Here is a 106,029-nt window from a genome sequence, read left to right on the forward strand (position 1 = left end):
TTCTCTGTCCCAGTGGGGCAGTGGAAAGTGGGTCAGGGTGGCGTTCCTTGGTGACGAGGAGGAGAATGGTGCAGGATTCTGAGGAGGCAGCAGGGTGGTGGGTAAAGGAGGATGCCAAGAGCCCTGAGAGCTGTGCTGGGGGATGGCAGGTGGGTTCCAGAGGAGTCACCTGGCTGTCTGGTGGGAAGGATTGGGTGTGTTCAACTGGGGCTTAAATAACTATGGGTAGCCCAAAGTACATAGGGCAGGCTGAACGCAGGGTTCCGAAAGCATCAAGAACCACAGTGGAGAAGCAGCTGGCTAAGCTACTCCACAGAGCCTGCTTCCACCCACTCCCAGTACTATAAATTCACTTTCTCCTCTCTCTTTCTCTTTCTCTTTCTCTCTCTCATTCCACTATTCTTAGATTGCAACAAAATGGATCCCCATTTTCTTTCCAGCCTAACCCAAATTCCACTGACCTCTCTCACCCTTTGTTTCAGGCCCTGCTGGGATTTCTGGTTTTCCATATCTAGGGGATCATATTCTTTAATAGTTCTGAACACCAGATTGTAAACTACTTTCTATATCTTGTAAGTTATGCATAAACCACATCCTTTGCCCCAAACCCACTGGATAGTCAACTAATATAATGGATTTCTTTACTATGCCTGTATGATATTTTGCAAGAAATACATTTCTTCTAGCTGAATAAATAACATTACACGGCTGAATGGCTATACAGTCATTACACAAGTTGCTGGGTTTTATAAAATATTCTAGGGGGGATGAAGAATCAAAGCACTACAAGTGAAAAGAAAACATTTCTGATTGCCAGCAATTGTATCCAAGAATTTCCTTACAAACATTTTGCTCACTATTTGATTAGTTCTTGTTGGTTCAATTGCTATTTATTATAGCCATGTTCAGAGTTACCCTAAATGGTAATGATTTCTGGAGTCAAGTAAGTCAGATGAGAAGCAATTAGCAGGAAGCCTATCTCCAAATCTAAAGAGTGTTGCATTCTCATAAACGCATAGCATATCCTTGACCCCCATTAGAATACAGGAATCCAAAATGGCTACCGGCAACATTTGAGCCTTCCTTGGAGAAACCACATGGTCGCACAGCAGGAGTAATATCATTCCCAAGTACTGCTGTTCTTGTACCTACTTATTATCAAGCAGCCCTGTAACAAGAGACCTGAAATTGCTGTTTTGGGTGGAAATTCCCGCTGCCAAGAGGTGGTGTGTTTGAATTTCAAAGACACCCAGCACTGTTAGAGAAGAATTTAGATCAAAACATTCAAGTGAAGATATGAGACAGTTGGAAAGAAAACATTATGTTTTGTGGTAAATAATAGCCTACTCTTACTAAAATGTGTTTTGATTCAAATTGAAAACTGTAAATGTCAGTGAACAGACTGGCAGGGTGGACTAATCCAATAAAAAAGAGCGCGGGTGGATGGAACTCAAAAAGGACTAATGTGCCACATAAATATTAATATTTCATTTCCTCAGACTGTGTATTAGTAGGAATAGCACATAGATGATTATCATAAACCTTTTTAAATGAAATTGGAAATATAGATTATTTTGTTCCCCTAAAGATCTTCCCCTTCAAATTTCTGGTTACTATGATTTCTAAACAGTATTAATCCCAACTTCCTTGTCTGTAGCTCCTGAAGTTGAGGAAGCACATCCTGGGGAACTACAGAAAGGAAGGCAAGTTTTCTGCTCTTAGCAAGCTGAAACCTGCTTAAAGGGGAGACTAGTAGGCGAGAGATAAGATCATGAACTCTCAAACTGCTCCGTTCCCTTCCAGAGAGACATTATTTGGTGCCGGATTGGGGGTCAATAAGGATATTGCTACCCACCCTGGCTGCAGAGTAACCACCAGCATAAGCCAGGCAGCCAGTCCCCAGGCCTATGCCCGGACAGGCCTGTGCCCGGACGGATCTGGACACCTCGGAGGGTGGCCTTGGTGCAAGAACACTGCACCGATTTTATGTGCCAGGTGCAGGTGGGAGATGTTAACTGCACCTCCTCTGCTATAGTGAACATAAAGATTGTTCAATTTTCTCCATGTTGTGTTTGAGTGGCAGTAAGAAGAGTGAAAAAACAGTCTGTTCAAGGAAATCCACCTAGAGATTTCCCTGAAATATTTCATCTACTGACAGACTGTAAGCTTCCATGCAGTTGCAACACCGGGGAGTTGAGTCACTGAACTCGATCCTTTACCCTACTCCAGTCCATCATCTGAGTATGTGCGGGAATCCATCTCTCCACCAGAAGAACAAAAGTGACTCTGTTTCTTCACCAGTCAAACAGACTTTTGGAGTGGTGGGTAGAAGAGGAGCAGAGGGCTTGTGTGAAACAAAGTAGATAAGGTGGGGCTGAGAAAGGCATCATGGCTCTGGCCAGGAATACCCTCTATATCTGAAGCATTATCAACAGCTTTCTGGCATTTTAGGAAGAATTGTATAGTTCTGATTTTCCTGTAGAATTTGAGAGGCAGCATGGCCTAGTGGATAGAGCACAGACCTGGGAGTCAGAAGGACCCGGGTTACAATCCACTAATCTAATCCTTATACTAATCTACTACTAATCCTCTAATCTACTGTGTGACCTTGAGCAAGTTACTTCTCTGTGCCTCAGGTACCTCATCAGTAAAATGAGGACTGAAGTTTTGAGCCTCATGTGGGACATGGACTGTGTCCAACCTGCTTTGCTTGTAACTACTCCATTGCTTAGTATAGTACCTGGTATATAGTAAGCACTTAACAAATACCATAAAAAAGCTGTGATTCTTTGCTCTACCATAAGCATCCTTTCATGTTTCTTTATTTTTCTTCCTCAACTCCATCCCATTTTCAATAGTATAATATTATAGCACCTAGAAGTGTTAGCACAAACTGAATTAGAACACTTTATTTCTACAACACATTAAGTAATATGATGAAGAGCTCTAAAGAAATATTATAGGTCAATTTAATTTAGAAAGGGTAAGGCTCAGAAATGCCCTCTTTTCCTATTCTAGATTCCCCCTACAATTCTTTATTAATAATAATAATAATGGTACTTGTTAAGTGCTTACTATGTGCCGAGCACTGTTCTATGCCCTGGGGTAGATACAAGTTAATCAGGTTGGACACAGTCCCTGTCCTGCATGGAGCCCTCACTCTTTATCCCCATTTTACAGACGAGGGAAGTGAGGCCCAGAGACCTCATCTGTAAAATGGGGATGAAGACTATGAGCCCCTCGTGGAACAAACTGATTACCTTGTATCTACCCCAGTGCTTAGAACACTGCTTGGCATATAGTAAGCACTTAACAAATACCTTTATTATCATTATTATTATTATTACTCTGGGGTTTAGGACATGCTTGGCGCATAGCAAGGGCTTAATAAATACCATAGTAAAAATGATTAGATATGCCCGGAGAACAAAATGGCTGTATTTTTCATTTGATAGCTCATCCTCATATTTTATTACTTTGACTAGTTTAGCTCTCCTAGAGTCTAAAATGACCTGTTCTGCATATCTGTATAAAGGAGCTGGGTGGAGTAGTGGGTGCTCTCTGGCTCACTATAAGGAGCTCGGCAGGGACTGTCTCTATCTGTTGCCGACTTGTTCATCCCAAGCGCTTAGTACAGTGCTCTGCACCTAGTAAGCGCTCAATAAATACTATTGAATGAATGAATGAATAATGGCAGAAAGTTGTCAGGGAAGTCTGAGTCCAGGAGGAGTGGCCTAGTGGAAAGAGTGCAGACCAAATAACACAGTCATTAATTGTGCTATTTATTAAGCACTTACTTTATGCAAGCCCCCTCTCAGGGTCACACCTGGAGAATTTACAGTACTCTACCAGTTTTGACTACAGGAGGGAGAGTCAGGCAGAGACCTATCCATTCCATTCCTAGGTTGGGCAGTGACTAGTGAGTGAAAGACCATCTGCTACAAGTCAAAACTCACCTGTGCTGGGCAGCAGCGGCATGGGAGAGAATCAAGAGTTAGGACTCAAGTTTACTGCGCAGAAGGAGTCATTAGTAAAGCACTTCTATACTTTTACCAAGAAAACTTGACGGATCCACTACCATCGATTGCAGATGGAGGTGAGGCGTTCTGGAAGAGACGTGTCCATGGCGTCGCTCTGGCTCAAAGACGACTCAGTGACAAAAGACAAGATATGCAATCACTGTACTAAGTGCTGGGGTAGATAGAAGATAATTAGGTGGGACACAATCCCTGTCCCAAAGAGTCTAAATAGGAGGAAGAGTAGATATTGAACCCACATTTTATAGATCAGGAAACTGAGGCACAGAGAAGTTAAGTGACTAGACCAAGGTCATACAGCAGACTGGTGGCTCAGGCAGAATTGGAACTCAGTTCTTTTGATTCCCAGGCCCGTGCTCTTTCTGATTTGTCCCTCTACTGCCTGGCTCTGCACCATCCTCCTTCTCTTCTTTAATCCCACTTTAAAGAGGTCCAAGCTCCCTTGGAGGCAAAAGTCTTTCCAACCTCATTCATCCTTCTCCCTCCCAAATCTGAACCAAGGCAGCTCCACGTCCACTCTCCCTGCCTTGCATTGCAAGAGCCCACTACCTTTTCATCTCCCTCCTCCCCATCTCCTCATTTGCTGTTGATGTCTTTGTGTCTGAGTGTGTGTGTAAAACTCAGTGTAGATGGGTGAGTGTGTCTGTGTTACTGTAATTGCCTCCATCCACTTTCTAAACCCAGGGAAAACCGGACAATGATGCTAAGTGCCTGTAATAATTTGCAACATCTTTTCGGTTCTTTTGCCTCAAATTTTTTCCCTCACAATGTGAAGACATTTTCTTTACCAGAATAGATGTCATTAGCCTGTAGATAGTAGACAAAGAGGTTATCAACCTCTACTTTGCTGAATTTGAAACACTGCTATATTTGGCAAAAGAAGGCATTTTCCAGGTGTCAAGAAAACAGGCATGTCTTCTGAAACATCTTGCATTCATTGTGAATTTCTTGATGCAGAAGTTTGCCATAAGTCCAGACCTTGTGCTTCCCAGTTACAACCTTGATTGCTTTGGTAAATCTTCTATTCAGCTGCTCTATTAAAGAACGTTTTCATGTTTCTCTCTGCTTGCATATTTGCACAGTAGTATGGTTTTTAATGATCTCCATAACCTTGACCAGAATTTCACTGCATCTTCCTGTTTCCTAACCTAGATCTCATCTTTGGCTTCCCACCATTTGTCATGTAAACTCTTAACTTGGTGAGCATGCAGTGGCATAGTTTCTATAAGCCTCTCTTTTGTTAGAATAATGTAGAGCGGCAAAGGATTAATGACTTTTTGTTTGTTTTCCTTTAATATCTGAGTTATTTTTCTTGAACCTGACTTGGTGGAATAGACTAACGGTGTCCAGGATCTTCATAGTAATCCAATAGACTGTTATCTCTGACAAATGTCCAGTCACCATTTATGTTGGTGTTTGTAGAGGGCTTCTAACCAGGCTGCTGTGGAAATGGTGTAGTGTCCAGGAAGTGGTTCCTTATCCAGGGTGCTGGACCTGTAGGTTTCCCTGATTGGGGGGCACGATGGACAGATGGCACCACTTTGTGAGGCCCCAGTGTAGAAAAAGGGGAAATTTCCCATACCCAGCCCTGGCAAGAATCGGAAAAGTAGCAGCTTCATCATCTTCCACCACTCCCACCTCTCTGGCCATCAAAAACCGGAGTCATATCCCCTTCTCAATGTCCGGCCCCGCACAGTGGCTTCTGCTCAGCTGGCCCCATAGTAGCCTGCTGGCAGCAGGCATATAATAATAATAATATTAATGACAGCATTTGTTAAGCCCTTGCTATGTGCCAAGCACTGTTCTAAGCACAGGGTGAAATATAAAGTAATCAGGTTGTCCCACATGGGGCTCACAGTCTTCATCCCATTTTACAGATAAGGTAACTGAGGCACAGAGAAAGAAGGGACTTGCCCAAAATCACACAGCTGCTCAGTGGTGGAGCCGGGATTAGAACCCACGACCTCTGACTCCCAAGCCTGGGCTCTTCCCACTAAACCACGCTGATTAGTAAAATGGGGATGAGGACAGTGAGCCCCATGTGGGACATGGACTGTGTCCAACCTGATTAGCTGGTCTCGATTCCAGCGTTTAGTACAGTACCTGGCATCCAGTAAGCACTACAGAGATACCTTTAAAAAACAAAATAGTGTCTCCCCTCCTCTATTCTTCTTCTCTTGGCAGGAAAAAGGACTAACAAAGAGGAAAGTGTTTCCAAGAGGGGCGGGGGTGGCCCCAGCTCCTGAGGCAGGAAGGTGTGTGCATGTGAAATAAGGGGCGTGGGTGTGAAGGAATGTTGCTAATGGGCCGAAGCCTCTGTATTTGTGTTTTTGTGTTTTTGTGTTGAGGCGGCAGGGGAGGCTCTCCATGTCGGCCTCTCTCCCCTCTGGGCTCCAGCTTTTGGAAAAGCTTTGCTCTTCCATTTCTGGGCCTTTCTCTCCCGCGGGTCTACTTGTTTTGTTTTGTTTTGTTGTCTGTCTCCCCCCTTCTATTTGTTCATTTGATCGTATTTATTGAGTGCTTACTGTGTGCAGGGCACTGTACTGAGCGCTTGGAAAGTCCAATTCGGTAACAGATAGAGACAATCCCTGCCCATCGACGGGCTCACAGTCTAGAAGGGGGGAGACAGCCAACAGAACAAAGCAAGTAATAATAATTGTTATTATTATGGTATATGTTAAGCATTTACTATGTGCCGAGCACTGTTCTAAGCACTGGGATAGATACAACATAATCAGGTTGTCCCATAGGGGACTCACAGTTTTAATCCCCATTTTACAGATGAGGTAACTGAGGCCCAGAGAAGTTAAGCGGCTTGCCCAAGCTCACACAGCAGACAAGTGGCAGAGCTGGGATTAGAACCCGTGTCCTCAGACTCCCAAGCCCGGGCTTTTTCCACTAGGCCACGCTGCCTTAGTCAGACTTCTAGACTGCGAGTCCGTTATTGGGGAGGGACTGTCTATGTTGCTGCACTGTACTCTCCAAGGGCTTAGTACAGTGCTCTGCACATGGTAAGTGCTCAAAAGCAGGGTGGCTTACTGGAAAGAGCATGGGCTTGGGAGTCAATGAAGACTGTGAGCCCCACGTGGGACAACCTGATAGCCTTGTATCTCTCCCAGTGCTTAGAACAGTGCTTGGCACATAGCAAGTACTGAACTAATATCATTATTATTATTATCATTATCTATAAAATGGGGTTGAAGACTGTGAGCCCCACATGGGACAACCTGATAGCCTTGTATCTATCCCAGTGCTTAGAATAGTGTTAGGCACATGGTACGTGCTTAACAAATACAGTCATTATTAATAAATACGATTGAATGAGTGAGTGAGTGAGTGAATGAATGAATGAGTGAATGAATGAGTGAGTGAATGGTAATAATAATGTTGGTATTTGTTAAGCGCTTACTATGTGCAGAGCACTCTTCTAAGCGCTGGGATAGATACAGGGTCATCAGGTTGTCCCATGTAGGGCTCACAGTCTTCATCCCCCATTTTACAGATGAGGTAACTGAGGCACTGAGAAGCTAAGTGACTTGCCCAGAGTCACACTGAATGAATGAGTGATTGAATGAATGAGTGATGAGTGAGTGAGTGAGTGAATGAGTGAATGAATGAGTGAGTGATTGACTGAATGAGTGGAGTGAGTGAGTGAATGAGTGAATGAATGAGTGAGTGATTGACTGAATGAGTGGAGTGAGTGAATGAGTGAATGAATGAGTACGGGCTTTGGAGTCAGGGCTCATGAGTTCGAATCCCAGCTCTGCCACTTGTCAGCTGTGTGACTGTGGGCAAGTCACTTAACTTCTCTGTGCCTCAGTTCCCTCATCTGTAAAATGGGGATTAAGACTGTGAGCCCCACGTGGGACAACCTGATTCCCCTGTGTCTACCCCAGCGCTTAGAACAGTGCTCTGCACATAGTAAGCGCTTAACAAATACCAACATTATTATGAGTGAGTGATTGACTGAATGAGTGGAGTGAGTGAATGAGTGAATGAATGAGTGAGTGATTGAATGAATGAGTGGTGAGTAAGTGAATGAGTGAAGGAATGAGTGAGTGATTGACTGAATGAGTGATGAGTGAGTGAGTGAATGAGTGAATGAATGAGTGAGTGACTGAATGAATGAGTGATGAGTGAGTGGCTGAATGAGTAAGTGAATGAGTGAAGGAATGAGTGAGTGATTGACTGAATGAGTGATGAGTGAGTGAGTGAATGAGTGAATGAATGAGTGATGAGTGAGTGGCTGAATGAGTAAGTGAATGAGTGAAGGAATGAGTGAGTGAAGGAATGAGTGAGTGATTGAATGAATGAGTGATGAGTGAGTGGCTGAATGAGTAAATGAATGAGTGAAGGAATGAGTAAGTGAATGAATGAGTGAGGGAATGAATGAAGGAATGAATGAAGAGCGGCCCCCCTCCCCCCTTTGCCCCGCGGGGCGGGGGCCGACGTCACTTCCGGGTGCGGGGCGGAAGCGGAGGGAATTTGAATCTGCGCGGCCGTTGGCGGGGCCTCGGAGCGCCCGGCTCGGCCGCGGGACCACGACGACGACGACGACGACGACGACGACGAGGAGGAGGAGGACGGCGGCGGCGGCGGCGGCGGCGTCCCTCGGGAGGGTCGGTCGGGGCCGACCCGCCAGTCAGTCAGCCGCGCCGGTGAGTAGCGGGGGGCGGCGGGGCCCGCGGGCGGAGGAGAAGGAGGGCGCGGGCAGGCGGCGCCGGGCCATGGCCGCGGAGGGGCCTTGTCCGTCCGGCCCCCCCCCCCCCCCAGGACCGGCCCCCTCCCCCAGGACCGCCCCCCCCCCCAGGACCGCTCCCTCGGGACGGACCCGCTTTAACTCTGTCCACCCTCCCCCGCCGTCCGTCCGAGCGACGGCTTTCCGCCCCCCTCCCCGCCCGAGGGCCGCCCTGCCCCCAGAATGGCGTCGACCGACTGACATTCTCGCTGCGGATTTCAAGCGAAATGGGAGCCGCTTCGGGGTCGGGAGGACTTTTTCGGGTTCCGCCCAAACCCGGGCCCCTCCGCCTCCTCCCATTCACGCAGGGGCCTCGGGAGGGAAATCGAAGCTGGGAAAAGCCCCCGGTGCCGAAAGCCTTTTGGGGTTTCCATAATGGCAGGGAAAACATCCTTAACCGCAGCCCGGCCTCCTTCGCCTCGTTCATTCTGGGATCCTCAGGCTTCGGAGGAGAATTTTCCTCCCCCGATGGACCAAAAGCAGATTTTTCGTTAGGCCCCGTGGGCACCTTCCTTCCTTCTTTGCACAGAGCAGTGCTTTGCACATAGTAAGCGCTCAACAAATGCCACCGCATCGCCGCTGTTATTATTTCACAGCGGTGGCCTCTCGACCAATCGGAGCCACAAATAATAATAATAATGAGGGTATTGGTTAGGCGCTTACCATATGCAAAGCACTGCTCTGTGGAAAGAAGGAAGGAAGGAAGGTGCGCAACAAATGCCACCGTCATCATCGTTATTATTATTCCACACTGGTGGCCTCTTGACCAATAGGAGCCACAAATAATAATAACAGTAATGAGGGTATTTGTTAAGAGCTTACTATGTGCAAAGCACTGCTCTGTGGAGGAAGGAAGGTGCACAACAAATGCCACCATCATCGCTATCATTATTATTATTATTATTATTTCACAGCGGTGGACTCTCGACCAATCGGAGCCACAAATAATAATAATGAGGGTATTGGTTAGGCGCCTACTATGTGCAAAGCACTGCTCTGTGGAAGGAAGGAAGGTGCGCAACAAATGCCACCGTCATCATCGTTATTATTCCACAGCGGTGGCCTCTTGACCAATCGGAGCCATAAATAATAATAATAATGAGGGTATTTGTTAAGAGCTTATTATGTGCAAAGCACTGCTTTGTGGAAGGCAGGAAGGTGCACAACAAATGCCACCGTCATCATCGTTATTATTATTATTATTATTATTATTTCACAGCGGTGGACACTCGACCAATCGGAGCCGTAAATAATAATGATGATGAGGGTATTTGTATTTGAGAAGCAGCGTGGCTCACTGGAAAGAGCACGGGCTTTGGAGTCAGAGGTCATGGGTTCGAACCCTGGCTCTGCCACTTGCCAGCTGTGTGACTTTGGGCAAGTCACTTAACTTCTCGGTGCCTCAGTTCCCTCATCTGTAAAATGGGGATTAAGACTGTGAGCCCCACGTGGGACAACCTGATTCCCCTGTGTCTACCCCAGCGCTTAGAACAGTGCTCGGCACATAGTAAGCGCTTAACAAATACCAACATTATTATTATTATTATTTGTTAGGGGCTTACTATGTGCAAAGCACTGCTCTGTGGAAGGAAGGAAGGTGCACAACACATGCCACTGTCATCGTTATTGTTATTCCACAGTGGTGGCCTCTCGACCAATCGGAGTTGTAAATAATAATAATAATAATGAGGATATTTGTTAAGCACTTATGTGCAAAGCACTGCTCTGAGGAAGGAGGTGCACAACAAATGCCACCGTCATCATCATTATTATTCCACAGCAGAGGCCTCTCGACCAATCAGAGCTGTAAATAGTAATAATGAGGGTATTTGTTAAGTGCTTACTATGTGCAAGGAAGGAAGGTGCACCATGGGCTTAAAGAAAAATCTGCTTTTGATCCATCAGGGGAGAAAAATTCTCCTTAGAAGCCTAAGGATCCCAAGCCACAGAATGAGCGAGGTGAAGGAGGCCGGGCTGCGGTTAAGAATGTTTTCCCTGCCATTATGGAAACCACAAAAGGCCTTTGCTATGCAGGGCTCACAGCCTTATTGCCCAATTTACAGAGGAGGGAACTGAGGCCCGGAGAAGTGAAGTCACTTGTCCAAAGTCACACAGCTGACGAGTGGCGGGGCCGGGATTTGAACCCATGACCTCTGTCCCCAGTCCGGGCTCTTTCCACTGAGCCACGCTGCTTCTCTAAATGTTTTCCAAATGCTGCATTTGTAAAAACGGTCAAGGTGCCCAAAACAATAAGCTCTATTATGTACAGATGATCTTTAAATGCCAAGGAGCAGGAATTTTAAGTGGATCTTTAAATTATATTGACCCAGAATAAATATCACCACCCAGTAAACTTTCATCGGTTCCCTTTTCATTGCTAGCCGAAGAGCTTTAGCTCAGGCCGGGAGAAACCGATCGGGATAACATTCGTTCAGTTTTCATAGCTCGTTCAATTTTTGGCCTCTTTCCTAAAGCTGGCAGCAATAATGCCAACTATGCCTATCCACTGAGGATTGGGCAAAACCCACCGTTCGTTTCACATATGCTACCAACAGATGGTGAAGATTCGCTCACTGCCAACCTGGGCTGGGTTTGATTGAATGCAAGAGATTTTGAAAGCTGCTTGTACCCCACACAGCTCTGTGACATTTTGACTGTCGTTACTGGTATGGTATAACATCTATGGACCTGGGCTGTGTTTTTTGACTGTGGAGGCGTAACAGTGATTCATACTGGTGTGGCACCCCACAATTATGTACTACAGAGAAGGTATAAATTGATTTTTTATGGTCTCCTAAATTAGATTGTAATTCCCAGTGACATTATTTATAAGGCAACAATTAGGAAAAATGAAGACGTCTCGAGGACCACCCTTATGCTCATTTTATTCTTAAAATTTCCAGGAAGAGATGCTATCATCTCCCTTTCCTCCATAGCCTAATAGTCAAAGTCAGAAAGTTTTCATTTGCCTATGCCAACAGCACTTTATCTGGGGAAGAGTCTAATTTAATCTGACCAGTTTGCTTCAGTTTGTTTAAAACAATCAACACCGTCACCGCAGCCATATTGAACATCTTGAATGACTGCGACTAACCGGTCTGACAGTAAACAATGTCCTGAATAATCATGCCATGCTTGTTTTGAGATAATCCCTCCTGCTGCAATTTAAACACACTTTCTCTTATTTAGATGTAAGTAAGTGGGGTGGAATTGCAAATCATTATCTTCAGTAACAGTCACAGTACTTAAGTAATCTTTAATCTTCTTGGTCCTGCTTCCGCATTAACCCTTAGCACACGTCACGTGTATATTTATATTTCATTATTTTCCCCTTATTATTCGTAACTATTACTCTTGCCTGTTCTTTGGAAATGTGTGCCCTCTTCTCTCCCGAATAGATTCCTTGAGAGCAGGGACTGTGTCTTTTACCTTTTACATTTTTTACATGCCCCATTTAGCCACCATACCCCGACTGCCTTCCCTTGGTGACCAAATTGACTCCCTCAATACCACCCTCTCTACTGAACTCAACTCACTCGCTCCTCTGTCCCTTCGTCATTCTCTTACCACTAGCCCACAGCCCTGCATCACCTCCACAATCCGCTTCCTTCACTAGTGCTGCTGGGGGGAATCTAGATACCAGGCCAACCTTGCCCACTTCAAGCTTATCCTACGGTGCTTTAACTCTCCCTCTCTTCTGCCAGACAAAACTATTTCTCCACGCTTATTATCACGCATATCCATTTCCCATATGGCAATTGTTCCAGCATTAAACTCCCTCTTCAAACCTCGTGCCCCTGCCTCCTCTCTCCCCCCCCCGCCACCGTACCCCATCTCTCACCCCTCGTGACCTGGCCATCTACTTTGAGCCAATTGAAATTACCAGGTCTGAACTTAAAAATCTTCCCTGCTCCTCTCCAATCCTTCCCTCCTCCTGCCCCTTCTTCAACTCTCGCATGTTTCCCAGTAGTATCTCAAGAAGAGATGGCTAAAATCTGCCCTTTCCTATCCATCCAAACTGCTACTGGGTTAATCCAAGCACATACCCTATCACTCCTTGCTTACCCTATCAGCTTTCTTGCCGACCTCCCTGCCTCCTCTCTCTCTCTGGTCCACAGTTCACCCTGCTGCCCCGTTCATTCTTCTACAAAAACATTCAGTTCAAGAACCTCCAGTGGTTACCCATCTACCTCCACATTAAACAGAAACTCCTTACCGTCGGCTTAAAAAAAAATTAATTCATCTTGTCCCTTCCTACCTCACTTTCTCTCCTACTACAACCCAGCCCGCACACTTCACTCCTCTAATACCAACCTGCTTACTGTACCTCAATTTTCTCTCTCACGCCAACCTTATTATTATTATTTTACTTGTTAAGCGCTTCCTGTGTGCCGAGTGCAGTTCTAAGCACTGGGGTCGATACAGATTAATCAGGTTGGACAAAGTCTCTGTCCCGTATGGGGCTCACAGTCTTAATTTTACAGATGAGGAAACTGAGGCCCAGAGAAGTTGTGACCTGCCCAAAGTCACACAGTAGACATTTGAGCGAGCGGGGATTAGAAGTCAGGTCTTTCTGACCCCTAGGACTGTGCTCTATCCACTAAGCCAATCTCGCCTGCATCCTGCGTATTAATTAATGCCTATCTTCCCCTCTAGATTGTGGGCAGGGAATGTGTTTACTAACTCTGTTATACTGTACACTCCCAAATACTTAATACAGTGCTGTGCACACAGTAAGTGCTCAATAGAGAAACAGCATGGCGTCATGGATAGAGCCTGGGCCTAGGAGTCAGAAGGTCATGCGTTCTAATCCCGGCTCTGCCCCTTGTCTTGGGCAAGTTGATTCACTTCTCTAGGCCTCTGTTACCCCATCTGTAAAATGGGGATTGAGACTTTGAGCCCCTTATGGGACAGGGGCTGTGTCCAACCTGAGTTGCCTTTATCCACCCCAACGCTTAGTACAATGCCTGGCACGTAGCAAGTGCTTAACAGATACCATATTAATAATAATAATAAATACAATTGATTACATTCCCCAGTGCCTCCTTCAGCACATTTGTATTGTACTCTCCCAAGCACTTAGTACAGTGATTTGCACACAGTGCTCAATAACTACGATTGAATGAATGAAAAGGGAGGTGGGTTTTTTTAAAAAAAAATGGGGGACTCTAGGGTAGAAAGGAGAAGCAGGAAAGGAGGTAACCATGTATTCGAGTACCTGTTGAATGCTGCATTTGGGAGGGTGCAGGGGAAGTCACATATTCCTTGTTCCCCCCCTCCTTTTTTTTCCCTGTTCTTGCTTGTTCCCCCCTTATCTCTGTTCTTAACTACCTGTGTGACAGCCCCTCCTGTTTTGGGGTTGCAGAAATGATGCAAAAACAATGGCAGCATTTATGTGAATAAATATGGCAAACTCTACAATTCTGCTGTATTTTCCCCGCCAAATCAGGATCAGCCATCTCAGAACATTCTGATGTTTGTTGTCTCCCATTCCTACTCTTCTCATTTTTTTTATCAGCCATGTATAAAATGGGTTGTTAAAAAATGTCAGCTATATAAATATATACATGTTGTAAACTGTGACAGTGGATTGAACGTGTCACATGAAAATGTAAATTGTATGTGTATACGCTGATTGTTTTTTAAATTGGGGAAGTGGTACAATTTCATTTCACTACTAGTCTTAACTGGAAAATAATGGTGCAGTATGAATGACAACTTGTTAACTATTTTTCGAGTTGAAATTTGTAGTTTTTTTGGATGACTGCTTAATGTTACTTTGAATAAAAGTAAAATTTAGTTTAAAAATTACATTAAACCACTTTGGTAAGGAATACAAAGATCCCAGTTTTAAAGCTGTTGCCTTCAGCTAGAGATAACACTAAGCCTCACAGCACCTATGTACATATCTGTAATTTATTCATATTAATGTCTGTCTCCTCCAGATTGTGAGCTCACTGTGGGCAGGGAACACTCATAAGCATTTAGTTCAATGCTCTGCACACAGTAAGTGCTCAAATACCACTGATCGATTGATTTTCTTTACAGCTTGTTTGAATGCCTGTCCTTTTAAAAAGAAAAATTATATAATTTGTTATGAGTGAAGATATGAATAATGGAATAAAAATGGGTGAATCAATACTCTTGGAAATGATTATGCCATTGCTCTGTCCCAGTAAAATCATTTGTATATTTTTCTAGCACTACGAACATCACTTATGTTTCAGCCAGTATTGTCCAGTGATGATGATGATGATGATGATGGTATTTGTTAAGCCCTTACTATGTGCAAAGCACTGTTCCAGGCGCTAGGGCGGGGGGGATACAAGGTGATCAGTTTGTCCCATGTGGGGCTCAGTCTTAATCCCCATTTTACAGATGAGGTAACTTGGGCACAGAGAAGTGAAGTGACTTGCCCAAAGTCACACAGCTGACAAGTGGCAGAGCTGGAATTAGAACCCACGACCTTCTGACTCCCAGGCCCGCGCTCTATCCACTGAGCCACGCTGCTTCTCTAGTGATAGGAGTAAGAGTAATGCAAGATAGAACATACATGAGAGCAGCAGGGAAAGATGTTTCCCCTTTTTCTAGAGATATCTTGGAAGGCGGAGAAGCTTAACAGATGGGTTCATAAATAAGAGGGAGCTATAGACTACATTTACATAAGTTATCTTTTCTGGGCCAGCCAGTCAAACATTTTTCTTGTACAGAATTTAAAAACACAAGTTATATATAGAAAACTAGAATTTTATCTCAACTTGGCCCAAGTACCTAGCACAGTCCTTTGATTTGCGTATAGAAAGCGCTTTAAAAATACTGACGTATTGACCCTCCCAAAGTTTCCCCATCACTCCCTCAACACTCTACTTCTGCTTCCTCATCTTTCTTCTTTCTCCCTTACTACTATCTTCAACCTTGGGCTCTCCAGTGGCCCCTTCCCCTCAAAAACACCCCCATTCTAAAGAAGCTACCTGGACTCCCACTGCTTCCTCTAGCTATTGTCCCATCTCCCGGCTCCCATTCCTCTCCAAATGCTCCCTTCAATTCCTCTTCCCCAACACTTATAATAATAGTAATAATAATAATAATAATAATGGCATTTATTAAGTGCTTACAATGTGTCAGGCACTGTAGTTAGCGTTGGGGTAGACACAAGCAAATCTGGTTGGACACAGTCCCTGTCCCTCATGGGGCTCACAGTCGCAATCCCCATTTAACGGATGGACATGAGGCCCAGAGAAGTGAAGTGACTTGCCCAAGGTCACACAGCAGGCAAGTGGCGAAGCCGGAGGCTCTCCATCACCTTGCCCCTTCCTACCTCTCCTCCCTTCTCTCTTTCTACCACCCACCCCGCACGCTCCGCTCCTCTGCCGCCCACCTCCTCACCGTCCCTCGGTCTCGCCTGTCCCACCGTCGACCCCTGGGTCACGTCCTCCCGCGGTCCTGGAACGCCCTCCCTCCTCACCTCCGCCAAACTGATTCTCTTTCCCTCTTCAAAACCCTACTTAAAACTCACCTCCTCCAAGAGGCGTTCCCAGACTGAGCTCCTCTTCTCCCTCTACTCCCTCTGCCATCCCCCCTTTACCTCTCCGCAGCTTAACCCTCTTTTTCCCCTTTTCCCTCTGCTCCTCCACCTCCCCCTTCCCATCCCCACAGCACTGTACTCGTCCGCTCAACTGTATATATTTTCGTTACCCTATTTATTTTGTTAATGAATTGTACATCGCCTCGATTCTATTTAGTTGCCATTGTTTTTACGAGATGTTCTTCCCCTTGACGCTGTTTATTGCCATTGTTCTTGTCTGTCCGTCTCCCCCGATTAGACTGTAAGCCCGTCAAACGGCAGGGACTGTCTCTATCTGTTGCCGACTTGTTCATCCCAAGCGCTTAGTACAGTGCTCTGCACATAGTAAGCGCTCAATAAATACTATTGAGTGAATGAATGAACTCATGACCTTCTGACTCTCAGGCCCGTGCTCTATCCACTACGCCATGCTGCTTCTCTCCACCACTACAGTCAGGGTTTGGACCCCCTTCACTCCATCAAGACTGTGCTCTCTAACATCACCGTTCACCTCTTTTTAGCCAAATCCATAAGGCTAATATTTTGTCTTGAACCTCCTCCCCTTCTCAGGTGCTTTTTGCCACTGAGGCCCACTCCCTCCTTCTAGAAACACTATCAGGATTTGGTTTTACTGACAAAGTATTAACCTGGTTCTCCTCCCGCCTCTCTGAGCATTCCTCAGTTTGGTTTGCTGGCTCATTCCCTTGGGGCCCTCATCAGACATATGGTTTCAGCTGCTGTCCCTGTGCAGATGACTTCCAAATCTCGCTCTAGCCCTGACGTCTTGCTTGTAATCCCTCATCTCCTCCTGCCTCCAGGACATCTCCAATTCTATGCCTCCACTCAAAGTATATATAAAGCGGAACTATTGAATTTTTTTCCTCTAAATCCACTTCTCTCAACTTTCCCATTTCAGTTGCTAACACCGTCTTCCCTGATCCGGAAGCCCTGCAACCTCAGTGACTTCCTTGACTCCTCACTGTCTTTGAACTTCTACTGCCAAATCCAGGCGGTTCTTCCTACACAACCAATCTCCCAATTCCTCCCCTCTCTCTTCACCCAAACTACCATCCTGGTTCAAGCTGTAGTCGCAGAGTGGCTAGACTATTGCAATTGGCCTTCTTGCTGGTCTCCCTGCTCTCAGTCTCACCCTGCTTTTAGGCTGCCCGCCAATTCACCCCCACTTACCTATCTGTTCTCTTCCCCTGCTATTGTCACAGTCACTTGAACTTGATTCATTCCTTCCAGACTAACTCTACCTTGCTCTCAACTGTCCACCCTCTGTCTCCTCAGTTACAATGTTATCCAGGCTTGGAAGGTCTCATTTATTTATTTATTTTTGGAGCCCAACCTCTTGGAATATCTGTACTGAGTTTACAAACACACTTTAAAAGTTTCTACTGGGCTGCCAGTTAAATTTCAGTTGGACTAGTTTCACATTGAATTTTAAAACAGTTGAAATATGTTTGATGTAGATTTAATAGCTGTTAGTAAGGAGGCATATCTTACAACTTGTTTTAATTTTCTTTAGTCATTGATTAGAAGAAGGATTTCACTAACATGAATGAAAGTAGCCATTGTCACCTTCAGAATCAAGGTGAGTACTATTTTTTAATGACAAGCATTCTAACAGTCATTATGTAGCTGGTAGATGTTGAAACTTAAAAGCAAGTGAGATTCGTTTTAAAATAACATAGTAACAGTGTTAAGCTATATCCAGTCCTGGACTGTAAGGTTGTTATGGACAGGGAACTTGTCTGCTAAGTCTGTTGTATTCTCCCAAGCACTTAGTTCGGTGCTCTCCACATAGGAAGTGCTCAATAAATTCCACTGATTGATTGATAAATGAATTAGTTTATTGTGTTGCCTGTTATTTAAGATGTCTTAATTAAGGTGAAATTTTGTATTACATTCACTTTCAGCATACTGTTCATTACTTGTGCACAAGAGTGGATGTCAGGCATTGAAAGTGAATTTCCTGATTTGTGTGTAAACCTTATCTACTAACCATTTTAAAGATTAATTCTTAGCACAATTATGCTGTCATAAATCTTGAGTGGGCTATACTTTAAATGTTGATTATCATTTTTTTTTAAGCAAAGGCATTGTATTAACATTAATTGGGATCTTCTTTCTCCATTTTGCTGACATTGACATATTAATGACAGATTTAGATATTGGTGAAGGAAAAGCAAGATTACCTTTATTTTAAAAGGACAGGCAAAACAAACCCCAAAAAGGTATCTGGTGTGAAATTTTTCAGAATCTCTGAAGTGCAAATTTTCTTTCAAGTAAGTGTAAAGGCTCCAGCCCCAAAGACTTATTTCCGCAAGGCGCTTAGCTTTGCTGCTCAAAGTCCTCACTGAAGACCAGAGATAACTCTCATTACTTACCCGCAAGCTTTGAGATATCATGAATTATGGTGAGCTTACTAGACCTCACCCTGTGTGCTTTTTAAAAAAAAAATTTGCATAGTTGACTGTAAAAAGGGGTTTGTGTTCTTTGTTTACATGGTGGTTTAGTGGGTAGAGCACAGGCTTGGAAGTCTCAAAGATCTGGGTTCTAATCTTGTCTCTGCCACTTGTCTGTTGGGTTACCATGGCATGTCACTTAACTCTTCTATGCCTCAGTTGCCTTATCTGTAGAATGGGAATTAAGACTGTGAGGCCTATGTGGGACAGTGTCAAGTGCAGAGTGATGGTGTAGCCTTTCTTTGGCAACAAAAAGCAAGAAGGCTGAAGAGATCCTTTGAAACAGTTCCAATAATCATAATCATTTGAGTGTCATTGAAGTTTTGACAAGATAGAAAGATATTTAGTCCCTTTCTTTTGGACTGGAAGAGCAGATACAATTTTAGTTTTATATTTTCTAATACTTTCCTGGTAAATATTCTGCTAAGCTGTTTATTATTTTTAAAACCTTTTACTGTATTAGCCTGTGTTCTCTGCCGACAAACTGATGACTGTCCTGAAAAATATGGAGAAAAGAAAACCTACCAGGAACATAATCTCACCGTACATTATTACTGTTTGGTAAGTGTGATTTTGTGCCAAATTAAATTTTAGAAGCTTCTAATTCCTTTAAGAATTATTCAAAACTGTTTTGTTGGTGTTTTTACTCAGCTCTTACTATGTGTCAGGAATTCTGCTAAGTGCTGCGGTTTACAAAATAATCAGAATGTTGGACACAGTCCATGTTCCATGGGGCTCACAGTCTTAATCCCCATTTTACAGATGAGATATCTGAAACTCAGAGAAGTTTTAAGTGTCTTTCCCAAGGTCACATAGCAGACAAGTGGTAGAGCTGGGATTAGAACGCGATTCCCAGGCCCAGGCTCTTTCCACTAGCTATCTCCTAACTTTCCATATTATTAAATGTCTTATTTTACATTACATTAATTATTTGTAGTATGACTAAAAATAACTCCAGAGCTAACCATTGTGAGTCCCTGTTTTAAAAAGCCTATCAAAGTTTTAACAAAATAAGATTCAAATTTCCATAGTATGAACTGGTTTTTTGAAATCCATATCACCTGTCAATCAGGTTTACCCATTTCAGATTCCTTCTGTTTTTCAATAAATGACCTTTAGTTTTTCAGGATTAAAAGAACATTATTCTTTTGAAACAAAGCAAAGCTTATTTCTCATTTTAGCATTACATTCTCAGCTGTTGGTTTTAGACCCAATCTGATTCTCAGAGGCAATCTTGACTTGGCACATGAAATGAATTAATATTTTATCCCTTCTGTGGCATTGAAAGGTAACTCTGACAGGAGATGTAGCATTCATTCATTCATTCAATAGTATTTATTGAGCGCTTACTATGTGCAGAGCACTGTACTAAGCGCTTGGGATGAACAAGTCGGCAACAGATAGAGACAGTCCCTGCCGTTTGACGGGCTTACAGTCTAATCGGGGGAGACGGACAGACAAGAACAATGGCAATAAACAGCGTCAAGGGGAAGAACATCTCGTAAAAACAATGGCAACTAAATAGAATCGAGGCGATGTACAATTCATTAACAAAATAAATAGGGTAACGAAAATATATACAGTTGAGCGGACGAGTACAGTGCTGTGGGGATGGGAAGGGAGAGGTGGAGGAGCAGAGGGAAAAGGGGAAAATGAGGCTTTAGCTGCGGAGAGGTAAAGGGGGGATGGCAGAGGGAGTAGAGGGGGAAGAGGAGCTCAGTCTGGGAACGCCTCTTGGAGGAGGTGATTTTTAAGTAGGGTTTTGAAGAGGGAAAGAGAATCAGTTTGGCGGAGGTGAGGAGGGAGGGCGTTCCAGGACCGCGGGAGGACGTGACCCAGGGGTCGACGGCGGGATAGGCGAGACCGAGGGACGGTGAGGAGGTGGGCGGCAGAGGAGCGGAGTGTGCGGGGTGGGCGGTAGAAAGAGAGAAGGGGCAAAACCTTGGGCCTTAAGGTTGCTGAACTTACACAGACCTATAAGCCTTTGAAATTTTGGACCTCTAAGATGCAAGAATTTGTTTCAGAATTTGGCTTTTGTAATTGTTTTCTAATTTTTTTTTTATTTCTAGTTGATGTCAAGTGGAATTTGGCAGAGAGGTAAAGAAGAGGAGGGATTTTATGGTTTTTTAATAGAGGATATCAGAAAGGAAGTAAACAGAGCTTCTAAACTGGTAAGAATATAGTTTTTAAGTATTATTACAAGTACCTTAAATGTAAATGTTTCACTTGTGGTGGTTCTCAATCCCCTTATATTCCTCCTCCACTCTGGTTTTGAGGAGGCACCTTCAACTTAAATCAACCTAAAGCAATATCAGTTAATTTAATTAAACTGGTCCACTCAGACCCCTGCAGAAATTCCCTTCATATTTTCTATGACAAGAGATATTTCAATTTCCTATCTCTCCAGAAAGTCACTTCTCCTGAGACAGCATGCCCTAGCAGAAAGAGCATGGAACAGGAGTCGAGACCCACGTTCTTTTCCTGCCTCCTCTACTTGCCTGCTTTGTGACCTTGGTCAATTCACTTAACTTCTCTGTGCCTCTCTCTCCTCATCTGTAAAAGGGAGATGAAATATCTGTTCTCCTTCCCTCTTTTATTTTTAATGGTATTTGTTAAGCACTTACTGTGTACCAGGCACTGTACCAAACTCTGGGGTAGACTTGTCGGCTGTGTGGCTGTGGGCGAGTCACTTAACTTCTCTGTGCCTCAGTTCCCTCATCTGTAAAATGGGGATTAAGACTGTGAGCCCCACGTGGGACAACCTGATTCCCCTATGTCTACCCCAGCGCTTAGAACAGTGCTCGGCACATAGTAAGCGCTTAACAAATACCAACATTATTATTATTATTATTATACAAGCTACCCAGGTTGGACACAGTCCCTGTCCCACATAATAATAATATCTGTGGTATTTGTTAAGCGCTTACTATGTGTTAGGCACTGTACTGAGTGCTGGGGTAAATACAAGGTAACCGGGTTTGACACAGTCCCCGTCCCACAGAGAGCTCGGTCTTAATCTCTATTTTACAGATTACTGAGCGGAAGCACAGAGAAGTTAACTGACGTGCCCAAGGTCTCACAGCAGACAAGTGGCAGAGTCAGGATTAGGATCCAGGTCCTTCTGATTCCCATGCCCATGCTCTATTATTCAGCCATGCTGCTTCTCTCTACTCAGAGCCTCATGTCTGGACTGTGTCTGATGATTATCTTGTATCTACTCCTCGCTTAGCAGGCTCAGCGAGTTTATATGATTTCCCCATGGTCACACAGCAGACAAGTGGCAGAGCTAATATTAGAATTTGGGTCTCTTGACTCCCAGTCTTCTTTCTATTAGGTACCCTGCCTCCCTGAAGAAAGTTTCATTGGGATCCTAAGGGGAATATATACATTCAGCTATTCTGGCCCCTCACTTTTGAATGGGTTGCCCCCTGGGCCATGACGAGCATTTACGGGAGATTTGAGAAACTTCCACTGGGCAGCTGCCTCAGTGTGCTGAGTGGGGAGTGGGATTGTAAATGCCCAAAGTAACTGACTCTCCACCCATGGTAGATTCTAAATAGCTCCAAGCCTGCCACAGAGGGCGGCTTATGGGAATTATGGACCAAAGCCATGGCAGGATCTGGAGCTTCTTAGGAGCCTTTACAGATTCAGTGAAGTCCCACTTTGGGCCATATTTTGCCAACCCTAGGGAATGCCTCTTTAATTGGCATTGACTTTCACTTGCTTCTCCCTCTTTTCAGTTTTGGAGAGAGAGAGGGAAGGAGAGAGAGAGAGAGAGAGAGTGTGTGTGAGTGTGTGTGTGTGTGTAAGTGTATTCCCAAGTAGTATAGCTTGCTCTGCACACATCCAGCTCTCAGTCAGTGCTGTTGTGATGTAAATGGAGGCGCTTAGGGGCATATCAATCCCTTCCCTCTCCCTCTTATTTGTAGTGAAGTTGCAGCACTGAGCTGTTTGCACTGTGAACTTCAGCGTCTGAACACTGACTAGGTCGGAACCACCAGAAATTCAGGCAATCAGGAATCAGCCTGCAATTTAATAGTTATCGATAACCCCAATTTTCCCAATCTTTTCTCCTAGAAATGTACTATTTGTAAGAAAAATGGTGCCTCAATTGGATGTGTAGCACGCAAGTGTAAGCGAAGCTATCATTATCCTTGTGGGATTCAAAAAGAGTGCATTTTTCAGTTTACTGGAAACTTTGGGTAAGTTTTATTTTTTATTTACAGTTGAATAACAGAGCATTTCTCCTCCAACATAATAGTTGTGTTCCTGCTAACTTTCATGCTCTTCAGAACTCATATTTGGTTTCAGTGGGAAATATGGAGTTAGGAGGAAGCTGGTTTAAAAACAGTCAAAATAGCAATATATCAGACAAGATTCAAGAAGGTTGTGGAAGGCAAAACAGCATTAAACAGGCAATTTTCATTATGAAATTCCTTTTTTAAAACTCTTTCACAACAGAACAGTTGAGTTTACAACGCTTTCCCCTCGAATGCTTTGCAAAGTTTATTTTGCCTTAAGCGCATTGACTCCTTTTGAAATATTTTGACAGACTCTAATAGTGATCAAATTCCATTTCAATTTAGTATTAGCTAATGACATCAACTCTGTCTGTAGTTTATTTTAAATGTGTGTCTTCCCTACTGGGAACATGCCCAACTCCATTGTCGCCTTCCAAGTTCTTAGTGTAGTGTTTGGCATAAAGTTAGCCCTCAGTGAATATCATTAATTGATTGCCAGTCATTACTTAGTTGCCCGTAAAACACTGTGGTTGCAATCTGTCATTTGAAATACTGCTGCTCAGCAAAGTTAGACTGGATAGAAAAGATACAGGACCAGAGATTTTTCAATATTTAAGCACTTCATGGAACTTTTCCCAAGGGACTACAGTGCTCTGCACACAGTAAGCAAACAGTTGTGTAAGGGCTCACTGATTGATTAATTGTTTGGCACCTTCTGTTAAGAACATTAACATTTTGCAATCCTAAATATGCTTCCTTTTACTTATTTTTGTCTTTTAACGGGCTTTATTATTTATGTTAGAAATTTCATTTCAGAAGGGCAAATATGAGTTATAAGAAGACACTCAATTCAGTAAATTATCAACAAGCTCTTTTAGTCTTCTATACTTTTGAGGAGAGAAGGGTGATGCTCTTGAGCAGTACTGTGGGCATTGAGATTAGAAAGTCCTTTGCAGGTAAAGTAATCAAATGCAGTTTAGCATAAAGAGCTCAACAAATTTTGGCCTGGTTCACTGGTCAAACAAAATGGCCATTTGTCAAAGTGCTCTTTTTTTTTTAAATCTTTGTGTACAGGTTTTGCCTTACCAGTTTAATGACTTGTTTTAATTTTTATTTCAAAACCTCCTTCAGATCTTGATGATAAATGCCTAAGGCCACCATCATCTTTGTTTTATCACCCCACATATTAATGCATTTAAGTACTTTTAGTCTTGTATGCCTTTTATACTCCCTTTCTGCTGATGTTTAAGCCCCAAGCCTGTTGTAGGCAGGAGGGGTATGTTCGGACTGATAATTTTAGTGTAAACTATTCATTTTTAAGGTCCTATTGTTGGGAGCATCGGCCTGTTCAAAAAATTCCATCTAGCAATTGTAGAGGTTCTTCGCCATGTACTATTTGCTTGGAATTTGTTGAGCATCTTCCGAGGTATAACATACTAAGAAGTCCTTGCTGTAAGAATGCTTGGTTTCATAGAGACTGTTTACAGGTAAGATAGAATTTTGGCCTAATTCATCAAAACTTTATTTTTTTATACTTTAGTCTAATTGAAAAAGTTTGTATAATATTATATGAAAACAGTTTGGGAAAACTATGAGGATTTTCATTTCATCGAAAGTTTTGCATATTTGATCTAGAAGGAGGGGGCACTTAAATGGGAAAAATGAGTTAGTTTCCTCTGATTCCATGAAGTGCGCAGTTAAAATCCGATGTGGTTGAGTTAGTAAGGGTTACAATACTTCCAAGTTATAGTTTTTGAAAAGAATATAGATATCCCTATACAAACTCAGTGCAAACTCTTGAGTATTTACCTAGCTATCAATTATCTAAATGTTCAGTATCCGCCATTTCTCTCATGCAGGCCTAGACTCCGAGTTGGGCACTGCTTATTTTTAGCCAGCCTTTCACTGAAGCCTGTGCTGCAGGATCTGTTTTAACTTGTCTTGGTTCAGATTGAAGCACAGATCTTCCCTCATTCCCCTTCAGCTCTAGACTCTGGTGAAAAATGAGGTAAAAATTTCCTCTCTCCCACAGAATCTGGGCTCAGAAGATGAGGGGTCATTCTGTTCTTGCTAATTGACCCAAGAGTGAGGTGCACCTATGGATCAGAAATGACATCTGTCTCTCAGTTAAAGGAACTGTAATTATCCGAAGTAGATTTGCTTCTGAGTAAATCTAATATGCATTTACTCTGGCTGAAATGAGCATGTTTATAAAAAAAAAACTGTTATCTTGATATCACATTTAGTTCCCCGGGACCATTAGCGTTATGTTTTTGCAAAACCGCACATTAAGCAAAACTACCCCATTCATAGTACTCACTGTGTTCAACTTCATGCAAGCAGATTGTTTCTCACAGTAGCACACTGTAGCCAAAGAGGCTCACAGAAACATTCTCCAATTCCCTAATGATGTCCTTCTGGCCAAAATGATGAAGAGATGCATTTTGGGAGAATTTATGCATTTAAATACTTAACTGATACTTGATTGTTTTACTTATGGCAAATATTGCAAGTGTATATTACCCATTAAATTGCAATTAAATTGTATTCAAAGCCATAAGCATTGGGTGTACCATCATTCATTCCCCTATTGACTCATTGCTTTTTAACTTTTTCTGGCTTGAAATTGGTTTAATCAGAAGTGACCAGATTGAACGTGATACTATGAATAAATGAGAAAGTGCAGTTAATGCATGTAGGACAAGTGCAAATGGGTGACTCAGACAATGCAGATAATAGGCATCACTTCACACAGGGCCTTACTAAAGAAGAAAATCACATTACATGAGAAACAGGCATGCATGTGAAGGATTTTTCCTTATTGGCAAATAGCTGACGTAAAAATCGTACCCAGTTTCCATAAAACCTATGCACTCAGGAAAAATTGGTATATTGTACTTTCAATTATGTACATTTTGGTTTATTTGGCATGAAAGTGAAATTTTCATACATGACAATGAATACCTAATACAAGTTTTGTTATATACCATGCACCCTGAATGACTGGAGATTAACAATTTTTTCACTCTCCAATGTAGATTCAAGCTCTGAATGCTGGAGTGTTTTTCTTTAGATGTACAGTATGCAATAATAAAGATAATTTTCAGAATGAGATGTTGAGATTGGGTATTCACATTCCAGAAAAGTGAGTAAGCCTTCAATCCTTTGGTAAATATTAAATATTTAAAATGGGGGCTTTTCTAGAAAGGAAACAAATGTTTCTTCTGTGATGTGATTTCTATTGTGATTACATGTGGAGCTCTAAAGGTTTATCTCGAGCACTTTTAATGTTATTTTCCACCTCGTTTTTAAAACTTATGCATAGTCACAGAGGAAATACAAATGTAATGGGAATAAATTTACTATGTTAACACAACAAAGATGTTAATTGATTATAGAAACACAGACTTGGTCAGTGTTATGGGGATGGGGTTAGTTTTAAAGACCAGCTTCTTAAAGCCTTTTATAACTTGCTACAGTTGAGAAAAGGCTGGCACATAATATTTGCTGCGTTATTTAACCAAATCAGGGAAAAAAATCAATGCACGTCTCAAAATTTCCACTGCTCTGGAAGGCCTACTTCAGCTGGCTTTATACACAACTAGAAGTAAAATCATGGTGTTCATTGGTGTGGATATCTCCTGAATGATAAATACTGATTCCAGTTGTGCACACGTATCTTTTTTAATGAAGCAGCACTTGAGATCTCAACCCTAGAGCAAATGTTGTTTCAAAACTGCACTAACTATATTTCAGTTATAATGGGTGAGCGTACTTTGGAGATGTGTTTTTGTTGTTTTTGAAATTCTATTATATTTTAGAATCACATATGTGATTGTAATGCAAACCCAGTTTTTAATATATATGCTTCCTTTTCAGAGATGCGTCTTGGGAACTTGAAGAAAATGCATATGAAGAACTTCTACAGCACTACCAACGTTGTGATGTCAGAAGATGTCGCTGCAAAAAAGGAAGAGAATATAATGAGCCTGATAGGTATTTGGGAAAAACAGTTTTACAGAACATAACAGAAGTTTGTAGTATTGGAGTCAATTCACCACCACCCCCAAAAAAAGAGCAAAAAAGCATTTGTAAAAATGGAACATGTGGTTTTTAAAGTGAGCCATGGAACACATTTCCTGTGAGCGATGGGATATCATAAGGTCCTCCTTCATTGCTGTATCTGGTTCCTGTCTCTCCCCACTTTACTCTCCTGCCCAGATCATTTTTCTGCGAAAACATTTAGTCCATGTCTCCCCACTCTTCAAAAACCTCCAGTGGTTACCCATCCACCTCCACATCAAACAGAAACCCCTTACCCTCGGCTTTAAGACACTTCATCACCTTTTCCCCTCCTACCTCATCTCACCACTCTTCTATTACAGCCAGCCCACACACTTCACTCCTCTAGTGCCAACCTACTCACTGTACCTCGATTTTGTGTATCTCACCACCGACCTCCTGCCCACATCCTGCCTCTGGCCTAGAACACCTTCCCTCTTCATATCTGAAGAGGGATACCCTTTCTGAGGTATGAAAGACTGACTTCTCTCCTTTCTCTGGCATGTGCAGAGAGATTTTCATAACTCCAAAAAGAGGAAATGAGTGAAGCAGGGGAGATTTTCCTCCCCAGCCATCGCATGACTTTTATACCCCAGGAGTGAGGAACAGTTCCGCCTATCCAGAAGCTGATGCACTTTGTCTTCTTTTTGTGCAGAGGCCTTCCCAGGTTCTGTTCTCTCTCCGAGGTTCCTGCTATATGAACTTGGGCAAGTCGCTAACTTGTCTGAGCCTCACTTCCCTCGTGTAAAATGGGGATTCAGTACCTGTTCTCTTTTGTACTAAGACGTGAGCCCATATGAGACTTGATTATCTTATGTCTACCGCAGTGCTTCGCATATAGTAAGTTATCCCTCTAGACTGTAAGCTTGTGGGCAAGGACTGTTTCTACTAGGTCTGTTATATTGTTACTGTTGTAGTGTACTTTCCCAAGAGCATACTGCAGTGCTCTGCACACAGTAAGTGCTCAATAAATGCAATCAACTGAGTGGTCAAGACTCCTGATTTGTCAGGAGAATCATAGAAACTTCATTTCTCCACTGTTTCACTTACCTCCCAAAAATGCAGGAAAGAATATTGAAGACAGTGTACTAATAACTACGGTATTTGTTAAGCACTTTCTATGTGCCAGGCACTGTACTAAACGCTGGTGTGGATACAAGCAAATTGGGATGGACACAGTCCCTGTCCCACGTGGGGCTCACAGTTTCAGGCCCCATTTTTCAGATGAAGTAACTGAGGTCCAGAGAGGTGAAGTGACTTGCAGAACGTCACGCAGCAGATAAGAGGCAGAGGTAGGATTAGAACCCATGTCCTTCTGATTCCCAGTCCTGTGCTCTATCCACTGTGCCATACCGCTTCTCTGTCAAAATTTCTGTTCATATGCATCATAAAAGTTCAAGATCCAATATAGACTAGACCAACTGGATTTTTACCCTTTCACTCTACTCTTTTGAAATAAAAGGGAAGAGTGAAAAACTTTATCAATATATGATGCAGTACATGATGCCTTATCAATACATCATAGTTATTTAACATCTAAGGTGCTTCATAAGTAGAGTCAAGATATGTTTAGATTTTTATTAAATGGAAGCTGCTGATACTGATCATTGATCTGAGTTCCTCAAATGCTAAATCTCTCCCAAAGCTATCATTCTCAGATAATTTTATTATAAATTAATGAAGATGGTTAGTCATTTTAGGACAGTAGTTTAGAAGGGGAATTAGGCTTGGTTGATTGAGTGTCAATATAAATACCTAAACACAATCATTTATCTGAAGTTTTTTGTTGTTTTGGGTATTTTTTAGTAAATGGGAAATAAAGCGCTGTCAGTGTTGTGGCTCCAGTGGAACACATTTGACCTGTTCCTCACTACAAACATGGGACCAAAACTGGGAATGTTTAGAATGCAGAAGTATCATCTACAATTCAGGTAATTGTTTGTGATTGTTAAATGAATTTACTTTGATTAAAAAAAAAAGTTTATACCCAGACTCTTTCTCTCTCTCTTAAAAATATAAAGGTCATATTATTGTGAGAATAATCACTGGTAATTAATTCTGCAGGAAATTTCCAAGGGCAGAAAAGGCACTCTCTAACTAACTCAGAAAATATTGGAGTTACTGATAGATTATTGGAAGAGCCTTCTCCGAAATTCCCCAGACAGTCCCCAGGATCTCAGCACAAAGATCTGATCAGGTGTGCAATTTAAATAGGAAGAAAAAATCTTTTCAGAACAAATTATGGTATGAAATGAGAAAACAGTAAGTGTTCTTGGAATGTTCAGTGATTGATAATGGCCTAGAAGACAAATGATAAATGTCACGTACTACTAGTATTAAATGTAAACACAAAAAATCAACACACCCTAATATTTTTTCATCAGGGATGGATTTCACCTTGTTAATGTGTGTGGCAACTGGCTTGTTTCCCGTGGGTGCAACTGGGAATCCAACCAATCTATGGGAAATGTTATTCTAGAACCCATTACCTTCATTAAATTAGAACTCTACACCACATTTGTTTCAAAATCAAGAATTTTTGTGTATGTAGATTATCTGTAATTTACATATATTAATGCCTATCTCCGCCTTTGGACTATAAACTCGTTGTGGGCAGGAGATGTCTGTTTATTGTTAGATTGTATTCTTCCAAGTGCTTGGTACAGTGCTTTTCATACAGTAAGTGCTCAATAAATATAAATGAATGAATGAATTGTGCTTTTTCCTTTCCTTTTAGATCACCAAAGATATTACATCAGGGGAGCTTAAGTCCTCGCTCCTGTTTGGCATCAATATCCCCTCTTAGTGCTGCAGCAAAAAACCAACCTGTTAGAAAAAGGTAAATAGTGACATTATACAGGACGTTTACTGGTAGTATTTTGCCATTTTTCATGTTTTATCTCCAAAAAACATTTTGGGGAGTAACTTGGTGCAGCAATTAACCCCATTTTGCAATTGAGAAAACAGGTAATAGACTGGTTAAGTGAGTTATCAGAAAGTGTGAGAGCCAAGGTTAGAAACTGATCTTTCAACTCCCAATCTCTGGATGTAAACTAGGCTATGATTTTGTGATCTTTGCCCTCATTTTCCTATTATACTTATTATTCCTATTTTATAATGTAAAAACTCTCTGAGAAAACAGAGGCATTAAAATGTCCTAAAATGTCTGATTTACAAAGAATTTTCACTCACATGGCATTGATCTGAATAGTTTGGATTTCAAGATCTCTGCCCAGTACCTGTGTAAATATATATTGGGATTTCAGGGATCTTTTTTTGGCCCTGTTTCCAAACATCCAGGTTCACCTGAAACTGGAAGTTAGAGTACACTGAATGCTGACACACAGAATATGTCCATTTCTTCTTGGGATATTCAGGATTTTTTGGCACTGTGACAACCTTGACATTTTTACTGTGTCAAATCCTGCCAGAGTAGTAGTAGTAAAAGTCGTTTATTGGGTTTAATCATTGCCAGACTCAGAGGTTACATCCTTTACTCTGTTTCTGAAATATAATCCTAATACTTCCCAATATTTCTACATTTTTGTGTAAGATTTAGAAATCTTTGAAATGTTTGGTGAATATTAGGATCTAAATAGGTTTAAATTCCTCAAACAATTTCAAGAATGGTCTCTTATACAAAACAATATTCTTTGAAAGTCTTTGGATTTTTAATCAAATGGATAATTTTATTGTTTGGTCAAGTGGCTGGCAAATGTGAAGATTTCAGCTATCCAAGCAACCGCCCTCCTGCCTGAAACCCTTTAGCACACATGTCATTGGTCCTGGGCTTTGGTCACTGGGTTTTGACCAGTGGGTTTTGTATGTAAACTTCATGCATCCACTTCTCAATGTGTCAGACCCCTGCCTCCCTACCCGCTCACCGTCCTCCATGCCCCAGCTGGAACAAAACTAGTGGAGTTGAGAGCATAAGTGGCAGTGCATAAATCCAACAGCATAGAATCAGTTCCTCTGCAAATTCCCAGTCCCGAATTCTTTGTGACCACATCAAGGCTTTTCTGTGGTTTACAGTGGGAGATTCCATTGTCGTCGGCATCAGAAGTAGTTGCTTTAAGGAATGAAGTAGATGTTATTTCATTTGGCATTATTATGCACGGCACTTAACAGGCTTACAGATAAATGTTAAGATATTGAGATCTTCCCTCTACTTTTGCTGCCTGTATGATTATTATTATTATCACTAATAATGATAACACCATTACCAGCTATTACCTTGCGACGGTGGAGCCTCCTGAGGGGGATGATGGGTGAGCTTCAGTCCTGACATTTCATGTCTGAGAGCCTACATGGAATGATTGTTTATACTGCTAACGGTTTATGCGATGCTATACCCTCTCTTCCATCCCTACCATATATATTCCCACAGGGGCAGCGAGGGCACCAAGCAAGTAGGCGGGCAGCCAGGCATACAGAACACGGCGAAAGGCTCGCAAAAGTTTTCGTAGGTAGCTGATGTTCTCCCGGAGCCACGGGCGGTTGCTTCAGTAGCCACTGCAATCTTTGCTGTCCATTGTAGCCAGCAATTTCTTTTTAGGATTCCTGCTGGGCTTGTACACCTCATAAAGTGTCCCTTCCCCACTAAAGGCATAACCCAAGCAGGCGGAGCCCTACTTGCAGAACCAGGACGAGGACTGGATCTCCTGATTCCCAGAGCTTGGTCCTTTTCACTAGACAAACAGCAGGCCTAGGATGTTACCTTGTACTTCAAAATGTAAATGCTCTATCTGTATTTTAAATTGGTATTTTGTAGGCAAGTCAGCATACTGAGAAGAGAAGCTTCCAATATATTGAGAGAGTTAGGCTTCCAAATTAAAACAAAATCCAGAAGACTATATATCAACAAAGACACTATATGGAGAAGTGCCTTAAAGGAATTAAAGAAGCGAAACTTCGACCCAACTGAAACAATTGAAATAAGGTTCTCAAACGAAAAGGAGATGTTCGGAAGAGGTGATGTTCTTGGATCGAAGCAAGAATTCCTAAGCCTACTAATGTATCATCTTGAGAACTCACCACTATTTGAAGGGTCCTCCTTAAAGAATATATCTCTTGATTCTGAAGGTAAACATTTGTTATAATGAAGCTTATATAGATTACAGCTAATAAAGAAAATGGACACTAGTTCAGTTATCAAAAGATTAAAATATTAAAATACCGTTAAGTTGCTTAATGAAGAATAAGTCTTTCAAAGAAGTAGAAGGAAAAAGATGTTTTGGGCAGTTTCCTTTCCATTGTCATTAGCATTTCTTTCCTCTGTGTCTTCATCCCTTAAATGTGAAATGTCATTTGTGGTTTTTGTGTGTGTTGTTTTTTTTTTTTTTACACCTAATTCACTGCTTCATTTCCAAAGAGGCAGCCAAATAGGATGGGCATTTATTTAATTTAGTTTGACTGTAATAGTTGACATCATCTGTTCATATCATTGAAAATGAATATGTGAAATGGTTGACATATTTCTCAGAGAAATAATTTTGAAAATACTGCCTTCTGGCCAGTCAACAAGTGACAGATTTTCTTTAATTTTTTTGATCAGTATAATTTACATTGCTATTCTTCTGCCTTTACAACTGATGTGAAATCACATGGTTTAAGCATGCCTCAGCATCTTTGATATCCTTCATTGTCCCTTTGGCAGTTCCTCTCCAGCACCCCCTGCTATTTGCTGTCACCCTGGAATTTGGGATGGAGTGTTATCCCATTTTTTAAATTTTATACATCATTCTTTACTATAGTCCTGATTGAAAAAATGATAGGAATAGTGATACAATAGGAAAGCGCTTATTACACTGTATTTTTTTCAACTGCATTTACAGCTCTGAAAGAGAATTACTACTATGAAGCTGGCAGAATGATTGCAATTTCTTTGGTACATGGTGGTCCGTCACCGGGTTTTTTTTCTAAAACATTGTTTAACTGCCTTGTTCACGGACCTGAAAACGTGGAACCAACTGTGGAAGACGTTGCAGACGTTGATGTGGCACAGACAATTATCAGGGTAAAAAACCAAAACTGACAATTTACATTAAAATCTACCTAAGTTGTGCTTTGGCAAATTTGGACTCTTAAATTTTTTGTATTAGCAAGGGGTAGATTTTCATGTTCCTTTTTAATCAATGATAATCACTTAATGAAAAATGCCTTGTGGATTACACTGAGCATAATTCTGCCTTCTGGCCCTTTCTGCATGGGAATTAGATTGGGGAAGTTGTGGGGAGAGGAAGAATAAGATCTTATCCTTACTCTCTGTTTAGTAGAACTTTACATAACATCCCTGCTTGGGTCACAGAAGAGAAGGCCTGTTTGGGGCCATGGGGCATGCGAACCATCAATTCTTCTCCATTCCTTTGCATGAACTTTAAAGAGGTGCCCTAGAGAGGTACCGAGCGGGTCTGCTAAAGCGGGCGATTGCCTGCTTCAAGTGAAAGATAAGGTAAAGGGAGAAAGAAGTGGCTTTCTGCCCTGCATCTCCCAGTGGTATAGTAGTGAGTCATCAGGGGCTCTGGCTGAGAGGGTTGAACTCATATTTTTAATCACCAAACTACTTTCATTTGATTTGAAGCAATTCTTCCTCAGTTATTACACCACACCATGTCTCATCTAGGTAGTCTGGGTAAAAATATGAAGCAATAGCATAGGGACATGCTTAAAACGGATTTATCTCTGTTAAATGTGTGTGTGTGTGTTTTGTTTTTTGGGGTTTTTTTTTTGTAGATCAAATCAGCAACAACTTTGGCCAGCTTAAAGACAGCCGTACATGATTGCTTTGACCACCTTAATCTTGCTGGATGTTTAAGACTTGTAACACTGTTAAGTGATAAGGATGTATTGGTAAAGGACTTGCTCAACTACCATGTAATTAAGAGAGTCCAGGAACCTTTGGAAAGGTTTGTTTGCATGTGGTGCACTAAAATTACATTTGAAATGATCAATTTTCTCATCTATATCTCTAAGGTATACTTGGTGATATATCTAGTATGCATTGCATGTTTTGCAATAAGATTTCTTCTCTGCCTCCTTGTACATTAACTTACTAAGGGATAGCGTTTCCTAAATTTTCTGATTGAAGACACAACCCAAAAACAGAATGAATTGTCTTTGATCACACCACTCCTGCCACCCAGTTAATACTATTTAATGAGCTACTGTGTGCAAGAGTATTGTCAACCGCCAACAGAAGCCTAGGGTGAGTGGAAACAACTTAGTGATCATCTATCCTTTCCCACTTTGAGGTTCTCATTTGGGGGATCCTTTCCACTTTGATTTCTTCACCAGCATGTGGAATAATCAAAGACAGTGACACCCAGAATTTCTCACGCCACCTGGGGCTCCAAAGGCACAGTGACTGAGAACCACTGTTCTAAAACTCATACTTCTCTGAACGGGACATCCTTTTTTTGACTTTTTAACATTAAAAAGATAAGAGATCTATCATGGTTAAGTGGGGGTTTTTAAGATCCTCATGCTGTAGTGTAGTAATCGTTTCCTACACTACCCTACTATTTTATTAAGTTACCATGCAACCAGCAGGGGGAAGGTGTAGCGATTGATTTTTCAGAACATTCCATCGAGGAATTTTTCAATAGAAATGAAATAATTTAGCTCCATACATCTGGTTGTTAAACAATCTCTAACTATTGGTGGCTAGTTCTTTCATCCTAATAGTATCACTATTAGCCTAGGTTTATATAATATTCAAATAATTACAAATAATTCAAACCAAAAACAGTTCTTAGCGTTCATTTGAAACTACGAAGTCCCTGCAATTATATGGCCCCCACAAATCTGAATCTCCAGTTGTACTGGATCCCAGATATATTTTTAAAAAACACCAATACACCTGTCTCCTTTCAAAGCTCCCAGTTTTAACAAGCACCACAGATTTCTCATGGTTTTAGTTTGACTGCTGAGGAAATCTGTGCCACCTTTTGTAAACCTCTGCCACTCCTGTAATTTGCAGATTCTGGGCTGTTGGGTTTAATATGGAATGAACAGTATTAGAATCCATTTAAATATGTCTCAGGATTGTTGCTTATCTGAATCCTACCAAGCTGTAGGTGGTTCATATCACTGAGGTTTGACTGGACTTTGTAAATCTAGGTGCTGTGTTGTATAATTATTACAGCGTATTATAAGGTGCTTGTTTAATCATGAGTTATTTTTATAAAATTTTATATGGCTTGCTAACCAGATTGGCTCAGTGGAAAAGAGCACGGGCTTTGGAGTCAGGGCTCATGAGTTCGAATCCCAGCTCTGCCACTTGTCGGCTGTGTGACTGTGGGCAAGTCACTTAACTTCTCTGTGCCTCAGTTCCCTCATCTGTAAAATGGGGATTGACTGTGAGCCCCACGTGGGACAACCTGATTCCCCTTTGTCTACCCCAACGCTTAGAACAGTGCTCGGCACATAGTAAGCGCTTAACAAATACCAACATTATTATTATTATTATTTTTTGGTACACCATTATTCAGATACTGTTTTCCAATATTCACAAAAAATGAACCATTGCTGCTAATTTTCCATTGCTTGAAAAATATTCATTTGTATATGGATAAATTAACGTTTATGTCTTTAGTTTTAGGCAAGGTTTGAAAGCCCTTGGTGTACTGGAAAAAATGCAGTTATATCCAAAGGAATTCTGTAGCATCATGTGTCACAAACCTGAGAGGATTACCGCAAAATGCCTCAGTGATCTCTTTACCATCCATATGTTTTCTGATGTGAAGAAGGCCAGAGTCGTAGGCTACTGGATGGGCTACTTACAAGATGTAGAAGGTGAATAACCAATTTTATTTTTTTTAAACTAATTAGGTTTCATGTATTTTAGATTTTTTTTACAACTCTGTTTTGTCTTTTCATATTATTAATGAAATTTTCTTGATATTTTTGCATATGAAGTAGATTCCTCTTCCCTGGGATACAGTGTCCCAGCCCACCCCTGCCCTTTCTGCTCCCTGGCACCTAATAGCAAACCGTGATGCAAGGGGCAGGAGGGTGTCTCAGCATTCAAAAAAGGAGTTCTCGTAGGGCCGCTAGTAGTTGTCCTATGCCATGGGCCTGGTTAAGGATCCTGATTTTTTGACCCCATTGAGGTTTTGTCTACAGTAGTTCCCCCACCCACTTCGTCCTACTTCTGCCACAATTCTGAACTCAATTCAGAATTATGATGTTGAATTTTGACACCACTCAGATGGATTGGGTGAAAAGAAATCTTCTTGTATCTATGACCATTTAAAACTTCTTTTAGCATTCTAGGTCAGAAAGTAGAAGCTACAGGCCTTCATTTTGATACAATAGAGCCCAAATTTCAATGGGGAGAGGCCCACTCCAGCTCTAGACCAACTAATTGGTCTAGCAGGCACAACGTTTAGATTTCCATTTTCTCCAAAGGACCCCAAAGTTTTGGTGGTTACCACTCGTACCTGTTTCAGAATAGTTTTACATCAAATCAGTTACCATTTGTTGACCCAAAAAAAAAGGGAAAAAGGTACCAGTAAGGGACATACTTTAAATATTCTTACGTCCCCATAAACTCATTTCCATTAGTCCAGGTGTGGTTTTTGGTCAGTCTTTGGGTTTTAAATTATTTTCAGTAGTAAGGATACATAGTGCTTTGTACACAGTAAGCGCTCAATAAGTACGATTGAATGAATAGTGATCTTTCTCCCTTTTTTGCTTCCTAGAGTACACTTTAAAATGATGCACATTTTTAGGCAAACTTCTGTGTGAATGGTGGCGATTTGTAATTTTGGGATAAATTTTTCAGGTGGTGAATCTGAAGTAACTTTGGAGGACATTCTATTTTTTGCAACTGGAACCAGTTCCATTCCACCCGTTGGATTTGCGATGGCTCCTTCGATTGAAATCATGCATATGGACTATCCACTTGGAAACAGATGTAATAATTGCTTAGTTCTTCCGATAACAAACACATATAAAGAATTTCAAGAAAACATGGACTTTGCGATCAGAAACACTTTAAGAGTAGAAAGAGAAAAGAATTGTTATCACACTGGATGGTAAAACATTTTTTATTCAGACATACCTGTTTTCAAGCTGCTATTATTAGGTTTGCTCTCAAAATTTAAAAAAAAAATGATTTCCTTCTTATCAGCTAAAGTTGGTCATTCATCATAGACTCTCAGCCCAAATGAATTTTTAGAGTTTTTGTACCTCGTTAATTATGGTATACCAATGGACAAAGAATTTGAAATGAAAAAATACAGCTTGAAAATAAAAAGTCCCACTCCAGAAGTTGCTCTCAGTATTGTCATGCAGGTATCCCTCTAGACTGTAAACTCATTATAGGCAGGGAATATGTCTGCTAATTTCTCTTGTACTGTACTCTCCCAAGCGCTTAGAACAGTGCTGTGCACATAAGAAGCGCTCAATAAATACCACTGATTGATTTCTTCACTCTAAATCCAAAGCTGTCAATTTCAGTAGCTTGTTAGGAAAGTGAGATTCTCATCCTTTAGCGGTGACGTATGCATGAGCAAATTGATTGAGAAAACAGGAGAATGATCTAATCTCATATTTTCGATACCCTTTTAAAGTGTCCTTTGAAAGCTAACCTCACATGCTAACCTATCTTCAAAACTGAACTGTGGGCATTAGCTTAAATCAGTTAAATTTATGTGAGTTATTTTGTGTTGAGGGTGAGGAAGGAGATTGACAGGGGACTTTCTGTTTATTTGGTTGTCTGCTATATACCTCAAATTCCGAGCAAGCTATGAACGCTTTCTTACACCATATAAACCAAGTAAAATATGTAGTGAATAGGGTTAGGCACCCTCTGAGAAATCTCTACAGAATTTCATAATACCTTTTTGAGTGGTTGAATAATATTATTTCAGTAATTCATAAATAATAGCATGTGGGGTTCAATTAGGGACTCCATTATGAGGGATTCGGTCAAGGCCTTATCTTATTCCATGCCATTCTCATGGAGGGAAGTACATGCCAACTTCAGGCTCTCAGCCTCTGACCCAGCTATAGCTCTGGACTATTTGCTTTATTTCTAATGTTTCCCATGCCACGCTACCCCCTTCTCTGTCCTTCGCTGGGGTCCATATCCTTCCCTCCCCCGTGGCATTTGAGGTGACCAGAGGTGAGTGGTGGGGAAGGGGCAACTGGAAACAGCAGCAAAGAATCCTAGGGAGGCCAGAAAGTGGTATGCCAGCATCATGTGGCTAAACACTGACCTTGTCCAACCCAACTTAGAAGTTCCCATTATAGCAGGACATTGTGCTTTTCTGGAAAGAAAAATGTCCATTTATGAGGTGCTAGATCAAGAACTTAGAGACAGATTCTACAAAACAGTTTAGGAGATATCATTTAGTAGTTTTGAGCCATTTTAATAATTTGTGATTTTAATTTTTATCATGTCCAGAATTAGAATTCCTTCATTAAGGATTTAAGCATTTCATATTTTTCAACTTCGAACAATATATATTTCTTTTGTTTCTCTGAATATTTAAGGAAGTGATTTTGTCCTACAAACATTCATGACCAAAGGTTACATTGTAGTTCTCTGGGAATTTTTTATTTTTTTAAAAAGATTCTTACCAATTCAAACCTTCCACACTACCTTATTCATAAAGAGTAAGTATTTGCTTTTTTAAAGAGGTATTTGAGACATTGGTATTGTTTTAGTCTGTGTAAGCCCTGTTAAAAAATTCCATTTTTCTCTTTTCAGAAGGTCTAAATTAGGAATAAGGTATCTGTGTCAGCTTTCATTTTGAGTGTGAAGACAAAAGTGGTTAGGGGATTTAGGGGGGAATGGAGAGCTAAGAGGTCAGAAAGGCCAGCATTTGGGCCTTTTCAGTCTTGATTGTGAATTCAGGTCTTGTCAGAGACTTGGAGTGAAACTAGGAGTCCCCCTTATGAAACTGGTAGTTTGGGGAATAGTTAACATTTTTCTCTTGGTCTTCCCGCCATGCTATGTTTTTTTAACCTACATCTGTGACTATTACAGTTTATAATTGTGTTTGGCTGAAATACAGAACAACTTTATTCTCTGTTCTTTAATATTCCAGCTATAGTAGCAGACCCCCAAAAAACCTCTGATGCTTATACTACTTTGATTTCCTTTGTTGTTATTTTTCCAAATTATGTGGTATAATTCTGAATTAAGAAGTAAAATGAGTTTGTCAGGTACCTCACTTTTGCCCTCATTTTGGCAAGTGCAAGTAAACTACCAAAACACTTTTATGCATTTTGCATTTTTGAAAATATATTTGTTTTCATTTAGCAGTGCTTTGTTTCTTTTACAATAAGCTACGTATTACTCCTAGCTGTAATACATTACCCTACAGATGTAAAGAAAGTTGTTCTTTTTGTTGTTGTTTTTAGTTATAGCATATAGTGACGAGTATAGAATATCTAGGTTCTAAATTTGATAGAACATTTGAGATTTAGTTTTTTTTACTTTCCCGTTTTCAGGCCCAAGGGCACCTGGTCGGTAAAACGTGATTCATAAAAGCCTGAGAATATTCACAGACTTGAGTTTTGTCATCAAAAACTTTTAGAGCAAGCAAACTTTGCCTTCTGGTGGTCAGGTATTCAGGGTATTATATGTTTTAACAAATGCAGTTATCTAGGGAGGTATGTTTCCCTTTAGTAAAGCCTGATCCATAGCGAGCCAGGTTGAAGGAGCACAGGCATCACTATGAATTACATGCTCATCCAGTGAAAGTAAATGTCTTCCAGAAAACGTTTAAATAAAAGTCCTTCTAGTGGCACCTAAGAGTCATTTGTTCCTGGTTTGTAACCCAACCCCAAAGCAGATTTTAAATTTATTGACAATTGTTTATACATAAGTATGTAGTGCTTAAATTGTTTGGCCTACACTACTTCTCTCTTTTACATAATTTACCGATTCCTCAGTTGGCAAATTTTATAACTTTGATGTCTATGTTTTTATTTAATTACAGGCTAAAAGTTAAAAAAAAAAAGGAGCAGGAACCCATTAAACATCTATAGTATTTTAAAATGTATTTGCTAGCTCTCATTTTTATCTGTCTGTGCCTCAGTCTCCATCTTTCTCTGTCCCACTGTCACTTTAAGGCTCCACAAAAATCAGGTGGTCCACCAGTGGCCACATTTGAGGAATACTGCCCTTTGAGGAATACCTGCTCCCAACCCCATTATCACCTTTTTTGCAAGGCAGCACAGTTAGCCATGGAAGCACTTCTGAAGTGCTTCATTTGGTCTCAGTCCTCTACAGTTGCAACAAGATCACACCGCCTTTGGAAAGGGAAGATAGGGGAGGGTGAATGATGAATGTGAAGAGCAAGGAAATGGAAATAAAAAGGCGCAGGACATCTCAAGGATTAAGGCGTGTACAGTGACGCAAGACAAAAGTAGATTGAAGGCAGGGAAGTGAAGTGCTTGGGTGAGGACAAGAGAAACAAAATTGTATTCACTAAGTCCACAATTGGTAGGATGAAGTTTCATAAATATTGCCAATCCTATTTCTTCATTTGTTGTTCAGCGATGAGGGAATGTTTTGTGTAGGTGGTTGAGGATGCTCACGAAATATTAAAAGCAATAGCTGTTCCAAATTTCTTAATATACATACAAGTAAATATTTATGGACAACAGAGATAAATGTCTGATGCCTGTCAGCCTTCTAGTGTATTTTCTGTCCTTATATCTAAAGATTAGGGCAATTAAGAAATAGAGACCAATTTTTTTTCTTAGAGAATCCTAAAAGCCTTGAATACTAAATTAGAGTAGTGAATGTAGGAAAATATTTTCTTGTGGAAAAAGATCTAGGTGCATTTTTGTAACTTTTAATGTTTAAAATAACTTTGAATTCATAATCTTCATTTTTGTAAATAATCTAACAGTTCAAGTTGAGGAAAAATTCCGGGGTACCGTGCCTGAATTTAGATTGTATCATCTGTTGCCGCTTCCAAATTAGCATTACCGTATACTGTTTTTATAGCTAATACAATGCCAGTGTTGGACTCCATGGATTGTATGTATTAATTGTGGGAGATGAACTGTCATGTATATCATTGTTAAAGTGCAATAAAGTCTAAGGATTTAATTAGAAAACATTACTTGACTCTTGATTTTGAATATCCATTTTTAAACATTGGTGGTAACGGTATTAATAATGTCATTTATTAAGTATCTTTACCCTATCACTAAGACAATGCTGGACACTGTTCACACTAAACAAATATTACAGTTATTTTTATAACCAGCTTGTGCAAGTCACTACTAAAGGCTGGGGAGAAAATGAGTGAGAATTAGATATGGTCCTTAGCCCTCCAAGGGGCTCCTAACAAATCAGTACTATTTACTGTGCACCTATTGCCCACTGTACTAAATACTTGGGAAAGTACAGCAGAATTAATAGACTTGATCCCTGCTCCAGAGGATGCAACAATCTACAGGGGTCACCCAGCAGACAGGCGGGATTAGCACCCATGACTTCTGCCTCCAAAGTCCGGGCTCTTTCCACTGAGGGTTCATAGCCTAAGGGTTAGGGAAAACAAATTTTTCATCCTCCTTTTACAGATGCCTCACCCTGGAGAGAGGGAGGAGGATGGGCAGGGAGTGTAAGGAAGTTGCAGTCTGAAGTTTCTAGAGTTGCTCTTTGTGGGCAGGGAATCTTTTATATTGCCGTGTCGTACTCTCCTGAGTGCTTAGTACAGTGTTCTGCACCCAATAAGCCCTCAAAATACAATTGATTGCGGAACATCATAGATATAATCTAGTCTCCCCCTTCTCATAATAATAATAATAATGTTGGTATTTAAGTGCTTACTATGTGCAGAGCACTGTTCTAAGCGCTGGGGAGGATACAGAGTAATCAGGTTGTCCCACATGAGGCTCAGTCTTAATCCCCATTTTACAGATGAGGGAACTGAGGCCCAGTGAAGTGACTTGCCCACAGTCACACAGCTGACAAGTGGCAGAACCGGGCAATTCGAACCCATGACCTCTGACTCCCAAGCCCAAGCTCTTTCCGCTGAGCCACGCTGCTTCCTCTCGACTCTGAGCCCGTTGTTGGGCTGGGATGGTCTCTCTCTGTGGCCGCACTGTAACTTCCAAGCGCTTAGTCCAGTGCTCTGCACACTGTAAGCGCCCAATGATGGTCTCACAGGAAGAGAAGCAGCGTGGCTCCATGGAAAGAGCCCGGGCTTGGGAGTCAGAGGTCATGGGTTCGAATCCCAGCTCCCCCACTTAGCTGTGTGACCTTGGGCAAGTCACTTAACTTCTCTATGCCTCAGTTCCCTCATCTGTAAAATGGGGATGAAGGCTGTGAGCCTCATGTGGGACAACCCGATTACCCTGTAATAATAATAATAATGTTGGTATTTGTTAAGCGCTTACTATGTGCTGAGCACTGTTCTAAGCGCTGGGGTAGACACAGGGGAATCAGGTTGTCCCACGTGGGCCTCACAGTCTTCATCCCCATTTTACAGATGAGGTAACTGAGGCACCGAGAAGTTAAGTGACTTGCCCAAAGTCACACAGCTGACAAGTGGCCAAGCTGGCAATTGAACCCATGACCTGTGACTCCAAAGCCCGTGCTCTTTCCACTGAGCCACGCTGCTTCTCTACCCTGTATCTCCCCCAGCGTTTAGAACAGTGCTCTGCACATAGTAAGCGCTTAACAAATACCAACATTATTATTATTACTACTAATGAATAAATGAGTGAATGAATGAATGCTCTGAGGGCGGGGCCCTTCACGTCATCAGGGGGCGGCTGGGCTGCCCCGCCCCCCGTCACGTGCGGCTCGATGGGCGGGGCCGGGCCCCAGCACGTGTCAGGGGGCGGTCCCCCCCCCCCCCCCGCGCGCGCCTCTCCTTCCGGGAGCGCGCGGACGGCCACGTCATCCTGCTCCTGGGCGCGCGCCCTCCCTCCCTCCTCTGCCCCCCTCTCCCCCCCGCCGCCTTTCCCGGGGCCCGCCGGGCGCTGGATGGTGGCGGCGAAGATGGCGGCGGCAGCCAGTATTAGAGAGAGGCAGACAGGTACCTTGGCGCCTCACGGCAGCGGCAGCAGGCCCGGGCGGGACCGGGGCGGCAGGGCCCCTCCTCAGGGGAGGGCGAGGGCCGGTCCCGCTGGTTCCGCCTCAGGGGCTTGTTTTTCCCAGAGACCCCCGCGGGGGTGGGGGGGGGGGCTGCTCTGGGGGCCTGCTTTTCCCAGAGACCCCCGCGGCGTTGGCTGCTTTTCCCAGAGACCCCCGCGGCGGGGGGGCTGCCTTCTCTTCCCAGAGACCCCTGGAGACCCTCAGGGCCTCACTTGGGAAGGGCCTGTCGTCTCACCTCCTCCAGGCAGCCTTCCCAGACTGAGCCTCCCTCCCTTCCTCTGCTCCCCATCCCCCTGACTCACTCTGTTTGCTCTACTCCCCCTTCCCTGCCCCCCACCACTTGAGGAGGAGGATGATATTTGTTAAGCGCTTACTATGTGCCAAGCACTGGGTATATATGTACATATAATTCCACTTATATATATTATTGATGTGTATATGTTGGTATTTTTTCAGCGCTTACTATGTGCAGAGCACTGTTCTAAGCGCTGGGGTAGACACAGGGGAATCAGGTTGTCCCACGTGGGGCTCACAGTCTTCATCCCCATTTTACAGATGTATATGTCTATATTTCTGTTTGTTTGCATTGATGCTATTGTTGCCTGTTTACTTGTTTTGTTGCCTGCCCCCCGACCCCACTTTTAGACTGTGAGCCCGTTGTGGCTCTCTTTGTTGCTATATTGTACTTTCCAAGTGCTTAGTACAGTGCGCAGCACACAGTAAGTGCTTAGTAAATACGAATAATAATAATATTGGTATTTGTTAAGTGCTTACTATGTGCAGAGTTCTGTTCTAAGCACTGGGGTAGATACAAGGTCATCAGGTCGTCCCACGTGAGGCTCCCAGTCTTCATCCCTATTTTGCAGGTGAGGTAACTGAGGCACAGAGAAGTGAAGTGACTTGCCCACAGTCACACAGCTGACAAGTGGCAGAGCCAGGATTCAAACCCATGACCTCTGACTCCCAGGCCTGGGCTCTTTCCACTGAGCCACGCTGCTTCTCATGAATGAACGTGCCCCATTAAGGGCAGCCAGCAGCCCCGAGCTTCCTGGAGCCACTGAAGCTTGGCCAGCTGTACCACCCCTGCACTCCAACCCCCTTCTAGACTCTAAGCCCGGTGTGGGCAGGGATTGTCTCTCCTTACTGCTGTATTGTACTTTCCAAGCGCTTAGTACAGTGCCCTGCCCACAGTAGGTGCTCAATAAATACAGTTGAATGAATGAATGACCCCTAGCGTGACTGGGCCCAGGATGTTCCCACCAGGTCACCCTTGCTAAAGGTTCATGGGGAACCCCGCACCTGAAGTCAGTCAATGGTATTTATTGAGCCCCCACTGTGTGCAGAGCACTGGACCAAATGCTTGAGAGAGTACAGTGTGATAATAATAGTGTTTTTTAAGTGCTTACTATAATAATAATGTTGGTATTTGTTAAGGGCTTACTATGTGCAGAACACTGTTCTAAGCACAGGGGTAGATACAGAGTAAGGTTGTCCCACTTGAAACTCACAGTCTTCCCCATTTAACGATGATAATAATAATAATGATGGTATTTAAGTGGTTGCTATGTACCAAGCACTTTTGTAAGCACTGGGAAAGATACAAGGCTATCAGGTTGTCCCATGTGGGGCTCGCAGTCTTCATCCCCATTTTTCAGATGAGGGAACTGAGGCACAGAGAAGTGAAGTGACGTGCCCACTGTCACACAGCTGACAGGTGGCAGATCTGGGATTCAAACCCATGACCTCTGACTCCCAAGCCCGTGCTCTTTCCACTGAGCCATGCTACTGTGTGCCAAGCATTGTTCTAAGTGCTAGAGTAGATGCAGGGTGATCAGATTGTCCCATGTGGGACTCACGTCTTAATCCCCATTTTACAGATGAGGGAACTGAGGCACAGAGAGGTTAAGTGACTTGCTCAAGGTCACACAGCAGACTAGCGACGGAGCAGGAATTAGAACCCACAACCTCTGACCCCCAAGCCCGTGCTCTTGCCACTAGGCCATGCTGCTTCTCTAGCCACACTCTTATTATTACATACCAAGGGCAGACACCTACCACCCCGTCACCTCCCATACTCCCCTTTTAAGACTGGTTACCTGGGCCAACTAAAGGTTTTCGTAATTCAAGCCAAAGAAGCTGACTTCTTGAACTGAAGAGCGAAATAATTTCCAGGGGAAATCAAACATACAGAATCTGCATAAATGAAAGTTGATTCAGTTAACCGAATGTTCATCTTTAAATGCAGACATTAGATTTTAATATGACAGCATTCCTTTATGCACCCCTGCCCCTATTCTATTTTCAGATGAAAAGTTGGGGAAAGCAAATTTACTTGCTGCTGTGATCATCATCATCATCATTACTTAGTGGGAAAATATTTCAAACCATTTAAGTGCTTACTGGGTGCAGAGCACTGTACTAAGCTCTGGGAGGGAATGCATAAGTTTCTCTTACTTTTAGCTAGTTCTGATTTTTTTGCATAAAAGTAATATATATGCACCATATTAAGGTGTTCTCTCCTGTTCAACTTTAAGATACTGCTTCTGAGCTTTATTCAGAACAGCACTGTTCTGTTCTAAAGTAGATACAGTGTAGAAAGCGTAGTGGAGCTCTGATGTTCCCTACAAATTAGAATTTCCTTTAAAACAAATTGTTATAGCAAGGTACCAGCTATGTGCATCTACTCAGAACAAGATGGGCTGCATTAGAACAATCTTTTATCAAGTCTGTACCTAGTATCTAGTTAAGATTCAGTCCACCCTACTTGTTCCTTATGTTTTAAATAAGTGAAAATCACTGCTTGGTGAAATTATTCAGTTGGTTCATGTCTGAAGAATTTTTCCTGGTATCTGTCAAATGGTTACCCTATGGTTTACTCGGTTGTTATTGATATTAAATCCAGTGCTTCCAAAGCTTAGATTACTGCGAGACAATTAACTCACGTCTACCACAGCAGGGTATGCTATTCAGGTTTGGCACAGTTCATGTCCACCATGGGGCTTACTTACAGTCTTAATCTCCATTTTGCAAATGAGGTAACTGATGCCTAGAGAAGTTAAGTGACCTGCCCGAGGTCACACAGCAGACATGGTGGAGCTGGGATTAGAACCCAGGTCCTTCTGAGGCTCAGGCCCATGCTCTATCTACCAAGGCCACGTTGCTTCTCATAAGCTCCTTATATGCGCAATCCGTTTCCCCATTAACAATGTCTTGGACACCAGCAGCACTGAAGCATTTTGTTTACATTTTTGGCCACCACAATAATTAAGAATTAGGAAGGAAAGTTGCAAAGTCTTGTAAATGGCTGTAATCATTCTTGTGCCCTATTTTTCAGTGGCTTTGAAGCGAATGCTGAATTTTAATGTGCCTCATGTTAAAAACAGCACTGGAGAACCAGTATGGAAGGTAAGAGACACTAACTTATTTTGTTAGAAATAAGTTTCTGGAAATTGGGAGTTTTGCATGCTATTTCTTAGTGCCTCTCCCTCCTCCTTTCACCTCCCTGCCAGGTATCTCTTTTTAGAAGAAATTCTGAAAGAGCCTGTCCAGGGATCTTATAATTATGGCATTTATTATGCACTTATGTACCAAGCACTGTACTATGCACTGAGTAGAAACAAGGTAATCAGGTTGGACACAGTTCCTGTCGCACGTGGGGCTCACAAGTTTAAATAGGAGAGAGTAGGAATTAATCCCCTTTTTACGGATGAGGAAACTGAAACCCAGAGAAGTTAAGTGACATGGCCAAGGTCATATAGCAGGCAAGTGGCAGAGCTGGGTTTAGAACCGAGGTTCTCTGACTAACTAGGCCCTTAGTCTTTCAACTAGGCCATGATGTTTTCCATGGTATGCCACTTGCAAATGAATCCAATCAAAAAAAGAGTTTATAAAAGTGTCATTATCATTATTTACCTAACAGCTGAAGTCAGTTTAGCTGTAATATCAGACAGCATACTTATGGCACCTTCGGTGGGATTAGGAGCACTTTAGCCTAGTGGCATGAACCTAGGAATTAGAGGACCTGGCTCCTAATCCTGGCACTGCCACTTGCCTGCTGTGTGACCTTGGGCAAGTCACTTAACCTCTCTTTACCTCTATCCTCATCTGTAAAATGGGAGTGAAATACCTGTTCTCCCTCCCTCTTAGACTTTGAGCCTTGATTGTGAATGGACAGTGTCAGATCTGCTTGTATTGTATCTACCCCAGTACTTAATTCAGTGCTTGACATATAGTAAGTGCTTTACAAATAAATAGTACAGTTATTACTATAGTTATGATGGATTTTTCTTTCAACCCCCCCCCCCCTTTTGAATCAGAGTTTACATCTAGAATTTTTGATATTCAGTACAAGTCTTATTAGCTGAAATAGCAAGTAAGCATAATGTAATAGCAAGTTGTAAGACTCAAAAAAGATGAAAAGGACAACTCCGTCTGCCCAAATTTCAGTATGTCAGTGGAAAAAATTTATGACTGCAGCTCAGGAGATGGGTTCTAATTCCCATGCTGCCACTTGTCTGCTGTATGACTTTAGGCAAATCAATTAACCTCTCTGGGCTTCAGTTTCCTCATCCTTAAAAAGGGGATTAAATCCTACTCCCTCTTATTTAGTCTTGTAAACCCCATGGGACATCTGTAAAATGGGAATTCAATACTCTCTCTCTTTCCTTTAGACTTTGAGCCCTATATGGAACTGGGACTTTATCTGATATGATTATCTGGAATCTGCCCTAATGTTTGGCACAGAATAAGTGCTTAATAAATGCCACTTATTGTTATTATTATTATTAAGTAGTTATCAGAAAATGGTCTTGCTAGCTTTTAGCTTCCTTAAAGATGGTTTTAGATGGGTTTGGAGCAAAAACTCAGGTCATAGCAACTGGTGTAAAAGGTATTGACTTTGTAGAAGCTCCATTTTGTTAACACTCACATTTGATTCAGTAAGAATTATTGGCTTATGTATGGGACTAATTTGACTTTATTAATCTTTGGATGGTAATATCAATTTAATAGTCAGTCTTTGGCCTTCTTTCTGTAGAGCCCTACAGGGTTTGGCTTTTTATCCTTCTGCTCTTTTTTAAAATGCAAGTAAAGATTCTGTGTCCCAACACTTTTTAGCCTGGCCGTTAAGGATTTCCTGCTTTTTCAATTTTTTCTCATTATTATTGTTTTTAATAATGTATATGCAGTAATACTGAAAATATGATTGTCTTAAATTGAGTGTGTTGATATTAGTTATTCAAGAGTAAAACTGTTTAAGTGTAATTATTCATTTATTTTGGGGTAGGTACTCATTTACGACAGATTTGGGCAAGATATCATTTCTCCTCTGCTGTCTGTGAAGGAGCTTAGAGACATGGGAATCACTTTGCACCTGTGAGTGTTAACAGATATTTATTCATTGCTTAGCTCTTGTATAATTATCAGAAGGGGAGGAAGATGATTTCTTGATCTTTCATTGAAGATGGGTGGTATGAAGAGGCCATTTAAATGGCCGTTCGTTGGAGAAGCTTCTGTACTCACCTCCGTCTCAGGGTTGAGGCTTAAAAAACAATTCTTAGCCTGGGACTCTGTGGGACCCCAAGAGCCTTTTTAATTTTTTTTCCTCCTGGGGCTCCAAGTCAGGATGACTCCGGTCTACAGGCTGATGCAACTCCCCAGGCTCTTCCATCCCAGTATGTGGATACAAAGCTTAAACCAGGTAGATTTATGGAGATTCTGATTCAGAGAAGTTATTTAAGCATTTCATTCTCTCCCTTTATTCTCCAGACATTTTGTTCCCTCCCTTCCAGTCCCACAGACGGGCTAATTTGTTTGAACTGAGTTCTTTTCATTATTTAGATGCCCTTTAAAATGAAATTTGAAAGACACCACAGTCAAAATGCTTTGTTGTCCAGTAGTTTGGAAGAGTGGGAAGTGCCAGTTTGTCAAATATTCCAGATGAAAATCAAGCCCACCTTTCCTCATCCCAGTCCCATGTCAAGAGGGGGCCTTGAACAGGCTAGATATATAGTTCTCGCCCTCTTTCATTTCTAAAAATGATATATTTGATGGTCGAGTCCTGGCTATGCGTGCTGGTGTGGCTAAAAGACTGTTGCATGGTCCACAATTTATTCCCTATTGTGTTAATTAATCATATTTATTAAACCCTTACTCTAGGTACCAGTCACTGTGCCAAGGGCAAGAGATAGATACAAGATCATCAGTTCAGACTCAGTCCCTGTCCAACATGGGACTCACAGACTTAAGAAGAAGGGAAAACAGCTTAAAAAGATGGTTTAGGGAAAGCCCATGACCTTGGGTTTGGATGTGTCCACCTGCTGCTCAGCTTCTTGGCAGTACATAGAGATATCGTGCTATCCAATGATATATCCATAATCAAAGGCCCTCTAGGTTTCAGCTCTGATAGAATGTGGAAGATTTCTGCCCTGGGTGAACATTTGGTAAGTGGAGTTAGGACAATGTAGACCCTGAAAGGATCAACCAAACCATGTCCGTCTGGAGACTTTTTCAAGAGTCTGTTAAAATTTACAGTTTGCGTGAAGTATGTTATCTTATACCTTTCTTGATGGAAAGTAAATTTAGATGAGCTTAAGCATTTACAGTTCATTCAGTTTGTATTTATTGAACGCGTACTATGTGCAGAGTACTGTACCAAGCAGTTGGGAGAGTACAACAATAAACAGACGCATTCCTGCCCACAGCGAGCTACAGTAGGTGTGTGGGAGTAAAATTGGCTAGCACTGATTTTTTACCTAATCCAGAAGCCCAGATTCTTAAATGTGTTTCCAAAAATATATTGTACATATATGTATGGTACAGAATGAGGGTGTTTAACATTGAACGTGAAGGATAAAATGCTCAACAGTAATGAATGAAGTAAAAACAGGTCTATCTGAGAGTGTTTGAAAAATGGGAGAAAAATGAATTTTTAAGGGTAATTGGTATCTAATCTCTTTTTTGTCAGGCTTTTGCATTCCGACCGAGATCCTATTCCAGATGTTCCAGCAGTGTACTTTGTTATGCCAACAGAAGAAAATATAGACAGAATGTGCCAGGTAATATAATTTACTGTCTTGCTTTAGTAAGGCTGAGAATAGTTAGATAAACCAAACATTTTGTTAATGGAAAGCTTGGTGATGGCCAAGAGATTTGGCCAGAAACCTAAGGAAGATATTAGCCCAAACCAGGGTTGTTGGGGAGGGTGTTCGTTCTACTTTTCACAAAGTAGAAGTAAACAAAAACCAAGATTAAATAAGACTTCCTCCACTCAGGGTGAGTTTCAAAGGCTAGCTTAGGTGGGAACTAGTGAGCTATAATTTTATTCAAGTTAATTGACGTAAAAATCAATCAATGGTGCTTATTGAGAGTATTGTGTGCAGAGTTCTGTACTAAACACTTGGGAGAGGACAATGCAAAAGAGTTGGTAGACACATTTCCTGGGCCCAAGGAGCTTGCAGTCTAGAAAAAGGCACAGGAATATAGCCACACAGTCTATACGCTATATAACCAGGACATTTTTGGCAGTGATTTCTCAGCCTGATAGGTCACTATCCTTTTTCCATCTTTTATGTAGTGTTTCAGGAACTCCTGCTGCCTTCTAAGGACACTTCAGTATTGTCGATGTATTTTTTGGCGTCACAGTATTCATTTCATTTACAGGACCTTCGAAACCAACTTTATGAATCTTACTATTTAAATTTTATTTCTGCTATCTCAAGAAGTAAACTGGAAGATATTGCAAATGCTGCTTTAGGAGCAAGTGCAGTAACACAAGTGGCGAAGGTAAGCATATTTTGCTTACCTGGTTTTGCAGGTGAAAGTTAGAATTCATTTTCTTTTGTTCCATCCGGTTCTTATACCAGAATGGGCAGATTACAGCCAGAGACTGCATTTGGTCTGCCAGCTGATTTGACCTGGTCCAACTCTGTGCCCAGTAGAAATAAAAAATACATACCATCATTGTACATGAGAATACCCTGACCAAATTATTAGTCTGTATAAGTTTTGTTTATTTTTGTGATAATTTCAATATCAATAAGTCCCCAAACAATTTTATTATGAAGAACTGTGATTAACAAAACATTTTGTTTGCAATGCTTCACAATTTTCTGAATCTTGTTAAGTAGTTTCCCAGTCCAAATAATTGCCCAGTCCCGGTCTCTACATATTTGCAACGAATGGGTTGATGGCATTTCCAGTATTGGGCTACTCTCCCTTCCCAAAAGGTTGCACTGTTGTTCATGATATTGTTTAAGAATAGTCAAAATCCCACCAATAATTTCTCCTTGTTTTTACTTTACATATAATAAACTAGGGCAGTGAAACCCCAGTTGTAATTAATTCCAATTTGTGGCACTAGTAATTTTGCATTATTTCATTTTATAATTTCTTGTATTTTTTGAATACTTTTCTTCTGTTTTAATTTGTCTAGGTCATTTTTTCATCTAAAAAGTGTTGGAGAAAATATATAACAAAATGAATTGTAGTATTTCACACTCATTATTTTTTCATTTTATATCTGGTTCTTACATATAGTTTCCATAAGTTCTCCACGTTTTGTGCAGACCAGTTACATCATCCTTTACTTCAGTATCGTAATGTCTAGAACATTTTTTTGTTTCTGTGAAGTGTATTGCTTGTGCTCCTGTGAGCACAAATATCAAACCAGATTTTGAGTAACACTGGAATTTTGTTATTAATTCATAATATATTTATTCCTGCTTTCTAGGTTTTTGATCAGTATCTCAATTTTATTACTTTGGAAGATGATATGTTTGTACTATGTAATCAAAATAAGGAGCTCATCTCATATCGTGGTAGGTAATCTGTTTCAAAAATTATAGCATTTGCTTTTGTTTAAACAGAACTTCATATAAGAAAAAATGTTCAGCAGACTAGACACACTGCCTTCTATTCTCATTCTGAAGTTAATTGCTTTTAAATCATCATCATTTTAATTATAACTGGTAATTAGGTATGAGTATTCCAAATGCAATACAATGGATGTTTCAAAATCCAGCCTCTAACTTTGCGGAGCAGAAAAAGTTTTAACATTTTAAAAGCAGCATGAAAGTTTTCCCAGCTTTATTTCTCTTAGCTCTAGTTCTGTGTCATAGGTTGAAGAAAATAGCTGTGGTGCTACAGTAGATCTTTCAGAGCTTCAAATAACATTTTTATTTTAAAGTAACGCTTGAGATTTTTCTGCACGTAATAATGCTCTTCATATAATGCATCCAATTCTTTTTCTTAGCATTGTTGCCTTTCATTCATTTTCCCAGGAAAGAATTATTGTCCCCCTTTCTATTGATCAGAGGTAGCTTGGTGCTTCCTCTTGACTGGCATTTGTGATCTTGCTTTCCTCTTGACACTCTTGAATCAAAAATGACCTTTTACACAGTCTAATCCAAAATATATTTTTCATCTGTATGAAATTTTGTAATCCTTAACTCATTTCCTCAGAGATACAAATAAAATGAGGGTGACTGCTAAATTCATCTGATAGAATAGAGATTCCAAGAACATTTTTCTTCTGTCACAAAGAAGAATTGTTACAGAAGTTCAGCCTTAGAAAAATGATAGAATTTCATATCTAAGTCCAAATTTGGGGACAATTTGTTGGAAGGTTAGACTAATCTAAAATTCTCTGTTTGCATACAAATTGCCGGTAACAATAAAAACATAAATAGTTAAATTCATTCTGTTGCAAATTATGGATTGATTGACAGCTTTCCCAAAATGAGTAGGGAATGGCCTAAAACAGCTCTGAGAATGTTATCTGATTTTTCTCCTATGATGACTTACACTTTGAGTTTGACTGAGTTATTGAAAATGGAACTATTTCATTTTTGTCCTAATCATTTTATTTTCCACATCTTGAATTGTGGAACATTTTATTTTTACTGCACTTTGCCTCCTGATTTTAAGCAGTGCTCCAATTTCTCATGGACACCGGTTCACAATTTTATTTTTTATTCCAAAACTTAAGTAAGGAAGCAGAATTTGGAACCATTTTGTGATATTTCAATCCAGTGCTCTCCAGTGAATATTGCAATCCAGCCACTAGAAAGATGGAAGATAACTCTGTCTTTCTGTGCCCACTTTCTGAGAAAAGGTCTGAAGCTTGCCAAAATCATTATACTCTGTCAGCACAGTCCTATATCAGTGGTGCTGATCTAGGACATGGAGTGCTTCTAGGCCTGAGGGGCCGCATGGCGCTTGGTGGATCCAGTTCCATTCAGGAAGTTCCTGAATTTTGGCAAACTCATGGATTAGCTGCCATGTAGACTCGAGATGGTGGTGATAATCCCAGCTTCACCCTATGTGACCACCCTAACACTGAGAAACACATTCCGCAGGGCCAGGTTTCCCTGAAGCATCCTTCTGCCCAGGCAGATCTCCTGAGACTGCTTGACCCTGTGGCCTGCAGTGTATCCACTGTACCTCAGGACTGGCGGGGATTCTGAGACTCCATGCCTTTTGTATAGTAGGTGGGAGTTCAATAGAAACACACTTCCACACAGTCCTAGTGCTAAGAGATCTAATTTCGTTGGGCCTGCATAGGCAGCAGAACCACTGCCAGCTATGTCATTGTCCCAAGGTGGAGCCACGTGCCATTCTGGAGAACCACTCAGAGGTCACTATTCCATATCCTTGCAATGGGAAGTAATTATCTTCCCCTCTATACCCACACCTTGAAATCTCCAAGGGTTTATGGGTTGGAGAAAAGGGCACCAAAATTCTGTTTGACCCTGAACTGCTGGGGATTTGTCAGTAATTTCTAACAAATTAGTTGTCACTTTTTAATCTTCACCTCTGCTTTTGCCTTCCTCCCCTATTTCATTTTAGCCATTAATAGATCAGATATCACAGACACTGAAATGGAGACCATTATGGACACAATTGTTGACAGTCTCTTCTGCTTTTTTGTTACTCTTGGTAAGTTTTCCATTATTTTTTAAATGTTCCTTTCTTCTATGAAAATTACATATTTAACTTTTTTGTCAGATTTTTAACCTGTGGTATATAATTAGCATTTTCAAACCAGTCTCCGTTTTGCTACAAACCTACAAAGGAAGGCGTATTGCTATCTCCACTTTGCAAATTAGAAAAGTGAAGTACAAAACATGTAATAAATTAGAGGCACTGTTAAAATTAGAATTCTTTCTTCAGTTTTCAGTTGATTTGCCCATTGAGCATAGCTTTTAAATGCACTTTCCTATATAGGGTCCTAAAAAGATATGCTTTGAAAGTTATATTAGGTTTTGCCTATTATACCAAGATACTGAATCAGTAATTACAATTTTGGGTGATTATCAAGGCAGTTATACAGTGATGTTGGCAACAGTGTTTTAATGCCTAGGAAGATCCCCCTTTTTAAGGGTGATGTTTGAAAAGGCAGTTGCCCAAAGTGCCAGCCTCTTGAAATGCAAAGTGTGTCATTGTCTGCCCAGTTTTACCAAAACGCTGTCCAATCACCTCTTTGTGTTTCAAAGCAATTAATTTTATCAACCAGTCGTATCTATTGAGCTCTGACTGTGCGGAGCACTGCCCTAAGCCATTGAGACAGACAGAGAAGCCGCGTGGCTCAGTGGAAAGAGCCCGGGCTTGGAAGTCAGAGGTCATGAGTTCTAATTCCGGTCCTGCCACTCATCAGCTGTGTGACATTGGGCAATAGCTTAACTTCTCTGTGCCTCAGTTGCCTCATCTGTAAAATGGGGATTAAGACTCTGAGCCCCACGTGGGACAACCTGATCACCTTGTATCTCCCCAGCGCTTAGAACAGTGCTCTGCACAGAGTAAGTGCTTAAAAATTCCATCATCATTATTATTATCACAATATAACAGAGTCAGTAGACATGTTCCCCGCACACGAGGAGCTTTCAGTCTAGAGTAAAGTCTTGTTTCTTGATTTACCTGATTATCTAGCACTTAGTACAGTGCTTGGCACATAGTAAGCACTGAACAAATGTTGCTGCTGTTATCCTTACTACTCTTAATTTGCCTAAATAATTTGCAAGTTGTGCTGCTGTTTCTCCTCCTCCTGCTCCACAGGGCAGGAACCCTGGGTGACATTGGTGTCGGTGGGGGAGGACCCCTAGGGATTTGCACACTACGTATCTGTTGGTTCATCTTTCCCTATGTGTCGGTCACCAGTCACCCAGCCTGTTTTTATTGGTAGATTGTGAGTCCGTGTCCAATCCTCATCTCGTATCTTTTCCCAGAGCACAGTGCGGGACTTAACATTCCATCGACACTCAGTAAATACTAGTACACCACCACCAACGCCCTCCAGTGTAAATTTAAAATAACCATTAGCTTGTTTAATAGGTGCCGTCCCTATAATTAGATGTTCAAGAGGAACAGCAGCAGAGATGGTGGCAGTGGTAAGTTTCTTCATCTATTGAGTCATCATTTCGGAAGTAATCTTGTTTTCCCCCGTTGAATCAGTCGGCAGTTAACACCGATGTGAAATTTTAGTGTTACAGTTCTCAACGGTTTTAGGTGATTCTAGTAATCAATGAGAATCATGGCCTAAATCAGGGGTTCAGCTAAGTGGCCCAGCCAACTATTTGATGTAGCTAATTTTCCCAACTTACTTTCCTCATTCTTGTAGTGATAAATTCAATTTTGACAACACAATCATGATAGAATGTCTTATGGTGATTTGTTTTAATATATTGCTGTCCAGTGCTTTTTGCCTATGAAAATAATTCCAAAGTTTTCAACATTTGGAGCCAAGCCTGTCTGCAGTCAATGCAGGGAGAGCAGGGGATTGCCTGTGGACCATCAGGTTATCTAAACCTTTCTTAAACCTACAGATACTTTAACCCACATAACTTCCTGTGGTATCAAATTTTAAATTTTTACCATCCTTTGTGGAAAATAAGACACTGTGAAATAGCTAGCCAGATAGTGAGTATAATCTGTGTGTTCTTGAACAAAAATACTCAGTGGGATCTCCATTATTAACCATTAAGCCATTTATGAGTGTATTACATTAGCTAACTGTATAGTTGGAATCATTTCTCGTTAAAGCTAGTGGAATTGAATAATTAAACAAGTTGGGCATGCCTCAGAATATGTTCTTCAGATGTTTTCGAAATGATTTAAGATTATTTAGAAAGTTTTAAGAAAGAGACAGAAGTTAAAATTGGAAAATTATATGGAATTTCTTCTTACCCCAAATGTTTAGGTAGGCGAAATCCACCTAAAAAGCCTGCCATTTACCCAAGACAGTCTCCACCGAACTCCCAAATCCTAGTCTTCCCTCAGTGGTTCATGTCCTTTGTGCTTCCAAATTTTGTGTGATGTTTTAGGGCTTATTTGGTGTTTGATTTTTCAGAAACTGGATAAGAAACTTCGAGAGAATCTAAGGGATGCCCGAAACAGTCTTTTCACAGGTGACACACTTGGGGCTGGCCAGTTCAGGTAGTGTGTTGGTTACTGTTATGCTTGTGGACACTTGAAAATAAAGCAGTTTTTTTCTTTTTCAAGATTGTAAGCAAGGCTGTGGTCCTCTTCTACAGGGCATTCCTCAGTAGAGAGAGGTGCCATTGATCTTTTGGAGACATGTCTTTCATACTCACTGATTAAGTGCTCACAACTTTAAACAAGTATGGATAAGTTTGAACAAACCAAGCGGGTTTGTTAACTTGGGCCTAGCACATATTTGTGTTGATTGTGATGAGATGAATATTTCATTACACAGATGACAAGCAGTGACAGATGGAATGGTGCCTCTCTATCTTGAGCATCCCTGTCCTTGAAATATGTATCTCATTCATTTTTAGAGGTGAAAACAGAGACTTTAGTGGAAATCTGTTCTATTTAAGAAATGAACACTGATTTAGTACAAATATAATTCTAGAAAAATTATAGGATGTCTAAATGTATCTCTGAAAGAAAACAGGACACGTCAATGTTTATAAAGAGCACATTTTCTTTATTACCACCACATTCGCTGCCTTATAGAAAAACTACTTATTTTACAACCAAAAAAAGAAATTATAAACGCACTGACAACAATTTTCAACTTTAAATTTATGTCGAATTGAAAGGTTGAAAGGAAACTTTAGCTTTCACTTGGCAGAAATTGCAATTGCATATATCTTTAGGAAGAAACCCTATTTCTAGAAGCATGACTTTGAAGGTTAGAAAGTCACTTCCTTTTAACCAGTGGCATTGTAACTCCATGATGGAAAAGATAACTGAAAAAACTTGTAGTTCTTATCCCTAAGTCTTACCGTATTAGGCGGTTACACTTATGCCATCGCATACTAAAAGCAGCTAGCAAAGGAAAAAAATAGTTTGTGTTTGCAAAGTAACTGATCTGTTCAGAAAATGCCAGCCCCAGAAAACTTTTTACAATTTATTAAAAAATTCTGTGTGTATTTTTGATGTGGAAGGCTGATACATTGTACTTGTTGACTCCTTAATTATAAGATTATGGCAATGATTTTTTTCTGAAGGCAAGCCCTGTGACGGTTTACTTCCTCCTCCAACCATACCTGTTCTTTTTAAGTGTCAGTATAGGAGTAGCCCTTATGCTCTTTAAAGTCTCCCTTGTAAACTAACTGGTTTGTGTTTCCATGACTGAACGTAAATCTCAATTGATACATTTTAACCTTAAGTGAAAATTTCAGATCCTTATTCAGAATAGGTTCATTCAGTGCAAGGTTAGAAATACTGCCCTTTTTAGGACTATTTCCTTAAGTATTGTATAGTCAGTGCTGAGATACAACACAAGTTTTCATTGTGTCCTTTGGGTGTAATGCAGTGAAAGTTTGGGGGAACATTTTTCCCACAAAATGAGTCTGTTCTCGGTATAACAAGATGTATAAGTTGGGCACAAATGGAGATGAGGTGTAGGAGGAAAGGCTTGTACGCACGTACGGGTGTCAGTCAAGATGTGACTCTGTTGTGCTTTTCGGCCTCTACCTCAGCCTTTCTCTACTATACCAAACAATACTTAGTATATTTTCAGCTTTCCAAAGTTAAATACAATAAAATAATCAGTGTTAGTTATTAAGCATTTAACTGTGTGGGGAGCACAGTACCAAATGCTTGGGAGAGTATAATGCAATAGAGTTGTTAGACACAATCCCTGCCCACAAAAATCTAGACTCTCTCAGAAAGTGTAGGCGTATAAAGCATCCTGCTGGTGGTGGGCATAATAGTACAGGAATTTGAATCAAAATGTTAGACATGGTGGTGTATTCAAATGGTCTGCCTTATAACCAATTGCCATTGAATCAATGGTTACTCTAAGAACAGCATAACAGAAATATTGCTGAAAATCATTTTGAAATGAGGAAATACCTTTAGAAATAGTAATTCTGCCTTAGTGTATAATATTTTTTTAAAAAATTGATATCCATGTAAGCAAGACTTCACTGTAGCCCTCAATTTCTCAATTTAATGTAATATTTTATAACTTAATGTATTGGGGGGCACACTGCCACATCTTAAAATTTTAAATGCAGTCTATTTCAACATGCCACTCTAAAAGAGTGCACATGATACCATATTCCTTTGATGATGGGTAAGTAATTATGGTATTTGTGAAAAGCTTACTATGTGCAAAGCACTGTTACCCTAGGTTGAACCTTATCTAATCATACTTGTTTATATTTGGTTATATTTCCATTTTGAAATATCTCTCCGTAAATAGGTTCCCCTACTCCTACTTTTTGTCAAGAATGATAGTTATAACCATAATACTTATTTGCTTTCTTTTTAAAAAGTGCATAGAAACATGGAACCAGTTTGCTTCTCAATCAAACATATTTAAGGGAACTGGGTTAACCGGTGCAGTAGTTGATTCAACAAATTCTTCCAGATAATTTTCTGCCCCCGTAATAGCATATGATTAATTATGTGTCCAAATTTTCACAAAAAATCAATGAGTGGTATTTATGGAGCACTTATTGTGTGCAGAGTTGGTCACATTCCTGCCCACAGAGAGCAAACTACAGGGGGAGAGAGACATTAAAATAAATTACAAATAGGGGAAAATAAGGTATCAGGATATATATATATATAAGTACTGTCGAGCTGGAGTGTGTATCAAAGTGCTTAAGGAATGCACAGTCCAGTACATAGATGCTGCAAAAGACTGGGAAAAAGGTGTTGAACAGTGGGAATTTCTATGTGTAATTAGTAAACCCACTAGAAAATCAGAAAAGTTTTGAATGAAAATATTAAGCAAACTAAAACATATAAACAAGCCAAAGCTGGCTCATAAAGACAGAGGTGTCAAGCATCTGATGTATTTTTTTTGACTAATGAATAAACCAAATTTGTTAAGCCTTACCATCTATTAAGAGTTACACTGTAACATTTTTATTTTCAGCTTCCAAAGGCCTCTATTAGTCCTCATTGACCGAAACATCGATTTGGCAACTCCTTTGCACCATACTTGGACATATCAGGCCTTGGTTCATGATGTACTGGTAAGAAACCAAATATAACATTTAATAACTGAAATGCAGTAGTTCTCATTTGTTTCTGAATGAGTATCACAACTAGAATTAGGGTGAATTCCTAAGAATACAGCGAGTAGTTAAAACCACAGAAATGGATGTACTCTCTAAAGGAGTAAGAGGGAAAGGAGAAAAATTCCACTGTTTTAGTATAGAGGGAAGAGAGAACCAAGTCTTGGGGAAAGAAGAGAAACAAAAGTATGAGGAGAATTAAAGAGGAAGATGTTCCTGAAGCCAGGGCTAGAAAATATGAGGAGAAGGCAAGCCTTGTCAAAAGTAATGAAGTCAAGGAACGTAAGAACAAAGAGTAAGTTCAGTGGCATCTTGTTCAAAGAGTTATGCCAGTAAGTGGAAAAGAAAAATGGAATGGTAGTTGGGAGGAGCTGTGGATAATTTTCATCATGTCAAAGGTCAGTTCTTTTTATAAAAAGAAAACATCCAGGTTCCAGAATTAAGCAGTTAGTCTTAAAGCTGATTATGAACCCAAGCATTGATTCCTTGCTATTTTACTATGTGGGTTGCTTTTGCAACAGGGAAGCATTTGAATGTGTAAAGATTATTTCTAATTTGTCTCTAGAGTTGATTCCATTGGTAGGTAGCAACAACGAAGAGATAAGCAGTGCAGTTCCTGTTGATTTAAACATTGACAGTGTATTATTGATGTCCCCTCCCAGATATGTGCCACATTAGTATATTATTAATGATACTTATGTTTCCCTGAGGGTAAAATTACTTAAATGAAAAATCTGATTTATAATCCTGACAGTTCTGATTTTTTATCTTTGAGTTGTTTTTTTACAATTTTACAATCACATCCTTCACCTCCACAAGATGGGGTAGGTGCTCTGTAGAGGAGGTGTCACTTGGAAAAACTTCTGTCAACAGATTTTGTTTTTAAAACGAGCTGTAACTAACTCTGCCTTGTTTATAATTTTTTAAATTCATAAATAAGGTTTATATAAAAACAAAAAATAAGTTAGAAAAGGTTATCTCCTGAGAGTTTTGAAGAATGTCCTTTATGTTTAGTTCTTCCAGCCTATAAATTAATATACTGTGAATGTGTCAAATTATTGCTCTATCAACTTCCAGTAGCAAAATATGCAAGGAGAGCCAACATGGGGTTGTTTCAGTAAGGAGATGGGGTGATATGAAAAATTCCCCCTAGTCTCATCGTTGCTCCTCCCCAGGTGTTCCTAACTGGCTCTTTCTTACTGATTCTCTACTCCCCCTCCTGTGGCCCCTATTAGTAGAGGATTTTTTTGGCTTTTAAAAAAATTATTGATAATAATATAATTTTATGGCAATTTATTTCATTAATTTCTTCACTAAATCCTCTTGGTCTACCTTCTCAACATTGGTTTGGTTGAGAAGCAGCATGGCATAGTGGATAGAGCACAGGCCTGAGAGTCAGGAGGTCAAGGGTTCTAATCATGGCTCTGCCGCTTGTGTGTTCTGTGCTCTTGGGCGAGACACTTCACTTCTCTCTGCCTCAGTTACCTCATCTGTCAAATGGGAATTGAGACTGCGAGCCCCATGTGGGACAGGAACTGTGTCCAGCACCATTAACTTGTATCCACCCCAGTGCTTAGTACAATGCCTGGCACATAGTAAGCACTTAAATGCCACAGTTATTATTCTTATTATTACTACTAAAATCTTCCCTTTCCTTGCCATCCAAACCACCTCTCTGCTGATCCAACCATGTATCCATAGGGAGAAGGGAATAGGAGAAATGAGGGCTTAGTTAGGAAGGCCTCTTGGAGGAGATGTGACAACACAAATAAATTGCTTTCAAACATTTACTGTAAAATGAATAACTAAAAATGAATCCATTACAATTGTAAGCAAACCTCCACCCCCACCTCATTTACCCATCACTAGGAAGTATGTGGTTTTCTCATCAAGAGGAATGGAGGTGGTTGGAGTTTGATTGTAAAACCAGGTGCCTTATTTAACTGGAAAGCCTGACCCATTCTTTCAAAGAGTGCCATATTTTTATGAAGAATTGGCTAAATTATAAATTTTAGAAGCCTTCAATTACAGAAGGAAAAAGCTGCCTGTGTGATGATTATATAAATCAGTTTTCACTGGGCTTTGAATTTCAGAAGCTAGGGAAACAAATAGACTGCAGTATTAAAATGCCAGCCAAGCTGCAAATCGGTGTACCATATCTATATAGTTAAAAAAATATGATTGTTACAATAATAGCTGTAAAAGGAATCTTATTTTTGATTAAGGGCTCATCCAGGCTTTGGGGAGGGTTTATATATCTATATACGTGTATATTTGTGTGTTCTTTAAAGAGAGACACTGAGATCATATTTTTCTGGTGCTTTGCCTCTTTGGTTTGTAAGAAAAAAGTTTTGTGCGAATGAACCACCTTGTAAAACACAAGTGGGCAAACTGCAGACCAAGCAAATTTAATCCAGCTGCCTCTGCCCACAGTGGCCTCTGTCTGCCCATTTGTTAATATCAGCAACCTGGTGCCTACCATAACCCCAAGAACAGCGGCAGGTGGGAGTTACTGAATATCAGTGGCTGAATTGAAGCTAGACTGAAGCAACCACGGGTAGAAGTAATTGGGCTTCCATGATTTTAACTCAGTTTCATCTGCACGCTTTATTGTCAGGCCACACAAAAAGGTAAGTCTCCCACCTTAGGAAAATAGGCCTACTACTGAAGCCCATATTTTGTGGGGAACCTAGCATCCCTCTCCACTGTACTTGAGTTTTATAGGCTCAAATGTCCCTCTTTGTGTGCTTTTTCTCAACCCCCAGGGCTACACCTATACCGTAAGCTCGTTGTGGGCAGAGAATATGTCTCTTTATTATTGTACTCTCCCAAGCACTTAGTACAGTGCTCTGCACGCAGTAAGTGCTCAAAAAAAAAGAGTGGATCCCTTCTCATGCACTGCTCTGCTAAGCCCCCTTTTGATTCATACTGTGACGTATCTAATAGTCTTCTCCTCATACCACCTTCCACTCTCTTTGTTTCCCACATACATGAAATCTCTCCAACATTAGTATATAAAATAAGCATCCTTAAGGCTTAGGAATATCCAGGAGTATCATGGTTGAATGGGGATACTTGAATTATGAGTAGATTTCTAAATTTAAGGACAGAAACTGTGTCTCTTCTATTTCATATTCCCTAAATACCTAGTCCTTAAGCTCTAGGTATAGACTCAGTAAATGCTACTGATCATGAGTGTTTTACTAGTAGATTTTAAGTGTGTGAGAGGTCATTGAACAAATATTGAAGAGCAGCTATTACCCATTTTATACACAGAAAATAAGCAGGAAATTGGTTAAAATTGCAGCAGAATTTAGACTATTTTATTTGACATCACAGGCTCTCTCTTGTTATTTTTGACTAAATTTGTGAAAACTACTGCAGTTTCTTCAGTTTTTCCTCACTCTTAGCCTTTCTGCATTTAGTTTGTAACAGATTAATTGTTAATATTTAACTCTATGGTGCCAGTGGCATGATACGTTACTACCTTCAATTTACTCCATACTGGAAAGAAATATGTCACCCGATGTGAAACTATTTAGAGACTACATCCTATTAAAATAATTTCCACTGCTTTTCTTTGTGAAGTTTCCAGTTCTCTAAGATTACTGGATGCGGAACAAAGTTTTCTCAGATTTCATGCTTTTGAGTATGAAGATTACCTTCAACATGTGTTCTTCCTAAGTCACTTGGTGTGACTTCTCCTTTAGGAGTTTAACAAAAGTAGCTTTGTATTTTGTGATTTTTTAATGAGTCTTTCGTGCTGCTTTTTGTTGGTAAAGAATTATGGCTTTGTTTTGACTTGAGCTCATATTGACAGGTTTTTTTTCTTTGGTTTGGGTTTTTTTTTTAAACCACTAGAATCAGAATTGTAGCTATTTAGAATTCTTGGGCTTAAAATGCTGATCCAGAATTAGAATGAAACATAATACCAGGATCTTATATTCTAAAAAGATAATGTTCTATAATAGGAAGAATCAGGTGGAGGTGGGTGCATAGATAGGCCTAAAATTGTCTCTCTAGTTCTGTTGGTCGGTCTTTCTGCACAGATGATTTTTTTCTGGTGGGAAAGGATAAAGATAGGAGAGGCAGTGAAGAAAAGGATGAGAGGAAAGGCAGCGAAAGGAGATGGAGAGTAGCAACAACACAGTTGAAAACAGAGCAAAGACTGGGCAAAACAGTGAGTAGAAAAAAATGAGAAGGCAATGAAGAATGAGCATAAAGACAAAACAAATATAGCCCTTAGCCCCTCTACATGCATGTGACTTAACTGGGTCATAGACCCAGGGAGCAGCCTTTTCAGGGTTACGTTAAGGGTAAATCAATGCCAATTAAGTGGGTCCCAACCACTGACACATTCCCTCTCATTACTGCTGTTCTCTTCTTGTGGACCAAGTTCCTTCTGATTCCCAGGCCCGGGCTCTGTAATAATAATAAAATTTGTTAAGCGCTGACTCTGTGCCAGGCACTGTACTAAGCACCTATCCGCTAGACGATGCTCCAGCCTTATTTTGTTTGAGAATTCTCTCTAGATTTGATTTGGCATCTTAAATTGTATAGATTGGAGCTGGGCGGGAAATCCAGGGAATGGAAGGCTGTTTTGTTTTTTGTTTTACTATCTTGTTTTTTGTTATACAAGATAATCATGTTGGGTACAGACCCTCTCCCACATGGAGCTCACAGTCAGAACTGAAGGGAGGAAGACTAATCCCCATTATACATAAGAGGAAATTGAGGCACAGAGAAATTAAGTGACTTATCCAAGGTCACATAGCTGTCAGCGCACAGAGAGCAGGGATTAGGACCCAGGTCCTCTGGCTCCCAGGCCTGTAATCTTTCCATGAGGCCATACTGTTTTTACCTAACTGTATCAGATTCCATGTATTTAAATCAAGGTTAATATTTTCCAGGATTTTCACCTAAACAGAGTCAGTTTGGAAGAATCTTCAGGTACAGAAAATTCTCCAGCTGGTGCAAGGCCAAAGAGAAAGAATAAGAAGTCATATGATTTAACAGCAACTGATAAATTTTGGCAGAAGCATAAAGGCAGGTAAGTAGAACCAAATCAAAATGTTTTGAAAAAGTAAAGATTAGTTTCTAATTAAGAACATAAGATGATAGCTACTATGAATGTCAGCTTAAAAAGGCAAATAGTGTTATAGCAGTTCCTCCATGTGCAGTTACAGTGAAAATAATGTTGGGGAATAGTATTTATTAGATCCATTCCCTGTTTCTAGTTCCTAGTTGTCTGAAATATTCAGTGGTGTAGATGTATGTCAGTAGGTGACTTGAGTATTTCAGAAGTGGGCTCATTTTAGTACTAGAATGACTCACAAACATAGATGAATAATAGAGCTGAAAAATAGCTTCCTAAATGCAGAGGTTGGCAACAGAAAGTCATCTGGACAAATGATTTCCTTTTACAAAAGCATCTGGGAAAATTAAGATGAATTGGAAAATAAACTTGTTTTAACATTTTTGTCTTTAGGACTTCAAATGTGTCCATGGAATTGTTTATTCTATTTTTTTTTAGTATTTTTTGTGAAAATCCTAAGTGATTTCAGATATCACAGCAACTGCTGTTTGTGAACCATTAGGATAATCATTTTGCAAACATACTTGTTGACCACTTTGGTTTTTTTTTTTTAACTGATGCTGGAATTACTTGTTTCTTCATAGTACTCAAGTCTTTAAATGCTGTTGTTTAAATTCATAGAAATATGAAGTAAAAGTTATATTCAAAAATCCGATATTAAACTGAAGTATCAGTATTTTATATGGAATTGCCAAAGTTTGCATTCACCTATCTATCTCTGCACATTCATAGAAGAGGGAGCATTCAGGAAATATATGTAAAATCAGGATAACAGAAACATCTGGGTCTAAGAATTATCTTTTGTACATTGCACATACAGCATGTACATTTATTGTATACTTAGCATGAAATAAGTTATTCCTAATTTCTGTCCAGTGAGAAAAATATATACCTCAAATAGACCTTGAACAACATGTATGTGTATTTGCTGCTAATAGTTGCTCTTGTATAATATTGCTTTAGTCCTTTCCCAGAAGTAGCAGAGTCTGTTCAGCAAGAGCTGGAGTCTTACAGAGCTCAGGAGGATGAGGTCAAACGGCTTAAAAGCATTATGGTAAAGTGTTGGTCTTTATATGGGGATATCAGGGGGATGGCCTGGGTTGACTGGGAAGTAGAAGTGTGTACATATAGTGCTAGTTTGAATAAAGGTTTTACTTTAAAAATTATCCTAAAGTTGCCCCCTCCTTTCATATGGAGAAATAACAAGCCAGGATTCAAGTGGAGGTTATGGTCAGGTTATTGTCAGTTTTTATATTCATTATCAGTTTGTGGCCAGAAGGACATGGACCTTTTCCACAGGAAATAGGATTAAACTAGCTGAGACGTGGAAAATGTTTTAGGGATTTTCCTGATTCCCCTTTCTCCCGTGTATCCTCCATTCTCTTCTTTTTCTTCCTTATCTATTCCATTTCTCCCCAGGCATTTTTCTGTCTTCCATTTTGTCCACCCTCCTAATGATAATAATAATAATGCAATTTAAGTACTTATTAGGTGCCAAGCCCTGTATTAAGTATGCTGGGAAAGATACAAGATAACAGGTATTTAATCCCCATTTTACAGATGAGGGAACTGAGTCACAGAGAGGTTAGGTGACTTGTCCAAAGTCACATAGCAGGTGAGTAGTGGAACCAGGGTTAGAACCTACATCTCTTGACTCTTAAACCCATACTCTTTTCACTAAGTGACAGTCTTCCTCCCTCTCCTCGCTTTCCTTCATTTTTTGCTTTTTTCTTTCCAGTCCCTTATTCTCAATGCCCTCTTGTCCACACAGCGCTCACATAAAGATGGTTCATCTCACAGTTTTGGGGATATAAAGTTACAGATTGCTATTGAAATCCTATCCAATATTAGGACCATCACAAACCAGCATTTTTAAACTTGCAACATATACTTTATTGGGTATAATATGTAGGAGAAATATGTTATTTATGCATGTGATTGAGATTGTTTCCTATGTGGTCTACCTAATTACTTTTTTTCCAGGGCTTAGAAGGAGAAGATGAAGGTGCCATAAGTATGCTGTCTGACAATACGGCCAAACTGACCTCAGCTGTTAGGTAAATAGATAACGATAATGACACTTTTAAAAATCATCTTTCTTGATTGGATTCATTTTCAAGTGGCATACCACGGAAAGCAGCAGAGCCTAGCTGAAAGAGCAAGAGCCTGGTAGTCAGAGAACCTGGGTTTTAATCCCACCTCTGTAATTTGCCTGCTGTATGACTTTGGCCAAGTCACTTAACTTCTTTGGGCTTCCGTTTCCTCATCTTTAAAAAGAGGATTAAATCCTACTCAGACTATGAGCCTCATGTGGGACAGTGACTGTGTCCAACCTGATTACCTTGTATCTACCCAGTGCATAGTACACTGCTTGGCATATAATAAGTGTGCAATAAATACCATATGTATAATTATTATTCAAGTAAAAAAGTGGCAAAACAGGGAATGAATATACTGTTTTTGTTACTATTCCAAAGCTTTGGCATGCTTTGGAAGGTGCTAGAATTTTGTGTATGTGATCCCTGGACAAGCTCCTTCAGAATTTCTCTAAGAAGCACCTGGCAGGGAGGTGAAAGGAGGTTAGAGGGAAAGGTCACTAAGAAAGAGCATGCAGAACACCCAATTTCCAGGAACTTATTTTGTTTGAAATTTCATAGCTTTAGGGACAGCTATTCAGATCCTAGTAAGCAGATCATATATTTTTCCAGTAAAGTACATACTGAGAGTTTTTTCATTAAGAGATTTAAAGCGACTATTATGAAGTAAGGTAAAACTCTTTGGGCAGGTAGTTCATCATTATAGGTTATTTTAGGGGGACAATTCAGTTGTCTGGGTGACCTTGGGCAAATCACTTCAGTTCTCTGTGCCTCAGTTACCTTCTCTGCAAAATGGGGATGGAGACTATGAGCCCCACGTGGGACAGGGACTGTTTGCTTGTATCCACCCAGCACTTGGTTAAGTGCCTGGCACACTGTAAGCACTTAACAAATGCCATTATTATTAATTTACACCTTTCCTAGGAAATACAGTGAATAATATTTGTCTTGTTTTTCTCAGCTCTCTTCCAGAACTTCTTGAAAAGAAAAGACTCATCGATCTCCATACCAACGTTGCTACAGCGGTTTTGGAGCATATAAAGGTATAGGTATAATTTAGTGCAAAATATTTCTGGTTCTATATCACTCTATTGATATTATGATGGAAACTTTTATCTTCAGATGTTCTCAGCCCTTTAGAAGTATGAATTACATGAGGTTAATTTTGTGTTCCTCTTGTGGAGTAGTGTTATGGCTGAAATAATTGTTGAACATTTGGCTCTCATGGCTGCACAACAGTCTGCACAAGAGTTAGAGAGAAAGACTTGTCAGCACTAATCCTATTCTCACACTGATGTTGCACCGACTTTGTGGGTTCGATAATCTTTCTTGCCTGGATATAACACAAGGTATAGATCTGGATTTTTTTAAAACTGTGGATTTGATGACTGTGTTTCTGTCTGTGATTTGCTGTTTATAATCACTAGTTTCCCAAAGCTTCACAATCACTACAAACAATATTTGATAGAGAGTTGCCTTGGTAGCAAAGTAAAGAATTGGCTTATGCCTGGCATTCGCCTATACATAAAGTGCTGCAGAGAAAAATGTACCTAGTGGTGTTTTATGGGTCCATTTTAGCTAGTGTTTTAAGATCTTTATACTGGAAGCTGATAGTAATATTTGAACTGCTGTTTTAGTGAATTAGAAGAGTACTTTTGGATAGTATAGTGCTTTTTCATGTAAAAAAATTAACTCACACTGAAAATAGAATCTCCAGAGCACTGAATCTCCAGAGCTCATTTATTCCATTTACCTTACCTAATTTACCAGTAAAGATGTATGAGTACAAGTTGAGTTACCCTGGTGCCAACTGGAACGTTATTTCTGTCATCTTCATGATGATTGTCAGCCTTTCTCAGCACTGATTCTTCAGGGTGGTCATATCGAAAACAAACCCTTTGCAGTTCTGCTTGTGTTTGCTCATCAGGAACAGTCATTGCCATACAGTAGTTCTTGAATGACTTTCTCACTGATTTTTGATGATTTACATTAACAGCCTGATAAGCTGGAAGGATTCTGAGAAGCCTGAAAATATAAAATCAGTTGAATAGAATTTTCCCTGCTTCATTCAGTTATGTATGTGGTAATGGATCATCTACTCTATTGCAAGAGCTTTTAGTAAACATCTCTCAACAAACCAATTTATTTGGATTTAAATAGTGATTGTGGAGGGGTTTTTTATACTTTTACTATATCTAAAAGCTATGGTATCATTCCTGTAGTACTTCATCAAAGCCTAAATTTACATTGCAGTTCTAAAAGCGGAGTAGTGTCAGCCAATCAGCGATATTAATTGAGCTCTTATTATGTGCAGAGCATTGTACTAAGCACTTGGGAGAGAACAACGGAATCAGTGGACACGTTTCATGCCCAAAAGGAGCTTACAGTTTAGAGAAGCAGCATTTCCCCAAAAAGGGAAACCAAGTGCAGTGTAACTTCCCTGCATTCAACTGAATAGCCAGCCTGCCTGAGCCCAGAGGAGGGCCCTGAGAGAGTTCATGGAGGCAGAGAATGGGAGTGGTCCTCAAATCTCGAGGTCCCTGAGAAGGCAAGATATGGACCACCCCCATCTGGGCCCTGGTAAATTTAACTCTTTTTGAGAATAGGATGCAACCCCTATGTTATGCCATTTTTTAAAAGCTGCACTCACTGTATCCTTCAAAACTGGAATGTCTTTGTAGGAAAGGAAATTAGCATTCCCTGAATTGAGAACTAAAACATTCATAGGAAAATAGTAAGCCCTAATAGTCAAGAGATCCCAGTGTTATGCTATAACAATAAATTAATTATCATCAATAAACTCTGTTGATGATGCCAAAGCAAAATGTATTTTAAAAGATTGCCCCTGTCTTCCCATAGTAAAACAAAAACTGGGACACAGCATGGCCTGCTGGAAAGAGCACAGGACTTTGAGGCAGGCAGGACATTTCAGGTTCCAATTTCAGTTCTCCCACTGGTTTGGTGTGTGACTGTGGGCAAGTTACTTAACCTTGCTGGGCCTCAGTATCCTCGTCTGTAAAATGGGGCTGAGATACCTGCTCTCTCTACCTTTTAGATTGTGAGTTTATGTGGGAAAGGGATTCCGTCCAATCTATCTTATATATACCCTAGAGTTAGCTAAGAGTAAGTACTTAATGTAAACAATAACAAAGAAGAGAATCACTTTACAGCTTAATCTTTAGAGTATATGTTAAGTACACTATGCTGGGAAAGGCCACAGAAGAATCTAAAACACCTGTTGAGAAGTCTTGATAGGTTGTTGTTACTGATGTTGAACAATAGCCAATTAAAAATCAGGTTTGCTAATACCTTGCAAATAGGGGAAAGCATAGGATGCCACAGTCAACTTTGTTCCCTTTATCAAGGTATCAATCATTGAGGGCCTTCTGTTTGCAGAGCACTATCTTAAACACCCGGGAGAATTTTTTTGTTTTTTTGCTTTAAATGGTATTTGTTAAACACTCACTATGTCACTGTACTAAGCGCTAGGCTTAATAAAAACTAATTAGATTGGACTCAGTCCGTGTCCCACATGAGGCTCACAGTCTTAGTCTCCATTTTACAGATGAGATAACTGAGGCGCAGAGAAGTTTTGAGACTTGCCCAAGGTCACACTACAGACAAGTGGCAGAGGTGGGATCAGAACCCAGGTCCTCTGACTCCCAGGCCTGTGCTCTATCCACTGGAGAGTACAGTAGAATATGTGATTCCTTCCCTTGGGGACTTTACATTCTGGTGTACAGAAAATAAATTAGAAGAGAAGGGAAGGGTGGTTATGTGGAGAATAAGTGCTCAAGTAGTAGAATAGGTAAATCAGTATATACAGAAGTATTCTAAGTGTTTGTGAGTGCAGCCACAGTGGGGAGGGTCAAAGTGCTGAGGTACTAATGGGAAGATTATGACCTAAAAAACAGAAAAATTATTCAGGGAAAGCCTCTTTTTAGGAGGTGAGATTTCAAAAGTGTTTTGGAGAAGGGGAGAGCTGTGATCTTGCAGATTTGAAGGGCAGGGAGTTCCGGAGGAAGGGCATGAGTGTTTGGAGGTGAGAGAAACAAGAATGAGGCATTGAGAGTGATAGCTTTGAAATTCCGTGGCATTTCCTTAGGGTCCCTTAGAACACAAAGATTTGCAGATCTATGCAGATCTAAGCAGTCTCTTCTTCTGTGCTTCAAAAAAAAATCTTTGCAGGATTACCATTGACTTCCAGGGATTCTCTGGTTTTGATTACAGTGATGACTTTGAAAGCTAAAACCAAGTTTTGGTAAATTCTCTATGTATAATTATTTGAAAAATTATTTTGGTGTAGTCAAGCCAATGAAGTGCCGTACATCCCAAATGGGTTTGGAGGAGTGTCATAGCTCCCAGATCCTTGAAAATTCTTTCTTGGTGCCCAAAACTCAGACACACCAAGCCTACCTCTGACCATGGTGAGAAAAGTGATTCCACCCATCTCCTGGAAATTGAGAGAAAGAGTAATCCAAGTAGAGGAGAGTAATCCTCTACCCCAAAGTTGGGAGACCAAAGCTATAAATTTGTTTGAGTTTCACCAATAGAAATATTAAGATTTTCATGCATTAATTATTCAGAATGCTACTAACGAGCAGTCATTTTAATCAGCAAGGATATTGTGGCTTTCAGGCAAGCATCTCAAATAACATACAGTAATTTATTTTATTAAGGTTGTAGGCTTTCTTCCTAACTTTAGATGTTTGGTTTCCAACTGTTTTCTACATTGCCTTGGGTCATTTCTGAAGCCTAGCAAGTGGAAACCAGAAATTAATTAGTCAAAGTTCCTGGCAGTTTTCTGGCTAAGTGAAACTTTTAGTGGAATCTTGGCAAGAAAAGCTAGATTTATCACAACCTGTACTGGTAATATAGTAAATATTTGTCACTTAGAGCTTGAATAAGTGACTCCTTATTTAACATTGTGGGTTGATGTTTTTAAAAAGTTAGTGACTTAGGCAGTCAGCCATAACCCAGTAATTTAATAATTATTTGTGGGCTCCTTTTCGCTTTTGAAAAGTCCTTCAATTTTATTTGTAATCAACAGATTTCTCTGTACTGAATTCAGTCTTGCAGCCCAACTTTCTTCTCTTTGTGAAGCCACTTGAACACTCTTCTGTTCCCACCACAGCCATCAATCTCCTTCCCATCTATCTGTCTTTCAAATGGAGGTCTTAAAATCAAATCTTCTACTTGTGCCATTGGGCCCTCTTGTCCCTTACCTCTTGATTAGCTCCTGTAATCCTCCCCTCCCTTAGTGTTATCTTCCACAACTTAAGCCTCCCCAAACTAAAAAAAAAAAAAGCCTTGCATTCACCAAACTTTGGGGTTGCTATCCAGATATTTAGTAATTTCTTTTTCCTTTATTACTCTTTGTCATTGACCTGTTTGCACTAATGATGGAACCAAAACACATTTTTCTTTAGAGGGTGAGGGGTTTCAGTTGATCACTTACGCCTCTAGAGACCAGAGTCTTCATTCAGTTCTCTCCTTTTATTTAAAACAATCAGTCATATTATTTGAGCGCTTACTGTATGCAGAGTATTCTACTTAGCGCTTGGGAGATTTGAAGGTAAAATTGTATGATGGGTGTGAGTATTACTGAGAGATTCACATCCACACTGTCCCCTTGAAAGTGTAGTAGTATATTTTGTCTAGCCCCTTCCCATTTGGGTGAGCATTTCTCAGGCACTAGTGGTTAAGAAAGGAGTATATTCCACTGCCGTTAGATGTGCACTTGAATTGTTTTAATAGTAGTTGTGGTGACCTGTCAGGAGACATCACACTCTCTTGCCCATCTCCCCACTCCCAGCCGGATATATTGTGAGATGGCTGGGCAGTGGTAGTGGGTGACCAGACTGGTAGCAGAAGAGAATATTCCTAAGACATCAACAGCAGCAGTTGTAATAAGTGTTGAGGAAAACTTTTCCACTTTCTTGGAAAAATAAGATATAAAAATCCAGTAGCAGCAATATATGTTTTTTTCATATGTATGGTAGTCCATCGTTATCCTTCGCATGGCTATACGGCCCAGGACTGGAAAATGGCAAGGGCATTGGAGTGGGATATACGCAGGCACCACTGACTCTTTCAGGTATTAGTGTAGTATCACCAGATAGCCCAGTCATATATCTTATCGCCAAGTGTTAATTATCTGTAACTACAGGAATTTTTTTTTCATGCCTCGCAATCAAATTTTCAGTAACTGAAGGGATTTGAAAACCAGTAACATTTTTGGCAAGTGTAGATTGATGAATTCACCAACAAGGCAGATATTCAAAATCATAACCTGGAAAAATTGTGGAGAAAGATTCCATTGAAATATATTGGATTAAGATCTTTTTGGCTTGCTGGGCTGTTTAAAAATGCCTTAGCATTGCTTGAAAATACAGAGTGAAATCTCTAATTAGAGTTTCCATTTCAGCATGGATAGGGCAAAGGATTTCTTTTTCCATATATTGCCAACAGTTAAGTTCACTCCCATATTTGTTTGATCTCAGCTGTCTCTTTGAATCAGTGGGTTTGACACACATCACTGCTTCCTGGCCCCTAATTAAAATTTTGCTAACTTACATCAGTTAACAAATGTATTCAGTCAGTTAGGCTATTTCTTCCCTGTCACTACTAATTTTATGCTAAGTATCTTTCTTTTAGAAAATAAATGAATCTAAAGGCTAGAGAGGCAATCTGGTCAGTATATTCCTACATAAATTGATTTTTTTTTCCCTTGGTTATTTTAAAACAGACACGAAAACTAGATGTATATTTTGAGTATGAAGAAAAAATAATGAGCAAAACCACTCTGGATAAATCTCTTCTGGATATGATATCTGACCCAGATGGTAAGTACCTCCAATCTGAGGTTGCCGTAAACATCAGATGGAATGAATCTACCTTTTTCCCATTTTATATCCTGAGTTGAAGCACTATCATGGGAATACAAATATAATTAGATAAGACATTGCGATCACTAATATAATTAGATAAGACATATGCTGCTGAAGTACTGAAACAGCATTATTTTCTATGCATCAGAATGTGCATTGTGTGTGTTTTTTAATTAATCGAACATTTCTTGATAACACTTTAGATTAATGATTTGCATTTAAATTTCCTAAAACCAGATTCTAAGCTAAAACTTCTATGCAAGTGCAATTTGACCATACTGCAAATTTGTCTTTCAAATTATTACTGGTTTTAGTTAGTGTTTGCCACAGCCCTGAAAGGTTGCAGAGTATTATCATTTAGAATAGAATTCAAATACTTTGAAGGGAGTGAGGTTTTTTATAAATGGAATATAAATTTTAAATCCATCCATTCCTAAGGTGAATTTTTGTATTGTAATATTAAATGTTGCTTTTGTTTTATTTTTACTCTCTAAAATGGACAGGAATAGTGGAATAAGGCATAGTTCTCAAACATTCAGAGATTCTGGATACAAAAATAAGGAGTCACTATTCAAGCTAAAGAAATTTAGAATTCTGGTCCTGAGCCCTCTGACATTTTACATTTTCTGCTGTCACTAGTATAGTGTAATGCTGTAGTCTTTATACTGTACTGTATATGTAAGTAGTAAAGCAAGCTTTAAAATTCTCTAGGACTAACTTTTATTATATGGTACTTGGCCTCATCAGTATGAAAGTATTGTTCTCCAGCAACAACTGGAGATATTGAAACCATCCCCATAAGCTTGGTCCTGTGCAGGCAGGGCACTGGTTAGTATCTCCATTTTTCCTCAACACACTCAACCACCCACCCCAGGACCACGAGCACCCTTGCAACGGGACCTCTCATGGGGATCCAGAATAGCAGGCTTTAAATATTAGAGCGGGCCTCTAGGGCGTGTGACTCCCGTGGCCTGCTGTGTGTCATGTCCTTTCTCCCACCTTCTAGCCCTTCCCCACCTTTCATCTTTCCCTCATCATCCATCCGTTCTCTCCCCATTCCTTGAACTCACTTCCAAAGACCCCCGGATGTATCCTGGGGGAGAGTGGTCTCCCCAGAACGTCTAGTGCCGCCTCAGAAAATCACCCCCAGTAGCCAAAATTGGTTGCGCATGTCTGTTTGTTACTTTGGGGAGATCCTTAATTGAGGATGTTTGCTCTAAGAAGCAGCCCCCAGAGTAGGCCCTCCCCTTCCTCATTCTTATCCCGCTCCCTAGACACTGAGCTTCTTCCCTGGTATCTCTTTGTAGAAGGCCAGCACTTCCACCTTTGCATCAGATTTGCTCCATCTGAAATCCACCTTTTTCCTCCTATCACTGATGTCTTAAACTTCTCTCATTCCCCTGACTCCTTCCTGTCTTCCTTCAACCGTGATTAACTCCAGCTATTGGTCATGGCTGCTTAGCTTACTCCCTGCTATATGCCCCATATAGATATTGGCTAAAAGGAGAACTTTATGTACTTGCCCTGTGCAAACCCAGCCTAAGACTTCGTTTGGTGGCATTAGCTGGTCATCTCACCTTGGACTTTTCCATGTTTGCTTTTTCTGCATTTGTAGTGAGACTGCCAACTTCTAAAAAGCAGGGAAAGCATCTTTTTAGGATCCTTCTCCTAAGCAGCATGGCTCAGTGGAAAGATCCCGGGCTTAGGAGTCAGAATGCCGGCTCTGCCACTTGTCAGCTGTGTGACTGTGGGCAAGTCACTTAACCTCTCTGTGCCTCGGTTACCTCATCTGTAAAATGGGGATTAAGACTGTGAGCCTCATGTGGGACAATCTGATTACCCTGTATCTACCCCAGTGCTTACAGCAGTGCTCTGCACATAGTAAATGCTTAACAAATACCAGCATTATTGTTATTAACCCATGCGCTGTCCTCAGTGGTGTCACCCAGAAAATCTGAGTGAAGGAGCAAAAATAAGTTCGCCTTGTTCTTGATTATGTAAATGATAATTGGTCCGTCGTAAATAAAGAATTATTTTGCTCTCAGGATGGAATGGAAAATATCAAAAGGTCCTATTAGGCTACCCAAATGTTTTTTTCCAATTATTAATTTCTGTACTACAAAGAAGCAGAATTAATATGAGCAATGAGGCCTTAGATTATTAGGTTTCATTCAAACTGTGAGGTCCTAAGATAACTTTATTTTCCGGTCACCTGCTGAGATCGTCAGGCCAGATTTTTCTTTGGTGTCCAAGTGGTTTTTGATCTTGCTGTTGAACATGCTCATTTTGTAATCGTGGTGAAATTAGAAACTACAGCCCTGGCATGTTCTAACCAGATATATCAGGGGAATTGCCAGTAGAACAGTAGGAGGCAGGGCCCAGAATGTCCTGTGGTAATTTTGAGTTAGGGAAGGTGGGACTCATTTTGAGAGAAGCTTTGTTTTTATTCCATCTCAGCTTGACTTTGGAAGCCATTAAGGTTGTGTTGGAAACTTGTTCATCAGAATGTGGTCAAGATGAAATGGGATTATTTTGACCTTGAATCCTGGGAAGCATAGAGAAAAAAATATTGTTCCCGGAAAGGTGACCTTAAAAAACAGGAAGAAGATTGTTCCTGGGCTATTTTCAGATCAGGGATCTGGGCCGAGCATTTCATTTTTCTTTTCTTAACTATTTTTCCCTTAAATCTTCCCTTTGAGAAAATGCTTCATTTTCTGGTAGTTTTGAGTGGACTTGCCTTTGTAGTTAAATCATGTACTGCTGTAAATATTTAGGTGTAGCATTTAAGTTTCTAATACAAACTACCACATTGATACAAAGAGCTTTTTGTTGTAGTAACAGATAGTGCTTCAAGAAGTGCCGACTTATTTAGGAATGGCTGTACAGCAATTTGTTGAAAGAACAGAAGCAATAAGAGCAATTAATTATGAAATCCTGGAAGAAAGCCATTTTAAGTTTAGTACTTTTATCCTGCGATGTCCAAATAATACTTGTAAAGACAACTGTGTTCTTTGCACTTTTCCTTTATCAAACCTTCAATTTTCTAATCCATATGAAAGACATTGTAAAATAAATGAAATTTTGCAAAACATATTCATTGTTTCATGATACATTCATAAGATTCAATAAGAGAGGTTTGGGCAAGTCAGGCTTATTTTCAAGTAGATTGTGATTTGCAGTATTCACAGTATTAAAAGCCTTTAGTTATGCTTTATCTTGTAGTTAATCTCCTAAAATATGTAGTTGATAGGGGTACATTTCCCTTTTCCTTCAGTTTCCTCCAAGATCATTTGGTTTCAGAGATTATCATTAAAAATTTGTGAAAAATATTGCCTCAAACAATCTTGGCTTAACTGTGAATTTTGTGCAATAGAATCAGTGTTTTATTAATTTTAAAAAGGTCTTCTTTTATGAAGTCTGAGTTTCTTTTATAGAGAGGGTATCAATCAATGGTATTTATTGAGCACTTACTATGAGTAGAGCACTGTACTAAGTGCTTGGGAGAGTACAGTACAACAGAATTATCAAACAAGTTCCCTGCCCATAATGAGCTTACAGTAATTTATAATTTATATAATTTAAAGACATACACAAGTGCTGTGGGGTTGGGGTGGGGTTTGACCACATATAACTGGAGTCACAGTCTATTCTGTTCTGCCTATTTTGTGAGTTTTCATCTCTAGTTGTATGGTGTTAGTACAGTGTAAAGTATAAAATTACACCATGGTTTACTTTATTGAAACAAAAATGATCCAAAGGTCACAGTTCCAAGTCCATAGATGATGCAGAAGGAAGAGGGAGCCAGGGAAGAAGAGGGTGTAGTGGGTATAGGCCTCTTGGAGAAGATGTGACCTTAATAATGCCTTAAAGATAGAGAGAGGAGTGGTCTGGTATATATGGAGGGGGAGGGAGCTCTAGGCTAGTGGAAGGGTGTGGGAAAGGGTTCTTTGGCTAGGTAGATGAGATTGGGGCACAGTGAATAGCCTGGAGCTAGAGGAACAGAGTGTGTGGGCTGGGCTGTAGTAGGAGACCAGTGAGATGAGTTGGGATGGGGAGAGCTGATTTAGTGTTTTAAAGCCAATGGTAAGGAGTTTCTGTTTGATGCGGAGGTGGATGGGCAGCCTTTGGAGGTTCTTGAGGAGTGGGGAAACATGAATCGAATGTTTTTGTTGATAAATGTTCCATGCAGCCGAGTGAAGTTTGGATTGGAGTGGGAAGAGACAGAAGGCCGGGAAGTCAGCGAGGAGACAGATGCAGAAATCAAGGTGGGATAGGATAAGTACTTGGATCAACGTGGTAGCAGTTTGAATGGAGAGGAAAGGGCAGATTTTAGCAAAATTGCGATGGTAGAATTGACAGGATTTGGTGACAGATTGCATATGTGGGTGGAATGAGAGAGATGAGTTGAGGATAGTGCCAGGGTTATGGGCTTGTGAGATAGGGTGGTTAGTGATGTTGCCTACAGTGATGGGGAAGACAGGGAGGACAGGGTTTGGGTGGAAAGATAAGGAGTTCAGTTTTGGACATGTTGAATTTTTGAGGTGTCGGCAAGACATCCAAGTAGATATGTCTTGAAGGCAGGAGGAAATACAAGATTGCAGGGATGGACAAGGGTCAGAGCTGGAGATGTAGATTTGGGAATCATCAGGGAGTTCTCAGAAAATGCTTTCAGTCTAAGAAACGGGCACCTAAAACACAAGACCACACAATTTTATATTTTGTCTTGTTAATAAAGAGGAATTGCCTGGGATTTAAATGCTCATTTTGTTTCTGATTAAATTGTCTGCCTATCTTTAGTTTATTTTATTATTGTTAATTTAAGGTAGAAAAATGTGGCTAGAATCTGATGTTCTAATTAGGTAGTTCCGTAGTCGTCATTTTCTGGAAAAGCAAATGAGTCTTTACCCCCATGGTTTATTCTTGCTGAGCACACACTTTATATTAAAGAATATCGGGAATGGGCACAGAAAGTTTGGCCAGGCATTGAATAGTGGAACTTTTGAGGGGAACACTAATGCTAGTCAACAATTCTTTAATTTCAAGTTGAATGGCTGCAGAATCTATAATTAAACCACATATAACTGGAGTCACAGTCTATTCTGTTCTATGTATTTTGTGAGTTTTTAATCTCTAGTTGTATAGTTAGTACAGTGTAAAGTGTAAAACTACACCATGGTTTATTGAAACAAAAATAATTTTTTCTCTTTTTGTAGCAGGAACTCCAGAAGATAAAATGAGACTGTTTCTTATCTATTACATTAGTGCACAGCAGGTACCCTCTGAGGTATGTTTTTTATTATTATTATTTTTATTTTTCAAAACTTATTTACCGAGTAAATGCTGCCAGTGGGAATTTCGTAAAAGAAGCAGCATTGGCCTAGTGGATAGAGCATGGGGCTGGGAGTCAGGAGAACCTAGGTTTTAATCCCGGCTCCGCCACTTGTCTGCTGCATGACCTTGGGCAACTCACTTCACTTTTTTGTGCCTCGGTTACTCCGTCTATAAAATGGGTAGTAAGACTGTGTATCCCAGGTGGGACAGGGATATTGTGTCCTACCTGATTTGTTTGTGTCTACGCCAACACTTAGTACAATATCTGGCACATAGTAAGTGCTTAACAAATACCATTTAAAAAAAGAGAGTGAAAGTCGATCTGGTTAAATGATCTTTATTCCTTTGCTGTGAAAGAAAAGCAGTTTTGTTTATGTACTGGGCATATTTACCGCTCAATTCTATATTGTCCTTGGGAGAACTGACTGACCTCCTAGATTAATAGAATATGGACGTAATTCTTCAGTTTAGATAAATAGCCAGTTCCCAACTTGTGGTAAAAGCTTACTGGGTTTTTCTGTTTTATCTGCCCTCCTCATTACCAGTTCCCATAGTAGATCCCATTCTTATGCCCATTTCCCAGAGTAACCCATTTATAATTCCCTTAAAAAGAAATGCTTCTTTCTAATGAAAATTGCCCTTAGAGGAGCAGCCCTCAATTAAATTTATTTTAAAATAACATGAGAACGAGGGAGACGTCTGCTGAAGAGCAAAGAATAGCAAAAATTTTATGAACACTAAAATAAACATCATCCCTAAACTCTCAATTATTACAGATTTTCTTGGCTTTGTCATGAAGGGTGAGGGAATATTCAGAGGCACTCGCAGTCATTTGCCTGACTACACTGGCAGGCAGAGACCTTGCTCTTGTGAGGACCAAGGGGTGGGAAAGGGGATGCTGAAGTGTCAAAAGGGACTCAGCCCACCAGGAATCTGGAGTGAGTCAGGAGAGGAAGGAATTCTTCCTACCTCTGGGAGGTGGATGGGGTGGTGCCCCCAGGCTGAACTGTTTTGGGTTATTTTTCAAGACTCATGCCCAGGCGCTGGATGGACATTCTGAGTTCTCCTCAGTGCCATGACTCTTGCAGTTGGAGTTTGGAAGTGTTTTCCATTTAGGGGCCCTCACTCCCAGGTCTGGCTGCTTATCGAGTGATGGCTGTACAACCAATCAGAAGGGAAGATTGCCACCGCCCTAAGGGCACATACAGAGAAATGTCCAATGTGAGAAACCTCCATCCTTAACCTCAAGAGCCGGACATAAAAACCTCAGGAGCAATCCTCTCTGAGGATGAGTCCTTTCTGATCTCCCAGTAGCCCAGCCATGCATTTCAATTATCTGTGCTTTTCAGTTTTCTGGTTTACCTGAGCTGGAGGTGGAGCCGGATGATTGAAAGTTTTCCTGTGTTTTGAAATAATACTGATTTTGAACCTGGAAAAATATGTATTATGGATAGGACAAATCAGTCATAAAAAAATAATTAAGCTTGAGTTTTTACCAACTTGTATATCTTTAATAATAAATTTCGTGGGCTGAAAACTTATTTATCAGTGAAAATAGGAAGATGGGTGGGACGAGGAGCAGCATTTCCTAATGGTAAGTGCACAGGATTGGGAATCAGAGGTTGTGGGTTCTAATCCTGACTCTGCAACTTATCTGCTGGGTGACCTTAGGCAAGTCACTTCACTTCTCTGTGCCTCAGTTACCTCATCTGTAAACTGGGAATTGAGACTGTGAGCTCCATGTGGGACGTGGACTGTCCAGCGTGATTACTTTGCATCTACCCCAGTGCTTAGAACAGTGCTTGGCACCTAATAGACACTTAACAAATACCATAATTATTATTATATGTTTTGTGGATAAACATATCTGAATATGTTCATAAAATACTCAAGGTAGAAGTATTCAATTTTTTTGCAATAGAAGAAATAAACCTATCTAGTTCTCCACATGTTGCATCGTTTCAAAAGGAGTGTCTTGGGAAAATCGCACATGCATTTTATTTCATTTATGGTTATGTGCTCAAATATTTATTTTGTAACTAAACCAATGGTTTGTAAAGGCAGGAACTTTATTGCCAGCTTTAATAGTGGCATTTGAACAGTACTCCATGAATTTTCCTTTGATTGCATCTAATACTGAAGTTCAAGTATTTCAGTATAGGTCTTTTTCAGATAGTTTTTCACTTCTGAAATTGGAAAGAAGCGGGTGAAAATATAGGCTGTAAATTTATAAATGTAATCTAGGAATTAATACTAGATTAATTTTTTAAATTTTTTTCTTCATTCTAAATTTTTTCTTACTTATAGTTCAAAGTTAACTAAATGCAGTATTGTTTTATTTTTTAATTACCTGTTTAAAACCATATGGTTTTCAGGTGCTTCCAACCCATCAATTTAAAAATAAACAGCATGTTGAAAGCAAAATCGCAGGTCATTAACTGTTTTACTTGGCACTAGTGTCAACCTTTAATAATAAGTGGCCCCAAAAGCGGAGGAAGATGGAGAGCAGAATTTAAACCAATTGTAATGATACAGCTCTCTGATTTCAGGCTGACTTGGAACAGTATAAAAAAGCCCTGACTGATGCGGGATGCAACCTCACTCCTTTACACTACATCAAACAGTGGAAGTAAGTCTATTATTATTTCCCCCATTAAACGTTCATCATTTAGGAAAGCAAACTGAGACCAACTGGTCAAAGAAATCATGGCATTCAGGTCAGCCACGATAGGGAAAACACATACATATCTTGGCTAGAAACCTGGTCGAAATTTAAAGAGCTCCAAAAACGATCGTATTTTTGGATACAGCACATTGCAATGTGAGAAGAGACGGTTGTGTGCATATACGAACCGCTGGACACAGCACTGCACTGGGAGTTGTGGTGTGTTTTTAACCTGTCCAAGGATCTCAATCTCTGAACTATAGGGGGCCATGATGGTGCGGGGAAATGTTTGTGGCTGCTGTTTTTAAATTTGGATTGGTATATCTGAATATAAGAAACCCCCATTATGGTAAAAAAGCAATTTTTTTGCAAACTGTTGTCATGTATGAGTTTGCTCTCTCAAGGCATTGTTCACTTATTCAGTTCTTCTTCTCTTGGGGCCAAAGAAGCTAAATTTTAGTCCCACCTTTAGGTCTATATGACCATTTGCCCTCACAGCAGAACTGTCTGCTGCATTGGCTCATGCGGAAGCCAAGCATTCAGACTTGCAGTGAGAGGGGGAGAGATTCTCACAGTAACATTTCCACAGCCAGTTGTGAAAAGCAGAAAATGAAAATAAAATGTCTTTCTGGTTTTTACAGGGCTTTTGCCAAGATGGCTTCAGCTCCGACCAGCTACGGGAACGCTGCTGCTAAACCAATGGGGTAAAACTCTTTTTAAAAGGACAAAGCACAGGGCAGAAAATGTGGCATTGGGCCCGTTTTAAATAATTGTAAAGATGCTTTTAAAATTAGTCCCTAGGCCAGTATCTGAAATGGTGAGCGGGGTTTCCCAGGCTGGGCTTCCTCACCCCAGCCCTAAGTAAGGTAATGTCAATTGTACAAGAAGGCAGAGACCTAGTGGGGCTGTCAGTAGTAATCCAGAGTCCTCCTCTCTTCCATCCTTCCCTCCTTCCTCTGTTCCCCCAAATCCCATTCAGGAAAGAGAAGTATAGTGGGTCAGGCTAGGAGGGACAATCCTATAGAAAGATGGTAATAGGTGGATTTCCCAAAAATGCCTGCAAGGCTCTATTTAGTTACACAGTTTTACCTTCCTTAATACTTGGCACTTTAAAGGCATCTAAAGTTCTAAAATAGTAGATTGTAGTAGATAGAATCTTTTCTGCTCAAAAGTTTCACAATTCAGTATAATTCAGTGTAATTCTTGGCAGGTGATTTATAGAATGTAGAGGAGTCTGTGAACTGGAAGATGCCGATGAGCTTCCACCCTCACATGGCTGTTCTATAACATTTTCCAAATCTAAGGTGAATCAGATCACTTGTTACAAATTTGCCTCAGTGTTCATTGTCAGTTTCAATGTAATTTTAAGTATTAAAAGCCAAAGAGAGGCTCTGAAATGCCTCTCAAATATAAAAGCAACAAATAGTGGCAGTTCCATTTTTGAAGTCATCACTTTTGATTGAGGGGGGCTCTTTTGTCACAGCAGACATCTTGTAACTGATTATAAGCTAAAAATGGGATTTGGTAACATTTCTGATGGTGAAAAAACTGCAGTAGTGTCAAATCTGAGAGCCAAGATTCACCGAAGATGATTCAGGGAACAGTCAGTGTGAGGTTTTTGGAGAGGGGTATGGTATTTCATTTTTCTTATTTGACTGAGTAATTTGTACAATATGTGGTATTCTTTGGCTTTTTCCTCTCAGCCTCTTATCACGGGTCATGAATACAGGGTCACAGTTTGTGATGGAAGGAGTGAAAAACTTGGTTCTGAAACAGCAAGTAAGTACAGTACTGTAAACCCATCCAATGAAATGTTGTATGAAAACTACTTTTCAAGTTTTGAGACAAATTCTAGGAATGTAGTAAACCATAATGAAATAAAGGCAGCCTCATGGTCTTGCAAGTTAGAATGTTCTCAGTAGCAAAGGCTTCAATTATGGCATTGTTATCCTATTTTGTGTCTTGAAATTGCTAACTTCAACTAAAAAATCATGCAGATTTGACTTGGTTCCATTTGAATCACCAGCATTTAATTTTGGAGAATCAACAGGGAGAAATATGAGATGTTCATATTGCTTTGTGCACTAATTAAGTTTTGGGCATCACAGATATCATCTATCACGTCAAACCCTATCATTTATCTCTGTAGTTGTAGAATATATGTGTATGTGGCTGATTTTAAATGCAAGCCTTCAAAAAGAGGGTCTTTCTGAATTGAGTATGAATAAATTAGCCTGTTGATCTAACAAGAGCCATAAATCTTGGGTACCCAAAAGGACTCCAGATGGCATCATTTCACATTTTTCATTGGCTTATTTCCTGAGGGGAAATTTTCCTCCAACTCTATAGTCAGAGCAGTTACCTTTGTTGACTTTTGAAGACCAGGCATAAGCAAAATTAGGATTGCTATTGTAAAAACTTGATCAATTCCTATGTTCTAAAGATTTGTTGTTTCTCTTTCATAAGAGAAATACTTTTGGGGGGATTTGAATTTCACTATCCAGTTCAGAACTCAACTTCACCTTTAACTTTTCCTTATTGAAGAATTGTCTCTCTTGTGGAAATAGGTAATAGGTTAAATGTTGCAACTTTTTCCACCATAATTTGGAACTGTTGTTCAAATTAAAAATGTAGTGGGTGGTCTGGAAAGCAGTCGGGGAACAAATTCATTTTTTTTTACCAACTTGGTGAGTAGAGGGGGGAAAAACTAATTGTGAACCTATTTAACATTAAAACTCATGTTTTCCAGTTCTATTAAATCTCCTTGGTGGTTGTGTTCTCTTGCTGAAACAAATTGGCTCTGCATTATAGAGTCACCTGAGGCAATGGACTGAAGGCTAATCAAGGAAAATATACTCTTCAGATGTTTCTCCAGACCTGTTTTTTGCTTGCTACTACAAGCCACTTTGGCCTTTTTTTTTCTCCTACCCCAGGTGCCAGATTCTGCTAATTCTTTACCAGAGTGTTCTCAAAAACTTTTACCTCATTTTTTAAAAGCATTTCATGTTTCTGTGAAAAATGATTACTTATTCCAGTTTATCATATAGTGTGAGCAGACCAGTTACAGAGCCAACTGATTTTTCTTTAGTCTGGAGAGAAGACGAACTGGCAAAATAGTATTACGGTCTGGTACTTTTTAGTACTTTTCTGAAAGACTGAACTATTTTAGGAAAGCTTCAACTAGGACAGGTTTGATTTGAAGATTTTGGCTGGTCCAGTCACTTACCCCTGGGCATCACAATGCCATGGTACATTTAAAGTTATTTGTGCCAATCAAGCTCAAATTGATGAAACCGAGTGAAAAGAAGCATCATTTTGACTGAGGGATGAGAGATTTGAATCTAGAATCTGCTCAATTTTTTTGCCTGTATGGTTCTTGTCAAAAGTATTACTTCTGTTAATGTTTATGTTAGCACTCTCTAAAACTTTGTTTACTTTTTTATCTGCCTTTCTGACCATTATCACTCTGAAAGTAGTTTCTATTGCTATGAAAAAGCTATCAACGAATTCAGTTCAACCAATGTTAGGAAATTGGCCATGAGGATTTTGTGGTCTCTGAGGACCCTTCAAAATCTTGGGTTTATTATACCAAGGTGACAGGGCTTTAAATAGGACAGTTTTATACTGAAGATTATTTGTCTACAGTCAATTTCTGCTGAATTCATTCGATCATATTTCTCTCTTGTCATGAAGTAACTCAGCTGTCAGCACCTTTTGTCAGTGTTAGTTTGCCCTCCTAAATAGTACCAGTGCTATTTTAGATTGGGGCAGAGACATCTCATCAAATTTGTAACCAATCATATGTTAGAAAAATGTCAGTCAGAACTAATCTTAGATAACCAAACTCATTTTCACTAGGAATCTAAACCTAATTTGCTCCCAGAACTCTAGGGGGAAAAAGTTAATGAATTCCCTATGACAGCACCTTCCCCTTCATTTTCAATTTTGCAATCCTTTTCTCTGATTTTTTGCCTTTGCCCATCTTTTGGTTATGACAACACAAGAGACCCTTTGTGATGTTCCAGGAAAAGTTATGTGAACATGAGAACTCTCTTATGGGTAACTTCCCCTATTAGTGTTCATCTATAGTCTCCAAAATTGTATGCAGGGTCATCCTTGTAAAATTCAGCGTAAAGTTGAAACCAAGGAATATATTTAAAGATTTTACATAAAATGCTTCAAATGCCATTATTTGAAGTTGTTAAATTGAAGACAGGTGAAAATTGTGACATCTTACACACACTACACTGGGTATACACCGTAACGGGATAATGTCAGGGGCAGGTAAGTGATGTCCTTTGAATGATTCAGCTTAAAATGTAATTGCTTTTAAAATGTTAGCATTATTTTGCTAGCATATTAAAACTGGACTTGTTTGCTTGTCATAGGATTTTAATAATGCTTCACCTTAATCAGCCTTATTATATAGTATCCCGAAAGGACATGGAGTGGATAAACGTGTGTTTATTTGAATAGCATTTAACATTTAATTGAGCAAACCCCATCCATCCCTCATACAATTTTTAATTGGGCTTCTGTATATTTTAATATAGATGGTTTTCATGAGTTCCAGTCTTAAGGACCAAATTAAATTTTCCTCAGAAAAATAACTCTGCAAAATAATTAGAGATATTAGCCTTTCAGTCATTAAAATACATGTTGCTGTTGAGTTGTTTGTGTAACCAGTTGAATTCAGAAAGATTCGGTCAGTTTGAAGGTTGGATATTCAGGTTTATTTACTTAAAAAATTATTTCTTATGGCCAACATAAATATCAGTAAACATCAGTTTTCCCTCATCTTACCCAGGATGATCTTGGAGGGATTTTTTTTTTAATTTAGCAGGGGGCAGAAATAAAAACATTATCTTGTCTGGAGAGAGCAGCATGTAATTCCCATTTCCTTTTCATTCCTAATGAATACATTTGACCTGAGAAGACAAATAGTCTCTTATTCACCCTTTTGTAAAATGGCAATAGGATTATCAAACCTCACCATTCAGAGAAAATGAGTAATGTTGCCTTTGCTTTTCAAAGGCTCCAAGTCACCTCAGAAAACTGTTCTGTCCAGAATGTCCTGTTCAGTTTACTCAAAGGAAGTGCCAGTTCAAAGCTGCCGGAATTATCATCTCATTGAGCTTGAACTCTTAATCTTTGTGGGAGTTATTCAGTAAAATCTTTGGTCCTTTTACTATATTCATGCAAAATGATAAAGCAGAAGAGTTATTTTATTGGACTAAATGAAAATACTTTGAAGCTTCAAATCCCAGATGAAAAATAAATGTAAACTATTTTTATCCATATTCAATTACACAGTAATGGGGTCTTTGACTTAGAACTTCTAATGTTTCTTTTATGAAAACTGCATGGTATGAAATTCTTTAAATTCTTTAGAAAATACCACTATGCTAAAATAGAGTGGATTTGGTTTAAAAACTTTTAAAATGAAGTATTTCATGATTTTTTTAAAAGTTCCCTGGACATGTCACTGATATAATGACAAGAATAATTGCATATAATTTTTGAACACAAAAATCATATCTGTAGAAGTATTCATTCATCATTAAATATATGTTGTTTTTCTTTGTCCTAATGACCCACTGCAAGCCTAAGTAAGCAATTCTCTTTCACAGAATCTACCAGTTACTCGTATCCTAGACAATCTCATGGAGATGAAGTCAAATCCTGTGAGTAGAGACTTTTTCTACCATGAACAAATCAAGTAACATTATATTCTAAATATTTTTAGCTATCGAAGTAAAATTTCTGATTTTTTTTTGAGGTGTGCAGGTTGAAGGTATAAAAGTGTCCTTAGTGGTTGAAAATGTGATAGGAAACATTGCAAACTTTGACAACTGCTTTGAAGGCTTAAGACACATGAAGAAATGATAGTATTTACTGACCATCTGCTATGTGCAGAGCCCTATACTAAACACTAATGAGAGTACAGTTGAATAAGAAACGTAATCCTTGCCCCCAGGAGCTTACAGTCTAATGGAGAAGACTGACAGGTAGAAGACTGTGAATGGTATCTATTTTTTCATGGTATTTTCATTCAATAGTATTTATTGAGCGCTTACTATGTGCAGAGCACTGTACTAAGCGCTTGGGATGAACAAGTCGGCAACAGATAGAGACAGTCCCTGCCGTTTGACAGGCTTACAGTCTAATCGGGGGAGACGGACAGACAAGAACAATGGCACTAAACAGCGTCAAGGGGAAGAACATCTCGTAAAAACCGATGGCAAATAAATAGAATCAAGGCGATGTACAATTCATTAACAAAATAAATAGGGTAACGAAAATATATACAGTTGAGCGGACAAGTACAGTGCTGTGGGGATGGGAAGGGAGAGGTGGAGGAGCAGAGGGAAAAGGGGAAAATGAGGCTTTAGCTGCGGAGAGGTAAAGGGGGGATGGCAGAGGAGTAGAGGGGGAAGAGGAGCTCAGTCTGGGAACACCTCTAGGAGGAGGTGATTTTTAAGTAAGGTTTTGAAGAGGGAAAGAGAATCAGTTTGGCGGAGGTGAGGAGGGAGAGCGTTCCAGGACCGCGGGAGGACGTGACCCAGGGGTCGACGGCGGGATAGGCGAGACCGAGGGACGGCGAGGAGGTGGGCGGCAGAGGAGCGGAGCGTGCGGGGTGGGCGGTAGAAAGAGAGAAGGGAGGAGAGGTAGGAAGGGGCAAGGTGATGGAGAGCCTTGAAGCCTAGAGTGAGGAGTTTTTGTTTGGAGCGGAGGTCGATAGGCAACCACTGGAGTTGTTTAAGAAGGGGAGTGACATGCCCAGATCGTTTCTGCAGGAAGATGAGCCGGGCAGCGGAGTGAAGAATAGACCGGAGCGGGGCGAGAGAGGAGGAAGGGAGGTCAGAGAGTATTTGTTAAACACTTACCATGTGCCAAGAACTGTTTGAAGGAAAGAGCTATCTAAAAGTTTTATCAGGTTGGACACAGTCCCTGTCCCAGTTGGGACTCATACTCTAAGTAGGAGGGAATAGGACTGAATCCCCATTTTACAGTTGAAGAAACAGAGACAGAGAGAAGTAAAGTGACTTGCCCAAGGTCACACAGCAAGCAATTGGCAGAGCCAGAATTAGAGCCCACGTCTTCTGACTCCTTGCAGTGATATCTTCTTTTGTCTCCTCAGTTTCCCATTTTTACAGTAGACATGCCTTTTGGAGAGTAGTAACTCTTTCAGACCACCAAGGAACTGGTTTGTCTACTCACTGTTGCCTGCATTCTGCACTAAATGGCTCTCTAGTCATCTAACATAATTACTAAAAACCAGGGAAAAACCTCAGACCTTAATAGCAGTGAACTTCATATGAGGCAGAGCAAAGAAAATTTGCAAAACTGCAACATCGTTCCCTTACTAAGGGAGTCTGGATAGTAAAGCAACATGAATCACTTTCATGGACTTATAGCTTATGTTCAATTCATGGCTACTTAATCTGTAACTTTGCTTCCAGCATCAGTAGGTAGGCATAAACACCTTTATAGTGCCAAGAACTTCATTGCCTCATTGCTCAGGCTGTGTTCCCGAATCGCTTGAAATATGAAATGGAAGTGCAGATAGATTGACAAATGATAACCTAGGAGAAAGACAACTTTAGTCAACTTCTATTGTCTTTTTAATAGGAGACAGATGACTACCGGTATTTTGATCCCAAAATGCTCCGTGGCAGTGACAGGTAAGCTGCTTTTCCCTTTGTTCCCCCTTCTTTCAGATTTTGAGACAGTTATTTTAAAATCAGCATCTTGAAATTTATGTTTGCTAATAGAAAAGATACCAAAGTTATCAATCCTTAGGTAAAACTAGCCCCAGAATATTCAGGTTAATTGGTAGTAATCCCTCTCCTGCTCCCCCAACCCATGGTCTTCCCTTAGAAAAGTTCACTAAAAACATCAAAATTCTAAAGATAAAATAGCATCCCAATTCGAAGTTTTGAAAATGAAGTACCAGTGTTAAAGACTTAGAACATTTGCAACAAAGCATGTATTCCTCTCTGGGCTGAGGAAACTGAAGGCAAATTTGAACTCCTCAGCGCACTAATCCAGAAGTGTTCAGATCAGATTAAGGAAATGCCAGTAAGAAAGGCAGAGCTAAAATGCCAGGAAAAGACTTTCAAACTCCTGCATTACCCAGGACCAGCAATTTATTGGAGATCAAAAATTATGTATTGTAGGAAGTAAAAATAAGCCAATGTGCCCATATCTGTAATTTCACAATGCAGTTTTATTTTCTTTTCAGTTCAGTCCCTAGAAACAAAAATCCATTCCAGGAGGTAAGTCAAGTAGAAACTATTTCCTCCATCCCAAACCCAAAAGAGAGGTCATTATGGAACCTCAGCTTTATTTCACTCCTGTTTAGGTAGATGTTCCTGGCAATGTGAGACAACTTCATTTAGGTTCATATGCAGCCTTGAATTTCCTGTATTTTCTTACACAGAAAGGTCAACATACTTGCTGCAGATTGTGAGCTTTATTTTACTGAGCTGAAATGAAGTGGAGACAGAAGTCATGGCCTAAAAACTATTACTTTGGAAAGATCTTTGTCTGAAATTTTATTTATAAAATTTTTTAAAACATTTTCAAAGATATTTGAAGCCACTGTTTTGGTTAAATACAAAAAGCCTACTCTAAGGAAGAATAAATGACACTTGAAATTATGTAAATGCCAGATTTCCTTTTTTGAATCCAGGAAAGATTTTCTATACTTAAAATATCTTCTTAAAGGAAAGTGCTGAATGCAAGAAGCTCAAAAGTTGCTATTATTTGCAAAGTGTAGTTATTTTGTTCTGTATTCCATGTGAAAACTGCAGATTTTTGTTCAGTGTTTTCTGAGCTTAATCTTTGAACAATCATTGATGAAAACCAAGTGTCTTGAGAGCTTTGCTTCTTCGTGTTACTTAGAAAAGAATTGTCATTTCACCCTTTCAATTTGTTTACTTATTTGTGATTGTTGCATTTTAGGCTATTGTGTTTGTGGTGGGCGGAGGCAACTACATTGAATACCAAAATCTTGTTGACTACATAAAGGTACCCTTTAGTTACTCTTTTCTGTAATCAGTGAGTACTCTAGAAGTGGTTACCAGGGACTGTAAATTTTCTGCATGATAATTGCTACATCAAATAATCAAATTAAAATTTTTCCATGTAGCTGTTAAATGAGAATTAGAACTTGGGCTGCTAACTGTTGAATAACTACTAGTCTCAATTTTATAAGAATTGTAATTCCAGTCTGGCAAAGACTTTAGGAGGGGATGGGGACTTTTTCTTAATTTGTGTAACCATTATTCTGGAAGATGTTAGCACTATTGTTTCCTTTTTTGTCTTCAGTTGTGTGTGCAGATCACTAGTGTTTTTTGTGTGGTGAAATGTGCCAATTGGTGGTAAAAGATGCTAGCTCCTGTCTGTATGTATTTTGACTCCCCTAAGAACCAAAGCCTTTTCTTTGACTGGCTATCTCTGAAGAATTTATGAGAGGTGTTAGTTGGTCCAGGCCTAACCACTGGCAAGGATGTTTGGTTGGGGCACCCATCACCCAGTGCTTCCAAGCATCCTTGCCACAGTCAGAGACAGAATTCTGGGTGGGATGGGTTACTGATCTGATCCTGTCGTAGCATCTCCCATGGTCTAATATAAAACTAATGAAACAGAGCCTTAAAATTTATCATTTTTTTTCTCCAAAAGTATATGCCTGGGCTCCTGGATAACATTATGTTCATTCAGTTTAGCACCACATTAAATTACCGTGTTTGAAAGTACAGTGAATCAGAGAAATGTCCTTTCACCACGCTCCAGGCCATCTCACTGTGTATTCCTGATTAAGTACAAATAAGACCATGAGCCACTCAAGGCATTTTCACCCACTGAGGGAAGTAAACTAGTTGATTTTCAAAGTTATGACAGAAGAAAAATTCACAATTAGGCAATGGTGAATTTGTGCATTTTGTGGTGCTGAGGAGTGTTTGTTTGGCAAGATGAGTAAAATCACTGAGAAGAGTTTCTGAAAGGGTGGGGGAAGAAAAAAATCCCCCTTGCCAACAAAATATTCCAGTACTTGTCTACCTGCCTCTTCTCTAAGTTACCAACACCTCCATGTACGTTCAAGTGATGATTATTTCAGGTGTTGTAATGCTACAGAAAAGATGTTAGGTACGTGGCCATAGGTTGTCGTGAGAGTCAGACTTCCCAGTCAAAGCCATGTCTTAGAAAATGCCCCAATGTAATGCAAGTCAAATGAAATGGTGTGAGCTATTCAGTATCAAAATAAATGTACCAGGGATCTCTTTAAAAAGATTGAGGAAATTTCCCTGTCAATCCCTTCTCAAGGGAGTGAGGCCAATTCCCTGTGTAGAAAGTTTAGCTCCCACTTGGGTAGTCCTGTCTGACGTTTTGTTCTATCTCTTGCAGAAAAAGACTACCCCAGAATTGCCTGAAACTCTTCTTACTCCCCCTTATTCTTATTTTCACAGAGCAAACAAGGCAAACATGTTTTATATGGCTGCAGTGAGCTTTTTAATGCAGCACAATTTGTAAAACAGGTAAGTATATTACAAATAATCAACTCCTGTAATAAATATTATGGCTTAGTGTGGATTGTTTTAAGTGAGCATTGCTTACTGGGAGCACTTCCTGAAGGGAGATTTTCAGCACTTTGTATTCTAACTCAGCATTTCTGGTTTAATTATTATAAGATGCAACACCTCCTTGCTTTCTGGGCTGTAGATTTCCTGTCCCTTGGGATGTTGTCATGCACATTGCTCCAGCATCATCTTTGATCTGGAAGAGAAATGAGACCAGGGAGCTGGGACTGGACTCCATTTTAGGACTCCAGCCTGCAGACCCTTGCACAGACAAATCTACTTTTCCAGCTGGTGATGGGGACTGAACTCCCTAAGACTGTAACTGGGCACCTTCTCCTTGACCAGCAGTGCCTACACAGTAGATATTTTAGCTTTGGTTCCCTTGCTAAAGTACCCTACTCTGTATTCTCTGCACTGCCCCATTTAATTACACTTCTTTCTACACCACTGGGGCAAATTTATTCAGTTCCCTTTAATGATAGTCCACAAAATCAACACTCCCTATCACTGTCAAGAATAATGGAGCCCTATCAGAGTTGTTCTTATTTGAAAAAATACCTGTACATTTTCTTCCTAAGGGTTCTTCTGAATTAATGTCTGAGGGGTGTAGGGGATCATTTGTTCGAGTTGAATTAGCTCATTTGTATTGCTGCCATGACCACTTATAACATTTTACTCAATGCAGCAATTTAACATTTCTGTAGCAGTAAAAATAAACACTAGCAAATATTTAAGAATCTGAGGTGTGATTCATTCATAATTCTCCTAGGTCAGCTCTAAGTACAAAAAATTGCTGTGTTCAGGAAATGTACTGGCTAAAGTAGTTCTATATGGGAAGATGAACACTATTCATTTTAAAGAAAAGCATTAACCGGGCATCCATGATAAAAGTACGAACAAGTCTAATTTGCTCTTTGTATTTCTTTTTGTTTAGCTATCTCAACTTGGACAGAAATAGCACAAAAGAGCTTCAGTTCCTGATTCCTCTTGGAACTTGGACAAAATGTAAAAAAAAAAATCAGAAAAACCAGATGACTCTCCTCCCTATAACATGTCCTATTCCTTAAACTTATACCGTTCCATTAATTTGATAATTTTTAAGGAATTCCTGTACTTAATAATATAATGCATACCAGAAAAAAATAAAACATTTCAGAAAAATTAACTATAATGGCTGCAGTTACTTCTCTATTTCAAATATAGTTGAAAAGAAAGCACTTCGGAAGAAAGGTGCTACAGAAACAGAGGTGATGGTATTGGTGATGATGACTAAAGTGTATATTCAGATGTATTTACCTTCCAGTATTATAGGATTCATCAATCCCAGACGTGTATATTCAGATGTAGTTACCTTCCAGCATAGTATTCATCAATCCCAGCAGCAGGTGAGTGGGTTTGACCAGGTGCCACCCAGTCTGAGAGCCTCCTTGTGCCTCCCCCCCGCCCTTCCTAGGAATGACCAAGATTGCCTTGACTTTTGAATCCCCTCTGCTGAGTTCAGAGCTTCCTTCATGCCCTTTTCCCCCTTCCATCCCTATGTCCTTCAGTGGCTCCATCCTGACTGCTAAGGAGGAAGCCTAGAGTCAAACCAGTCCATTCCCTGCCAACCATTCACTTTGTCTATTTTCCACTTCAGAGGACATTCAGTAACTAAAATTTTAAAGCATTACATCATATGCTACAAAACTATCATGGCTGGACATCAGTGCAGCAGATACAGAAATGAAATTGGACCCTTTACAGTTAATCACAGGTAGGTTTTTAGGATTTCGGGGAGGCAGGGGGTCCAGATCATTTATCCTTTAAATCTGATGAATGTTTATTGGAAAGACTTTAATTTAGAGTAAATTGTGATCCATTTCCTAAGTCACCAAGACCTACACCCATCAGGCCCTCAAGGTTTTCTTCAAATTTTAGTGGAAAACATTTAAGAAGCACTAAGTCATCTGTTGGGTCTCTCTCAGTGAAAGTTTCTCAAATAGCAACCTCAAATTTGCTTATGATAATAGTCCCAAGACTAAGACATGAGTGCCTCTCTACTAAACCTTGCACTAAACCATGGGGTTATTTAAAAGAAATGGAATAGTTCTTGTTCCTCCAAATTTAAGAGTATTAGGGCTCTAAAATTCTTTATAATTCCCTGGGCTATTATAAAGTCCCCAGGAAAATAAATCCAGCTTGTTATTCATCTTCTTGTCCATTCATTTCAGATATCAGTTAATTAATTGGTGGTCTGAATGCCTCCTGAAGACAGCATATGCTAAGCCCTTGAGAGAGTACAACAGAACCAAGACAGATCCCTGGCCTCAAGGAGTTCAGCATCCAGTGGACTCACAGCTGACTCTTAAACCAACAGAATTTCAAGGAGGAGACTTAGGGGAGAAAGGAAAGCTGATGGACTAAATCCACTGTGCATTACAGAACTGTGCTTTACAGAACTCATTTGCTTCTAAATCCACTGTACTCTAAACCTCAGTTCTCGCCATCTAAACTTATATATGATTTAGTTACACAAATGGTCCATTGACTGTCAAGACTGATGCCAACTGCCTACTGCTAGAATTCTGAAAAGGATTAAATGAATTTTTTTATCCCCCGTGTAGCTGTGCAGGCTTTGGTCAAGACCCAGATTCACAGCTGCCCCTTTCAGCTTGTGGATCTCTGCTGCAATCATTGAATTGGCATTGGGCAGGAATCTCCTTTTCCTAGGAGTCTGAGTCATGGAGCAAAGTACTGGACTTCCTCTCTCCACTCTGTTCCCCTTCCACTCTCCCTAGGTGTTGCCAAAAAGAAAGGATCTGAGATCCTGAGTAAGCACACCAGCATTAACCCCAGTTTTCTTCTAATTGACTCATATATTGGTTCAATTGGTATAACATCTATCCACCCACAGGCAACTCTAATGTTTGTGTTGTCCCTGTTTCTTGTTCACTACATTACAGCCCCATTCCAATGTTGATTTGTGAATGTTGGCTGCCCCCTTCTATCCCAACCAGAGGCATGAGGATTCAGGAGATAGGGAAAGTGGAAAAATATGTCAAAGGAGTATGTGTCCTCTGGCAAAGTCATTCAAACAGTGTCCGTTGATCTTCCTTTGTGAATTCAGCCCTTAGGTTCAGAACCTGAGATCTGGGTGGGATGAAGTCTGGGGCAGAAAAAATGGATCCAGCAATGTGGTCATTCTTAATTACACAGACTTGAGCTGAGTGAGCATCAGGAGGCAAATAATCTTGCTCAGCAACCTCACCTCCAGCACTGGCTTCAGAACAGCTTAGTACAGTGCTCTGCACATAGTAAGTGCTCAATAAATATGACTGAGTGAACAGCTGCTGCTGCAACAGACCCTCTGTGAAATGTTGGATCACAGTTGCTCTCTACAATTGTCGCCTTCTTTTTTTTTCCTCCAAAATAAGACTCTGCTGAAACACTTGAACACAGGTGGGGAATGGTGCTCATGACAGCTCTCGCAGCCTGCATTACCATGATGTTTATTATTTACTCCAAACATTTATAGCAGCTTTGTGTAGAGGACCTTACTATATATACAGTTGACCTTCATAAAAGAAGACTCTACTAGAGGTAAAGTTATCTACAGGCATGCTTGCAACTAAAAAGGTAAACGTGGGACCCACAGCCTTGACCACACTTTGCACACATTAAAACTCTCTTGTGCTGGCATATTTCTTTTTTTACTCTGCCACTTTGTCTTCCGATTCTTCAAAGCTTTGGCCTCAACTTCTTGAGTCCTTCTTTCTCAATTCAGTATACCATGCTGGTCTAGCCGACTCCCGGTGTCCAAATGCGATGCAGGCTGGCCCGAGGCTTTGTTTTATAATATCCTTAAAATATTTCTTCTGACTTCCTTACTTTTGGTTTCCTAATTTCAGCTCACCATACAGCAACTATTTGGGTATCCTACTCTCATCCATTCTCCTCATGTGTCCCATCCAGAGCAGCTGTGTTGAGGTAAGCATAGTTTCAAAGTTGGGAGACTGAGAATCCTGCCTTGCCATTTAATGTTGAATGTAGCCCATAAATGACACCAGTGGGACTGCTAAAGGAGTGGGATGTGGCATTTGTGGAGAATCCAGTTCCCTTACTTGTTTAAAAAAAAAAAAAAAGGAGTAGAGCACTACAGCTTTGTTGGTCTTTAATTGGGTATGAAACCTAATGCCATCCTGCCAACATACTCTGTTTGACAGTCTCCCAAAGATGGGGTTGACCTTGGTTCCAGCCTCATTTTTGGTAATCCTGGTTTGCTCTTCAGTGTTGAATATTGAACCTTTTGGTAATGATGATGATGGAACTGCTCGAGAAGTTAGACATGATGTCTGCCCAGTCTCCTTGCCATAGAGATGGTTGGACAACTTTGAAGTTTTTCAGTGTGGTGTGAACCCCAGTGCCCTATTGCCTCCACAATCTACCTTCCAAAAACATATATTGGCCATCTTGATTCACTGTGTCCCAGTGGAACAGTCATCCCAAGTTAGCTGTGGCAGGAAGCAGGTTTGAAAGATGATAAAGTAGATTTTTTTCCTCCATTTTTTCTCTATGGGACCTCAGAACAAGAATTCGATGTATTTGGAGAATGTGGAATTTCTAAATGCTCTCTGGCTGTAAAAACACACTGTGAATCTTTGAAATTTGTTTAATCTTGATTTGTGTATTCTCTTTGTTACACTCCTAGAGATAATGTTTGAACTGAAATATAGTTTTAGTGATCTAAGTAAAAATACATGAATGATTCAAAGATCTCAACCTCTGGGTTAACAAGAGGACACAGCTCCACATTGAAAGGGGCTCTGGCCTCTCCTCCCCCATTTCTGGCTGTAAATTGGGGGGGGAAATGATTTTTTTGGTAAAACACATTTAGCATATGTTATCAAGTACAGCAGAGGCTTGGACAAATGTTACCAACAGACTCCCTCCTCTGGCTGAAAAGAGCTTCGTCTTCCCATCCTTTTTGATCCCGGCCCCTTACTGAGGCTTCCAATGTAGACACATCTTTAGCCCAGGAGTGCACTGATGCTTGTTCCTTTTCCCTCAGCAAGCCACTTCCTTCATACTCCTTTGGGACATTTACCTTTGTAATCTTTCCTGCTGCACCAGGGTGTAGATAAAGGGGTTTCTGTTTCTAGTTGTGCTCTGCCTCTCCAGAACCCCACCACCTCTTTATATTTGAGGAGAAACCAAGGCAGAAATCTTGACAGGTGGGAACTTTAGGAAGCCTGGCCCTGACTCTTCCAGAACAATGAGGGTCTCTTTGTGGGCGCCTCTATCAGTGACCTTGAGGCAGCTGCTTCATTCAGTGACTGCCCAGAGATGGCCCTGCTGTGTTGAAGTCAGTGTGTCCTGATGGACCAGGTTGACCAGGACCACAGACCTTGCTGCCCTCTGGGCACCTCCAGCCTCTCTGCTTCAGGAATACATTCTGTTCCCGTGCAGGGCCTGGAGAGAAAGGCTTTCTGTGCCCCTCCTGAAAAATTACATAAACACACACTGGTCCTTTTGTTTGGCTGTGGCTTCTCTTTTTGAAAAAAAGCAAAAGAAAAGCGTCTTTGGAAAATAGATAATTTACCGGGGCGGCCGGCAGGAAATGCTGCGTCCTTGACCGGCGCAGGGCAAATGTTTCAATGAAGCTGATTGTGTAGCTGTGGTTCTGGACTCGGGATGTGGGCATTTAAATGAGCCTCACCAGGCTCTCTCCCGGCTCCTGAGATGGTCCCGCCTGAATGGGGCATCTCGGAGAGGGAACGAGAGGCTTTTTCGACCTGCTGGGAGAGTCCACTGCTTCCTGGCTGGTGAAGTGGGGGCAAACCTTGTAGACAAGGTAACAGTGGCAGTAGGACAGGGAGGGAGAGGGCAGGGAATAATGGCAGTGAGCAAGCAGAGCTGGATATGGTGAGGAGTATTCGGTAGGGGAATGGTGAGAGAAGGTGGGCAGGAAGGAAGGAGAAACAAAGTGTGTGCCAGCTCTGGAGAACTGAGGGGCTTAGGAACAGTCAGCCTTGGGAGACTTGAGGGGAGTCTTCCCAAAGCTTGGATGTGCACAAGTCCTACAAACCCTCTCCAGGCTTCCCACCAGGGTTGGCTAGGGGCCGACGGGACCAAACCAGGAAAATCACAATGGATAAGAATGACTAATACTAGAAAAGTGCTGTCAGTGAGGAGCTTGATTTCTGAAAGTCTGTTTTCAATGGATTTAGGAAAAGGGTCAATGCCTCCATGGACTTCTAGTGTGGAGGTAAAGCCAATGATGACCCCCCGACCAGCTGTCTGGGATGGGCTCCTATCCTCCCTCACTAACCCCAGCACTCTCTGACCAGGCTCAAGAGCTTCCTAATGGAGCCGGGAAAACAGAGCTGAATTTCTGAGTGGGACCACGATGGCCTGAAATGGGGTCTCTCAGTCCTTTCAAATCCCAGCGGCTCCTTCCAAGCCCCAGCCCCTTGTTATGCACTAAAAGCTTTGCCCTCTCTTTTCTCTTCTGGAAAAGTGGCATCGCTGTATCAGGGCAAACAGACTTCTCTTGAGCTTCACAGGGCGCTATCAAGAAATACAATGCCAGCAAAGGCTTTGCCAAACCAGTCAAAAAGAGAGTTTCTCCCAGGTTCATCACCCAGCCTGCAGTAACTCCGAGAAGCAGGGGATTAAAAGGTTCTCTGCTCCAAAAGGCAGAGGTGGCCAGCTTTATGTCCTGCTCTGACAACCTGTTGCGGAGGTTTGCAAATGTCCTCCCTTAGCGAGGGCTGAGAATGCAACTTGGAAACATGACATCACAGCATTTCATGTGGCAGGGGTGGTTGGAGGGGGAAGGGGGCCCGCAGGGAAGGGCGGGAGGAGGGGGTTCCATCAGCAATAGGCAATTTTCTCCGCTTCAAGAGACCCAAGTGTTTGGCATAGCCTATGGCTTCCCTTAAGGGGTGGGCCGCTGGCAGGCTGCTAAGGGGTATGCTTAGAGGAATGTCTTCCCTAGGGGAGCTGTGTACAGAGGACTGAGCTGCACATGGGACTTGCCCCGCCCTCTCACCGAACTCTCCCAACCACCCCAAGCAGCGACCCATTAGCCCATCCCAATACTCGGAAGAGGGACTCCCCACCAGGAGAAGAGAGAGAGCCCAGGGTACCGAGTCCCCATGGCTGCTGCCAGCCGGATGTCCCAGCGTCGCTGCCCTGCTTATCTTGGAAAACCATAAGAGCTGCCCACGGGGGTGTCTCGTCGGCTTCCAGGTGGAGCCAGCCCGCCCGGCCTCTTCAAAGGAGGAGTGGAGACAGGGAGCCTCACAAGGCAGTGCAGGATGTGCCTGCTGAGCTGAGCCTCTTCAGGTCCTGCAGATGCTTATCCCATCCCGTGGGCCTGGTGCTGTTTCCTTCCGTTCCCAAGCTGTTCTGTGACTTAAGATACCTCTGCTACTCCACGTCACAATCTTTGCCTGCTCCTCTGGCCACATCAGTTTAAGCCAAGTCCCCCAGTCCATTCTTTTTAACATGCCTGCGGGTTCATCGGGACACTCAGGCAACCCTCAGATGCTGCTCAGAGTCAGGTCATTGATGCCCCTTCCTGCTTCTGGCTTAGAGTTGTATTCCAGATGGAGCTCTGTGCCCAGGAGTCTGAAATACCCCTACCTCTCCAAATCCCTCCCCAAGCTGGGCTGAGGAGCAGGAATTTTCCCCACTGTGGGCTTATCCCCTGTCATATTTTTCTGACCACTTCCCAAGTTGCTGGGCCTGGATCAGTCTGTAACCCAGATCACCCTGTTCAGCCTCCTCACTGGCCTCTCTGACTATACTACCATCCACATCATCTTCCTAAGTCACTCTACATTCATTTTCCCATTCCCCTAACCCCCTGCAATACTTACCCATTTCCCTCCACAGCAAGCAAAAATTCCTGATCATCCATTTAAAGACTCTCTGCCCGCTTACTCCGCCACACCCGCTGTCTTCATCCACTACCAACTGGGAAGTCATGGAGGAGCAGTCTGGCTGCTTCTCCCACACTTCCATTATGTTTTGCTGCTTCATCTCTTCCTCTGCATCCTGGCCTCTGATCCCAGAACCCAGAGCTCCTCCAGAGCTTCTGACCCTCCTCACACCAGCCCACCCCCCGAGCGGCAGATAGGCTTCAGCCTAAGCAAGTACAAGGTAATGAAAACTGGAGAAAATAATCTGAATTACAAGTACTCTAAGATGAACTCTGAGTTATCGGTCGTGATTCTGGAAAGAGATCATGGTGTCCTTGTTGACTGTTCTTTTAAATCACGGGTCTGCAACAGCAGCCAAAAAGGCCTATGAAATCCTGAGCATCATCAGGAAGGGGCAAGAAAACAAAACCAACAAAACAACTCTGGTAGGTGCTGCCACGTAGGGTGAGGGAGAAGGGGGGTCAGGGAGAGGTGGGGCAGTCAGGCACCCGAGTCCCCAGTGTCAACTTCCTCCCACATACTCCTGCCAACTGCTCCCCCTCACATTTGGAATCCTGTTTGCCGGAGACACGGGTGCCCCTGGGTGAGGGGAGGAGGAGAGGAGTGTCGGTTTGAGGCTGCCTCTGCACAGCATCAGTTCAGTCTCAGGCGGGGAGGGGAGAGATTGAAGGAGGAATCGGGGGCCCACTTCCTTTATGGGGTCTGACCCCTGCAGCTATTTCTCTCCCTTCTTCTCTCAGCTTTTCTGAAGATGAAAACGAATCCTGGTACAGAAGAATCTGATACTTGAACCAGAAGCCTGGTCCGACTCCAGGGAGGGTAAGCATGGGATGCACAGACTGGTCTGAGGTGGGAGCCCACGTGGGTCTCTCTGCTCCCAGGCCCAGAATCCTCTCTGGGCAGTCCAGCGTGGAGCCCAGGCTATAAACACCCAGAGCCGGGCAGCATAGGGGCGGCCAGTATTGTTCTCTGGCAAGCTGTAAGTCCGGCACTCCGCACCCGGTAAGTGTTGCTCAGTCGATTGCATTGATCGATCGACTCGGTACCTGGCAGACGTGATGGTGGCATCTCAGCTTCAGGCGTGATGTCCAGCCGACACCTGCCAGCGGAGACAGGCGGGACATGACGGGGTTCCAAGTCAGGACCGAGGTTGTAGCTGAGGTAATGGAACAACGGGGATTTGCCAGCTCCTGCCATTGCCCGGCAGGTGGGAAAAGGGCCGGAGGGCAGCAGGGACATTGCTTCAACCTGCCAGGAAGGATGGGCCCCCAGAGAGGAAGCCCAGGATGAGGAGGGCAGATGGGAAACAAGCCTCAAAGGGAAACATTTCGAGGAGGAGGCCCTGGGCGGGGAGTCGGGGCAGGGAGAGGGACCAGGATGAAGTGACCCCCAGAGACTCAGGGTCATACAGGGCTTGATACTGAGTCTTACCTGCACACACATGATCCAATACAGGCCCACCCACACCCCATGTTCCCATGCAGATCCACGCACACACCCAGACTCCACCATGGATACCCCCCAACACACGTACGCGCACACACGCAGCTGCCACAGTCTCCCCTACTCACACATGTACACAAGTTCCCCCCAGACACACCCACCCACAGGCTCCCCCACCGACATTACCACACACAGGCAAAAATAGACCCCACCATTAAGAACCTAAAAAATCCTTGAAACTATCAATTCCGCAGAGGACAGGGACAATGGAAAATTTCTGGCCCCAAGCCCAGGTGGGTCAGAAGGCTGAATGAGAGGTAGGGCAGGGGAAAAGGAAACACTTTTTTAATGGTATTTGTTAATGCCAGGCACTGTACTAAGTGCTGGGGTAAATGTAAGCTAATCAAGTTGGACCCATACATGTACCACATGGAGCTCACATTCTTAATCCCCATTTCACGGATGAGGGAACTGAGGCACAGAAAAGTTAGGTGACTTGCCCTAGGTCACATAGCAGACAAGTGTCAGAGTTGGGATTAGAACCCAGATCCTTCTGACTCCGAGGCAGAAGTGAGAGCAGCACAAGGCCCGAATCAGACTGCTTCCCCTTGGAACTTGATTCTTTCTGGCCTCCAGCTCCCTTGCCTGCTTTCTCCCTCCTTTCTGCTCATCTCTTCTCCCGTTTTCCACCCGCTGACTTGCTCCTGCTGGAACCCCTCCCACCTTAGAGTTTCTCCGTAATTCAATTAATTAATCGATCATTGGTATTTCTTGAACCCCTACTGCTTTCAGAACACTGTACTAACCACTTGGGAGAGTATAATACAACAGAGTCAGTAGATGCGTTTCCCGCCCACAATGAGCTCACAGTCTACAGGGAAAGATAGACATTTAAAATAAATTACGGATAAGTATTTAAGTGCTGTGGGGCTGAGGGTGAGGTGAATAGTACTTTAAGAGAATGATTCCTCTTTGTTCTCCCCACTAACTTCCTGCCCTCCTCCTCTTCCTGCCCTCCTCCTCTGCCTACTTTATTCTCCTCATGCCTTCACTCTGTTCTGTATCCAGTAGTGGAAAAAAGACTTGGGAACCTATTGCATAGTTCCATTTAAACTCTATTTTATTTTCAACAAAGCCATAAATTCCTGTAACAAGAAGGACGGTATTTGGAGCAAGATTCTAATTACAGATTTGCTACAAAATTGCCCATCCATTTAATTCTGTATTCTGCTCTGACAGAGGGGAGAATTGGAACAGAGGAGAAAGCCTCGATCCCAGCTAAGTGATATTGGAAGCAATCTTACATCAGTGAGACCAGAGGGGGACACAGGTCTGGTGAGCAGAGTCCACTCTGTGGAATAAAATTGGACAGAAGGCAGGCTTGCAGCTGGTGAGTTTGGAAATGAAAATCATTCAATGCTATTTATTGAACACCATTGTTTGCAGTGCACTGTACTGAGCTCTTGGGAGAGAGTACAAGTCATGATCCCCAAGGACAATTCACAGGGTGGATGATCTGCTCAAGTGTTTATTAACAGATGAGCTCTAAATGCATTCCCATTTTAAATTGAGATAACAGTATTCTTTCAGGGAAATACACTAACCAGATTTTACAGAGTGTTGCTTTCCCTCTCTCGCTGGGAATAACTTTTCACTTTGGCTAGTTATATCAGAAAACAATTTTCTTTCCCCCACTAACCCCAGTAACATTAATGGAGAATGGAGAGGAATATGCATAGACTGCAACATTTTGCTGAGACTGAACAGGTGTGACCAGAAATGGAATTCCTCCCTCTCAAGTCTTCCATCTCTGACCCCTTTGTTCCCTTTATGAACCTCTTCCCACCCTGCCCACAATCTCCATTTTTAAATCTTTTTAAAAACCCGAATTCCCCAGGCAAATTTTCATGTCCCTAGTAATATCACCCCGTCAGTACTAGCAGTAATAACAGTTAATGTCAGTCAATGAACACCATTGGGCACAATGCACTGTAATATACGTTTTTTTTTATATAATACCATTTATTAAGTACTTACTAGGTACCAACTACTGTACTAAGTGCTGGGTAGATCAGACTCAGTCCCTGTCCCACATGAGGCTCACAATCTAATGGATTGTGATGGAAGGTATTGAATCCCCGTGTTTCAGGTGAGGTAACTGAGGCAAAGATAAGATGAGAGACTTGCACAAGATCAAATAGTAGGAAACTTGTGGAGCTGAGATTAGAAGCCAGGTCCCCTGGAATTGAATCCCCATTTTACGGATGAGGAGACTGAGATGCAGAGTGGTAAATGACTTGCTCAAGGTCACATAACAGAAAAGTGGTGGAGGCTGGATTAGAACACAGGTTCTCTGACTCCCATACCCAGTTCTTTCCACTAGACTAGGGGACAGAAAGAAGAGACAAACACAACCAGAGTACAACTACCCTTGCATTGTCCCCAGGGTGAGCTGGAGGCCAGGGGCAAGGGCCAGGTATGCGCTTCGGCAGGGCTCACCCCCTCTCCGGCCTCCCGCCCCTCTCAGCCAGCCTGCCTTAGAACAACACCTTCTCAATCTGTAAAATGAGGATTGAGACTGTGAGCCCCATGTGGGACAGGGACTGTGTCCAACTTGATTACCTTGTATCCAGCCCAGTGCTTAGAACAGTGCTTAGCACATAGCAACTGCTTAACAAATACCATAATTATTATTTATTATTATTATTCATCTGTAAAATGGAGATATCTGCTCTCCTTCCCTCTTAGATGGTCAACCTCTTGTGGGACAGAGACTGTCTGATCTGATTATTTTGGGTCTGCAAAGAGTGTAGCACCTAAGATCTTATTTAGATTCCATAATAATAATAATAATAATAATGATGGTATTTGTTAAGAGCTTACTATGTGCCAAGCACTGTTTTAAGTGCTGGGGGGCTACAAGGTGATCAGGTTGTCCCACGTGGGGCTCACAGTCTTCATCCCCATTTTACAGATGAGGTAACTGAAGCACAGAGAACTGAAGTGACTTGCCCAAAGTCACACAGCTGACAAGTGTCAGAGTGGGGATTAGAACCCATGAACTCTGACTCCCAAGCCCGGGGTCTTTCCATTGAGCCACGCTGCTTTTTACTGACTTCACCACAACCTACCAGAAAATATCTTCCCCACTTTGTTCATTCAGCTCCAGGAATACCAGGAATGAAAATAGTGCTGCTATCTCAGCCGGAAAAATCGATTCCCCTGAGGTCCGGTGAGCAATGAAGTGTAGGAAAAGGGGCTAAAAAGAACGGGTCCTATTTACTCAGGAGAAGATGAAGCTGGGGTTCCGTTTACTTGCTATCTTCAAGGCTGAAGGTCTGGCCCTCTGGAGATAGTAGCCAGCTGCTCTCTTCCCCCTGGAGCCCAAGGAGGGACAGACTTAAACTGTAGCAGGAGAAATTTTGGTAAACTAGATGGAAGAGTTTCCTGCTCTCGAAGTCTGGTCACTGTAGAAACATCTTCTGAGGAGGCCTGGAAGCCTTGATCAGATCCTCCTCCACCCGGGGTGGTTGAAGTGTGACGCCCACATGGAGGCCGGGGCACGGCTTGGATGGCCTCTCCAATTCCCCCCTCTCTCCTTAACTGGCTCTAGTGACTCAGCACTCGTTGCTGTTTCAGAAAAGTCACCGTGGCGTCGTTTTGTCCCTGTCCCTGAGATGAGACAAACAGGAGAGATGGACTGTTTGTTTCCATTAGACCAGAGCAATTAGTCCACTGGCAACATGTTGCTGGGTGTCACTGAGCTGCAGCAGGATAGGCCAGTAAAGGCCAGCCAGCCCCCGGACAGGGCCACTCTGGCTGCTGCACTAAAGAGGGGAGCTGCCGCCTCGTCCTCCCCCAGTCTTGCGAAGCAGAGTATTTTCCAAATTAACAGTTTTGTATGCCAAGGGGCACAGCCTGCTTTCATCTCGCACGTCGACATCAACCACCTTTTCCGGGTGAAAAAGACGAGGGTTTGGAAAACAAGCCAGGCCCGAGGCGTCTCCGTCGCCACCTGGCCGGATGGGTGTCCCAGCTCGCTCATGTCAGGTCCTTGCCTGTGGGCCACCAGACCCTCCCGGAATGTTCCCGAGTTTAACGAAAGCATCGTTCGTATTTTCCCATTGACACCTACGTTTCTCTGTTAATAGTGCAGTCTCTCTGGGAACCAAAATGCGTAGGGACTGATCATGTTCCAGACAGCAGAGGGTTTTAGCTTTAGGAGGAGCAATGGCTCGGTCAGGTCACTGAGGTTCCCGTGTTTCTCCTGTGTGATCTTGGGCAAGTTGCTCAACTTCTCTGTGTCAGTTACCGCAACTGTAA

General features: G+C 41.1%; 2 protein-coding genes and 1 non-coding gene across 3 annotated transcripts; all 3 read left to right on the forward strand.

Moving 5' to 3' along the window:
* Positions 1-3,808: 3,808 nt before the first annotated feature.
* Positions 3,809-3,946, forward strand: LOC114816871. Its single transcript, XR_003764676.1, has one exon. It is a non-coding gene; the product is annotated as a small nucleolar RNA SNORA7 (small nucleolar RNA).
* Positions 3,947-8,519: 4,573 nt separating this feature from the next.
* On the forward strand, positions 8,520-41,197 carry G2E3 (G2/M-phase specific E3 ubiquitin protein ligase). The gene is made up of 16 exons (XM_029078983.2): positions 8,520-8,695; positions 17,871-17,936; positions 19,274-19,371; positions 20,880-20,981; positions 22,888-23,012; positions 24,373-24,538; positions 26,090-26,196; positions 26,931-27,047; positions 28,920-29,044; positions 29,178-29,310; positions 29,851-29,952; positions 31,885-32,195; positions 32,948-33,129; positions 33,846-34,018; positions 35,707-35,906; positions 36,898-41,197. Exons 2-16 carry the CDS (start codon positions 17,900-17,902, stop codon positions 37,152-37,154), a joined length of 2,235 nt encoding a protein of 744 aa, XP_028934816.1. The 5' UTR covers positions 8,520-8,695; positions 17,871-17,899; the 3' UTR covers positions 37,155-41,197.
* Positions 41,198-43,077: 1,880 nt separating this feature from the next.
* Positions 43,078-93,503, forward strand: SCFD1 (sec1 family domain containing 1). The gene is made up of 25 exons (XM_001512433.6): positions 43,078-43,126; positions 46,520-46,590; positions 48,470-48,558; positions 50,150-50,240; positions 50,845-50,967; positions 51,914-52,001; positions 54,031-54,120; positions 55,513-55,568; positions 56,528-56,613; positions 59,537-59,636; positions 64,589-64,728; positions 65,737-65,827; positions 66,757-66,830; positions 67,831-67,912; positions 73,618-73,714; positions 78,973-79,043; positions 81,640-81,719; positions 82,397-82,459; positions 83,459-83,534; positions 87,386-87,439; positions 89,388-89,440; positions 90,001-90,034; positions 90,723-90,788; positions 92,228-92,296; positions 93,273-93,503. The coding sequence occupies exons 1-25, from the start codon at positions 43,090-43,092 to the stop codon at positions 93,294-93,296; spliced, it is 1,905 nt and encodes a 634-aa protein (XP_001512483.2). The 5' UTR covers positions 43,078-43,089; the 3' UTR covers positions 93,297-93,503.
* The last annotated feature ends 12,526 nt before the right edge of the window (positions 93,504-106,029 follow it).

Source organism: Ornithorhynchus anatinus, chromosome 14 (genome assembly GCF_004115215.2).
Source record: "Ornithorhynchus anatinus isolate Pmale09 chromosome 14, mOrnAna1.pri.v4, whole genome shotgun sequence".
In the NCBI taxonomy this organism is placed as follows: domain Eukaryota; kingdom Metazoa; phylum Chordata; class Mammalia; order Monotremata; family Ornithorhynchidae; genus Ornithorhynchus; species Ornithorhynchus anatinus.

Coding starts and splice junctions, on each gene's coding strand:
- G2E3 (XM_029078983.2), top strand. CDS start 17,900: ATGAATGAAAGTAGCCATTGTCACCTTCAGAATCAAG. Junction 24,539..26,089: donor TTCATAGAGACTGTTTACAG/GTAAGATAGAAT, acceptor TCTCCAATGTAG/ATTCAAGCTCTGAATGCTGG. Junction 35,907..36,897: donor CTACTTACAAGATGTAGAAG/GTGAATAACCAA, acceptor TAAATTTTTCAG/GTGGTGAATCTGAAGTAACT.
- SCFD1 (XM_001512433.6), top strand. CDS start 43,090: ATGGCGGCGGCAGCCAGTATTAGAGAGAGGCAGACAG. Junction 46,591..48,469: donor CTGGAGAACCAGTATGGAAG/GTAAGAGACACT, acceptor ATTTTGGGGTAG/GTACTCATTTACGACAGATT. Junction 67,913..73,617: donor CGGTTTTGGAGCATATAAAG/GTATAGGTATAA, acceptor ATTTTAAAACAG/ACACGAAAACTAGATGTATA.